The sequence below is a fragment of the Podarcis liolepis genome (assembly GCF_965112155.1).
Source record: "Podarcis liolepis genome assembly, chromosome: 10".
In the NCBI taxonomy this organism is placed as follows: domain Eukaryota; kingdom Metazoa; phylum Chordata; class Lepidosauria; order Squamata; family Lacertidae; genus Podarcis; species Podarcis liolepis.
The window spans coordinates 61,242,132-61,386,310 of NC_139562.1; the positions used below are offsets into that span (position 1 = coordinate 61,242,132).

At 42.7% G+C, this 144,179-nt stretch overlaps 2 long non-coding RNA genes across 3 annotated transcripts; both read left to right on the forward strand.

Moving 5' to 3' along the window:
• Nucleotides 1-5,554: 5,554 nt before the first annotated feature.
• On the forward strand, nt 5,555-30,069 carry LOC310687986. Its single transcript, XR_014516713.1, has 3 exons — nt 5,555-5,628; nt 29,585-29,736; nt 30,001-30,069. It is a non-coding gene; the product is annotated as an uncharacterized lncRNA (long non-coding RNA).
• Nucleotides 30,070-44,227: 14,158 nt separating this feature from the next.
• LOC310687985 lies at nt 44,228-81,150 on the forward strand. 2 transcript variants are annotated; one of them, XR_014516711.1, is made up of 4 exons: nt 44,228-44,325; nt 51,224-51,329; nt 75,220-75,291; nt 80,779-81,150. It is a non-coding gene; the product is annotated as an uncharacterized lncRNA (long non-coding RNA). The 2 variants fall into 2 exon arrangements; XR_014516712.1 differs by lacking the exon at nt 44,228-44,325 and having other exon boundaries at nt 50,638-51,329.
• Nucleotides 81,151-144,179: the final 63,029 nt, after the last annotated feature.

Consider the following 144,179-nt stretch of genomic DNA (forward strand, 5'->3'; position numbering starts at 1 on the left):
CCTCTGTCTTTCTCTTTTATTTGTATGGTGATTTAAAATTTCCTTAGAAGTTAGAAGTATCTTCCTTAGAGTTGAACATACAGTGGTGCCTCGCAAGACGAAATTAATTCGTTCCGCGAGTTTTGTCGTCATGCGATTTTTTTTCGTCTTGCGAAGCACAGTGTCGGGAAAGTTTTGGAAAAGCTTCAAAAATCACCAAAGTCTTTAAAAACCTCAAAAAAGGCTACCACACCGCGTTCTATGAGTTGCTCCTTGAAGTCAAGTCACAACTGTATTAACGGTGTTAAGAAAAAGGAAACAAACTTGCAAGACGTTTCCTTCTTGCGAAGCAAGCCCATAGGGAAAATCGCCTTGTGAAGCAGCTCAAAAAAACAAAAAACCCTTTCGTCTTGCGAGTTTTTTGTCTTGCGAGGCATTCGTCTTGTGAGGTACCACTGTACCTTATCATTGAGATGAGGCTGGCATTGGTGTCCTTCTATTAAATAATTCTCTGGTGTTCTGCAGTTTTCTCGTGGTTTCTGATCTTAAAAAAAAGCCCAGGAGAGAAATTACATCATTCCATCTTCTCCGTGGCCCAGGAAGCTTGGAGTTTGGATGTGGGAGAACTTCAGTTCAGTCCACATAGAAAGGTGAACCTACCCAAGTTCACACTTTTTGAAACACTGCCTGAACCAAAACACAGCCATCCTTTGCAATTCACACTTCTCTGAATTTTGCAATGCCTTTTCCCAGTCAAGCACTGTGTACAAAAATGCATATATTATGGTAAAGCGTGCATAAATATTAGTGAAAATAACTAACAAATAAAAATTAGATTGCATTCCCAGTCTTTGTCTTCAGCCGTTCCGCCATATATTCATGAAATATATTTTCAACAACAGCTTAGACACACACTATATTATTGGCTACATCCAATAATCAGGTTTGATTTATTCCAGTTATGTATTTTAGACCATGTTGCCACCACATATACTGCTACTGGCTGTTCTTTTTTTAAAAAATATTTTTTATTAACAGGCCAATCACATCACATTATCCAAATCACATTAGTTCCAAATTATACAGCCAAATTTTAAATTTTGTTGGGGGTGCCCATACCTTAAGCTCTGCACAAGTCCAAAACTCTGAACGAGTCCAAACATCACTTATATTACTGCTTTAATTAGACAGTTCTATCCAGTTCAATCCAGATAGTCCTTTATTACTTTCTTTCTCTTCTTGTTGTTATTGTATATTCCTTTCTTTGCGATCTCTGATAATTTTCACAAGCAGGTTAGCAGGCATCCTCTGTGTGGGTTTTGTACCCTTCCAAAATCATATCGTCCAGGGACAGCCTCTGTTCAACGCTTCCATAAAAAGAATTAATCTTCGGTCTGTCCTTTACTTTTCTCAGGCTTGCTAAATAAATCAAATGAGTCAGGAGGCTCTGTCAGGTCAAACTTGGGTTCCAACATTCCTTCTCTTTCGAACGATCCTGATTCTCCTCCCCCTGTCCTTCTTTCTCCGGCAAGCCTTTCTTGTCGAAACGCCATTTTTTAACTGCGTCATAAAAATTTTCCTCGTTCTCACCGTTCACCAATCCTCTCTCCTGTTATAATCCATCCCACACAGTTCTTGAATTTCTGCTTGTGATTAATAAAAACGCAACGATCTTATTTCTATCTGGGGTGAAGGGTTATTAATATCACATCGTGCAAAGAAGAAGAAAAAAGTTTTTTCTTCCACCCCCTCCCCTTCATTCCAAACATACAGTCTCCTAGTGGTGATTCATCAGAAGATTTACTTATCCATCTGTCACTCCCGGTCACAGAGATCCATTACTCAGCAGTCTTATCTCTCGAACATTGCTTGATATATGTGCTTCAGCTTCATCCAATTGTATGTTTCCAATTATAATTCCGAGCTGAAGCTAACCAGCACGCGCTAATTGGAATCGGCGTCAGGAAGATCTGACTTCACCAAGGGCTCGTGCCAAGTGTTCGGCACCCGCATCTCTCGGATCAGGGGGTGCATTGTGAACACCGCTGGCAAGGCAGCACCCCCCCACCTCCTGGGGGGTAGGAAGACTGCATACTTCCCATAGCAGCCCCTTAATTACCTCGTGTGGGTCAGAGAGATGTTATTGTCGGCCATCTTCCAACGCACCACCTGGTTTCCCCTGCTACTGGCTGTTCTTATCTGTCTGGGGTTCTTTGCTGCAACATGCCATAACCAATAATTTCAATAAACGGCTGTTTGAATAATTATAAAACTCCACTTCTTTCCCCTGGCCTCCTCTTCATCTGCATGGTCCTTTCTCCTATTGACAATTCATTTCTTATACACCAGCTTCAGACTCATTGATGTCTTGGATTACACATTCCCCTTTTCTATTATATTCAGTTTCTGTCTTTAAATTTTGTTCTCACAAACTCATTTTCCCACCAAGCTTTTCCCTTCTCTGCCACTTCTCGACTTTCATTTCACTTGCCTGGATCATCCTCTCAAAATATCACATTATAACAGCAACATGTGTAGACTTCTGTGCCTACTAAGCATTTAGATTTCATCTTTCTTCCTGTTCACCTTCTTTTGCTTCCTCCAAGCTTCTGGCCTGATTTTTAGATCCGGAACAGGAATCCATTGTTTCCTGCCTTGTGGTACTGTTATCTACCCTTGACTCTATGGGACAGGGAAGCCAAGCTCTAAATGAATGAAAAATGCAGAGTGCTTCTTATGATAATCATTGCTGAACAGAATGCAGAGGAAAAGGAAAGTCTAAAGGCAATATACAGGGAGAAAACAGTCAATTACTAAACAAAGCAACCAAACTCACCGAGCACTAGTTAAATGTTTTCTAAATGATATGGAACAAAATCAGCAGAGGAGCAAACATGCAAAACTATAGACATATTGAGAGCAGATGTCAAGAAACACATTTTATGTTTGGCATATTTCCTCAAGTTTGGATTAATCTCTGGAACCAGATGGTATTTATCTGTAGCAGGAGACCATCTCCCTACAGAAATGCAAACATCAGCAAAAAGCAAAACAAAACAAAATCCGCGCTCCCCCCAAAAGCTAACCCTTCCACCCCACAAAACTAATATAGGATACATAGGTTTCTGGAAGAAAGAACGCAATGACAATGGTCACATGCAATATATCAATAAGCATTATTCTGTTTCATCTTCAAACGTGCTGATTCACAGAGATTTTATTTTATTTTTGCCAGTGAGCTGTAGATTCCTTTCGAACAGAAGAAAGTGAAAAGTGACTTTCTCACAGACCAAAATTCACAGAACTGTTTTGATGGCATCAAAGATTTGCATACAAGGATTGATGCAATATTAATGTATCTTCTTAGTCACGTGCAAAGTCACCAGGAATAATTTATTTATAAATTTCAATGTCGTGGTCCTAAGCAATATACTTACATCAGTGAATCAGCATCAGTAGTTGATGAATCCCATGGGGCACCAGAGATTCTTCTCTATTATCTTGTTCTCCTTGCTTTCAACTGTCCACTTAGGTTCACATGTTTTCCCACATTCATTTTTGCTTTTGAATTGTGGTGCTGGAGGAGACTCTTGAGACTCCCATGGACTGCAAAAAGATCAAACCTATCCATTCTGAAGGAAAGAAACCCTGAGTGCTCACTGGAAGGACAGATTCTGAAGCTGAGGCTCAAATACTTTGGCCACCTCATGAGAAGAGAAGACTCTCTGGAAAAAACTCCGATCTTGGGATAGATGGAGGGCACAAGGAGAAGGGGATGACAGAGGATGAGATGGTTGGACAGTGTTCTCGAAGCTACCAGCATGAGTTGGACGAAACTGCAGGAAGCAGTGGAAGACAGGAGTGCCTGGTGTGCTCTGGTCCATGGGGTCATGAAGAGTTGGACACGACTAATCGACTAAACAACAACAATGTATCATGGATTTGGGATGCCACTATGGCAATACACTTCCACATGATCATCTTCTACATGACCTGGAGCATGGGCAACCAATGTGATGCCTTCTAGAAGTTGCTGGGCTATAATTCCTGTCATCTTTAACCAATGGCTGTGCTGGCTGGGTCTGATGGGAGTTGAAATTCAGCATCGACATCTGGAGGGTGTAGTGCTACCTACCTCTGACGTGGAGCTTTTAATCTAACTATAGTGATGTGGGAAACAAGGAAGTATATTCAGTAATACTTGAATAACAACATACTGGCCACACACACACTTCTGATTTTGTCTCATGCAGGATTACAAATGGATGAAGCCACTAGGCTTTGCTGTGGAAGAATTTTAGTGAAGTTGCTCACCCTCTTGAATCCACCAAGATTTCCAAAATCTGATGGGTTCTGAAGAAGCCAATCGCTGCATCTAAAACGGATGCTAGAATCGCCACTACAACTTGCTGTACACATATAGAAGGTTTTGTGTGGTCAAGCAGTATCGTGGTGCAATGTCAAGAAAGCCAACATACCTGTCTGGCTGCTGTAAATCCAAGAGCTTTGAAGCGGGCAGGTCTCACTATTCTCCAAGCTAATCGTATTCTTAATTGTTTGTCGGAATTGGAAAATGCACGGCAATTTGTATGGGTGAAAGCTCTCAGACAAATGATGAGATAATTACTTGAATATGCATTGATTGTGCAATTGGCCGGATGATTTTCTATCAGAAAGTGTTTGGGTTGAAAGGGAATAAAGGATTGTAGTACCTTGAAGAGATCCAGCTTGCAAATGAGTGATCCAGACATGGAGGACTATTACCCCCAGACCAAGCCTTCGTGTGGCATGGATATCATTGCTGTTGCCACCACTGTTTGTACTGAGATAAGAAGGGGAAAGTTTGCATTTGTGGGAATAGCCATCATCTCTCTGTTCCAATGCACCAGGACTTGGTGCAAGCCTAGCGAGGATAAATTTGGGACCGTGTAGCCCTATTTCATAGAATTATAGAGTGGGAAGGTTTCCTGAGGGTCATCCTGCAATGAAATAATCTCAGCTAAAATATCCATGACAGATAGCCCTCCAACCTCTGCTTAAAAACCTCCAGTGAAGGAGAATCAACCACTTTCTGAGGGAATCTGTTCCACTGTCAAACAGCTCTTTCCATCAGAAAGTTCTTCCTGATGTCTAGTTGGATATTTCATTCTCGTTACTTGAATCCATTAGCTCGGTCTTACTCCCTGGAGCTTGAGAAAACAAGCTTCATATTGCAATGTGACAGCCATTGAGATGTTTGAAGTTGGCTATCATATGTCTAAGCGGTGGGGTCAACTATCGGGGTGGAAGAGGCTTCAGCCCCCTCAATATTTCTGGGCAGCGCCACCAATATTGAGGGGGCCACCATCCCCCACTGCCTCCGGGCGAGCACTGGCCCACAGGGTGGAGGCAGAAAGCATGAAGGGTGATTTTTGCCCTCCATGCCCCCTACCCGCAGGCAAGTGCTGACAGGACAGGCGAGGCAGAACGGGCAACGAATGGGGGTGGGACAGGTCAGGTGATGCCAGGCCCCCACAATGTGGGGAGCAAGTTTGCGCCCTTGCCTCTCAGTCTACTCTTTTCCAGGCAGCTGCACACAGACGCCAATAATTCCAACCAGGAGCCATCTCAGATGATAATGTATTCCACAATTTGGCTGCTGGATGCTATGTAATGTTATATATTTTCTGGAATCAAGAGCAGTTTTGCATCCACATGGATATCTTTACAAAGCAGATATTTATATCAACGTATAAAAAACTTCCAGCTTTAAACAAACAGAGGTTGTTGTTGTTGTCAACCAGAGCCAGGGCCTTTTCAACACTGGCTCCGGCCTGGTGGAACGCTCTGTCTCATGAGACCAGAGCCCTGCAGGATCTGCTTTCTTTCCGCAGGGCCTGTAAGACTGAGTTGTTCCGCCTGGCCTTTGGCTTGGAGTCAATTTGATTCCCTCCCCCCCTCTTTCCTTTTTCCTTTCTCCTCCTGTGATGAGACTGCATTTTAATGTTTCAATGTTTTAATGTATTTTAATCTTGTTTTTAAGTTGTATTCATTCAACTTGTTTTTATTATTGCTTGTTAGCCGCCCTGAGCCCGGCCTTGGCTGGGGAGGGTGGGGTATAAATAAAATTTATTATTATTTTTTTAAAAAAACACCTCCCTTCATCCATCATTGTAGTCAGTTCTTCATGTCACTGATATCTCAGCAACCTGCAATGCCCATTCTCGTACATTTGGAAGACCACTCCCCCCCACTATTGTGGGTAGACAAGAAGGAGGGAATTGGTTTGTTTCTCTAAATTTTGTGCTTTAGTTCTCCAACCAAGAAAATATGTAGAGATTTTTGTGTGAAGACTTCTACCAAAGAATCCTGATAATTATAGTTTGCTAAGGGTGCTTGGGATTTTAGCTCTGTTTCCAAGATTCTTTGAGGAAAGCCATGTACAGTTTCCAGGATTCTTTGAGTGAATCCATGTGTTTTAAATGTACATAAAAGGTAAAAATAAAAGGTAATGGACCCCTGGACGGTTTAATCCAGTCATAGGCGACTATGGGGTTGCGGCGCTCATCTCGCTTTCAGGCTGAGGGAGCCAGTGTTTGTCCACAAACAGCTTTTCAGGTCATGAGGCCAGCATGACTAAACCGCTTCTGGCGCAACTGGACACCGTGACAGAAACCAGAGTGCACAGAAACGCCATTTACCTTCCTGCCACAGCAGGTAGTTATCTACTTGCACTGGTGTGCTATTGAACTGCTAGGTTGGCAGGAGCTGGGACAGAGCCACAGGAGCTCACTCAGTCACGGGTATTTGAACCACTGACCTTCTGATCGGCAAGCCCGAGAGGCTCAGTGGTTAATATCACAGTGCCACCCACATTTTTTTTTTCAAATGTACAGTGTGAGTGTGACCTACAATCCTTCCTTCTTCCAACCATACAACTGTAAGCGGGAATAACTGGTAGAGGGAAATGAAAGGTCTGAGTTCTGGAGCAAAAATAATTGTTCTGCTTGGGAACAATTGTTCCCAATAATTGTTCATGCCCCACAGTCAACAGCCACAATCCACCATGGATATCTGATGTTTAAGCCACAGGTGGAAGTTGCACAAAATCAAGAAGGGTTTGCACAGGGGACTTTTGCCTTGCCTTGCAATAAAAGGGAATGCAAACAGGAGATCTCTTACCAGTTCTTAACAAAATGCTTCAAAGACTGAGGGCACTGTGAGCATCGCGTGTTTTGATGTATGAAAACACTGGGATTTTCTGCGTAAATTTTTGCATCTCATTGGGACTTTGCCCACAGTGACATTTTCCCGTGCAAAATCTGGCATTTTTTAAAATAAAAAAATCCGTCCATATATAATGGCAAGATCAAAGCTAGAGCAATCAGTATATTCTGATCTGATATCACAAAGGAAAATGTTGTGATATAGCACCATCTGGAGGTGCAGAACAATACCATGTTTGCCCAAAGCATCGCTTGAAATATTTATGCTTCCCTACTTTTCCTTCCCTGAAGCAGGAATAGGGCATGCATTTTGCATGGATTTGATACACTGGAGACATAATTGCAATAGCATTATATAACTATAGAATCTGAGCTATTAGCTTATTTATAGTTACACGGCACAGAAGCGATGTGAAACAAAAGGGATTTTAGGATAAGCAATAATGCGGCTGCAAAGCTATCTGTAGTAGTTAAAATGTGCTAGTTGTCCAATTTGTATGCACAATAGGATTTACTTTAGATGGTGCACTTTTCTGGAAAAAACAGAATGTTCAATATTAAAAATCAATAAGAAAACATGCACCCTGTATTATATAAGGAAATGGCTTGGTAAACCTTTGCAAGGGCACTTGGGTTTCGTGTGGAGAACTGACTGTGCCAGTTGGCAGATTTTGGCATCCATAGCCATGGTAAATCAAGGGTGCTGCAAGTCTTCAGTGTCCTTGTAAAGAGGCAACTGGAGTGAGATGCAATGAGTCAGAGTCCTTTTCTAGGCTCTAAGCCACACTTAGTTTGTCCAGGTAAGGAACCAGGAGATTGCTAGGAACGGAAGACAGGATTGCATCAGCATAGCAATGCAGGATAATGCAGCTGTACCATGAAAACTCTTGGATAAGTCAGGTGAAGCAAATTTGCTGATATGAATAGGTGTCCTAGGCAGGTATTCGGCTTGAGAACTACTTGATATGCACGGAATGTGCAATAAGCCAGCTGCATATAATGGTTTCGATCTGCACGACAAAGGACTTTTGCTTATTTATTTATAAAACTCATATATGCTTAATTGCTGAAAGCTCTAAACAGTTTACATGGTATTTAAAACATACATTAATATTATCCATAAATGTTAGATGATAAACACAAAAACCCAAGTGTACATGAATCTGTACTTTAAAAATATATATTATGTATAAAAAGTAAATTTCATATTAAAATGTATGTCAACTTTGCATATCTGGATAGGGTTTCCAAAATAAAAAGGGTGACAGCTGTTGCCAAAAAAATTACCATGATACACTTTATGTGAATAAAATGTCTCAAACATGCACTATATATATATGGGGAAATAGAAGTATATTTGAGAAGTGAAATAAAGACTCAGATTTCACACATTCCCACCAGTGGAGAAGGTGTCAGCACATTTTTGAGGTGCTATAAATATAGGGATCCCTTCTAGTTAGTTGAGAGGTTGGGATGACACATTAGAGCTGCAACCCTACACAGACTCCCTTGAAAGTAAGTTCCATTGAAATCAATAGGACTTACTTCTGAGTAGACACAGAATAATAGACTCAAAGAGCTGGAAGGGACCACAAGGATCATCAAGCCCAACCCTCTGCAATGGAGGAATCTCAACTAAAGCATCCATGACAGATGGCCATCCAACTTCTGTTTAAAAACCTCCAAGGAAGGAAAGCCCACCACCTCTTGAGGGAGTCTGTTCCACTGCTGAACAGCTTTTCCCCCTGAATGTTTAGTCAGAATCTCCTTTCTTGCAACTTGAAGCCATTGGTTGGAGTCCTACCCTCCAGAGCAGGAGAAAACAAGCATGCTCCCTCCTCCATGGACAACCCTTAAGATATTTGAAGATAGCTATCATCTCTCAGTCTCCTCCCAGTTTCTTCAAGCGCTCCTCAAAAGGCTTAGTTTCCAGACCCTTGATCATTTCGCTTGTCGTCCTCTGCACAGCTTCCAGCTTGTCAACGTCCTTCTTAAATTGTGGTGCCCAGAATTGGTCACAGTATTCCAAGTGTGGTCTGACTAAGGCAGAACAGAGTGGCACTATTACTTCCCTTGGTCTGGACACTACACTTCTGTTGATGCAGTGTAGGACAGCATTAGCATTTTTTGCTGTGTATCACACTGTTGACTCATGTTATCATGTGGTCCACCAAGACCCCTAGATCCTTTCTGCATGTACTGCTAGTAAGCCAGGTGTCCCCCATCCTATATTTGTGCATTTGGTCCTTCCTAAGTGCAGAACATTACATTTGTCCCTATTGAAATTCATTTTGTTAGCTGGTGCCCAGTTCTCCAATCTGTTAAGGTCATTTTGAATTCTGATTCTGCCTTCTGTGGCATTAGCTACCCCTCCCAGTTTGGTGTCATCTTCAAATTTGATGAACATCCCCTTAATTCTTTCATCCATGTCATATGTAAACAAATTGAACAACAATCACTTCCTCCCAAGTTTCTGAGCACTTCCACTTCAATCAGTTCCTATTGGTGAGGACCAGGTCCAAAATAGATGATCCCCTTGCTGGTTCTTCCACCTTCTGGGAAATTAAATTGTCAGCGATGCAATGGAGGAAAGTCTTTGTCCACTGCATGGAGAGCTGTAGCAGTCATGGATTTCCTAAAGGGCATGCAAGCGCTGGTGAAGATCAGAAAACAACTACAGCACATTTAGAATGAAATTTAACATCCTACAATAAAGGGTCTTAGGTAGGGCATTGGGAACCCACCTTCCTAAGAAATATTTCTAGTCCTCTTCAAACTCTTTCATAATTTCATTTAAAATTCCTTGGAAAAAATTGCTCCAAGTAGACACTGCCAGATCCATTGTACGATTCCACTTGTTTGCACAATTTGATGGCAACTCTAATATGAGCCATCCATTGTAGATGACGGGATAATACAGAAGGTGATCACTTGCGGCTTTCTCTAGTTCTCCGATGTCTGCATAATGCTGAATGCATATGGGTTGGACACAATTCTTGTTGATATGTTTACTATCATCTCAGTGGTTAGCAAACAGCTTTGCGATGCCTTAGCCCCGAGTGATATTTTGATGTAAGCATCTCTGCAGATCTGCATTCAAACACTTTACTTGCACTGACATCTTAACGCCATTTTCTGATTTAAGATGACAACACTGGGGACAAAGCCCTTTCTGACAGTAATTAAATCAATTAAATCAAACCGTTTTGAACCCAGCATTGACAATAACCTTAGCTGGACCTGAAAGGTTGGGAACAGCAAACCAGGTTAAGCGCTTGGAGGAAGAGGGGGGTGGGGTTAAGTTGAATAGTGAATAAGATTTTTATTCATGTGAACATCAGATCCATGTTTAATACCAGTCTCATAGAGTTTTCAGAAACATCTGTGTAATATTGTTGAAAAGCTAAGACCTCCATCGTCTGTACACACTTGCCAGGGAATGTTCCATTGAAATCTATCACTTGAGGCTGTATCCAAAACTGTAAAAATGAAACTCTGATCATAAAATGAGTCTCCCCTATCTCTCCTCCATCTGCATGTTCGCAAAATCTGCTGCGGAGGGTCCCCCAACCCTTTTGACCAGATTCAAAGGATGGGGGGTTGCAGACGAGAGAAGAGAGAGATCTGTTGTGCACAAGGAAATCTGTTGTGAGAGTGGCACAGGATCATTGGATAGAACCCTTGATTGATTGATTGATTGATTGATTGATTTAACTAGTATTTAAATATTTATCTCTGGAGCCAACCAATCCTCAGTTTTCCAATGTAATCCATTCTGGAAAACCATTCAAGTTCTGAAACAAAACCGAAGACTCAATATGGAAGCCTCAAAACGGAAGACTCAATACGGAAGACTCCTCAGAAGTTTGACTTCCAAGGCGTGTTTGAAAATGGAAGCATTTACTTCTGGGTTTACGGCATTCAAGTTCAGAAACGTTTGTCAATGGAAACATTCGAAAACCAAGGTACCATTGTAATTAGAAGCATAGAAAAACAATATAGTATAAAAAAGCTAACATGAAATGAAAAAGAAATCAACAGTACATTGAAATCTAATTCAACCAGGACAAAAACCGTATCCAGAAGCACAGTGATAAAACATTGATGAAATCAACAAATGATCAATAAAACAGCTACAAAACCTCAATAAATCATAACCAAGTAAAGTATATCAAAAGTCATTTGGAAAAGGCGGGTTTTCAAAGCCCTTTCAAATACTGAAAATGAGTGGCCCAACCTTTGGAGGGAGTTCTATATAAGGCAGGAAGTGTTTCTGAGTTGTTGTTGTAGTAGTAGTAGAACTCAATAAGATTTCAGAGTAAAGATCAGGCTGTAAGTTAGCTTTGAATCAACTGTTATTGTTTTCCTTGGGACTAAAATGTGCTTTTAATTCAGGTATGCATGGCTCTGTTTTCTTTAAATAATAAGAATAAACCCTGAAGATAATCCAGGGAGCGTTCTCATTAGTTCAAACACCTGTACATGATAAAACAGAGGAGTACAGCAGGAGAAGACAAGATTATTATCAGTCACAGTTTAATTAGCACCCCTGAGACTTGGACATGAAAGGTCTCAGGTCTCTTGAAAACTCATAACTTATGTAAGAAATCATTTCTAAACACTGGGCATATGCCAGACTGTTTTGGAAGATGTGAAATGCCAGCTTTCTTTTGAACGCATTATAATACTTTCGTGATCAATGATAACAGAGGCACTTTGTCCCACCCAAGTCCGCGTGTGGTATAATATCAGTACAGTGGTACCTTGGTACTCAAACGCCTTGGTACTCAAACAACTTGGAACCCAAACACTGCAAACCCAGAAGTGTTCCGGTTTGCGAACTTTTTTCGGAAGCCGAACGTGCTCCGTTTTGAGTGTTACACTTCCGATTAACATATGAGAGTGCTGGAGGTGAAATAGTTAAACAGGTTACCCAATCAGGTCCCAGGGGGGTGGAGTCAGAGGGACTATAAAACCAGCTTTGGGAGGAGCAAAGGGAGGAGTTTGTTGGGAGTTGGTTGGTTGGTTGGAGTGGGAGTGGGAGTGAATTGGGATAGAGTCTGGGGGTAGGTTGAGTTAGTGTAGCGAAATAAGCTGAGTCAGGAACAGTTAGGGGCTAGGAAGACAAGTAAATATCTGAGAGGTGGTTTAGTAAGTGAGAGCAGGTAGTGGAAGTTATAGAACTGGATAGACACCCCATGATTGCAATTGACTGATAAACTGCAATAAATAAACAGAAGCTTATGTTCCAATTTAACCCTGACTGGACTCAGTATTGTACCAGGTAAGGCCTGGGTGGTGGCAGTGAGAAATAAAGTGGTGGCACCGGGATCAATAGACGGTGAAACGTCCAAGGTACCCGTGTGATCACCACACCTTGGTACTCACATGCCTTGGTACTCAAACAACTTGGAATCCAAACACTGCAAACCCAGAAGTGTTCCGGTTTGTGAACTTTTTCCGGAAGCCGAACATGCTCCACTTTGAGTGCTACACTTCCGATTTGAGTGGCACACTTCCGTTCTGAGTGTTACGCTGAGGTCTGTCTGTTATTTTGTGTTTTTGCTTCTGCGGCTCTTTTTGTTTTGCTTTTGTGACTGTGTGGAACCCAGTTCAGCTACCAATTGATTGATTGTGCGACTGCAGTACATTGTTTATTGCTTTCATTTTATGGATCAATGGTCTCGTTAGATAGTAAAATTCATGTTGAATTGCTGTTTTAAGGGTTGTTTTTAAAAGTCTGGAACGGATTGATCCATTTTGCATTACTTTCTATGGGAAAGCATGCCTTGGTTTTGGAACGCTTTGGTTTTGGAACACACTTCCAGAACGGATTACGTTCGAGAACCAAGGTACCACTGTAATACATGTCTTAATGGGCCCATAAATGATTGTCTCTGAGCATGAGGATCAGGCCAGATTGAAGACATGGTGTAGTAAATGCTTTATTGTCTTTTGTTGTCCTTTATGTTAGTGCTATGTCCTCAGATGTTGTACTTATTGAAGTTGTTCCACGCACACGTTGATTTAGTTGGGTACTGACTGGACACAGCTACAAATGCTAAGGCTCTTGAACAGACTGTTGGGCTGGGGTGTTGTTTGGGTTTCTTTGTTTGGGGTGGGAGTGTTGCTTTTGGTTTCTTGTATATTTCTCTTTGAACTTGTGATTTATGTGGAAATTGTTCAGTTTGGTTGTGCATTTTTTAATGTTTTATTTATTGTTCATGACTACATTTGTCATGTTATAATTATGGATATATATACCATATTTTTTGCTCTATAAGACTCACTTTTTCCCTCCTAAAAAGTAAGGGAAAATGTGTGTGTGTCTTATGGAGCGAATGCAGGCTGTGCAGCTATCACAGAAGCCAGAACAGCAAGAGGGATTGCTGCTTTCACTGCGCAGCGATCCCTCTTGCTGTTCTGGCTTCTGAGATTCAGAATATTTTTTTTCTTGTTTTTCCCCTCCAAAAACTAGGTGCATCTTGTGGTCTGGTGCGTCTTATAGAGCAAAAAATACGGTGTATATATTTCATTTTGTAAGCTGCCTTATGCATGGTTTGAACTGTGGAAAGGTGGCATACAAATAAAATTATGTATGTAATTGTTCTAACTCACACTCCAACCTTAGGGTGAACAGTAGGAGGAGGAGGGTTATGATGGTAATGTTAATAATGTTATTCGCAAAGAAATATTTATGATGTAGAGGGTAAGATTATTGACTTAGCATGCTTCACTTTCTTTCCAAATTTCTGATGCAGATGTTGTCCATATAGCCCATTTCCCCAAATTATGAGAAACATTTCAGCTAGTTAAATAGTCTACAAAACAGCATAAATTTATGAGAGGTTCATTGAGAATGCTGACTTTAGTGGCTGTGCCTCACAGATGCCCTTTATGTGTAAATAAAATAATCCAATATGAAAATGTTGATCAATTGCATGGCATATTCTGGATGGAAAAACAGATAATGATGATGTGAACTAAAGTTTGCAACAACGACAACAAAAATTCTCCTATTATAATTATTACTACACTCTGGAAACCATTAGGAGGAAACCATATTTGTTTTTAATGAGAAAATGAGACTTGAGTGTGTGTCCTTTTAAAAAGTCTTTTCTGTCGTTGGATTACTGAGCTAATCCTTTAAGATAATAATAGTCGTTTGCCTACCTGTCCACTAATTCTGTCATGTTGCTGCATACAGAATATGATTACTGATTCCACAAAGAACTACACTGGTTCTTCTGTAATATATATTTTGTTAAAAAGAAAGAAAGAAGAAGAAACAAAAACCCACCGGCTTTTAAAATTAGGAATAATGAAATGAAGTCTTTACCTGTACACCAGTTAGAAGGATCTAAGTATACAATTCAGGCATGACTCTATGGGGAGCCAAAGTTGAATGCCTTATCTCCCATTTGGATCACTGAATTTAGGAGTTGAAGAAGATTGCCACTTGTCTTGCTGAGGAGCTAATTACCCTAATTCATATGCATGATGGGCTGGACTTCAGCAGATGAATTCTGAATCAAAGAATAAGGCTGCAGTATAGTACCAACAGGGACGCGGGTGGCGCTGTGGTCTAAACCACTGAGCCTAGGGCTTGCCGATCAGAAGGTTGGCAGTTTGAATCCCTGTGACAGGGTGAGCTTCTGTTGCTTGGGCCCAGCTCCTGCCCACCTAGCAGTTCGAAAGCACGTCAAAGTGCAAATAGATAAATAGGTACCGCTCCGGCGGGAAGGTAAACGGCGTTTCCGTGGGCTGCTCTGCTTTGCCAGAAGCAGCTTAGTCATGCTGGCCACATGACCCGGAAGCTGTACACCGGCTCCCTCGGCCAATAAAGCGAGATGAGTGCCGCAACCCCAGAGTTGGCCACGACTGGACCTAATTGTCAGGGGTCCCTTTACCTTTTATAGTACCAACAGGGACGTGGGTGGCGCTGTGCTCTAAACCACAGAGCCTAGGGCTTGCTGATAAGAAGGTTGGCAGTTCGAATCCCTGTGACAGGGTGAGCTCCCGTTGCTCAGTCCCAGCTCCTGCCCACCTAGCAGTTCGAAAGCACGTCAAAGTGCAAGTAGATGAATAGGTACCACTCCGACGGGAAGGTAAATGGCGTTTCCGTGCACTGCTCTGGATTGCCAGAAGCAGCTTAGTCCTGCTGGCCACATGACCATCTGAGCCATCTGCGGACAAATGCCAGCTCCCTTGACCTATAGAGCAAGATGAGCATGCAACCCCAGAGTTGTCCATGACTAGACCTAACGGTCAGGGGTACCTTTACCTTTATAGTACCAAAAAAAATTGTTAGTCATATTCATAACCCTTACAGTTTCTAGTTCATTTCCTTCCATCATGTAAATATGATGAAGGTCTAGTTGACATGGTCTTGCTGGTATGCATGCCTTCATAAAGTTCTCCCTCATTGTTTGTTTATTGGCTGCATTTCTACTGTATAGTACGTGAGAAGCCCATATCACTCAGGCATTTCCCAAGACAAAGGTGGAAAACCTGTGGCCCTCCCTACGTTCTTGGAGCCCAACTCCCATCAGTCCCACTCGGCATAGCCAATCATCACCTCTGATTGGAATTGTAGAACACATATATCTGAAGCCACCACTCCCCATCTTAAGTGCCCTAAAGAGCCTCAATGTTAGAAGATGGTAAGTATCAATTTTTTAATGGCGTCTGCCACACTATAACAATAAAATAACTACTGTAGCAACATGGATAGCCATTGTTAATTGGTTTCCTTTTTATAATGGTTAACTGAATCCTCTGAGAACGTCATTCAGATGTTTATCAAGATAATTTCATTGGAATTGATACATAGCTATTGAACATACATTGCTTGCTGCTACACTAGACTTTTCTTACACGATCATGTCCTGTAAAGACATTTGTGACATTTTCTGTGAAAAGAGAAAAGAAGAATACTTTATTTTTTCCCTAGCTCAACATTTCATTTTAGCAGGAAAGGACACAAAAAGAAAATGATAATGCTAATAAGGCTGGGATTTGTTTAAAGAGAAATACATAAGTAATAACATATTGGACTATAAGAAATAGGGATGTAGGAAATTTTGTTTAGTCCACATTTATAAGCACACTGAACTAATTCATACCTCCTGGATCATGAAGCAATTGTTGATTACTGATCAGAAAGTAATTATTCTTTGGATTTCGCAGTTCTCTGAATTTTGTGACGCAGTTCTTTGTTTTTAAAAATGAACCACAACTCTTTTTTAAAAAAATTAAGAAGAAATGTATGCATATTTTACATCTCCTATGAAGAGAGAGTTTCCCTATGTGGATGTAATGTTATTGAAGACTTATGCCACTGCTTACTGGTTTGCCCAATTTATGAGGATTTAAGAACAGCCTTGTTCGAAGATTTAAATCTCCCAGTTGGGAGATCGCCTAGGTATTTGATTATTTTTTTCTTAGGGGATAGGTCTCCCTAGGTCTCTGAAAAGTGGCCTGTTTTGCCTTTGGGGCAGCCATTTTAAGGGGAAATGTTTTTGTAAATGGCAAGTTAAATTCTTCAGGGAAGCAAACTCTTATCTGACAGAATGTCTGGTTCAAATAATTATTTTAACTTTGCAATGTACTTTATTCTGTTTTATGTATTTTATCATTTCCATGTCTTTCAAACAAAATAGTCAATGCAAGTGGCCTAGCACACCTGAGAGAATTCTGGTCCACCATACTTTTTGGAACAGATTATTTCATGGTTTTCAGTAGGGTCAGTATATTCCACAATGTCCCCGCTTGTCACAGCAGGTCCTACTAGCTCTCTAAGCATGCATAATATGGCCTGATGTGATGGAGGATATACAGTGGTACTTCAGGTTAAGAACTTAATTCATTCTGGAGGTTTCTTCTTAATTTGAAACTGTTCTGAACCTGAAACACCACTTTAGCTAATGGGGCCTCCTGCTGCCGCTGCTGCGCCGCTGCTGTATGATTTCTGTTCTCATCCTGAAGCAAAGTTCTTAACTCGAGGTACTATTTCTGGGTTAGCGGAGTCTGTAACCTAAAGCGTCTGTAACCTGAAGTGTCTGTAACCCAAGGTACCACTGTATTTCAAATTCAGATGATACCGGGCATCTAACTGAATGCCTTAGTATTCTGTACGTTTCCTAATAGACAATAGTTTTGGGGTCTCTTCTTCTGGGCAGGGTGGCTCCCACAAGGCCATTTTGGTCGTTCCAGCACAGTTGTATCCCTCTGCTGAGATCTGTGAGCCGTGGACCTGGTTCAATCCATATATTGGTGTCTGGCCTCTTTATTACCTGTTCCAGTCACAACCCACTTTTGATGGCTTCCTGGAATTTCTTTAAAGAACTGATAAACTCATCTAACATTGATTAACTGTGGGTAAAACTCAATATTTGTACAGCAGACTGTATTTATTTTGGTTGTAAATCAGCTGAAATGGATATAGTTATTTTCTCTGGGGTGGCTATGAGGAAAGCTATCCAATAATAACACCAGGGAACACTGGTAGGCAAACAGATGCAAGGAGCTTTATTTGAGGTCATTTGCCATAAAGGATAGTGAAATTAACAGGGCAGTCATTTGCATGTCTACTCAGAGTTATGTCCTATTTAGTTCAATGCTAGTTACTCCCAGGTAAGTGTATATGATCGCAGTCTAACAGTAGATAAACGTAAGCTTTAAAATGCCATTTTCTTCTGAGGAACTGTGCTGGAAACTGTATATGTTCACAATGTGTATGTGTATGTATTAATTGAGTCATACATTGATTTCTGATTGTCCACACACCTAGAACGAAGACATGAGAGATATGTGTGGTTAAATGGTCACAGCTTTACAGTGGTACCACTAGATACGAATGGGATCCATTCCGGAGCCCCGTTCACATCTAGAGGTAAACGTAACTAGCGACAGCACGCGTGTCACTTTTCACTGCTTCTGCGCACGCGCATGACATCATTTTGAGCATCTGCACATGCGCAAGCGGCAAAACCTGGAAGTAACTTGCTCCGTTACTTCCAGGTTGCCGAGGTGCGCAATTTGAATGCGCTCAACTCGAAGCATATTTAACCTGAGGTATGACTGTATTCACTACTCTATAGATGATCTGCAGAGATCAGATCAAAGGTTGTTTGGCTACTTGTGGGCAACTTTAAACTAAGCTGGCTACCTTGAGGGCAAGTCAGATCTGAAGAGGTAGAATGTGAAATCCCCAAGTCTCCTCAACTGGGCAAAACTACTTGTCCTACACTGTAGCATTAAAGCCAAAAACCACCCAAGGAAAATAAATAGCAGTGTGGAGTAGGCGAAATGGGTGCTCCAACAGCTAGTCGTGGGACACCCCTCAGAAAATGTTACTTGGTCCCCTGAATGGGTAACCAGCTAATTTCATACTGTTAAATGGGCCCACATCAGAAGAGGTCAGCTTCGGGGAATTCTGTGTCCTAAATAGGGATACACATGCCTTGGTGTGATTGGCCTCACTGGGCCATGTGACCTGTCCTTGAAATAAGAAGCTGGGGAAGTATTGTGTGCTTATCCAGCATACCTGAAGGAGCATCTCCACCCCCATCGTTCTGCCCAAACACTGAGGACCAGCACCAAGGGGCCTTCTGGCGGTTCCCTCACTGTGAGAAGCCAAGTTACAGGGTTCCAGGCAGAGGGTCTTCTCAGTAGTGGCACCCGCCCTGTGGAACGCCCTCCCACCAGATATCAAAGAGAAAAACAACTACCAGACTTTTAGAAGACATCTGAAGGCAGCTCTGTTTAGGGAAGCTTTTAATGTTTAACAGACTATTGTACTTTAATATTTTGTTGGAAGCCACCCAGAGTAGCTGGGGAAACCCAGCCAGATGGGAGGGGTATGTATGTATGTATGTATGTATGTATGTATGAATAAATAAATAAATAATCCCCAGCAAGGGGTGGGACAAGAACACTCCCATTTAGGCAACAAGGGTGTGATCTTAGGTAGACCAGGTAGCTTGCAACATGGCTCAAGCTATCTGGATTCCTCTTCTGCTCCTTCATCTGTGTACTTTGGTGGAACCTTCATAGCATTCTGGAACATCATTGTTGAGGGACTGGGACCAGTCTGCCATTCCACACATACAGACCTTCCTGGTTGTAACATCTCCAACAAAAGACAGTGGAGTCCACTGTTCTTTTCTGGGAAAAGGAGGCAATGTGTAAGTTCCTTTGAGAGGAAGGCAGCAAGGAGCAATTGAGTTTCCTTACAACTTTTAGCCCGGCTCATGCATGACTTGCATGTAGGCCACACAGTAGCAACCAGTGTGGTGTGTGGAGGAGCTGGAACAGTATCTCTCTGACACCAGCATCACTGCAGCTTACCTGCATGGGGTGGCACAGGGTTGTGGTGAGGTCAGGGCTGAGCAGGTGAACCTACTGGTATGCCCACACAACCTCAAGTTCACTTTTCCCCTGCCCCATCTCCATCCAGGCAAGCTGTGGTGGTGACTCTGTAGCTTTGTGGAATATGTTGTTGTTTAGTCGTGTCCGACTCTTTGTGACCCCATGGACCAGAGCACGCCAGGCACTTCTGTCTTCCACTGCCTTCTGCAGTTTGGTCAAACTCATGCTGGTAGCTTCAAGAACACTGTCCAACCATCTCGTCCTGTCGTCCCCTTCTCCTTGTGCCCTCCATCTTTCCCAACATCAGGGTCTTTTCCAGGGAGTCTTCTCTTCTCATGAGGTGGCCAAAGTACTGGAGCCTCAGCTTCACAATCTGTCCTTCTAGTGAGCACTCGGGGCTGATTTCCTTAAGAATGGATAGGTTTGATCTTCCATGGGACTCTCAAGAGTCTCCTCCAGCACCATAATTCAAAAGCATCAATTTTTCCGCGATCAGAGTTCTTTATGGTCTGCAGAATATGTAGCTCTGCAAAATATGAAGCGAACCTGGTATCCCATGTCATGGAATTCTACTCACTATTGATCCAGAGCAGATTCCAATGTATAGTTAGCAGAATAAAAACTTAAACACTTTGCAGGATTCCCCCCAAATAGACCAGAGGCAATTATATTTCATCCAGAAGAGCTTTACTGCTACTGAAGGCAAATGAACATAATGGTCACAAAGCCAATATATTCAGGATTGGCACCATCCATAAGAAATCCAGTTGCAGCAGACTTAACTTAAACTTACAATAACTTATAATAGGTCTGACGCTAAGCATACTATGTGCAGAACACCACATCAGAAGGAAGCGAGATAGAAAGAAAAAGTGAAACCTAGGCCTTACTTTTATAGTCAGCATGACCTTGAGTGAAAGAGATAACAGAACAAGTTTAAACCAGCTGTACTCAGCTTCTCTGAAAGAATAACCCGAACAACATGAACCTTCTGCTTGTTTCTTTCACACAAAGACGCTTCCGGAATCTTCCAGAACCCTCTTGAATTAATTAGAACAGGAAAGATCTCTAAACATCAGATCAATACTTTCTGCACTAAGAAATGCAAATTGACACCCATCGTCTCGTCTTCTTTCAACTGGATGTCATGAACAGTTGTCTCTCTCTCTCTCTCTCTCTTTTTTTTTTTTTGCAAGACTAAGTTCTATGACATAAATCATAATTAAATAAAAGCATCATTAAACGAGGAGGGGGAGAACCATGGATGCCACCTTGAGCTCCTTGGGGAAAAGAAAGTGGGAAATAGATGCAATAAATACACATATGCACAGACATAATTATAGGCATATATCATTATTATATAATTATTGAAAGGGTCTTTTTAACCACTTGCAGGGAAAACAAAGAGCCTTTTAAAGTAGCTTTGTTTAATGATTTGTTCTATTGCATATTTCCTCTTGTGGTTCACCACTGCTATTTATATTCTGGCTTGTAAGCTACCTTTGAGTACACTTGCCATCTGTTGGCCTGTTCACAAACAGAGCTCCTTCTTGCATTCTGCATCACAATGCCACAATACATTAACACCAGTTTTTGGTGTTGTTTTTTTTAAAAAAAGAATTGATCTATGCATCCTATTACCCTGCTGTGATTGATACATACATTTGCGATAAGTCTGCGTGAAAATTTGTAAGCGCTTGTATGCAAAATTCTCCTGTTTTATATGCAAATAGGCCTGGTATATGCAATTGTCCCTTGACACAATGCATTTATGAATGCTATATTCATGAATATGCACATTTTAATTGTACTTTTCGCTAACGTGCACCTTTTTGCATACTTTATTTGGTTGGGCATCTTTACAAAATTACAAAATTCAGATAAATGTTGGGCAGCTGCTAAACTGAGTCCCGTGGTAGTTCAGCAGCAAAATTCAGCTAAAAATGTTGCATCTCAGTTTGTCCACTAGTTCCAAAATGTTGTGTCTCAGTTTGACCACTAGTTCCAAAAGCACAAATTTGGTAGGTTTACAGTAAGATAAAAACTGGACAATTTCTCCTATATCCCTAATCAGAGGTGATTTATTTGGGCGCATGGCAGCTCTGATACATCGCTGAACCTCACAAAACCGCAGCGAACACCTTTCCCCTAAACCAGTAGCTATAACTGACAGCTCTCTTTTCCAACCCCTGCCTTTTTAGGAAGCGATAGCAAAGTTTGACAGCTAATCAGGATTAAAAGAGGAGGAGGAAAGCACTGAAGAGTGTCTGGCACTTCCTGTTTCTGTAGTGACCTTTCTAAGCTTAATAGCTGCAGGACTTCCTGCAGGTTCTACGCCTCCAGACCTCAGTGGCTCAGCTTGTCACAATAACGTTTTGTACTTCCCACTTCCAGAATGATCAATAACGCTACGCAGACTCTTTTTTAGCACTTTTACTTCAAGCTTTCTCATGCAGCTTGAAGTTCTGAGGTGACCTAGAAAAAGGCAGGAGGGATGAGCAATCCCTTCCCCCCATCCCCACCTTTTAAAATAATGCTTTTAGGGCAGGAGGGAGATTCTCTGTGTTATTTAGCCAAACTAATTTGCTCGTAGCTTGCTTTCATTTCTGACAGTTAGTTGGCATTTTCTGGAGCGCATCTCCAAAGGTAATTGTTGTGCTTCGAGGGACCTTTCCTTGGCCCTCTTCATCTCATCACCTCAGGTGATGTGAAAAACAAAGAAGCAGCTTGCTGTTAAATAATAATTTTTAAGAGCATTTTTTTTAAAAAAAGGATTCTCTTTAGGGTGGAAGGAAACAAAGTTTCACTGAGAATAGAGTATATGATTTTTTTTGTTCCACTGTAGGAAGAAAAGCTACCTTCTCTGATGGGAAAGAAACAGATTATTCGTTTTCAGTGGCAAGCAAATGTTTAAAAGAATGGAATTGGGATGTTATGTGTGGAAGCCTTGTTCAATGAAGAAAGCACACCATCATATATTTGAAACATATCCAAAGTTTGTCAAGCGTACTGAGAATTGCAGCTTTCTGAGGAGTAAAGTATAGTTCCCAGTATTTGAGCTTTTTGCAGGTTGCTTTAAATCAGGCTTCCTCAAACTCGGCCCTCCAGATGTTTTGAGACTACAGTTCCCATCATCCCGGATCACTGGTCCTGCTAGCTAGGGATCATGGGAGTTGTAGGGCAAAAACATCTGGAGGGCCGAGTTTGAGGAAGCCTGCTATAAATGTATGGTGTGTACATTATGGGTTAACCCATTTAGGATTGCACTATGCAAGGTACATAAGCACCATATAGTTATGTCAGTAAGAGCCATATAGTAAAGTTCATATAGATCTGCTTGTGTTTTTCACTTTCCCCCTCCCGATATTACCATCACATCATAGGGAGAGCAGGATTGAATCTCTTGGCTCCACCACCTCCATCATCTCTCTCACTGGCTTCATCAACATTCACATGTTGGGAAGGGAACCATTGAGCAGGGAGCCCATAGAGGCTGCTCATGTGATTTAGAACCCTGACCTTCTAGGACAAAAAGTCTCTCCAATGGCACCCAAAAAAGGTCTCTGTGAAATCCACAATGTGTGAGAGACAGTTTATTCTTCCTGCTCAGTTCCTGTTTGAACTTGCTCAGCCTCTCCTACATTGAATACCCCTCAGTTAACCATGTCCACATTTCCTTGGATAGTAAGGAAGAGACTCCAGTCTCTTCTGAATGGAGGAGAGGTGCAGAGAGCTTATCTTCAGAAGCAAGTGAGGTGCTGCCTGATATAGAAGCTGAACTTGGGGGGCGTGGGTGTCCACAGGCCATTTTGTGGTCCTCTTTTTTGCTCCTTTGGGTGTGGCAGCCATTTTGTGTTATGCCAGTTCCTCCCAGCAGCCAAGAGGGAGTGTAACCCTATCTTCAGAGGGAGTGTAACCCCATCAAGTGCAGGCAGCCTTTCATCCATCTAATCTAGAGAATCACCCACTAACAGTGCCTTAGTCTTATCTGGACTGAGCTTCTGTTTATTGGCTCTCATCCAGTCCATTACTGAGGCAAGACAATGGTTCAGCGCATCCATTGCCACGCCTGCAGATGTAAAGGAGAAGTAGACATGTGTGTCATCAGCATATTGCTGATAGGTAAAGGTAAAGGGACTCCTGACCATTAGGTCCAGTCATGACCGACTCTGGTGTTGTGGCTCTCATCTCGCTTTATTGGCCAAGGGAGCCGGCATACAACTTCCGGGTCATGTGGCTAAGCCGCTTCTGGTGAACCAGAGCAGTGCACAGAAACGCCGTTTACCTTCCTGCCAGAGCGGTACCTATTAATCTACTTGCAATTTGACGTACTTTCGAACTGCTAGGTTGGCAGGAGCAGGGACTGAGCAACGGGAGCTCACCCTGTCGCAGGGATTCAAACACCGATCTTCTAATCGGCAAGCCCTATGGGTTTAACCCATAGCGCCACCCGTGTCCCTTCATATATACACCTAATCTCCAGATAACCCGACTCAGCGATTTCATGTAGATGTTAAGCAGCTGGGGGGGTGGGATTGAACTTGAGGAATGCCACATTGAAGGCTCCATGGGGCTGAAGAACACTCCCAAGGCATCACCCTCTGGAAATGACTATTCAAGTAGGACTGGAACCACTGCAAAGTGGTGCTCCCACCCCTAACTCAGACAGTCATTCTAAAATGTTGTTATTGTTGATGAAGATGATCTATTGAATTTATATATCAAAAGCCACCAAGGGGTCAAGGAGAAATAACAAGGACACATCTCCCCTGTTTCTCTCCTGACGGAGGGTGACCAAAGCAATTTCTGTGCCTAAACCAGGACGAAACACCGATTGAAATGGATCTAGACATACAATTTCCTCCAACAGCACCTGCACCTGGTCCATGAGCACCCGTTCAAGAACCTTGTCCAAGAAGGGGAGATTGGCAACTGGTAATTACTGAGATTTTCCAAATCCAGGGAGGGTTTCTTGAGGAGTGGTCTTACCTCTGCCTCCTTCCAACAGGCAGGGACCACTCCCTCTTGCTGTGAGGCATTAATCACCTCCCTGGCCCAGCCAGCTGTTCCCTCCCTGGTTGCTTTTATCAGCCAAGAGGGGCAAGGGTCCAGAGCACAAATGGTCACTCTGACAAAGCCCAGTACCTTGTCCACACCTTACTAACTGAAACCCATCCAACATAACAAGACTAAATAGTGCTCTAGACACGTCTCGAGATTCATCTGCTGTTTGTTTGTTTGTTTATTCAATTTATATATTGCCCTTCATCGTAAGATCCCAGGGCGGTTCACAGAATAAAATATAGGACAGTGCTCCTTTAAGGTAAAGGTAAAGGGACCCCTGACCATTAGGTCCAGTTGTGGCTGACTCTGGGGTTGCGGCACTCATTTCGCTTTATTGGCTGAGGGAGCCGGCGTACCGCTTCCAGGTCATGTGGCCAGCATGACTAAGCTGCTTCTGGTGAACCAGAGCAGTGCACGAAAACACCATTTACCTTCCCGCCGGAGCGGTACCAATTTATCTACTTGCACTTTGACGTGCTTTCGAACTGCTAGGTTGGCAGGAGCAGGGACCAAGTAACGGGAGCTCACCCCGTCATGGGGATTCAAACCGCCGACCTTCTGATCGGCAAGCCGCAGGCTCTGTGGATTAACCCAAAGCGCCACCCGCGTCCCTGCTCCTTTAAGAGCTTGCCCAGAAAAGCTTCTCCAGCTGCAAAAGAAGTTAATTTCTGCATAGTGTGACATTCTTTTTTATTATTACTGAGTGTTGGGTTTGTTTTGTTTTGTTATTAAAGTTGGTCGTTGTCTTTCTCTCTCTCTTTTTGGCTAAGTCATCAATGCTGCCCTTTGCAAGAGTTGTCTCTTTTTCAATTCTGCAGTCTCTCACACAATGCAAAAGTTCAGGCTTTGCAAGAGATGAGATGGGCAGTGGCTGCACTGCAACTCGTATTGTATAACTGAATGCCAACAGGTAATAATAGTGACTGGCACCTTTGCTTTTCTGGCCCACAAATGTAAGCTCTGCTAGAGTGTGCTGAGGCTGGGCATTTACTGAAGGCAAGAAAAAGTTCTTGAAAGTTAGCAATTAGTTTATAATAATGTGCAGAAACCTTTTGGATACATTTAGTAGCTGAAGAAGAAGAAGAAGAAGAGTTTGGATTTGATATCCCGCCTTTCACTCCCCTTCAGGAGTCTCAAAGCGGCTAACATTCTCCTTTCCCTTCCTCCCCCACAACAAACACTCTGTGAGGTGAGTGGGGCTGAGAGACTTCACAGAAGTGTGACTGGCCCAAGGTCACCCAGCAGCTGCATGTGGAGGAGCGGAGACACGAACCCGGTTTCCCAGATTACGTGACTACCGCTCTTAACCACTACACCACACTGGCTCTCAAGAAAAGAAAAGAAATGAAAGAGGGATTTGACCTCCAGTCTTGGACAGAGCCTGGTTTACACCTCTGGAAACTTCACTGGACTTCTAATGAGGATTTGCACATGTGGAGGCATCACCTCATACAGCCCTAGGCACCAGGAGGAGAGAAGGACCATATGCTTTGATGGGAAGCATTGAAGATCAGTGCAAGGCCCTAGGTGCTGCATGTAAAAGCATCTGCAAAACACTACTAAACTTTGGGTTACGTAAATACAATCCTGGTAACACCACACACAACGTAACAGGCTGTTTTTGACTATGTAACTTCTATTTCAAACACAATTCAACATATAATATCTCACAAAGCGTAATTCCATAGACCAACACATCATGCAAACAGAATATATCCAGAGAAATTAAAGTCCAATGGATGGTCAGGAGATGAAGTCCATTCAGTTCCTAAATTGGCATATTGGCAATAACCACAATATGGTATGCTTATCTTATGGCGTTCCATGTATCGCTGCTTTGAGGATTCTAACATTCCTTGTATGTAGATATCAGATCAGATGGAAAACTTGAAGGTATAGCATGACAAGGATGATTGGTTATTGCCAATATGCCAATATGAAATTACACTTTGTGAGATATTATATGTTGAATTGTGTTTGAAAGTTCTGTTACATAGTCAAAAACAGCCTGTTACGTTGTGTGTGTTGTTACCAGCATGTAAAAGCATCTGCAAGTAGCTCTAGAGAGAAATGAAGCCCTGAAGAGTCACTTCCAGTCAATGTAGACCATGGATAGGCAATCTTTGATCCTAGGGTCATTTGTGGACCTTAATCCCATTTCAAAAAGCAGCTACAAACTATCAATTCAGACCTTTGGCAAGAGTGAGCTGTCCCTCACCCCACTGGCTGCTGGGTGGGGAGAGGGAGGGAGGGAGGGAGGGAGGGAGGGAGGGAGGGAGAGAGAGAGAAAGATGGGTTGCCACTTATACTGAAGTGATTGCAACTGATGAGCTATAAATGAACCAAAGAAAGTTCAGCTATGAAACCTTCCTTGGATTTCTGTGTGCTCATTCTTACTGGCAGCAGCTTAATTAAATAATAGCATCAATGCTCAAAGAATGTAATTAATGAGTGGCAACATCCAAGTGTACCCTAACACCCCATAAGAAAATAATACCACATTACCATGTGCAGAGTGGATTGCCAAGATAATATTAAATCCATCTTCTGAGATAGTCTAAGTACACCAATACTGCTTGACTCTCAGGTGGTCCTTATCAGCAGTTGAACAGCAACAAAAACATCCAAAATGACTATCAAGAGATGGTAAGTGGCAAATGAGTGGCTCTTGGGCAATAAGAGTTTAAGATAGCTAGAACAATGGGCTATCCATTTCCAAAGTGCAGCTCAAAACATGCTCTGTCATATGTGAAGAACTCCTTGTCCAAGAAAACAAACCAACCAGACAAAAGCCTTTCAAAAACGTTCACAGTTTCGATGCATTTGGTGACAGCCAGGCAATATGAGCCACCCACGAGCCCCATTGATTTAAGTGGGTGGTAAACATAACATTCTTCTATTGAAACCAGTGTTTAAATTGGCTGTCTTGCTCGCTCACTTGCAAAAACAAAACCCCTCTGTGATTTTTAATAGCTCTCGAAGATCCACTTTAAGATGGTGGTTAACTGTTGCTGCTTTCATCCATCTGTCTTGGGAGACAATGGAGAAGTGCAGCTTTGAGGGTGAAGACAAACTGTTGGAAGGTTATGGCACCTGTTGTGGTTATAGAGACCAATATGGGAGAGATATGTTTTGTTGCAGTTGGGGCACACAAAGGCGCCTGGTCATGCTGCTGCAGATGCCCCATAGTGTTTCTTCTCTGTGTGCTCCTCGCAGCAGTCATTCCTCCTCTGGCCATTGCTGTGGATACACAACCCAACTGTCTCCAGGCACTACAGTGATCTGCAAGGAATTCCCACATAGCAAGATTGATATTGCCAGCCTCCATGTCATGTTTGCAGACATCTTTGTAATGCAGAGTTGGTCAGCCAACAGGCCTGGTGCCTGAAGCCAGCGCCCCATAGAGCACATCCTTGGGGATCCTGACATCTTCCATTCTGTGCACATGACCAAGCTAGTGTAGATGTCACTGAAACAGGAGTCAGAACATTCTGGGAATGTGGGCTTGGGAGAGGACACCTTTGTTTGAGACTCTGTCCTGCCATGTGATTCCCAAAATCTTCCTGACACAACACACGTGGAAGACATTGACAGACCCCCCAATTATCCCAATTTTCCAGGGACAGTCCCGGATTTACAAAAACCATCCGAATTTCTGATTTGATCCAGGAACGCCCTGCTTTTCCTTAAGGTAAAGGTGACTCCTGACCATTAGGTCCAGTTGTGACCGACTCTGGGGTTGCGGTGCTCATCTCGCTTTATTGGCCAAGGGAGCCGGTGTACAGCTTCCAGGTAATGTGGCTAGCATGACCAAGCTGCTTCTGGCGAACCAGAGCAGCGCATGGAAACACCGTTTACCTTCCCACCAGAGCGGTACATGCTTTTGAACTGCTAGGTTGGCAGGAGCAGGAACCGAGCAACGGGAGCTCACCCGGTCGCAGGGATTCGAACCACCAACCTTCTGATCAGTAAGTCCTAGGCTCTGTGGTTTAACCCACAGCATCACCTGCGTCCCGCTTTTCCTTAGGATGTCTCTATTTTCACTGGAGTAATGTTGGAGGGTGTGTGTTGAGGCTTTCAATAGTCAATGGACAAAGATGATGGAAACTGTAGTCTAACAACTACGGAGAGCCGCAGGTTCTCCACCCCTCCCTAGGGCAGTATCCACCTAAATCATAATCAAGAGTATGTGCTTGCTCTGTGTTTAATGATATATATCACCTCTATTTTTTGTGCTGCATATACCAACTTTTTCATCATTGGAATCAACTGATGAAATGATGGGCATTTTCAGTGTCACTCTCCGCCTTTCGAGATATTGATTGGCTTTTAGCATGTGGTCATAAAAACCATGTACCGATTTCAGAACAACCCTGATGGGAGAAGGAGGAAAACCCCAGATCTCTGTGGAAATAGATGTAAATGATCAAGGTCAAGAAAAGCATTAACCATGAAATGTAACCAACTCTCTCTGAAACATTTATATTTTAATTATGATTCTTCAAGAGTCAAGATTTTTATGTGCAGATAAATCTTGGGTGACTATAAGGATTGGAAATTTCAGCAGCACTCTGGTAAAAAGCAAGATATTTCTCCATGAATTTGTCTCTTGGCCTACTGGCATGAGCTCCAGAATTGACCTAAACCCAAATGAGTGTGGGATGTGATCAAACGTAGATATTTCTGGACATCCAGAGCTTGCTAAACTAGTCCTAATGGGCTTTCAGAATGGCTCACAACAAAAGTGATTGTGCATCACTACAGAAAATGCAGAATAAGGAAGGCCCTTGCAGGTGAGGGGTGCATAGCATTATAGGACGATATATTCTACAGAGAGATTGAGGAGATTATCTCCTATCTGCAGGATGAATTAGTACAATTCATTCTGCCACCTTATATCGTGCTGCATGTGTACAGATTCCAAGAAGGTGATTGTTCCTTTTCTAACCTTTACTCTTATACAGGAGATTCTGTGATAGCGTCACAGAGGACATATGAAGAAAACAAAACAAAGGTCCAGGTATGTAGGATAAATGCAGTTCTCCATGAGTTGCGTATCAGAGTTCTGAGCCAGAAGAGGAAAACTGTTACCATGTAAATAAGGTACATTGGTAAGGTAAAGGTAAAGGGACTCCTGACCATTAGGTCCAGTCGCAGACGACTCTGGGGTTGCGGTGCTCATCTTGCTTTACTGGCCGAGGGAGCCGGCGTACAGCTTCCGGGTGATGTGGCCGGCATGACGAAGCCGCTTATGGTGAACAGAGCAGCACACGGAAATGCCCTTTACCTTCCCGCCGGAGCGGTAACTATTTATCTACTTGTACTTTGTGCTTTCGAACTGCTATGTTGGATATGGTATCATAAGTCAAATATTTGCTAGGCTTGTAATGCTGGCTGCCTTGAAAATGTTGCTGTAGCTCAGTGGTGACCAAACTCAGCCCTCCAGCTGTTTTGGGGCTACAACTCCCATCATCCCTAGCTAACAAGACCAGTGGTCAGGGATGATGGGAATTGTAGTCCCAAAACAGCCGGATGGCCAAGTTTGGCCACCATTGCTACCTGGAGGGGGCGGTTGCTGCTTCCCTCCCCAGCTGTGCCCCCTGTTACAAACCACTGCGATAAATTTTTATGATGCAACAGCACATCACTATTTTTTATAAATAAAATAATTCTAAAATAGTAGATCTCGAAGTGCAAAATATAGGATGCATCTTAATGCATATTCCAATAACTTCAGTTTTGGTAGTGAGCTCACCACGCCCAGTCACTACTGAGCCCATGTTTGAGAGTGTCTAATCTGAAAATGATTTCCAGCTCAGGAGCTGTTGTTGGCAGTGTCACACTGATTGACAAATCAGCCCTGCAGGGGGGTGGACTAGATGACTCTCAGGGTCTCTTCCAACTCTACAGTCCTATGATTCCAGGATATGTGAGGATCCTCTGCCAGAAAGCATTCAACATGCTCATCTCTTGGTTGGAGAGGAGACAAATTCTTCATCTGCCTTAGAATCCTACCCTTCCTTTGAATTTCAGGATGCTTCTTGTGTCGTGTCCAATAATCCCCAGGGATAAATTTGAAATGAGATAGATAGATAGATAGATAGATAGATAGATAGATAGATAGATAGATAGACAGACAGACAGACAGACTGATAGATTGATAGAGTGATCTATGGCTATTTCTCTTCCAGTTATCCTGGAAGAAGCAGGTAGGTAGAAGCACACAGGAAACTGAACTAACACTTTTATTTATTTATTTCATTCTGTTAAGATGATGGTTTTGCAGTGCTAATTATTGAAATGTGAGGTAGAAAATAAAACTCCTCACAATGTGACAGGCTTCCTGATCTCAATGATTAATGCAAACTCACTTCTGGAAGAAGAGATGCAGCTGATGTTCTCCATTGTGTCTGTCTGCACATTCTATATTAATCTGTTGCATTACAATGAAGTGCTCTACTGATCAGTAACAAATTGGTATGACGACACTTCTTTTAATAGCTCTGTGGTTTTTGTAATCCTGCAAAATGAAATGGCAAAGAGTCAGTGCAAGCAGACAGGAGTATTAGCCGCAACATTGATTTATTCAGTAATAGAAAGAAACAGATCTTATTTTGAAGTCTGATCTGGACCTTAGAGTGAAAAGAGAGTTCAGCTCTCTTTGGAATGATGAGAGGAACACCTAAATGATTACCTTTGCAAGCATTCCCCCCTGTAGTGTATCAAGGCATTTAGGCAGCTGAGGTCGAGGATTATGTGTATATCCTTTCCCCAACCTTACTTAAAGCCACAATCACTTTATTACTCAATAACTGAAGGGTTTTTTCAATAAAAAAAATATTTGACAGTGATGTCACAGCAACATCATTTTTTCAGTTGAAGCAATTCCAATTAAATGATGTTACTATTTAAAAAAAGTGCTGTTTTTTAATTCAGTGATAGTTCTCCCCCATACATCCAGCTGATGCCAAAGCATGTTCCTTCAGAAGAACAGTATTTTATTCACTAGACAAGATGCTTTTAAAAAAAGGATTCTGAATATTGAAACATCTGTCTTAGTTACCAGAGTATGGCGAATCCTCATATAGAAAATCCAGAATCAAAATTAAGGAACAAAATGTCTGAGTCTCTCTCTCTCTCTCTCTCTCTCTCTCTCTCTCTCTCTCTCTCTCACATCTCAATAGGGAATAAGTCTGCACGATGAGAGGAAGATGGGGTTAATCATTTATTTGCTTCCACATAAGAATAGCTCCCCCCCCCCACTACTTTATGTCCCAGGTGGAAAAAGGCCATAGGACCACAGGAAGCATGCTCTCCAACATTTCTCCAATGAAAATAGGGCCGTCCTATCCAACAACAACAACAATATTTATATTTCTACCCCGCCCATTAGACTGGGTTGCCCCCAGCCACTCTGGGCGACTTCCAACATTTATTAAAACATAATAAAACATTAAACATTTAAAAACTTCCCTATACAGAGCTGCCTTCAGATGTCCTCTAAAGGTTGTATAGTTACTTATTTGCCTGGCTCTCATAACTCCATACCCTCCAGCATTGCCCTAATGAAAGGTGGGATATTCCAGGATCAAATCCGAAACTAGGATGGCTTCTGTAAATCCAGTACTGTCCCTAGAAAATAGGGAAAGTTAGAGGGTCTGCTTGTAGCTTGGTATTGTCTATATCAGGGGTCAGCAAACTTTTTCAGCAGGGGGCCGTTCCACTGTCCCTCAGACCTTGTGGGGGGCCGGACTATATTTTTTTGGGGGGGAAATGAACGGTTTTCGCCCACCCGCAAAGAGGCCTGAAGATGCTTCACTTTACCTGTCCCAGTTGTTGTCCCAGTAGCCGCAGTTGGGCTTCTCCAGCCAGCCAGCTGCCGTGGCAGGGTAGGAGGCTGCGTTGGCCAGTGAAGACAGAAGCAGCAGCCCCGGTGGAGGAGCCGTGGATGGAGGTAGGGGAACCGGGGTGTCACCGGAGCTTTTACCCACTACCTGCTGCTGCTGCTGCTTCCTGAGAGGCACCGTGGAGAAGAAGACAGAGCCGCCCGCCAACCCGCAAGTGGCTACCTTGGCCTCCGCAACAACCCGCCTGAATGTCATGGGAGGAGGGAGGGAGGCGGGCAGTGACGAAGGAAGTGTGCAAGGAAGCAGTGCAGGAAACAGGCACGGAGAAGGAAGGAAGGGCGGATTGAGGGAGAGGGAGGAGAAGCAGGAAGAAAATGCAGCAGCAGTTGGCAGCCGACGTCACATGCCCCCTTCACGGTGCTGCCCTGCTGAGGCGGGCAGGTGGGCAAGCCAACTCCCACTGTCAATGGAGCCTGGCATGGGACAAGATTGCTCTGTCCCTGAGGAGAAAAGTGCCACCATGTGAGGGAGAGGGAGAGGGAAAGAACGCATGTGCTGGCGATCCACGCAATGGCGATCCAAGCAGCGATTTCTGGACCATCTGCAGGCCGGATCTATTGGGCCTCATCTGGCCCGCGGACCTTAGTTTGCTGACCCATGGTCTATATTCTAATTGGCAGTGGTTCTCCATGATTTTGAGCAGGGTTTTCTGGCAGCCATACTTTAAAATCCCATCAAAATAAAAGTCCCCCCTCCCTCCGCTCAAAGAACTTTGGCCCAAGTCACGCAAAGAAGCAGCCCAGTGATTTTTAACTAGGCAGAACCTCCCAGACTGTGGAACTGACACAGAGAAAGCTCCGTCTCTCGTGCTCATGTCTCAAATCCCCAAAGATGGTACTGAGAGCAAAGCCTGTAATTTGCAGACACTGGTCTTCAGTCGAAATGGTGGAGCTCATATCCAATTTTATTGTGTCAGCAAGACCTAGGAGCAGGCAGTAAGAGGCCCTGCAAACTTTCCCGGTGAAAAGCTATCAGGCCCAGCTTTCTGCCACCTTTGCAAATGTTAAACAGAACTGAAGCACTAAGCTCTTAAGACTCGCACAAAAGGCACATCATGTGGAGACGTTGACTGCAGTTCATTTTGTTATCTCTGCTGTGCTTTATGATCACATTAGTCTTGATCAGCTTTCAAGGCAGTGGCACTTGCTTAACTGTAGCTGCAAAGTCATTAGTGCATATGAAATGGATTTAAGGTTTCAGGAAAGCTCGAACGATAGCATTCCAAGGGCAAAAATGTAATTTCCTCCCAAACGTCTGCTCATTTCCTCTGCCATTGTCCATTGCATGAAACAATACAGGATTCGACGCCGATACTGTGCTTTGCAAACATAGGAGGATCTCAAAATTGATCATATCAGAGTGTGACAAACAATTCACGAGTCATGACTCTGGTCAGATATGCACCAGAAACCGCAAAAAAACCCCTCACAAATACAACAAAATCACAAGCACAGGGCGGAGGGGAGTTAGAAACACAGTTTGCACTCCTTTTAACCTTTAGATAGTTGCATTTTCAGTCCAGTTCAAATAAGAATTATAGAGAGAAAGCATCACTAAAAATCGCTCGGAGCAAATGAATTTTTTAAAAACAGTCATAACAAGCAATTTCATTTACTAAAGGCACACTTGGGAATGGCACAGAAACAGCTCGACAAATTGTCCAGCTCTCTGAATCGCTGCTGCTAATCGAAGTTACAATACACAATACAAAAGCATTTATTTGCTTCTAAAAGTTCTCAATGTGCCACAAATTCTGCTGGATTACTATTGTGCCGATTTCCTTTCTCTCCCTTCCCTGCCTTGTAGCCAGATATTTCACTGACCACATGAACGCTGCGCTTGCCAACTCACTTTTAAAATTATTATTCTGAAGATTGGGGCGCGGACTTTGTATAGACATAGCTCAGCTGCTTGAGGATAAATATCAGCTACAAACAAACTAGATGGTATCTGCTGGAAATCAAATGTTCCTGTGTTAAGAAAAGCTATTCAAAATCAGGCTGTTGCATTTTCTGCCATTAGTAAAGCTCATCAATCTTCTTCTTTGGCGATCACTTATAGCCAAGTAATATTGTCTTCCATGAACATGATATTAACAGTGAGTTTGTAAGTGTGGAGGCCAATTCTGGATCCATACGTCCTTCCACAGTGGGGACATAGGTTTCTGGGTGGGAGTTGATCATGGTGAGGGTTTGCCTGGAGGGTAAAGGCTGTTCTCCAATTGGAGCACTCACAGGCCAGTGTTTCCCAGTTGCTGGTGTTTATACTACGTTTGTGGGGCATCTGATTCTCCTAGGCTTCCATATTCCTGCAAGGAGGCAGATCTTGCGAAATCAGCAGTGGGATCTTGTTCTCTCACCTTACAAAGTTCCACCTGGTTCGCTATTGCATATGTACATCATTCCTTGACAATTACAGAAAGCCTGCAACATTGGAGCATCTCACTTATGTGCATTTAGCTTTATGTTCTTGGCCAAAAAACCCAAAGAATCAAAAAGGGGACAGAAAGCAGGCCAGTGTCCAAGAAAAAAGACTTTGGCTATCCCACCCAGCCCTGAACCCCATGTGTTTTGCCCATACAGTCATACCTCAGGTTGAAGTAGCTTTGGGATAAGTATTTTGGGGGTTGCTCGCTGCAGTGACCTGGAAGTGCATTAGTTTCAGGTTTTGCTGTGTGCGCATGTGCAGATGGTCAAAATGAGCGAATTGCGACCCGCGCATGTGCAGATGAGCGGACGCAAGTTGCATTCGCTTCTGGATGCGAACAGGGCTCCGGAATGGATCCCGTTCACATCCAGAGGTACCACTGTACGTGATTCTGGTTGGAGGCACGATCCCCAGAACATAATCCCCATGGAAGTGGCAGGCTTCCTGTTGAGAGCATCTACCACATCGGACATGTCAAGGCCTTTTCTACCATTTTCACAGTCTTGGCTTCCACCTAATTCAGCCTAAGTTATACTTAGAGTAGGTCCATTGAAACTAATGGTCCTTACTTAGTCAAGTTCATTAATTTTAATAGGTTTACTGTTGGTAAAATTTAGTTGACTTCTATCTCAACATTTCTAACCACAGCTAAACAGATTGCAAAGAAAAGTCTACTTTTGGATTTTTTACCCACGAAGCACTCATTTCCCATAGCCCCACTCACCTCACAGAGTGTTTGTTGTGGGGGAGGAAGGGAAAGGAGAATGTTAGCCGCTTTGAGACTCCTTCGGGTAGTGATAAAGCGGGATATCAAATCCAAACTCTTCTTCTTCTTCTTCTTCTTCTACTTTTACCAGAAAATAGATAGTAAATCTTCTTTAATGCTTAAAAAAAAGAACACCACTATTTAACTTAGATTTGCTTCTAGCAATCCTTAATTACATTCTTATCATTTCAAATTAATCTGGTAGCGTTTGCTATGTGTCTAAGAGATTCCTTCAATAACCTTTCCCTATGACTAAAGGGGTTGGGAAAATAGAATATAATCAGATTGATTTACTTTGAAGGCTTACAAAAACTTGTGCAGAACTCTAGCCTAACCAGCTATAAAACCAGACAGACTAAGATAATTTTTATGATCAGTCAGCTATGGTTTAAATTATGTATTTGTCAAGTGACAGTAATAGAAAATTTGCATGTGCTTAAATAAATGAACATATGCAAATAAATGGTGGTGGTCAACTGTTCTTTCCAAGAGAAATGGAAGCCTAGACTCAAAGAGAAGAGATCTCTCAATAATAATAATAATAATAATAATAATAATAATAATAATAATAATAATAATAATAATAATAATAATTTATTATTTGTACCCCGCCCATCTGGCTGGGTTTCCCCAGCCACTCATGGCCCAACGAGGGTGTGGCCCTTCCGATAATTGCTTTTCTGAGAGCTATTACATTTATGCTAATAATAAACATATGGTAAACTGGACAGGCTCTGAAATCATGTCTAGAATCCAGTTCTGCCATCCAGGATCATTCTTCAACAGAAAGACAATGCAGTATGTGATATAACACACCATTTTATCTCTCCCACGAAAGCCTGTTCAAAGGAACTGGATATTTGTGGACCCATAGGCTTGCCATATGTCAGGAATATTCCTGACATGTTCTGGTTTTCGGGTTTAAAATGAATGAATGAATGAATGAATGAATCTTTAGTTGCGTCAGCCATCGGCCATAGCAATAAAACAACAATACGATATACAAAGAGTAGAACTAAAAAGTCAGTTATATAAAATACATTTTAGGGTTTTGAATCAATAGTAAAATGGTGGATCTTATTCCGATTGCCCCAGCTAAAAACCTTGCAGCCTTTGCTGTCTCCTGCTCATCTTGATCTGCCAAGAGAAAGGACACTGCGGCAGTGGTTGGGCGACCCAGAATGGACAATAAAAGAGGGGTGATAATCTCAGTCCTCAAGTCTTTATAAAGAGTGCAAGCCAGAAAGGCATGCGCCACCAATTCAGTACTACCATCTCCACAGGGACATAAGCGTTTTTCGTGTGGAATCTGTTGGAATCGGGTGCAAAAATGATGTCAGGGGGGATTTTGCCGAATTGGCAAAATGTCAGGGGAAACCTGGATGTATGGCAACGTAATGGAAAGCTCCAAAAGCTTAAACTCACTATTTTGGGTTTGTTTCCCCCCAAAAAAACTCAACAAATTTTGGTGGGTTTCTAAAAAAAAAAAAGCTGATGTCAGGAACTTTACTTTTTGAAATATGGTGACCCTATGGATCTATTATGTATGCAAAGCTATGTTAAATTCCATCATGCTCTGAGAATGCTATGGGTACTGGACAAAGAAGTAACCATATATGCAGTGTATAGTAAGTTCTTGTAAGTAGCCACTCACTTTGCTTTTTCCAGTACAATGAGCTACAGATTCAATTCTCCTATGACTACACATGTCTATTTCCTTGGAGCCCTGTGTTTAGGAAAGTCAACTGCATGCAACTTGGAACTGAATTTGTGTATTTCGTATTGGGGTGTAACTGCTATCATAAGCACTCTTAGATTTTGTTTACAAAGGAATTTTGTGCATATGTAGTAGGGCTGCAAATGGGGCCCGAGATTTGCCCTGCACTTGCCCTGTTTTTTGTTTTTAAAAAAGTCAGATTGGTTTCTGAGTCGCTCTCTGCCCTGTGTTCTTTTTCTGTGATTTGACTACTGAAGCATTCTGTGTACAACAAAGCTCTGACCCAATCACTCTTATCCGTAATATTTCCCCTTTTGGGGCAGAAGCAGATGAAATTTGCAGGCACAAAGCCCTTCCAGAGTGTGTTAAAACGGTGAAATTGCAGGCCCAGGGGCTTTTGTGGAGGAAGTAAAACAAATTCACTTTCCTCCATCATCCATATTAGGACAATACTTTTATCAGGCCAACAAAAACTTCAAAATCCATACTTTTTAAATATTTTTGAAGGAAGAATAAGAGTTCATCTCTTACTGTAAAACAATTAAGTGATGTGTATTCTTGCTTGTACATTGAGAAAAAGAAATAGCAACTTCAGGTTAGCCAGTATAGATATCTAGTGCTTGTTTTGTTGAGAGAGAATATTCTCCATTTGGCATTACAGGGTGAGGCTGTGCTTAATGCTGCCTGTGAAGATTTGAATTCATTTAAAGTAGCTAAGTGTTCCCGTACTTCTTTTCCTGTATTGGGCTACATCTTCTTTCTTGCATTGTTTATTCCATTATCACTAGGTTGGGCACTTCTTTCATTTTGAATAAAGACAGAGGCAAAGCAGGTGTTGAGCATTTCCACCTTTTCTCTGTCACCCAAGAGCATTTCTCTGTCTTCCCCACGCTGAGGACTTAGTACTTGCTTGTTCTTCCTCTTGCTTTGAGCATAATCGAGGAAACCTTTTATATTATTTTTAACTTCTCTTGCAAGCCTGAGATCATTCTGAGCCCACCTGACCGCCCCTCCTGCAGCTGTTGACTACTTCATGATTTCCCCTTACTTTCATTCCTTATACATGTCCTACCCAAAGTTCAGCTTTAAGGGGGCTTTGGCTACTGAGCTGTAACTTAGGAGGGGGGAGAGATCCTCAATTACTCTTTTATTCAGCCCCAAAACAGAGGCAATGTACAATTCTAGTGGATTCTTCCTGCCTACAGCTTCTCAAATTAGCAGCACATCATTCGGAAGGATAAGAAAAACCTCATGTCCCTTTACTGAGTTCCTTTAATCCATGAGAGACTTTCCTTAATTCAGAGAATGTGTTTTTGCTCACCTTCCTGTTCCATTCCATGTCTCATCCCATAGGAAACTTTTCAGTATTTGACTCCTGTGAATAGTTATGTTATCAGCCCTAGCAATTCAAGCAGGTAATCTAATAAGCACAGATGTTGCCTTGTGAAATCAGTTTTTACCTACCTCGACCAGATGTAATGTATTCATTAGTGCCGTTGGGTAATGTAATATTGATTTTTTTTTTTGGTAGTATAGACTATGAACTTCAAACTTGGAGTTTCTTAACATTAAAATAAAAAATTAATTTAGCTAAGGCACAGGTGATTACATTGTACCATTAAGAATGCAGTTAAATCACATATTTATTGTTGCTTGACTTCCTCTTTTTTTCTTCTTTTTATTACCCAAGTCTCCAATATTAAATCATGGCGGTGAATGGTTTTACTGACATGGCATTCATTGGCACCGCTTTCAGATCTTAAGAAACTGCAAGTTAACAACTGCTAAAAATAAGTTAGTCCTACTTACAATGCCATGTACTTGAGAGGTCCTTAATACTTTCATACTGCTTTAGAGGTTGATGTTGGTTTTCCTGATAGGCAGAAATTCAGGTTGTTGTTTTTTTGCTTCCATTAAGCTAAATGGCTTTGAATTTCTTCCTCGCCATATAAGTCTTAAAGGCATAGGAAGCCTGCCAAACAAAAGATGGCAACCTTCATCTATTAACCAGCTAGTGAAGAATGGGAAACAAATGTAAAATAAAATAGTAATGATGTGTTCTTATTCATGCCACCCAAAACACAATATCCTGTCTCAGGCAGCCAGTGTTATATAGCTGGACCTGGGAGAACAGGATTCAAATCCCCACTCAGCCATGAAACTCATTGGGTGATCTTGGGCCAGTCAATTACTCTCAACCTAACCTCTCTCACAGGGTGGCTGTCGTGGGGATTAAATGAGGAAGGAGGAGAACTATATAAGGCATCTTGAATTCACTGAAGAAATAAATAAATGACCAGTCCAATACTCACTTGGAAATAAGCCCCATTGAATCCAGCAGTTACTTTTCTCAGAAGCAAGCGGCCAAGAAAAACCCTGCCAGTCTTGGTATTTTGCCTGCACCAGTTGCAGCAAACCTCTTGAGAGTAGGAGAGGCTAAGACATTAGTGGCCAATTCACTATTTCCAGCACATTGCTCTTTAAGAGCAGAATCACTGTAGGACCAGGGTACAATAGGTTGCTTTGAGGGCTGTTCCTGGATGGGCATCTGAGATAGCTCAGTCAATAGAGCATGAGGCTCTTAATCTCAGGGCTATGGGTTCAAGCCTCACCTTGGGCAAAAGATTCATGCTTTGCAAGGGGTTGGGTTAGATTACTTTTGTGGTCTCTTCCACTTCTACAATTCTATAGCTGAGAAATGGCTGGGTTGACTCCAAGTGTCCCTATTTTCCAGCCCATCACAACTTCTGATTTGATCCCTGAATGTCCCACTTTTCCTTAAAGGTAAAGGGACCCCTGACCATTAGGTCCAGTCATGACCGATTCTTGGGTTGCGGCGCTCATCTCGCTTTATCGGCCGAGGGAGTCAGCGTACAGCTTCCGGGTCATGTGTCCAGCATGACTAAGCCGCTTCTGGTGAACTAGAGCAGCGCACGGAAACGCCATTTACGTTCCCGCAGGAGTGGTACCTATTTATCTACTTGCACTTTGACACGCTTTTGAACTGCTAGGTTGGCAGGAGCAGGGACCAAGCAACGGGAGCTCACCCTGTCGCGGGGATTCGAACCGCTGACCTTCTGATCGGCAAGTCCTAGGCTCTGTGGTTTAACCCACAGCACCACCCGATGTCCCTATTTTCACTGGAGAAATGTTGGAGGCTATGAAGTTATCCAATCCCTGAGCCATCTGAAGGCAATCTGTATAGGGAGTTTTTTTAAACAAACAAACAAACAATGTTTTATTGTGTTCTTATATATGTTGGAAGCTGCCCAGAGTGGCTGGGCCAACCCAGTAAGATGTATGGGGTATAAATAGCAAAATTATCATTGTGGAATGGGACATCCCTATTTTCATTGGAGTGACTGGCTATGGCAGGGGTGGGGAACTTCAAGCCTACAGGCCTAATGAGCCCCATCAGGCCTTTCTCTTTGGCTTAAGAGGCCATTCTCCACCTGCCCTGCACCTGATAAGTGCTAGATGCAGCGCAGATAAAGCCAGGGCTTGGGTGAAAGTTGCATTTAAGGTACCACCAATCAGTTGATGGGTAGTTCCTGCATCAACCTTTGAGCAGTGTGTCTCAGGCACCAACTACCAGTTGATTGTTTGCACTTCAGAAGTATACATACACAGCTTTCACTGGGCTGAGAATCAGCTGGTTTTTGACACTGAGGAAGCCCTGTCCCCAGTGCTTCCCAAGCATCGATGATCAACTGAATTTGGGAACGCGACATCCTTTTAAAATCATACTGTTGGATTTCAAAGTAGATGACCAGAATTGGTCACCTGGCAAACCATAGCAGCAATAATAGATGGCCAATCCTGTGTGTGTTTAGATCTGGGAGTCTAGCACTCTCCAATGCAGGCATAGGCAAACTCGGCCCTCCAGATGTTTTGGGACTACAACTCCCATCATACCTGACCACTGGTCCAGTTAGCTAGGGATGATGGGAGTTGTAGTCCCAAAACATCTGGAGGGCCGAATTTGCCTATGCTTGCTGCAGTGCTTTTGGGGAAGCTAAATTTCAAGTGGCTTTTATATATGCAATGAAATTCAGCTGTTGAGATTTTCTACTGCCTTTTTTTTTGTTTGGATGATGTATTGTGTTTTATAAACTTTTCTTTTTAATTCAGAAGTTTCAAGGGGTTATTTCATTCAGTAGCAAGTGACATGTTCTTATTTTAATGTGTAAGCCGCCTTGGAGGATTTTTAATTCACAAAGGTGGCATGAAAAGTTTTAAAATAAATAAAAGCGCAACAAATAGAAGGATAGATAAATATAACTCATTACGAGAGACAATTAAATGAAATAAAGCACACTGCAACAGCAGCAGCGTATAAACCAGATGGCAGGCAAGTTGGGTCCAGATTCACTGACAGCCTGTCTAATTGAAATGGACATATGGATGGGAGAGAAAGGAAATAAGAAACTGACAGGTTTGGTCAGGGACCAACACTGTAGCCTCACAAAGCCCTGGAAAGCTAGTCAGCTGGCAAGTTTGTCCTAAAGCCTAACGTGCAATGACGCATTCCATTTCCCCATGTTAGAAACAGCATTTGCTGCCCTAAACCATTTCAACAGACTAGGGGTTGTATCCAGTGAGGGCACACAGGGTGCTGCAGGCAAAAGGAGAGAATTCCATTGTGCAAGTGGAGGAGGTCTGTCGCACAAATGGAACAGCAGTGTTGAATACAACCGTAGGGCTGCAATTGAATAACCCCAAATTTCATTGGATTGAGCACAATTTAGTTCTAAGTAAACATGGATGGCATAGGAAATGCAGAATTGCAATCCCAGTGCCATTTTCTAGGAAATTAGTCCTGTTTAACTCAACAGTGTTTACTTCTGAGTCAACATGCATAGATTATTTGACATCAGGGCCCCTCCTGTAAATATTCTGTCATCAATCTGTCTGTGGGAGGAACTGTGAGTTTTTGTGATAAACCAGACATCTTATGCAAGACTTGGAGATAAATCTCTACTTTTCAGGTTGGTAATGGCTTGCAACAGGGTGAGCTCCCATTGCTCTGTCCCAGCTTCTGCCCACCTAGCAGTTCAAAAGCACACCAGCACAAGTAGATAAATAGGTACCGCTGCGGCAGGAAGGTAAATGCCGTTTCTGTGGGCTCTGGTTTCTGTCATGGTTCTCCGTGCACCAGAAGCGGTTTAGTCATGCTGGCCACACGAACCAAAAAGCTGTCTGTGGACAAACGCTGGCTCCCTTGGCCTGACGCAAGATGAGCGCCACAACCCCCATAGTTGCCTTTGACTGGACTTAACAGTCCAGGGGTCCTTTACCTTTCTAAACAGTCCAGGGGTCCTTTACCTTTCTAAACACCCTTTTAAACGTCCTCCCCCCCTGCTTGAGCCCAAGAGAGGGTTTAGTCCTTTTGCTTTCAAAACTCCTTCATAACAGTACATAAGTTATTAATCCATAGCTTGGCTGTCCTCACAAACTCCTCCAGACAGTGCCTGGAGTCACCATGTTCTCAGTCAAAGAATCAGCTAACAGAATAGCCAGTCAACTCCTTTCCCCATTACTGAGTATTCTTTGTGAAATACATTTACAATGCAAATATTAATAGGAACCTCCCCAGCATTGGAGGTACTTTTCTCCTAGATTTCATCAGGGGGAGAGCAGATGTTCCTGAGAAGAGGTTAATCACTGCCACACTGTCAAAGCCAATCAGCCCCAGTTGTCAGGAATGATGGGAGTTGTTGTCTAACAGCATCTAGAAGGAACTGCATTGGCCACCCCGGGAACAGAACATGAGTAGGCATCAAGCACAAGTAAAGAGAGTCCGTTCCAGTATTCTAGGGTGGTATATCTATATGTAGTGATTTGCTCTAAATGTAAGAAACTTCATTCGAACATGCTGGAAAGCATAAATTGTAAAAAGGCAGGCTGGAACGATGTTAAGTCAACAACAACAACAATTATGTGTCTGTTTCTTTAAAAAGAGTTAATTTTGAGATGACACTATGAGGAGGAAAAATAGCCAATGTGAAGGATATCAACCCACTCCCTTTTAAATCGTAGTCAGTATTTGCAAATATGTAAGTTTATAGGTAAGACTACACTGCAATGGATTTTTATTGAAACCAATGAACGTTGAATAAGTCATAAAAAGATTTATTTTAGCTCTGACACTTTTATATATCATTTGGCCATTCTGTTCACAGTGGAACACTCATACCCATGGCAGTGAAAGCACTTGAAATACTTTAAAACAAAATGAAGTAAGCTTTCTTTATTATCTATTGAAATGTTATATTTAAATGGCGCACGTACACTTTTCTAGGAAAGAAAAGAAATCACTCCCTCACTGTCCAGTTTCCCCAAAAGAAAAGAAAAAACACACCCATGAAACATCTGCCAGCGTTGTTGAAACAGATGAACGTGCTTGTTCAATCTGATTGTACAAGTGTGACCTTTTCATTGAGAGGTTGTTAAGAAAGTCTCGAGTAAAGTACTGTTTCCACCCCTTTCTACATTCTCATCTTTTTAGACAATCCTTTTCAATTATATGGTTGAAGAGGCATGTTCCTGACATTCTCTTTATCTGAATTCTCCTTAGCTGAGACCCCAAAGTTCCAAGTTTCCCAGTCTTGTTTTGGAAAGCATTAAGAATCCTCCATTGATCTGTTTAGTTCTAATTCAGGCTTTGTTACTCACCTTATTAGAATTGTGGGGGTGGGGAGCAGGGTCAAACTTCCTGCCCTTCTGTTGTTCCCTGATGTCATAATGCATAAGCTTGCTCCTCTATTACTCTCAGCTTCCTCCACCTCATCCGACATTGTTCAGTGGGGACCCCAACCAAGCCATCACCTATTCCCTTCAGATTGGGATACACCAACTGCAGAGTACCTGGGGTACCCAACAGAGCAGGTATTCAGACCTTGGGCATCCTGGTCTTCTGTTATGTCCCCAAAGAATCAGCATGATTCTATGATACTTACATTGCCAAAATATTGATTCCTGTTCATAGGTGGTTGGAGGGCAAGAGTGCTCATATGTGGCCAGAGTATGGCTGCATGGGCCAGTCACAAAATCCCATTAGCACTGGGTTTGCAATAGTTCAGTAACTGAGCAGATGTAAAATACCTTTTTTCAACATGGTTCAACCTTCGTCTCCTGAGGAGACCCCTCACCTGTTAATGGTTCATTAGGGTGGTAACCATTTGGGGATCTTGAAGGGCAAATGCTGGCATGCTTGGATTTTGTGCTTTTCGGCATTATTGGCTTGAAGTGACCATAGTTTGGTCTGATATTTTACCCAGAAGGGTGTGGAGGGGAGATGGTGACTCTAAATGACATCATTAGGCAAGGGTGAAAGTGAATGGGGAGATCTGTATCAACCTGCCTAGCAATGAGGGCAACACTATGCATTATCTTGAGATGAAATATACAAGGACTGGTTCCCATAAGCCAGGTGAAATTCACTTGTCCAATTGGAGCAATGATATTTTCTTGGTAGAATGACCTGTATAACTTTACTCACAGCAGGTAGGGGGTGAGGGGCTAAGCTTCTCCTCTTCAGTGGCAGGTAATGTGGGAATCCAACAGGTAGAGTAAGGTTAGGAGAGCATCCTTTTTTATTTTTTTTACATATCATTCCCAACAATCATATAACATATTTTCTTAACTTATACAATGTTTTGGACTTCCATCAACCACATCTGAAGATTTTTCAGTCTTTATCACTTAGCCTGCATTTCTTAGTTTCCCTATTACTTTTAATTGTCCTTAACTAATAACTCCCTTCAAATCTTCTTCTCTGCAATATTTCACATAGTCCTCCTTACAAAACTTCTTGCAGTCCTGCTAGTGTAATCTGTTTATTACAATTGCTTTTCAAATAGTTCAAATATTGACTCCAGTCCTCTGAGAATCTCTGGTCCCGCAGGTTTCAGATCCTTCCTGTCATCTTGTCTAATTCTACATAGTCCATTAATTTCGCCTGCCATTCTTCTTTCATCGGTAATTCTTCTTGTTTCCATAGGAGAGCATCCTTAGGCACCTTTAGAGGCAGAAATCCTGATGCTTCCTTCCAATGTTGGGAGGCCTGTTGGTATGGTAAGGATCACCTTGGGGAACAGTATTGTAGGAAAGGTCCTACAAGATCAAGAAAGCCACCCTACTGATGCAAATGAGTGCTGCTTAAGGGAGAGGGCATGTCTCACTTGGATTGGTAGTTGATTAGTTACCTGCACAGAATGTCGCCCTGCAGATGTTGTTGTTTAGTTGATTAGTCATGGCTGACTCTTTGTGACCCCATGGACCAGAGCACACCAGGCCCTCCTGTCTTCCACTGTCTCCCGCAGCTTGGTCAAACTCATGCTGGTAGCTTTGAGAACACTGTCCAACCATCTCATCCTCTGTCGTCCCCTTCTCTTTGTGCCCTCAATCTGTCCCAACATCAGGGGCTTTTCATTTGTTTATAATTTGAATAAAATGGCCTTCATTTTAACACACTTCACCTTGTGTCACATCTTCTTATTTCCATGGTTACACTCGCAACGTAACTAGTTTGCTTGCAGTTTAATGAGAACAATATTGCAAATTCTGATTAACTTTGGAAAGCGTCCCAAATTATTTTTGCATTCATGCCCATAAGGCCAGATTGGTTAGAGTAGACATTATAGCTGTTACCTTAAGCTTTGTATTATTAGTGTGCAAAAATAGTCTGCTCCTTTTTATGTTTGTAAGCAATAATATCACCTCAAGCAAACATAGTGATTTCAATTATCCTTAAGGCAAACTTTCATGTTACAACTTAATTATGGCCTCAGTAGCAGCTTTTCAGCACCATCTTCACATTAGCAAAATATCTACTCTGTCCTAGTCCTGTTGTGCCATTGTTACACCTTATCCACAAGTCTCTATTGGTACTTTTCCCCACAATCAAAGAATAATGAAAATAGTGATGGGCAGTCAATGACTTTGCACCTAGTTTATAACTGAGCCATTTTAAAGCATTTTCATTTTGAGCAATTTCACCAGAAATACCAAATCTCTCTCTCTCTCTCTCTCCCTCTCTCTCTCTCTCTCTCTCTCTCTCTGTGTGTGTGTGTGTGATGAAGATCAATCCAAAGTTTGCAAGATGTGTAGATCCCAAAATATTTAAGTGGATCTTCAGAAACAGAGCATGGACTAGAACCCTTTGGTTGGTTTCCATGATTAATTGTCCCCAATGCCCCGCCCCAACAATCTCTACAGAAATTGCAACCCTCTGTAGTTTTTTTTAAAAAATGTTTTTAATGTTTAATGTTTTGTTATGTTTTTATATATGCTGTGAGCTGTTCAGAGTGTCTGTGGCAACTCATATTGGTGGAGTAATAATAATAAAATTATTATCATTACACATCATGGTATTATCAAAACCATGACAGCTCCTAAAGGTGCATCAGACTTTTTAGCATTCACAGTCTTTAAGAAATGAACTCCAAAAATAGGACCACAAAAGGGGATCCTTCAAATTAAATAGATGGACCTGATTTGAATCTATTCCATCAATATCTGGGCAAGGACATTGCCTTGTGCTCTGGGTGTGGGGCGATGTTTCCAAATCCACAGCTCCAAATGCTATCCCATTGCCTGAACTGTGACAATGACCTTAGGGGGTGGGACATACCAGATCAGACGAGTCAAGAGAAGTAGTCAATTGATGCAGGTGCCAGGAACAATTAGAGGACTAAGCAGTGAGCAAAGTGTAACCATTTACTGACTTTATTGAGGACAACCATGCACGTCACTGTCTAAGCTTCCTCTTCATCTGGAATGTTTAATTTTATGGTGAGAGAATGCATTCTCGCATTTCAAAGCACTATTGTTCCGCAACAGATGTTTATGAAAATCTTCTCTCTTGTAGTTACATTGCAAAACAATTATATCTGCGTGTAAAGGAAAAGCCTCGCTGCTAGGGAACTGTCAGTCACAGAGTAGGTTTCGTCTCACTGCATTGAAGACCGAAATGGCTGCACACTTTAAACAGGATAGTTTGCTTAATATCAACAGGCATGTCTGGATGCAACTGGAGCCCTGACGGATCTTTCCCCAGGCAACTGCCAATAGCCTATAGCCATGATGACTGTGTATTACCTCCAGTATTTGAGGAGTTTCACCTCTGAATATCAGCAGATGGAATCACAGGTGAGGTGAGTGCTGCTGTTTGTGGGCTCCACATTGGCGTCTAGTTGGCCACTGTGGGAACAGAATGCTGAATAAGTGAGCCTTTGGTCTGATCTTATGTTCACTGCATGATTCATCCAAATATTTATATATTAGCCCACCTATTGCCATGGCAATTTGCTTTCCACAATCCAGAAACATTATGTCTAGCATTTTCCATCCGGAGACTCTGTTTGATGTGAAGGTCACTTGTGACCTTGAGAAAGGAGATACTTTCCAATTCTCAGAAAATAGGATTCCGATTACCAGTTGTACATGCTGCATTTCAGTTGTGTCGTATTAAGAATCTGTTAACCCTACTTCAAGTTATTTCAAAAGAAATTACCTTAAGTGCATTCTCCTCTCTGCTCAGCTGGTCTCGTGGAAACCGTATATTTCCTTCTCTAGAAAATCGGTATTTTGTCTTGATTTATAAGGCTTCGATGTTATCTCCTCAAAGGTAATTTGATTCCTGTCTAGCCACAAGGTGTAGTCGTTAAGATCACTCTTTTTCATATCTGGCCTCTTAGCACATTTCCACAAACCACCGTTCCTTCCAGCATTGCCACTGCCTCAGCACAATCAGAATGAAAAAGAAAGAGAGAAAGATGTATTAGAAACCATTCCTTTCCCCTGTCATCCGGATTAAGGCACAAAACATATTTTAATGCTCACCGCCAGCAAAGGCACAGAGATTGACTCAGCCTTTAATTAGGGCTGCCTTGCAAAAGGAACCTTGCTAACACTCGGTGTATTTTCACAAAATATGCTGCATGTCCCAACCGTTATAAGAATGGAACAGTCTCTGGTTATTATTGTAGAATGGAATTGCGGTGAGTAAATGATCACCCCAAAATGACAGCCATAAAACTTCAGCTGGGTGTTTTGACTGTTTACTAGACACTCACCATCGTATTATATATTGCAAACACAGGATTGCCAATACTGTAGCTGCATTGTGACATTGGCAGGGGAGAACTGGTGGTTATGCCTTATACTGGGAGTCAGACCAATGACTTATCTAGCTCAGAATTGGCTAGACCAGACACCCATAAACTGCTGCCATCTTGATGGTTTGGACTGCAGCTCTCATTAGTCTTGTATGCTTGGGCTGATAAGCATTGGAATACAACAACATCTGGAGCAGTGTTTCCCAAACTTGGGTCTCCAGCTGTTTTGGGACTACAGTTCCCATCATCCCTGACCACTAGTCCTGCTAGCTAGGGATGGTGGGAGTTGTAGTCCAAAACAGCTGGAGATCCAACTCCCATTATCCCCAGCTAGCAGTACTAGTGGCCAGGGATGGTGGGAATTGTAGTCCAAAAACAGCTGGAGACCCAAGTTTGATCTGGAGGGAACCAGATCGGACAAGGCTGGTCTATGATGACTGGCAATGGCTCTCCAGATTTTCAGACATGCATATTCCTTACACTACTTGGAATTGCCAGGAATTGAAGTTGGGAATTTCTGAATGCAAAGCATGATCTCTACCTCTATAGTCCTTCCTCTAATTAATGTGGAACATCTCTCCCTTGATTCTCTGTTGCCAATAACCACCAATCCATCACTACCACTTCCTCTTCATTCAGACCTGGAGCTGATTCTCTCCTAGAATTCAAACAATCCTCCTTCCCATTGTATTATATCTGGGCAAACCCAGGTTTGGTTTTTCCGAAGGTCACAGTAGTTTCTCTGTTAAAGCCACTTCCGACCTCGGGAGGAGGTGGTGTGTTGGGCTTCACGCCCCCAACACATGCACGGGGGCTGGCTCTCAGCCTCCGGCCTATTAGGGGAATCCTTGACCGCATCATCCCCTGGCCAGCCAATCGGCTGGCCCAGGGTGCGTGGCCTGCTCCATATAAGGCAGGCGCAGCCAGGGATCTCCCTCCTTGGCCACCCACCTGCTTTGGTTTCCCACCCACCTGCCCTTCAAGGTTCCCCTTCTGACCTTGCTATGGACCTCGGTTGGTCACCGTTAAGGGGCCTGGTAGGAATTTTTTCCACTTGGCAAATTGGCACCAGCCATTTGGTTTTTTGCCTACCTCATAGCAAATCATCACAACTTCCTCAGTATTGGTGGTTAGGCATTGGTATGGGTATAGCTGTGTAGATGGATGGGGGGGAGGAAGCGCCATCACCTCCCCTGGATATTGAAGGGTAGTCCAATAAAGGATATTGGGGGGGGGGGCATGACCCTGTCTGAAGCCTATGGAGGTGAGGGCCCAAGGCACGCCCCCAAGCGGGACCCAGGGGAGTGCTTAGTTGATGTGCATCAGCAGGGCTCCCCCTGCTGGTGTTAACCCTTCCCGGTCTTCAAGCTAACAGGCTGAAGCTGGATAGTTGGTTAGGACCAATGCCTAAGCCAATACCACTCATCCCCTGTAACCAATAAAGTTGTGGCCTAATTTTGCCCATTAACCTAAAATAACTGTGTCACGGGTCTTTATTCCTACTGGGGGTAGGCGGGAACTCACCACACAAAGGGCAGCTATCGTGTTCTCTCCATAAGCACAACAGCTGATCTCTCAACTCTAAACCTATCTAAACCCTAGAGCTGCCTCAAAAATAATTTTTAAAAAGATTATCAATATTGGCCATCCATCAAACAGTCCCCGCTGCAATGCTTCCAATATTTACCGTAGATGTTTAGTTTACCAGCAAACAGGGTTTCATCCTCAATCCCAACAACAGTGTTGTTCTGACACTTTTAATATTGGAAATGACAAGAGTTTCTATGTAAAGCTCTCTCGCATTGCAACTGTACTTTAATTTGTTTAACAAACAGTGTAAATGTTGTTGTTGCTGTCAAGACTAAAGAAACTGTTGACCCAGAAATAAAGAAGAAGAAAAGGGGGGGGGGGGAGAGAAAAGAAAGAAAAGCCATATGCTAAGATGTAAGTTTTATACAAGAGAAATGTGCCATATGGCACTGGATTTGCACCCCTGTCAATGCCGCCTTGAAAGCAACCCATGAAATACGATCATTCGTATCATTGCTCCTGTCACTCCTATTGGAATCTGTGACAGCAAAGAAAGAAAAGTGACAATGACGTGTAATAAGGTTCTGTAGGACAAAACATACCTTATACTACCAAGAGGAATGAACAACTGGATTTAGAAGTCAGTTGCAGGTGGCAATTAAGATGCTGTTTATTAATTGCCATGTGCTCGTAAGCATGATCTCTTTTCAGAAAAGAGTTGATGACTCATCGCTCACTTCCCTGGGTGTTCAAAGTGTTTAAATACAATGCTGCAGATAATTATCAGCTTCCACCAAATGTGCTTGTTAGTAGCACTGGAATTAATTTAGGTATTAATTATGAATGGTATACCTTTGGGGAAATGCATCAATCTAACTATAACACACCTGTCTTCAGGCAGGTTGATGCTGCATCAAATTCTTTCGCAAAGGTTTGCCTTCCAATAATGCCAGCGCCTTGTAAAAGTAACCGTAATCATTGGGTGTTAACACAACAGTTCCTGCAGCAAACCTCCACATTTATATATTGCCCTATCCCGTACGTTCAAGGCTCCTGGTAATATATTTTCCTCTTGCTTATTTTATGCCTCCCTCTGATAACTCCTTCCTACACATGATAGATCTTTCTTTTTTAAGTGATCTGAAGATAAATTGAGAACTTAATGCCCTGAATCTTATTTGGAATAACTTTTAGAGAAGGACGCCAGTTCTTTGTTGAATTACACTAAGTGCATCAGAAAACGTAAGAACTTACAGTACTGAATCTGGTTCTTGTTAGTATTTGTACTGGTACCGTATTTATTAGAAATGGGAACCTCCTTAATGAGGGTCGTGGTTGTGTACGGGTCCCTGAGACACCCCCTCCCTGAGGCATCTAATCATAGCCTGCATTTTAATCAAGGCTTATATTTTGATCAGATACCTGTATTCTTAAAATGAGCTTAAAATATATTTTAAAATATCTGTATCTCTCATGCCAGGCAGCATCTCTCATGCCAGGCAGCTGAGTGTATCGGCAGATGTGCTCATCTTAAACAGGGCCCCTCTGACAGAGCCTCAGGGTTGCAAAAGGAAATGACAGGCTAAGAGCAAGAGGTCACACTGACCATACAAAATTACAGAATACAATTAAGCTATAAAAACACAATTATTATGCCTCACATTAGAGACTTAACCCAAAGGGTAAATTGAAGAAGTTGCTTTTAGAACAGCAGCTGTTTCAGCAGGAAAAGGGGGGCTGTAAACTAAGAGGCTTCTCTCTGAAGTTGATTCTGGAAACTGTTTTTTTACTAAGTTCCCTTTCTTCTACAAATCTATATATATATTAATGTATAAATATGTTGGCTTAAATGTAATCATGCAAATGATTTAGAAATTAGAAATGCTAGATTCATGTTAGATTCTTATTTCATAGAATCATAGAATCATAGAGTTGGAAGAGACCACAAGGGCCATTGAATCCAGACCCCTGCCAAGCAGGAGAAACTATCGAGCACTCCTGACATATGGTCGTCGGGCCTCTGTTTAAAATGAAATTAAAAACCATCTGGTTTGCAGGGAATAGGGAAAGTAGGGGCCAAAGTTTATCTGTAATTAAGGTGCCTTGTCAAGGTTAATGGCTACTTGTTTGCCATTTATAAATAGAAGAAAATATAGCTCTCTGTCTCCCATAAAAGGTAATAGGAAATGGGTGTATCTTTTATGATTGGTGCTAGCAAACAGCCAATAGAAATTTCAACCAGGCTGATTGGACAGAGGCAGCCAAAGGAGGAGCAAGGGTGCTGGGCTGAGGGAATATAAGTGCTGGCCATAATGGCAGGAGGGCAGGCCAGAGCTTGGTAACCATATACCACTGTGCCTCTCATTTATTTGTCTGACAAATAAATAATTATTTTAATTTCTCTATTGCTGCGTTGAATATTTCATTCCAGCTAAGCGTTAACCACAAGCAGGGTGCTACATCCCCACTGGGTTATAGGTGGGGGGCATGCCCTAGGCCTTGTCTGTGGGCTCCACAATCACGCCAGGCCGTTTGAGCCAATCCAATGCAGGTGGCATGATTGGGGGGAGCTTTAAAAGCGGCAGTGCGACGTAGCTGAGGCACTTGCTGCCAAACACCCACTCTCCTGTCCCTAATTGTTGATGTTGCTGCTTTGAACTTGCTTCAGATATTGGTTGGTCAGCCTGTTTTAGAACAGGGGTCGGGTAGGAATTTTTTTCCATTTGGCAAATTGGCACTGGCCACTTGGTTTTTGCCTACCCCCTTAGCAATCGTCACAACTTTGTAAGGTTTGGCGGTTAGGCATTGGCTTAGTGAGGTGTGTGGGAGGGGAGGTGCTGCCCCTACATGAATAAGGGTAAAGGAATCTGGGGGTCCTGGATCTCATCCGAAGTCTGCTGGAGGGGCTAGGGCCATGCCAGGACCACTGAACCCCGGAGTGAGCGGTTGATTTTCATTGATGTTGCTCACTCGTTTGGTGTTTACCCTTCCAGACTACCTGCCAGTTATAGTCAGTTGCCAATGCCTAAGCCAATACCACTTACTTTGCTGTAATCAATAAAGTTGTGGCCTAAATTTTGCCCAATAACTTAAACCAAAATTACATGTCAGTGTGAAGTTATTTACTTGGGGGAAGGGCTTGGAAACCTCAAGAGAGTGAAAGACATTGCATTGGACTTCGTATATCTGCACATTACTGCTTTTAATAGTTGCCATCCTCTAAGAAAAGAGTCATCTTAAAAGCCTTGTGTGTGGAGTCTACTTCACAACTAGGGCTTCGAGGGTGAAACTGCTGCATCAGTCTGTATGGCATCAGTATGTATGACTCAGAAAAAAGAGATCTATTTCGGTTTCCCACAATTTCCTGCCTTTGCTTATGCAAGGTTAGGGGAGTCTCAAATGTGCCACTCCAAATCTCTCTATCTGGCCCTTGGGAGTCTCCACAGGCCACACCCCTCCCCAGCCACACACACTTTTTCCAGGCCACACCCTTCACAAACTATGCTTGACACCTTCCTTGAGTGTTTTTAGCTGGCTGGAGTGTGTCATTGAACTCTGATATTGCCTCTTGCTCGTCCAGATGAAGGATAGAGAGGGGTGTCTGAGTGTGTGTAGAAACTAATTGAATGTACTAAGTTAACATTCACATTCATTTGGCTGTCCATTTTTGCTTCCAGCCTCTCTCTCCACTAACATGTGCCCCTTTGAAGATATTGTGGGCCTCAGGCTGAAACAGGGTTGCCCACCCATGGCTTAGGCTTTTCATCATTAGGCAGAGTGAAGGTGGATATTGCGGGCAGCATATTTTGCCAAATATCTATATCTATATATATATATATAGATGTTTTCGTAGATTTTCACGGGTACAGGAATGCAGGTTTTGGTGTCCTCGGGTGTCTTCCCGTGTAAAAGTTGGGGTGTCTAGGCGACGTTTCGACGAGGTCTCACTCGTCATCTTCAGGCTGGTGCTTTCGGCTTCTTGTTACTGGAACAGAGCGGGATCTCAGTGTTTGAGTTCCTATAAATACTGTAGAGGGGTGTGGTGTATTGCCTCAAAAGTTCTGGGCAGAGGGGAAGTTCCCAGGCTAGTGTTCTTTTCTTCTTTTGTTCCTTAATTACTTGAGGGATATCTTGAGTGATTTCTTGAGTGATATTCTGAGTACCACTTAGGTGGGTCATTAGGTGTGGATTAGTTGCTAAAGCCTTCGTGTCTTGACCTCTTGAATTTGTGAAGAGTTTTTCTGGGAAGATGGCTGTACTGCACTTAGTTGTGCTTTGGCTTGGCTTCGTGTATAGGGGCGAGCTGTGGTTTTGTGCCCTGTGCCAGCCAGATCTGTGTAGGGATTGCAGGGGGGTGCAGCATCCGGAGTTGCCACCATGGTTTGGTTACTGGATGGTGTCTGTAATTTATCTGTGGAGAGGGTCTGGGTTTGGGTCTGGTGTGGTTGATTGGTGGTGGCGTTCTGTGTGCCTCTGGATCTGGTGTCGGTTTTTGTGGGGAGGGCTAATTTCCAGATGTCTGGCAGGCGGGATGTGTCGTCACGCTTGTTCATGTTGTGAGGGTGTTTCTCTATCTCGATGGCTTCCATGATTATTCTCTTGTGGTGATGTTCCATGTTAAAGAGCAATTTGGAATCTGCAAAATTAATTTCGTGTCCTGTTTCTTTCATGTGTTGGAAAAGAGAGGAAGATTTTTCTTCTTTTTTGACGGCAGTCTTGTGTTCTGCGATACGTGCATTTATTCGTCTGTTTGTTTGTCCAATGTACGTGGCTGGGCAGACTTTGCAGGGTATTTCATAGACCCCTTGGTTTTCCAACTGGATTTTATCTTTGGGGTTTCTGAGGATATTGGCTATTTTTTGGTTGGTGCAAAAGGCTGTTTTGATATTGTGTTTATGGAGGATTTTGCTAATTTTATCTGTAGTGCCCTTGATATAAGGGAGGAGGGCCATGCCATTGTTTTCTTCCGTGTCTTGGTTTTTGGGGGGTGTTTCTTTTTGGATTAGCTTCTTAACCCTGTTTTGCTGGTATCCATTGGCGATTAACATGATTGTTAATCGCCAATGGATACCAGCAAAACAGGGTTAAGAAGCTAATCCAAAAAGAAACACCCCCCAAAAACCAAGACACGGAAGAAAACAATGGCATGGCCCTCCTTCCTTATATCAAGGGCACTACAGATAAAATTAGCAAAATCCTCCATAAACACAATATCAAAACAGCCTTTTGCACCAACCAAAAAATAGCCAATATCCTCAGAAACCCCAAAGATAAAATCCAGTTGGAAAACCAAGGGGTCTATGAAATACCCTGCAAAGTCTGCCCAGCCACGTACATTGGACAAACAAACAGACGAATAAATGCACGTATCGCAGAACACAAGAATGCCGTCAAAAAAGAAGAAAAATCTTCCTCTCTTTTCCAACACATGAAAGAAACAGGACACGAAATTAATTTTGCAGATTCCAAATTGCTCTTTAACATGGAACATCACCACAAGAGAATAATCATGGAAGCCATCGAGATAGAGAAACACCCTCACAACATGAACAAGCGTGACGACACATCCCGCCTGCCAGACATCTGGAAATTAGCCCTCCCCACAAAAACCGACACCAGATCCAGAGGCACACAGAACGCCACCACCAATCAACCACACCAGACCCAAACCCAGACCCTCTCCACAGATAAATTACAGACACCATCCAGTAACCAAACCATGGTGGCAACTCCGGATGCTGCACCCCCCTGCAATCCCTACACAGATCTGGCTGGCACAGGGCACAAAACCACAGCTCGCCCCTATACACGAAGCCAAGCCAAAGCACAACTAAGTGCAGTACAGCCATCTTCCCAGAAAAACTCTTCACAAATTCAAGAGGTCAAGACACGAAGGCTTTAGCAACTAATCCACACCTAATGACCCACCTAAGTGGTACTCAGAATATCACTCAAGAAATCACTCAAGATATCCCTCAAGTAATTAAGGAACAAAAGAAGAAAAGAACACTAGCCTGGGAACTTCCCCTCTGCCCAGAACTTTTGAGGCAATACACCACACCCCTCTACAGTATTTATAGGAACTCAAACACTGAGATCCCGCTCTGTTCCAGTAACAAGAAGCCGAAAGCACCAGCCTGAAGATGACGAGTGAGACCTCGTCGAAACGTCGCCTAGACACCCCAACTTTTACACGGGAAGACACCCGAGGACACCAAAACCTGCATATATATAGATATATATATATTTAAAAATGCATTCGTCAAATGAAGAATGATATAATAAATAATCATGAATAATAATTTGGGAACTCCAAATGTGTCAACCATCCATGAATTTGGTCCTTCTGGTGTATACCACTTCAAATAAAATGGAGATAATTCCTTTAGGAGTTTAGCATCCTCACAATATCATTATTATGCCTGACTTTAACTTTCTGTATGTGTACAGATTTCTGTTGCGGTTCATTTCAAAGCTTTCATGCTAATGATCTGTCTGATTTATTCCCCAGCTCAAAGTATCTTTGCTTCACAAATGGCATTTTTGAAAAATAAATTCTAATCCCAATTGCTCACTAACTATTCGAGAAGAAAGTTGCTTGTGTTCCTGTTCCGGAAGTCTAATTGAAATAATAAATAGTTCTGTTGTTGTTTCTGTGTTTCTTTTTCTTTCTTCTTCTTTTTTAAAAAAACCTCTCTCCCTTAACCTCCTAGCCAGGAAATATAAGACAGTAGATGTCCTCTTATAAGAGCTTTATAAGTATCACAAATTGCTGATGAGGAAGAAAAAAATGTGCAATTAAAAAACCCAAAACAAATTTGTGTTTCTCAGTCTATGAAGCTCAGTATACTTCTCTGCTTTCACAATTAAATTAGCAAGCCTTCTCTCACTGACTAAGAGTCTTCTATCTTTAGTAAAAGCTCTGTTCAAACAACCTGATTTATACACAGTAAACGACACCCTAGGTGCTGGGGCTAGAGGAAAAAATTCACTGGCTACAGCCATATCTCCATCCCTATAAACTTCCCTGAGCTGGAGCTCCCTCACACATGCTAGAACCCTCATTTTCCATTATTGTGATTCTATCAAAATGCTGCATTGAAACATATTGAAATCTGGGTGTACACAATGCAGATTAACAGAATACAATTCTGGATAAAAATGTGCAAAGTTTATGCGGACTTGAAAGAGTCATCCATCACCACGTCAAGATTAAGAAATACCACCCTGCCCCCTTTTGGAGATCAACTGGTCCTCTTCTGTTTTAACACTAAGACCAGGGTCTGCTCTGGAGGGATTGGAGATCTTGGAGGGCAATGCTTTCTGTCAGATGCCCCACTTGTGGGCTGAAGAGGCCCAGTGCCCCTGCCCATCACCAACTGAGGTTCACTAGATGCAGTTCACACTGTAGAGGGACCACTTAACTTGGATATCCTCAGTTCTTCATCAACAAGCAGGTGAGCTGGTTGATCAATGAATATATGCTCAGCGCCTGCACCAAAGCTTTCCATCTGTAATCAAGTTGCATGTCGAGGTCCCCAAGCCACCCCTCAAAATAATTCACAATTCACACATTTTTTGTTTAAGGTTTTTGGCATAATTTTGGCCACAACTTTATTAAAATACATAATCTGTGAGTGGTTGCTTAGGCGTTGGTTAAGACTATCTGTCCCTCCGCCTGGGACAGAACTGACTTCCAAACTCCCTTGGAAGCCAGTGAAGGGAAAACAATATCGAGCTGGGTCCCAGGCCCTCACCGCTCACCCAACCTGCTCCCTAGGGCTTGCCGGCCCTGGTCCCATTGCAGGGATTGGACAAAATCGTGGCAAGCCCCTGGATTCCTTTAACAGAATTCCCTTCCACACCACCATTGGACGGGCAGGCCCAGCCTATCCTTACCCCTCCTTCACCAATTTTTATAACCAATGCCTAACCGCAACCTTACAAGTTGTGACGAATTGCTAAGTAGTAGGCAAAAACCAAATGGCACCAGCCAATCAGCCAAATGGACAAAATTCCTACTAGGTCCCTGCCCCAACGGCAGATGACCACATGACAGGCATAACAAGGTAAACCGGAACTCAGGGTGGGTGGGCGGGTGATCCGATGCACTCAGCGAAAGAGAAAGCAAAAGCTGAGTGCCCCAATATTTAAAGCCTTTGGTCCCACCCACCACATTGCAACATGCAATTTGCCCCAGCATCCCGGCCATCCAATCATTGCCCCAGGCCAGCTCACTTACCTGCCTGGCAACAGAGGGTTGGCTTGGCAGACCCCACCTCATTTCAAGGAGAACACGCTTTGTGGCCAGTTTCCCTCTAACACACATCTCTGGGTATTTATTTGATGTCTGCATACCCCACCATGGACTCACCGTTCCTGAGCCCACAAAACCTTCTCCCTGAGCCTGTTTTACACGGTTGAAGCTAGATGCAAGGCAAAGGGAAAGCTCAGTCAAAGGTTTGCTTTAGCTTATTAACCAGCAGCTTTTATGTGCTGCAACTTGAGATTCGTTGTACATAAACTGCAATGCCGCACTCAAGAGGACATGCACACACAAAGTTGATTGAATGATTGATGGATTCTGGGTCACGTAAGTAGGGCAAGATGAGTCTGGGGATTTGGGGAAGTGTGTAATACTTTATGTTCCTGTCAAGAAACTCCAAAGCTTGAAAGTTGAAAGGCGTGGGCAGAAAGGCAGTGGAACAACAATGGAAAGCTACAGGATGTACTCATCCTCAGTGAGGGAAATTAAGCATTTAATGTTTTGTTTAATGAACTTAGGTGCATTGTTTCATTTTGTTTTAAGTAAGAGTAAAAAAAAACAAAAAACATTCTCACTTTTACTCAGATTTGGAAACCATTATCTCATTCCACAACAACCTCTAAATGAAATTTGTTAAGTTTATTGTACTGGTCATGGCAATTTAATAAACTCTATAGAAAAGTACAGGGACACGGGTGGCGCTATGGGTTAAACCACAGAGCCTAGGACTTGCTGATCAGAAGGTCAGCGGTTCGAATCCCCATGACGGGGTGAGTTCCCATTGCTCGGTCCCTGCTCCTGCCAACCTAGCAGTTCGAAAGCATGTCAAAGTACAAGTAGATAAATAGGTACCGCTCCGGTGGGAAGGTAAACGGTGTTTCTGTGCGCTGCTCTGGTTCGCCAGAAGCGGCTTATTCATGCTGGCCACATGATCCGGAAGCTGTAAGCCGGCTCCCTCAGCCAATAAAGCGAGATGAGCGCCACAACCCCAGAGTCAGTCACGACTGGACCTAATAGTCAGGGGTCCCTTTACCTTTTTTAGAAAAGTACTCATCCGTTCCTCTATTTATTCTTTTTATCTTTATCATTCAGAATTTGTAAACCATTTAATGGTAAATGCCTCTATGTTGCTGACATCAAATATGAAATATGTATTAAAACTATCAATAGGAAGAAGAAAAACTACCTTACTGCCAAAGAATCAGAGTCCCAGGACAACTCATGAAGTTCACTAACTCCATGACTGAATGAGAACTGAAACACAGTTCTGTCCCATCCCAGCACTTAAGTTGCTATTTTGTAGAGTTGTAAGGAAAAAGGCAATCTGATCCTAGGGAAACTAGGCAGAATGACAGAACAACTCCTTCAACATTTCCTTCTTCTCCTTCTCTCTCCCTTTTCTTTGTTTGCTTTTTGGAGAGGAAACTCTCTTTAAAGCTCTCTCTGTTCTGATTTCTTTTAAAGTCAAGCACCAGCACTATGATTTGGGTTAGAAATCAAACAGGCAGCCAGTGATGTCAAAATGGAGGAAATGGGCTGTGCAAGTCAAAATCTTGGCAGCTGCATTCTGGTCTTATTTAAGTACTGGGGATAGTGGTCCATCGACCTGAACTTAGCCACCCCCACCTTCTAACCAGCCTGGATGGTGGCTCTGGCTGTCACCTTGCTCATCCTTATGCTCTGCATTTATAGAACTCAGTGGAGAGAACATTATGTGGATAAAACTAAGGTTAGATGGCACTGCATGCAATGGGTTCTTTCTGAGCTTGTCGCTGTTTTTTGGCTCCTCCTACAATTGACCTCCCTGCCTTCTGCCAATGGACAGCAGCTACTACTGAATTTAAACTTCTGAAATAACCAGATTACTAGGCGGTATCTTTTTTTGTATGGGGGGGGGGACTTGAGAAATGTTAAATTATGGCCCGCCAAAAATTAGCTCCTCACGGCAGAGGAGTTGTAGTTGTTTTGAAAGCATTTGTGTGCAATTATTGCCAGTGTTTTCTACCTGAGCAGCAAAGCAGAAAATCCTGTCACTTGTTAATAAATGTGAATCGTGATAGAGAGCCTTGGAACAAAAAGGTCAAAAGCCTACCCTTCATTTGTGATCCCATACTTTGGAATGTTTATTGCTCTTAAACTCAGACGGTGTACAAGCGGAACTGCTCATTTGCAAAGGAAAATACGAAACAATACAATGCACCTGTGTGAATGGGTGAAGCTACGTGAACCAGAACTGAAAGCAGGGTGAAAACAGAGCACTGTGGGTCTGGAGGCTTTGAGGTAATATTTTTAACATTGGAACGGATGAAGTACCCCATGTAACAAAAGTGCAATGGGATGAAATAATCTGTAGGAGTTGAAATGTTCAGGTGCTCAAGGGTTATAAGAAAATACATTTCCCCCATTCCCATGTCCAGCAGTGTTGCTAATGTTGATGCTTCACCTTTCTCTCCATTTAGCATTCACAAATTCATATTCCAATACATATGCTGTCCGCAGTTTACATTACACTGGTACCTCGGTGTCAGGGAACTGACATCAGAGACACGGGAGAAGGAGAGGGTCTCTGATTCTGCAGGCGAAGGTCCCAGCACCAGGGGGAGACTCAGCTTGGGAGAAGGGGAAGGAAATAAGTTTAACACCAGGGATCCAGGAGAGCAACGGGACGAGGAGGTGGAGGGGCTCCAGGACTCTTCTCTGGAAGTCAGTGAGGAGAGCCCAGGCACCCTGCTACCCACGCCCACCCTACGCAGGAGACTCCCGCGCAGTGAGAGGCGGAGACGATTGGGCGTCAAACAGCTCTTATGTTGGCAGCAGTTTAAGAAACGCCCACAGACAGATTCTACGAGTGACTGAGGGCAGCCACGCGGAGATGGGCTGTGCAGTCCGGAGGGTTAACCAGGCAACCTAACGCCCAAACGGGGCAGGATTACACACGAGTAACTCCCAACCACTACACTCGGTTTACGAACTTAATCTGTTCCGGAAGTCCTTTCTTAAACAGAAATCGTTCTTAAACCAAGGTGTGCTTTCCCTAAAGAGGCCTCCTGCTGCCGGTGCCCTTCCACCATTCGGATTCCGTTCTTAGACCGAGTTAAAGTTCACAAACCGGGACACTACTTCCAGTTTTGCAGCGTTCGTAAACCGAATCACTGTTCTTAAACCGAGGTACCACTGTATACTGAAGGGCAGATGTCCAATGGAAGACCGAAGGAGCCTCAGAAAACTCAAGAAGTATCAAGAATGTAAGTTGAAGTGAAGCAAACTCTTGTTTAAAAGGTAAAAGGACCCCTGACCATTAGGTCCAGTCGCGGACGACTCTGGGGTTGCGGTGTTTATCTCACTTTACTGGCCGATGGAGCTGGCGTACAGCTTCCGGGTCATGTGGCCAGCATGACTAAGCCTCTTCTGACAAAACCAGAGCAGCGCACAGAAATGCCATTTACCTTCCCGCCGGAGTGTTACCTATTTATCTACTTGCACTTCGTGCTTTCGAACTGCTAGGTTGGCAGGAGCAGTGACTGAGCAATGGGAGCTCACCCCATCGCGGGGATTCAAACTGCCAACCTTCTGATCGGCAAGCCCTAGGCTCTGTGGTTTAACCCATAGCACCACCTACACAGCATGGGTATGAGGAGTGTCTGAAAGACATCAAGTGTTAAGAAGAGATAAATGGTCTTCACAGGTTTCGTTAAGGCTTTGCCAATGATCCACTGTGAGTGTTTTCTCTTGGGATAATTTGCAACATGGGTTTGATCTATCAATTGCTCTTCGTTGGGAATGGAAATGTAGAGGCCTCTGGGGCTTTTTCTCAGTTCAGGAACTCCACAGCTAGGGGAAAGGGAAGGAATCTAATTCATTTCACATTTAATAGCAAATCTATCAAATCTGCAGTTTATGAAACAACATGAGAACTTAAACACAGGCATCTTTGGAAAATGCACTTATCTGAATTTTGTGATGCAGTTCTCCAACCAAACTATCTGTCTATATTTCAGGGAATTGTGCCTGAAAATAAGATATGGGTGAAAATAACAAAGAAAAGGGCAGTATATCAGGGGAAATTGCTTGCAAAAATGTGTACATTAGTCAGAACTACATTAAAAATGTGTTCGTGGGGAGAAATCCACAGTAAAATGCTGATGAATTTCTTGAGCTTTTTTTTTAAAAAAAATAAAAAATAAAAATATGATGCAGAAATGTGGAGAACCAAATTTAAGATTGGAAAAATGAGAAACGGAGAGAACCAAAATTGACAGATCCTCCCAGCTGTGTCCAAGCCCTCACCAGCTAGGTCTCTTCCACCCACTGGCAGAGGAACGGGAGTGCAGAAGGAGCAGACTGCCCCCAGCACCACTATTCCATTAGGGTGCCATCACGGCGCCCCCCCAACATGCGCCACACACCTCCCCCATGCATGCCAAGCGCCATGCCCCCGCAGACGGTGCACCACATGGGTGGTGTCCCACGCCCCTGGGATGCATGCCACGCCCCTGTGTGTGGCACACCACGCCCCCACGATGCGCACCACGCCCCCGGGGCATGCACCACACCACTGGGGGTGCCAGCCATGCCCCCGCCTGCTCTCTGCCTCTGGTAGCAGAGCATGCCGCTTCACCACCAGTCCACCCCTGGAACAGTTAGGGAGCCTTCATAGTCTCACATGACCCCCCTCCGAGGTTTATTTGGACCTGGCTCTTACACACGTGCAAAAACATTTATAAGGTCGTTGGTTTCTTTGCCTTGCTCAGATGCAAAGAAGGACAGGGTTCTTGCAGCTTTCACAGTTCTGTTATTGCTGCAGAGAATATAATGGGATGAAGCTTTTCATGGGGTATACAGTAGCCCTATATCATATGGATGGGTTAATATGACGGACTGATTCTAATAACATAATTTGATCAACTTTGTCACCCAACATTCCCATAAAATGAAGTTCCAGGAATCTTGGGTGCCGAATCTTCAGCAAGCAGCAAGAACACATAAATATCTCCATGGCATGAATTCCATTGTTTTAAGACTCTGATTCACCTTTCCACTCTGTCAATAAAGCCCTGATTTGTTTAAAAGTTGTCGAAAGCATCTTAATTACTTGCTCATCCGTTTATCACTGTAAGACACTGAGATCCAGCGCCGAGGGCCTTCTGGCGGTTCCCTCATTGCGAAAAGTGAGGTTACAGGGAACCAGACAGAGGGCCTTCTCGGTAGTGGCACCTGCCCTGTGGAACACTCTCCCTTCAGATGTGAAGGAAATAAGCAACTATCCTATCTTTAAAAGACATCTGAAGGCAGCCCTGTTCAGGGAAGTTTTAAATATTTCATGCTGTACTGTTTTTAACATTTGATTGGGAGCCATTTGATTGGGCGGGGTATTAATAATAATTATTATTATTATTATTATTATTATTATTATTATTATTATTATTTAAGTCTGGGTCTATGAAGCTTACAGCTCAGGAGGAGGCTTGGATTCGTAGCCTTTAACCCTAAGCAAAGGAAATATCACACTTCCCATAAGTGGAAGGAGAAATGAAATGGACAAAGGGAATTGAGAGTGGGCGAAATGATACCGAGAAAAGTGAATTGTGTGAGAAGGCAAGATGCTGCTGGTATGTATGTATTTTGTTATGGAAATACAATGAAACATTGTGCATATTTATGGTAAATCAGTTCTCGGAATTGATTCTAGTCCTGCTTAATGATAGTAACCACACAGTTGCATTCTAAGTGTTCAAGGTAAAAAAGAAAAAAAAGGAGATGTCATTTCAAGTGCCTATTTATTACACATTCATTGTTCGCAGTAAATAGCATCTGTGGTTATGATATCAATCTTATCATAAACGCCGGTAATTTGTAGGCAGGCGGAATAGCTCAAACTGTGTTTCGGCAGCTGCGGTGGGGAAGAAAGGGGACAAAACACCATCCCGGTGCATTAAAATTGCATCAAGCCTCTCTTCCATTCATGTTTTACACTTTCCCCCCATTCATTTCTTCGTGGGTTTCTTGTTGATTTTACTGCTGTTGTTCACACGGACGACGTGGAGAAATGATTCATTACATGAGAGAATGCGGCCATCTGTTTACTTGAAGCAGGAGCACAGTGCACAGGTTTTGGATTAGTTCCAGAACCGGACTCAACATAAAAAAGAACGAGATAGTCTCTTGGTGTAGGCAGTTGTTTGTTGTAAACATAGTTTTAAGTGTTCTAATTATTACTGTCAGTTAATCTTTTTTCCTGTCTGTGGATTGTCTCAGGCACTGGCATCTAGGCTTTGCTGCATCCCACATGAAATCTGGACTTAGTCATGGCATATGTTAAGGGGCCTCTTCCTTCATGAAGCAAAAACTGAGGAGATGAGGGCTGGCCTAGCTAAGACTGTGTTAGCCCCTCGATTCCAAAATTGCTCCCTTCACTCCCTTGCCAACCCATATATTGTGGAGCTCTTATTTTCCCCTGCTTCAGAGTTTATTACTGAAAGGAGTATCTCTCCTGGTTTCAGAATGGTAAATGCTCAGAACTTTAGTCAGAAATGTCATACTGATTCATAATATAAACAGTGGTTTTCATTGCCGGGTAATAAATATGAGCTATAAAAACCTAAATGAGAGTAACAGCGCCATAAATTATCAGTATGTTATGTTATAAATGTGGAATAGTCTTTGAAGGGTTTTTTATTGCTGAGACACAGCGTATACACTAAAAAAAAAGGGCCTTTTGTTAACAGTACTATAAAATAGCAGCGGAAAGGAATGTAAGCCCAAAGAAAACTTTCTAGACAGAAATAAGCATGACCCCCTTTCTCACAGCCTCATTGTACTGTGCTTATGGGGTAGAGAGTGTACTGAGGCAAATTTTTACGTTAAAAATTCTGAAAATGTTATTTTGCAGGTTGGACTTTGAAAGAGGACAATATTGTGTGTGCGCGCGCACACACAATTATCTGAATATTCTCCAACATCTGTAACGTGGCTTCCATTTTTCCTCTGCAGTGCCATGGGGAAAAGTTATGTTTGCTGTTGCTATTAGTTTGCAGCAAAACCACCCCCACTGAAGGAAAAATACTTAAAAGTATTGATGCCACCACTGCTGATTATTATGAGCTTCTCACAACAAACTGTTGGGATTTTTTCAAATATTCTTCAAGGGAATATTTTTTTCAAGGGGAAAAAAAGAAGTATCCCCCCTTTGATAAAATAGGGACAGCTTTCTTCTACTTTCTTAGTGTGGACAGAAATCTCTTTGAAATGCTCAGGAAAAGGGTTGATTATAAGTTTCCCAGATAATTAACATTCAAATAAAATATAAAGGGCTTTCCTCACTGAGAAAACTATTATAACCGGAAAGAACAGGTCTTGGGTTTATTCTGATGCTTATGGTGAGTCTCTCTAAGAAGGCGAATTTGAGCTATTCTTTCTCTTGGTACTGAAACTACCCATGTGATATCGCAATGTGCTTTTCAAATTAGTTTGGAGCTGTTTGACTAGCTCAAGCAAAAGTTGGATGTATGGAACTAATTGCATGGATCTTTGGACTGAGGCATTAAAATAGCATTAGCTGCCATAAGCTTCACTGGCAGGAAAATACTACTTTTTAAAATTATTATTATTATTATTATTAATAGTAGTAGTAGTAGTAGTAGTAGTAGCAGCAGCAGCATTTTATTTGTCTTGCCATTTTATCACATTTTAAGTTCTTTTACAGGCTTAACAATAGAGAATTGTTAGTATACTTTCTGAAATATACTTTTGATGATGTTTCGAACTTCTTGGACATAAGTGAGGTTGGGTTAGAGTATGGCTTTGCCACCTTTCTGATGGGTTAATTATTCGGCATGGCATGCACTTGTTCCTCATTTCTTCCCCTCCCCCTATTTTGAATTAAATTTGCAATAGCTTTCTATTAATCCAAAATATACAAAGTCAGTTACAAATCCTTTTGCTGGATATAAGGAAAATAAAACAGAATATAAAAGTTACAGATCTTGAGAGGATATGGTATTGATAACAAGTTTCACCAGTACAAGAAAGCAGGATAGTCAGGTTAAAGCATTTAAGTAATTCTGATTGCTAACGCCCTCTTGATCTCTGTCCCTGTGATCTGGAAATGCATCCATGGCCCAAAATGACAGTGCAGTTTCTCTTCTCTGGGTCCAGGTGGCATTTGAGCCAAGGCTCCAAGAAAATACTGCTGTTGATGACCTATTGAAAAGCTCTCTGTAGCTATGATTTTTATTTATTTGGTGATGATGAATCAGAGGAATGTGGGAAGTTGCCATATACTGAGACAACGCATTGTCCCATTGTGTTCAGTGTTGTTCTGGAAGGTTTATCACCTGATCAAATTACATCAAGAGACAAAGCTGTTGTGGGGTTGCCATGGCACATTCTGCAACTTGGCAACCAACCCATGGGTCACATTTTAACTTTGATCTACGCACTGACTCATAGCTTATAGACTAGGCACATGAGATGATTTTATAGCATCACAGAGTTGGAAGGGATTTTTTGGCACTTCCTGCAACTTGGCGGGCTGCATCGAACCCATGGGTCATGGGTTAACCTTGGGCTACATACTGACTCATAGCTTGTAGACTAGGCATAGTGGATGATGATCTTATAGAATCATAGAGTTGGAAGGGAACCTGATGATCATCTAATCCAGGCATAGGCAAACTTGACCCTCCAGATGTTTTGGGATTACAACTCCCATCATCCCTAGCTAACAGGACCAGTGATCAGGGATGATGGGAGTTGTAGTCCCAAAACATCTGGAGAACCAAGTTTGGCTATGCCTGATCTAATCCAACCTCCTGCAATGCAGGAATATGCAGCTGTCAATAATAATAATAATAATAATAATAATAATAATAATAATAATAAATTATTTATAACCTGCCCATCTGACTGGGATTCCTAGCCACTCTGGGTGGCTTCCAACAAAATATTAAAATGCAGTAATGCATCAAACATTAAAAGATTCCATAACAGGGCTGCCTTTAGATGTCTTCTAAAAGGCTGGTAGTTGTTGTTCTCTTTGACATCTGGTGGGAGGGTGTCCCACAGGGTGGGTGCCACTACCGAGAAGGCCCTCTGCCTGGTTCCCTGTAATGTAGCTTCTTGCAGTAAGGGAACCGCCAGCAGGCCCTCAGTGCTGGACCTCAGTGTCTGGGTAGAATGATGGGGGTGGAGATGCTCCTTCAGATATACTGGACTGAGGCCGTTTAGGGCTTTAAAGGTCAGAACCAACACTTTGAATTGTACTCGGAAATGTACTGGGAGCCAATGTAGGTATTTCAAGACAGGTGTTATGTGGTCTCGGCGGCCGCTCCCAGTCACCAGTCTAGCTGCAGCATTCTGGATTAGTTGTAGTTTCTGGGTCACCTTCAAAGGTAGCCCCACATAAAGCACATTGCAGTAGTCCAAGCGGGAGATAACCATAGCATGCACCACTCTGGCGAGACAGTCCACAGGCAGATAGGGTCTCAGCCTGTGTACCAGATGGAGCTGGTAGACAGCTGCCCTGGACACAGAATTGACCTGCGCCTCCATGGACAGCTGCGAGCCCAAAATGACTCCCAGGCTGCGTACCTGGTCCTTCAGGGGCACAGTTACCCCATTCAGGACCAGGAGGACCGCTTCCTGTCCCCCCAAAACAGTACTTCTGTCATATCCTTATGAGAATTGAACCTGAAACCTTGGTGTTATCTAACCAACTGAGCTCTTTTGTGCCAATTGCTGTTGAGGGTCTCCAGAAGAGGTCCCTGAGATGCAAAGGAATGCACCTGGAACCTTTGCACACAAAGAATGTGAGCCATATAACATTCTCCAGAGGGAAGCTGCTGTACCCATGACATCTCACTGCAGGACATCTAGAAACCCAAGGAAGAATGTTGAGAAGTTACCTGAGCGTGAATGATAACTAATTTGTGGCTGAGGGGGGAAAGAACCTTGGCTAATATTTACAAGGCAGCTGCTTGGCACTTCTGGAATATCTCTCAAGCCGTTTAAAGGTACGATAAGGCAGCCTTAGCCAATGCTGTGCTTGGCAGGGCAGTACTGGAAGCAATCTGTATTACTCCTCTCCTTTTCTCTCTTTGGCACAGTTTTGATTTTATATGCATTTTCCCCCCATTTCCACACTTTGTTAAACAAAGTCATACTTGGATGGGCATTTTGGTTTTGATTTACATGTCAAATGGTGCTGATTCTGAGAGCCGGCAATTATAATTTAAACACAGGCAAACAATAACACACGTCTAAATGTGTCACCTTTGAATGGCTTCTGAAAGATGCTTAGCACCCATTCAAACTCTCAGAAACTAGCAAAAGCCCCCTAGAGTCAGTTTAATAATTTCAGAAGGTAAGAAGAGGGTCAAATATGATGTCTGCTCTCTCACATGGAAAGTTATCACATCAACAGAGTGTTTGGGGTCAGTGAGTATTGAAACCTGCAGTTTCAAGTGGAACAGACCTAGGAAGACTGTAATGTGTGTGAATGAATCCAAGGTTCTTCTGAGAAGAAGAAAAAGAGTTTGGATTTGATATCCCGCTTTATCACTACCCTAAGGAGTCTCGAAGCAGCTAACATTCTCCTTTCCCTTCCTCCCCCGCAACGAACACTCTGTGAGGTAAGCGAGGCTGAGAGACTTCAGAGAAGTGTGCCTAGCCCAAGGTCACCCAGCAGCTGCATGTGGAGGAGCGGGGAAGTGAACCCGGTTCACCAGATTACGAGTCCACCACTCTTAACCACTACACCACACTGGCTCTCTGGAAGAGTCTTGTGGATGGCTGGGACAACCATGAATGTAGATATCCGTGACACCCCTTAAGGCCACCAAACACTGCCCCAAAACTAATTAATGAGCTACCATCACTTGATGTTGCTGGTTGTGGTTCGGTATCCTCTATCAAAACAAAAACGAACAGTGGACCCCAAGATGTGTGGTCAAAGCCATCCACTTGAATTTAATAAAGAACTCTGCAGTTATTTGGTTATAAACTATGCAGAAAAAAGTCTTTAAAAGTGAATTCCACTAAGGAAATCAGAAACTTATAGACATTTGAAATATGAGGAAAGGACAAAATAATCCTAAGGCATTGCTAAGGTTGGTTTTGGTTTTTTGGTTTTTGCCTGGGTTTTTGATTTGAGAAAGGACACACCCATTTTTTTGAGTTCCAGAGAAAACAAAATTTAAATTCCTAAGCGATCTTTTAAAAAGTCCTAATGGCTCTGAGCAGTGGCATAGCATAGGTTGCCAGTGCCTGGGGTGGGGGCTCATGTGTGCCAGGTGAGGGGGGGCTGATAGCTCAGCTCTCACCGCCGACACCGCTGGAGAGAGCTTATCCCCACTGGAGAAAATCAGGACTGTGCTAAGCCTCCTGGTTTACGACACCCCCCCCCCAATTGTGCTCCCAGGGCAATAGCCCCCTGGCACCCACAATGCTATGCTCCTGGCTCTGAGCTCTCTCAGGAAGTAGTACGATATAATTTCCTTTTCAAAGATAGGAAACTAAGCCAACAGAACTTACTCTTTCACTCACTCAGACCTTACTATCCAATCAAATGCAAATAATGTGTTACCCAATCCATGTGAGCACTGAAAAGCAGGGTCAATGGGAATAGGAGATTGCCCTCCAATCTGTGAACAGGCAAATTGATGTCACCACTTTCTTTGTTACTACCCCTCGTATATGTGACTCGGGGCATTTCCTACCTAAACCACATGTACAAGCTGGCCCAAGAGAAAGCTTCTGGTCACAAGGAGAGAAATGTGAGTTTTTTGTGACCTTTCGAGAAATGGGAGATTTTCACAGATGGTTCCAAACCTAGTACAGTGGTACCTCGGGTTACGAACTTAATTTGTTCTGAAGGTCCGTTCTTAACCCAAAACCGTTCTTAACCTGAGGTGCGCTTTCGTTAATGGGGCCTCCCACTTCTGCTGCGCCACCAGTGCACGATTTCCCTTCTCATCTTGGGGCAAAGTTCTCAACCCAAGGTACTACTTCCGGGATAGTAGAGTTTGTAACCCGAAGTGTTTGTAACCCGAAGCGTTTGTAACTAGAGGTACCACTATAATTAGCTATGGTGAATTCTCATCTGCAGACCCCCTACCCTTCAGGAAATTAGGCAAAGAACACAACCCCAAAGACAACTCTATCTACTGCACCTTGTAATGTGGACTTGAAACACTGCAAAGAAGTTTGTTTCAATTCCCCAGCTCTTTTAAAACTATATTCTTGAATCAGGCACAGTAAATTATGAAAAGCCCAGTGTTGCATTACTTTGCAGAACTTGCATAATGAACTGCTGAGTTGCATATGATGGGAGGCCGATAGCTGCTTTCTGAACCTGCTGAAGAGTTCAAATATAGTCTAGGGTAGGCTGACAAAGGCATGGATGATAACTGCAAGATCTGAAGCTGTGCAAAACTGCTGCCCAGTTCTCGCAAGAAAGGGATGATGAACTGTGTTTGCATGTCTGGAGGCTTTCAAAACTGCTGCTGCTTCCGCCTTTTCCTGAGATCCATGACAGGATATTATCTGCATCCTTCGCTGTGTGTAGGTAGTCAGAAAGCAGAAATTTATGAGGGGAATGCTTCATTCTGGAGACATCTCTGTTTTTTTCCTGAGGACATTTGGGTCATTATTAATAAAGATCTATTAGACACATTGATTGCCACTGTCTGCTTTTGGCAGCTAGTTAGATGCTCCTCCTTTCCCTCATAAATAGTGTTGCTTCGGGCCTCTGGTATGAATAAGCAACGGGCACATTATTTAGGAGTTGGCTTTGTTAAGCTGTGTCATATCTTATTAAAAGCAAGTCCCAACAAATGAATGCTGAAGCCTCGGCACTGCCAATGACTCAATGGCTAGTGCCAATCACCGTCAAAGCAACCTATGGGTCCTCAGCACATCTTTCCTCATCAGAGAACAGCTTGATTGCTAGTCTTATGAGAGCCACTTACTTCCCCTCCCCCTTTCCACTCCAGCTACAATACGAAACCCCATAGGTATCTGCTACACCACAAATGAATGATGGATTAATTCCCCTGCAGTAGAAATATCTTACAAAAAACGGGTTCCCCAGGCTTATATTGAACTTTCAGGCTACCAGTCTTGCTTTGTAGGGATTTGCTGGAAAGTCTTCGCCATGGCATGATAAGGTATGGAGTGCTGAAGGAAAGCCTAATTAGATTTGACATTTTAATTGGAGAATGATAAATGTCCTTCACCAAACTTTCTTGAAACTGTTCACAGGTGACTGATTATGGAGTAGCATTCATCCACTGTAGCCTCTAGGTATCCTGTGGAAATCTTCTTAGCTACAAGTTAGAGAACATAAAACTTTTTTCATCTACTTTTTACATCAGTATAGAAGGCACAATTTTGTCCGCACTATCGTTGCTACTTAACATGATGATTAAAGTAGATTTGTTCTCCACCATACAAGGTCTTGTTATATCTTCCTTATCTTATAAGACCCACAGAGAAATCCTGTGCACAGGGTGTAGCAATTTGTTCTCCCAGCCACCTAATGCATTGCCAAGCGCAAAGGAGATTTGAACTATGATTCTCACATCAAAAGCGAACACTTTGCTTATCCTAATGCATTACACTGAAGTCTGTACCACAGGGTGATTTTTCATACTTCATCAGACTTGGAACTGAAAGGAACACATAGTGGCTAAAGGTCTATGGGGCACAGGGAGCTTGTACAGTGGTACCTTGGTTCTCAAACTTAATCTGTTCCGGAAGTCCATTCCAAAACCAAAGCGTTCCAAAACCAAGGCACTCTTTCCCATAGAAAGTAATGCAAAACAGGTTAATGTTGCTTCGGACTTTGGAAAAACCAACCCCTAAAACAGCAATTTAACATGAATTTTACTCTCTAACGAGACCATTGACCCATAAAATGAAAGCAATAATCAATGTACTGTACTATAAAATAAAGAAGACAGTATTGTAGATGATAAAATTTGAAATTAATTGATAGTCATTGTTTGGATGGGGTTTTTATCCATTTCCGCAGTCACACAATCAATCAATCAATCAATCAATAGCTGAACTGGGTTCCATAGTGTCACATTTCAGAAGTCAAACAGATTTCTGGAACAGATAAAGTTTGGTGCTCTTTTTTTTGCTATTTATTTTGCGTTTTTGTTTTTGAGGCTTTTTCGGTTAATTTGTTTTGTTTTGTCTTGAGCAGACAAGAGCATTGTGGGGTCCAACAGTCAAGAAGGTGGTTTCTGCACGAGCTGTAAAGGAATGTGAGAGATTTGGTCAAATCCAGCACATTGGCCTGTTGTTGTCATTTAGTCGTTTAGTCGTGTCCAACTCTTCGTGACCCCAGGGACCAGAGCATGCCAGGCACTCCTGTCTTCCACTGCCTCCCACAGTTTGGTCAAACTCATACTGGTAGCTTCGAGAACACTGTCCAACCATCTCATCCTCTGTCGTCCCCTTCTCCTTGTGCCCTCCATCTTTCCCAACATCAGGGTCTTTTCCAGGGAGTCTTCTCTTCTCATGAGGTGCCTCAGCTTTAGGATCCGTCCTTCCAGTGAGCATTTAGGGCTGATTTCCTTCAGAATGGATAGGTTGGATCTTCTTGCAGTCCATGGGACTCTCAAGAGTCTCCTCCAGCACCATAATTCAAAAGCATCAATTCTTCGGCGATCAGCCTTCTTTATGGTCCAGCTCTCACTTCCATACATCACTACTGGGAAAACCATAGCTTTAACTATACGGACCTTTGTTGGCAAGGTGATGTCGCTGCTTTTTAAGATGCTGTCTAGGTTTGTCATTGCTTTTCTCCCAAGAATCAGGCGTCTCATATCAGGAGGGTGCTGTCATGGCTCCAACCCACCACACTTGGAATACCATCTTAGCACGAGGGGGCCTTGCCCCATCCATTAGCCAGAAAAGCAATAGCCACAGGGAGTTTGCTTTACTCCTCCCTGCCAGAAAGTACCTGTATTGGAACATATTCTGGAAGATCTTAGTATTTTAAGGTTAGGAATGATGCAAAGCAATTTCCCTTTTAATGCCCAAGCACAGTTATAGTACCCTAGGCTTGTAGACTGAAAAACTAGTAGTAGCATTGTCAGAAAATCTGTAGGCTATGGGGACAACCCCCTCCAATTCTGTTAAAGAGTGTTTTAACTGAGCAAAAGAAAAAAAGAATCCGATTGAGGCTGACAATAGCAATTATCCTGTTTATCAGTGAAGTGTGAAACATGCCCATATTCAGAGGCCTTTGGTGTGAACTACAGTATACATACCAATGCTTTAGATATTCGGAAACATCACCAGTTGTTAGCCAGCTAAACTGCTTGATTTAAATTTTCAACAGATAACACCCACTTCAGTTTATATATAAATTATGATACTCACAAAACCAGCTGACGTAGCCAAAGACACACATTTATTTATTTTAAAGCATCTTTCAAGTGAAATCATGTTCTCCTCCAGAAACAAAATTGTAAAATATGTGAATGCTATGTTTTATTCATTACTTTCTCGTAATCCCCTTATCAACGGCCTAAAATAATGAGAAAGCAGATCTATGAAATACAATAGACCAGTCTTAACCGAAGTAAAGATATTATGTCGCCATTGCTAAACATTGCTAAAATGACAAATCATCTGCTATCTCCAGGATGGATTGCCGCTTTTTCTACAGGGTGTATTGTGCCGAAATGCCCCTTAGTCATTTGCTATTTTTATCTTCTGTTCTCCACTCAGTGTTTTCTAAAGAAAACAAAACAGGCTTAACCTTCATAATCTAACATTCTAACAGGAAAAAAAGAGAAAACTGTTAACACATACTACCTTTTCTAGCAGCACAGAAGAAATGGGGAGAACACCTTTCTAGTTTTTGGTTAATTGGCTTCCTCTTCAGGTTGGCAATTGATCAACACTGCATACTCTTCATCATGTTTACTCAGAAGTAAGTCCCACTGAGTTCATTAAAGTTTACACCCAGGCAAGCAATGCAGCCTGAATCTCCAGAAGGAAGCTGTCTCTTCAGAGAGGTCCTAGCAATAAATTATTATTAACTATAAATTATCATCATCATCATCACCACCATCACCATCATCTAATTATAATTATACAATTTATATATATGTTGTTGTTTAGTCATTTAGTCATGTCCAACTCTTCATGACTCCATGGACCAGAGCACACCAGGCACTTCTGTCTTCCACTGCCTCCCGCAGTTTGGTCAAACTCATGCTGGTAGCTTCGCGAACACTATCCAACCATCTCGTCCTCTTCTGTCGTCCCCTTCTCCTTGTGCCCTCCATCTTTCCCAACATCAGGGTCTTTTCCAGGGAGTCTTCTCTTCTCATGAGGTGGCCAAAGTACTGGAGCCTCAGCTTCAGGATCTGTCCTTCCAGTGAGCACTCAGGGCTGATTTCCTTCAGAATGGATACATTTGATCTTCTTGCAGTCCATGGGACTCTCAAGAGTCTCCTCCAGCACCATAATTCAAAAGCATCAATTCTTTGGCGATCAGCCTTCTTTATAGTCCAGCTTTCACTTCCATACATCACTACTGGGAAAACCATAGCTTTTACTATACGGACCTTTGTTGGCAAGGTGATGTCTCTACTTTTTAAGATGCTGTCTAAGTTATATATATATAATTATATACACCCCACTCATCTGGCTGGGTTTCCCCAACCACTCTGGGTAGATGGAGTCCAGTTTCATCACACCCTGAAAGGGTCTTGAGATGACTGATCACCAATTAGGAACTGCACAATATATGTGTACAATTATATTGCAATTTATTTACTCATTGTCAACTGAAAAGGAAGCCTTCTTATGATATTTTTAAAGACATGATTTTATTTTTTTCTACAGCAGAAAAAGAGAAACATGGCTTCTCAAGGTGGAGCCTTTTTGGACGAGAGGTTGCCTCTATCAAGCCACATGGTAAGAGTTACAGCCTTCCCCCCCACACCCACCCATCACCAGATGCAGCCCCCGAAATGTTCCCCACTGAAGAACTTGATCTTCAGACTGAAAATGGGTCCCCAGTCTTGAATCTCTAATCCAATGCAGGTAATCAAGAAACATCAGTTTAGCAAAAGACCAATTAAGATGGCACGCATGCGATTGTACATAATCGGGATTACCGTCTGGTTAGGATCCCATTTTGGTTGAGCTAACTGGTGTTTCCATGTGAGGGCATACAACCACTTTCATTTGTGCAACCCTGAAAGCTTCAAATAGGGCTGCCAATGACACCAGCATATGTTTCTCCACCTCACAGCAGCAATGGTTCATACTGCCAATGCTGGAACAAGGTCTCAGCTAGGAAAGCATTGTGCCAGTACCCCATGGAACTCAACAAGTGTTGGTCCTAACCTTTAAAGCCTTTAAAGCCCTAAATGCCATCTCCACCCCTATTGTTCAGCCCAGACACTGAAGTCCACTTGCAAGTTTCTCACCGCAAGAAGTGAAGTTGCAGGGAACCAGGCAGAGAGTCTTCTTGGTAGTGGCACCCACCCTGTGGAACACCCTCCCATCATATATCAAGAAGATAAAGAACTACACAACTTTTAGAAGACATCTGAAGCCAGCCCTGTATCAGGAAGCTTTTAATGTTTGATGTTTTATTATGTTTTAATATTCTGGAAGTCACCCAGAGTGGCTGGGGAAAACCAGCAAGATGGGTGGAGTATTATTATTACTATTACTATTACTATTACTATTACTATTACTATTATTACTATTACTATTAAGCAACCACACTGGGCCAAAGGGGATGTGTGTGGAATCAGTTTTATAAAGAGAAATCTGCAGTTTGCTGCAGTCTACTTCTTCTGCTTGTGTTCATTCCCATAATCTTAAAAAAAACACAACACAACACATCTTCCCAAATTTCAATTTCATTGCATTATTTATGGTAGAATAATGAATGCAGTGCAGTTAAACTCCTACCTACGGGAGGTTTGTTTTTTGTTTTTAATACACAAACACTTTATCTTTGTGTTTTTCAAAAACCATCGGGTTAAGGGTGTGTAAGTGAACATAAAAATTGTTTGTCAGCATTCAGCGAATGCTATGATATTAATCTCACTTTAATGTGGTAGTGTAAATCGACCCTAACAAGCTGATCCAGCTGTTAAATACAAATTGGCATATAAATGCTTACTCAGAAACTATAAGACTTTTTATTATTTTGACTAATGACTACTAATTTGGGGTACTTGTCCTCTTGACCTTCATGTTATATATCAACATGCCAGTTCTGGTCCAATGTTTTTTTCAATATTCATACCAGTGACTCTGGTGTATATTAAGCTTATAAAGATCACCAGCCTCACACGGTGTTCTTGTTCCATGCATGGAAGGTCCACTGTGTGCTTGAAACAGCCCTTGGTATACTCACAATACCCTGTGGAGTTGTGGGTACAGTGCCAATCTAACCATCAGTGTCCCACCTTGGCTGGGGGAGCATGGCCTGGTGATGGGGTGAATGGGGAAAAATTCAAGGGCCGAACAGAAACTCTTGGGGCACATATTTGACCCTAGGCCTGAGATTCCTCACCCTGAGCCACCCTGAGCCAAGACCTTTGGAATTGTACCCAGGAATGATTCGAAGGTGGATTCAGATGAGACAATGTGATGAATTCGCTGTAAACCCAGACACAATCATTGAGCACCTGGTAAGTTTCCAAATGTTTTTCAAAGTTAAGGCTTGGCCAAATTGCCCACCTCATTTCCCCCAAAGTATTATCCTCCTGGGAAAACAGGAGCTAACCCCCCCTCCCGCTAGTTTCTTGAAGGATGGGGAAAATATCTCAGAAATGTTCTGTTAAGTTGTGGGCGAATATATCAGACAACACAGCGATTCTTCCAAAGCAGTTCTTTATTTGTAAGCTGGAACAGAACTGAACTGAGGAGCTCAGTCAGCCTGCTTATATAGAGCTCCACTAGAATGCAACAGTAACCATTTTCTGTAACTAGCCAATCACTGAATGTCACTTTCGATCCTTCATTTGCATACAAACTATCCAATCACTGAACGTCACTTTCAATCCTTCATTTGCATAACTATCTACAGTATCCCCCTGCTGGCCCAGGGTGAGAACTTCAGTACATAACATGTTCATGAGCTTAGGCTGCCGTTTACCATCCTGAATGTGACTAGGAAGTGTGGCTGCAGGAAGCAGTGGTGAAAACCACATTCCATTTCCCAAAATGCCTTGGGGTTGGTTTCATGTGAGGTGAGGTGAGGTGGTGTGGTGTCATGCCCTGGCCTTCCATGAAGCTGTGGAGATAGTCTTGTATCACTGTAAGTAGTTTGGGGCTGTTCCTCCTTTTTAAGACAAGGGGTGGAGAATGGAAAGCCCCTGGCCACCTCATAAGGCTAAGTAAAGCAAGGAGCAACATCTTCCAGGAAATGTTCAGATAATTTCTTCCCAACTGCCCTCCATTCTTTTTTTCAGGAGGGTTTCATTTTGCCCCTACTTGCTCAACAAATGGATAAAAGATCCCCTCTCAAAATGATCAGCAGATGCCTCCAGTACTCTAACCTTAATGTGATCATGACAAGCATGAACTAGGGAAGATCTGCCTTTTTCCGGAAGAGTGGTAGCAGGAGCAGGTCCGCAGCAGTGCAAAAGCACTGTTTGCTAAGGAGCCGTCTCCCCTGAAAAAGATATAATGGACAGTGAGAATTGGATCCATACATAGGAAAGATATATGGATAGGTACATTGACCCATGAATCTGTTCTGAACACAAGAGAGGTGTGATGCATGCAGTAACCAAGGAGGAGAAGGAGAAGGAGAAGGAGAAGGAGAAGGAGAAGGAGAAGGAGAAGGAGAAGGAGAAGGAGAAGGAGAAGGAGAAGGAGAAGGAGAAGGAGAAGGAGAAGGAGAAGGAGGAGAAGGAGAAGGAGAAGGAGAAGGAGAAGGAGGAGGAGGAGGAGGAGGAGGAGGAGGAAGAAGAAGAAGAAGAAGAAGAAGAAGAAGAAGAAGAAGAAGAAGAAGAAGAAGAAGGTGGTAAAGGACCCCTGGACAGTTAAGTCCAGTTGAATTCAACTATGGGGTGCAGTGCTCATCTCGCTTTCAGGCCAAGGGAGCCAGCGTTTGCCCGCAGACAGCTTTCCGCATCAGATGGCCAGCATGCTTAAACCACTTGTGGCTCAATGGGACACCGTGACGGAAGCCAGAGCGCACAGAAACATACAAATAATATTTATACCGCGGCCATCTTACTGGGTTGCCCCGGCCCCTCTGGGCAGCTTCCAACACATATAAAAATATAATAAAATATTACACGTTAAAAAGTTTCCCTATAAAGGGCTGCCTTCAGATGTCCTCTAAATCTCAGAAGGCTTATAGGAACTTGCCACAGGTGGAATGCAGTGTGAATCCTGAGGATCGTGGTGAACACTTTTAGTTAGGTGACCTATACATTTATAAGCAAGGATATATTTACTGTTATTAGTAGCGTGTGAAGCAATCTGGAAAATGATGTTCCAGAAAGTCTTGATTGGGCTAAAACAGGTGGCTTCTGGGGCAAGTGACTATATAAACTATTTAGCTTTGGGGAAGGGAACTACAAACTACTGACCACTTGTTAAGTGGATATATTTACCAGCAAGTGGATATGTGAGTTCTTGTCAGGGTGATTCTTAACCTTGCAGTGGTGCAATTTAGCAAGATAACATGCAAAGAGTAGTAATTAGAGCCTTTACCTGGAAATATCCTTCCCTGCTACCGAATGAAAATTGAAATTTCTGTCCAGAGCCATCATTACATCCTTGTTGTGGTAAATCCAAGGCTTTGAATCCATTAACCTTTCATTGTATGGCGCTACCATCCAGTGCTAAAGATTAGCTACTGACACATTTATCAAAGGATGATAAATGAGCTGTCCTTTTAGATGTCTGATTATTTGACCTTTATTCAGTTAAAAGCAAAAGGAGCTGACGATGTTAAGTGGCTGCCAGTTTAGAATGAAATTGAAACCTAGGAAATGAATGCTTGGAATTGTCTTCAGTGGTGTGAAGTTAGGCCATCAATTTAAGTTTAAATTAAACAAAACAAAATCAGATGTAAACCGTTATTTCATTAATGCGGTTGTTATGGAGAAAAACAGAAGTGCCATGTTATTTTAGACGGCCTTTCTCTTTCGCAGAGAACCAAATCCATTAATGTTACCGACTATCACTTGGCAAGTCCTGAGTTCTAAAAACAACCTTAGGATGAAAGTAATTCCCCTCCCTGCCGTTATGCCCTTAATAAGAGCTGTCTGACCAGAGAAGCACATGAAACCATAACATAATAGTTTGTAGTTTTTAACCAGAATGGGAAATGCTAGAGCGTGTTCTCCCTTATAGAGAGCACGTGTTGCGGTGGGGTCCACCAGGCCACCCCTCTGTTGCCAGGCAGGGTATTAAGGAGGCCTAAGGCAATGATTGGATGGCTGGGTTGCTGGGGTAAAAGTTATGTTGCAATTTTGGTGGGAGGGATCGATGGTTTTAAATGCTTTACACGCAGCTTGGAGCTTCCTCTTTTGCTACGTGCAACGGATCACCTGCCCACCCGCCCTATAATTTAGGGCTTTTGCGTTGACCTTTTGCATGGTAGGAAATTTTGTTCATCTGGCTGATTGGCTGGTGCCATTTGGTTTTTTCCTACTGCATAGCAAATCATCACAACTTGTAAGGTTGCGGCTAGGCATTGGTTATCAATTGGTTGGTGGAGGGGTTAGGATAGGCTGGGCCTGCCCCTCCAAGGTTGTGGCAGAAAGGGAATTCCATTAAAGGAATCCAGGGGCTTGCCATCTTTTTGTCCAAATCCCTGGAATGGGGCTAGGGCTGGCAAGCCCTGGGGAGCATGCGGGGAGAGGTGAGGGCCTGTGACTCAGCTCCATTTCTCCCCAATATTGTTTTCCCTTACAGAAGTCAGTTCTGTCCCCAGGCGGGGGGACAGATAGTCTTTAACCAATGCCTAAACAACCATTCACATGATGTATTTCAATAAAGTTATGGCCATAATTATGCCAAAAATCTTAAACAAAAATTGCGTGTGTGTTGTGAGTTATTTGAGGGGTGCCTTGGGGACCTTGACACGCAACTGGCTCCATGCTTGATGCAGTTAAACGTCTCGAACCATATTATCCATCTTGCTTTAAGACTTGATCGCATTTCTATTGACTGAATCAATTTCATACACTTTCATGGCAATGGCCAAGGTTAATCCGATTAATAAATAAGAAGAACACTTTAATTCTGTTTATTGAGATGAAAGCATGTTGAATAAATAGTCAATAATTATGAAAAGCCTGTAGGACCTTTATTATTAGCTAGAGATAATAACACAAAACACAGAACTCCCCCCCCAAAAAAAATCTATGTAGCTTTTTAATGTTAAAATAATTATCTATGTTCTCACCGCTCCAGAAGCATGCTGTAATATGCCCAGAGGAAGGAAGGCATGGCACTGAACTGAGATCCATGGAAATTTGCATAGCCAGTGCAAATGTGCAGGTTTTCATTAAGATACATCTATTCCCTGCCTAGATGAGTATTTTATCTAAAGGAACTACGGTGCATACAGAAATTCTATCAAGTTTAATTTAAAATGCTATTATGAAACTGATATGCAGCATTGTTGCTAACCCAGGTGGTTAGTTAAAGCAGAGTATCTCTGCATTAAGATACCGGCTTTATTCAGAAGGAAAGGAAAAAAATAAATCAAAAACAGGAAAGATAACAAGGCCCAATTTCACTCTTCATGAGACACTTGGATGCGACATAGCTCATGGAATTGTTGACCACTACTCATGGTTTGTTGGATGTAATTAATGATGATCTGTTTAGCTTGCTTCTGTTCTGGAAGGAAGACACACCTAGAAGTGATGATGATGATGATGATGAATAACTTTATTTTAGAGATTTATAACCAGTCTTTCAATAAGGACTACTGGAACAAGTTCAAGATCCTTGTATTAATGTACAAAGGCCTGAGCAACTTAGGTCCATAATACCTCAAAGGTAAAGGGACTCCTGACTGTTAAGTCCAGTCGAGGACGACTCTGGGGTTGCGGTGCTCAACTTGCTTTACTGGCCGAGGGAGCCGGTGTTTGTCTGCAGGTAAATAGGTACCGCTCCGCCGGGAAGGTAAATGGTGTTTCTGTGAGCTGCTCTGGTTTGCCAGAAGCGGCTTAGTCATGCTGGCCACCAGTGGCGGAGGAAGAGGAGTGTGGGAGGCGCACACCACCCCCGGCAGTGTGATCCTGGTAGGGTGCCACAGCAGCTGCCCCCGCCCGCATTGGGTGCCATGCCCCTGCAGGGGCATGCCCTGCCCCAGGACGCACGCCCCACTCCACCCCCACCTGCTCTCTACCCCCCAGTGCCAGAGCATGAAGCTCCGCCACTGCTGGCCACATGATTTTCTTTTATGAAAATCTAAACCCTTTACCTCTTCCATTATGTCCAGAATTCACCCTTAAACTACTAGTGATATTCCAATCCTACTAATGATTTTAACTGTTTATGATAAGTTATAAAATTCCCCCATTTCTTGTTAAAATTTTAGTCTTCCTGATTTCTGACTCTTCCGGTCATTTTAGCCATTTCAGCATAGTCCATCTTCATCTGCCATTCTTCTCTGGTAGGAACTTTATCTTCTTTCCATCTCTGGGCCAGTAACATCGGTGCAGCCGTGGTCACAGATGGAGGAATCTTTTCTGACATGAAATGGTTTCATGTTAGCTGCTGGGGGGGGGGGACTATTGATGAACCTTGAAGTGCAAATCTGCCTTCTGAGCAATTTCAGGTCCAAACGCAGAGCAATTGCCTATTGGTCTTCTCCAGTCCAAGCCAACATATACAGTCCTGAGAATGAATGGTGGTGGTGAGGGAATATGTGATGGTCAAAAGTGGCATTCTAGATCTTGTGGGAATTTCATTTCCACCCAGACTTGGAGAACTCAGAAGAAATCACATGAAGAGAAATTTGACTTCTGCACACAAACTGCACATATTTTAAAAAGTGTCATTCCACAGAGACAATTCATGCCTGATTCGTGCGCTACTCAATGTGGGTTCCATTTCTCCATGTTATGTAAGAAACATATAAAGTAAGGAATTTATATGTGCCAGGGATGCTGGTGGGCAGTGGTAGCATGAAGGAAGATTGCCATCAGTGTCACCAAAGCTGACATGGGAACTCCCTATGGGATCAGTTCTTCTCATACAATTGCCTCATGTATTAACCCAGTACTGTAATTTTCATGCAAAGGCCTTGCCTCACTCAATCACAAGTGTCTCTGTTATCCAGGGGAAGTCCTGGATTTACAGAAGCCACCCTGGTTTCTGATTTGATCCCTTAGGATGTCCCTATTTTCATTGGAGAAATGTTGGAGGCTATTGCTAGGAAGTCCCTAGTTTCATGGGAGAAATGTTGGAGGGTATGGATTTATGCGACCCTCTGAACCAAGGAGATTAAGTAAGTATACAACTTTTAGAAGACAGCTAAAGGCAGCCCTGAATACTGAAGTTTTTAAAAGTTTAATGTTTTGTTATGTTTTTATATCTGCCCAGTCAGATGGGCAGAATAATGAAATTATTATTATTATGGAATAGGACATGGGTAGGCAAACTAAGGCCTGGGGGCCGGATCCAGCCCAATTGCCTTCTAAATCCGGCCCATGGATGGTCCAGGAATCAGCGTGTTTTTACATGAGTAGAATGTGTCTTTTTATTTAAAATGCATCTCTGGGTTATTTGTGGGGCATAGGTATTCATTCATTTTTTTTCTTCAAACTATAGTCCGGCCCCCCACAAGGTCTGAGGGACAGTGGACTGGCCCCTTGCTGAAAAAGTTTGCTGACCCCTGGAATAGGACATCCTTATTTTCATTGGAGAAATGTTGGAGAGTATGCATTCACAAAGTTTTACTTAAAAAATGAGATCATACAGCGATAATATGGAGACTATACCATTGTACGACCATAGATCTGAATTAGCCAACAAGAGACATGCACGTAAAATTAAAAATGAAGGTGACATTTTCAGTGAAGCAGGGAGAATCAAGCAATCCAAATACAGACAACAAACTATAACCCCCAGAAGCAAAATGCTAATATAAATCATCAATAGTGTGGAAGCCATAAAAGAAGTCATGGCAAGTATTATTGATGAAAGGAACAAACTGTCATAGAGAGTAAATGCCATGTGAAAACCTACTCCACCATTTAGCCCTAAAACAAAGAACAAATATATAATAGGTGGTGTCCATTGCTGATTTATGGCTGTTATAACTGACGTACTGCAGCACAGTTGGGGGGAAAAGAAGTTTACCCTAGGTGATGTTGCTAAGATTCCATCTTCTGCGGTATATTCTTTTAGGCAAAGATTTAAAAATCTTTGCCTGCTGAAATTATTCACTTTTACAAAATACCAATGGCTTTATCTGGCAACAACAAAACAAACTGGCGCCTGTGTTTAGATAGTTTGGCATCAACAAATGATACCATGTCTTACATGATCAAGATAGCAATCTATAACATCAGCTCCAGGCACACTTCTCATAGAAGAATAAATAACCCAAAACGATTCCAGGCAGGAACCACGGGGGTTTGAAAGTCTCTTCCATTGCTTATTTTCTTTTCCCCAATTAGAACTCTGTTATGAACAAAACAAAAACAAAAAGCACCCTCAAGTCAGAGAACTAAATTGCAAAATAATAATTGCCAATAACTTGATCTCTGTTCAGAGCTGGGAGATGACTAATAACATATTCCAAATGTATAAATATTTGGAATTTTGGAATTCCAATTTTGTTGCTGGTTATTAATTGCCTGGAATAAAGAAATGGTTTTCTGACTCATTATTGTGGATCTCAGGGAAACAGGAAAAGGGAGAGTCAGTTATATTGAAAACGCCTACCCCCTATTTCTCTGAGATTAGCAATACCAGTTTGAAATGAGATTGCTATATTTAGGACATCAATCATAGAGAATGATTGAGTTGTAGCATTGGAAAGGACCCTAAGGATCATCTAGTCCACCCCCCTGAAATGTGGGAATATGCAACTGTCCCATCCTCAGGTTTGAGGATGGCCCATTTAAGGGTGGAGACAAAATCACTCACCACCTGAGACCATCCTGTCCAGCGCCAGTATGTTTAGAATCAGAGTCCACCAGAAACAGATGGTCAAGTTGTAGCTAAGCCATGTATGGAGGACTAGTTGAAGGAGAAATTTGGTTCTCCTTTGACATTTTGAAAGTCCCAGGCATCTTAAGGTGAATCTACCTAACTTTCATTTCCCCAAACAATCCATCTTTTGAAATTTGCTCTTCCCGAAATTTTGTGATGCACTTTTCCAGCCAAGTTATGTGTACTAAAATTATAAGAAACCAGAGGCCTTTCTTCTAGGCATTGTCGGCCAATTGGTGCCAAAGAAGGATAGAACTTTTTTTATGTATGCTACAACAGCAGCAAGATTACTTATTGCAAAGTATTGGAAGACACAGGATTTACCCACTCTGGAAGAATGGCAAATGAAGATGATGGATTATATGGAATTGGCAGAAATGACTGGCAGAATCCGAGACCAGGGAGAAGAAATGGTGGAAGAAGACTGGAAGAAATTTAAAGACTATCTGCAGAAATACTGTAAAATTAATGAATGTTAAAATGATGTTGGACTGAAAATAAGTGGTTTTGGTATTAAGGCTAATAAGAATATGTAAATATAGATAGTTATATGGATGAAAATTTATAGTTATAATAGGTTAAGAATACAGAGTAAAGATAAATGAAAAAGGGTAAGGATTTGCTGAAAGGATTTAATAAACGGGAATACAAAAAGGGGAGGTGTGAGGAGGTCAAGGAAATAAGCAAATGAACCTAAAGATATTGAAAAATGGATTATTTCTTTTTTCTTCTTCTTCTTTTCTTCTTTTTCTACTTTTTTAAATGTCTGGGGTTTTTTTGTATTTTTTATCATACTGTTTTTCTTTTGTGTAAAATCTCAATAAACATTTTATTTAAAAAAAATTATATTACTAGGGTAAGGTATAAAAATGTGTATATTAGTGAAAATAACATAGGAACGTGAGGAGCAGCGCTTTTGTAAAAATGTGTATATTTGGCAAAAGTGCATACAAAATATTGGAAGAAATTTGCGTTAGATTGTTGATAAATTTTCACGATGATTTTTTAAAAAGGCGAACTGATGTGGAAATGCAGAGAATTGAACGTAAGACTGGGAAACTAAGTAACTGAGTGCACATACTCAGGCACTCATTGACCTCCATATGCAGAGGATTCAATTGTTTTCTTTAATAAAGTGAATATATTTTGTTTGGTGGGTGAAAGCAAAGTGGTGCAAAACCATTATGCTTGCGTCCTGGCAGCTGAGCCACTGCTGCTTCTTGCGGCAGGTGGGAAGACAGTGGGGAGGTTGATGTGGTGCAAAAGCTTCACAGGGTCCAATCTCCTGCCATTGCAGGTGTACCACACTAACCTCTGCACAATGTAGTCATTCATTCATGCAAGTCACTGCTTGATCCAGCCCTTAGCTGCCTGCTTTAAGTGAGATTGGGTAAAGCTGTAAGTTAAAAAGGTAAAGGACCCCTGACAGTTAAGTCCAGTCACGAACGACTCTGGGGTTGTGGCGCTCATCTCACTTTACTGTCCAAGGGAGCCGTCGCTTGTCGGCAGACAGTTTTTCCGGGTCATGTGGCCAGCATGACTAAGCCGCTTCTGGTGAAACCAGAGCAGTGCACAGAAACGCTGTTTACCTTCCCGCCGGAGTGGTACCTATTTATCTACTTGCACTTTGTCATGCTTTTGAACTGCTAGGCTGGCAGGAGCTGGGACTGAGCAACCGGATCTCACCCCGTCGCAGGTATTCGAACTGCTGACCTTCTGATCAGCAAGCCCTAGGCTCTGTGGTTTAGACCACAGTGCCACCCGTGCTTTAAATGACTGCTTAATAAACATTTCCTATTTATTTGTGGTTAATTGCTACTCTCCTCTAAAAACTAGAGAATCAGAGAGCTGTGGTGATTACTGGTGGAGTTTATTTCATTAACCAGACTGAAAAGATGTAACAAGGGCTCAAAAGTCCAATGGCTATCATTAAATAACTGGGATTCTTTTCTTTCAAAAAACACTAATTTGGAGTTGGCGTGTCATGCACAAATGTCCCATTAATAACATTTTCCAATCAGTATTTATGCCAGTTGTCAGTTCTGTGCTCAGGGGCATTTCAGAGATTGGAGATTAACATGTCAGAGAACACTACATTCCTCTTTGCATATACATGCCCCAGGAAATCAGTATTTAATCTGGAACCATCTACAGCAAAGGATGGTATAGTGTTTTTTTTAATAATAATAATAATAATAATAATAATAATAATAATAATATATCTCTCATGTGTTATCGGGAATATCATTAGTACACAAGCCTGTGGTTCCTAGCTCCCATTGCATATAAAATGGCCCTGGATAAGAGATTTTATTGAATAGCTAAAAAGGTAAAGGTAGAGGACCCCTGACAGTCGCAGACGACTCTGGGGTTGCGGTGCTCATCTCGCTTTATTGTCCGAGGGAGCCGACGTTTGTCCACAGAAAATTTTTCCGGGTCATGTGGCCAGCAGGACTAAGCCACTTCTGGCGAAACCAGAGCAGCGCATGGAAACACTGTTTACCTTCCTGCCAGAGCAGTACCTATTTATCTACTTGCACTTTGACAAGCTTTTGAACTGCTAGGTTGGCAGGAATGAATAGCTACTAGTCTGTATTTCTCTTGAGGGTCACTGTCTAGCTTTTAACAAATTACATCACTCGGCGTTCAGTCTTTAGGCATCTTAGGTTTGGCAAGCACATGCCTGAATGAAAGGGGAAGCCAATGGAGGTGAGGTTATCCTATACATGTTAAACAGCTGTACAGTGGTACCTCGGGTTAAGTACTTAATTCATTCCGGAGGTCTGTTCTTAACCTGAAACTGTTCTTAACCTGAAGCACCACTTTAACTTAAGGGGGCTCCCGCTGCTGCCGCGCCGCCAGAGCACGATTTCTGTTCTCATCCTGAAGCAAAATTCTTAACCCGAGGTACTATTTCTGGGTTAGTGGAGTCTGTAACCTGAAGCGAATGTAACCTGAAGCGTATGTAACCCGAGGTATCACTGTATCCTTCTGGGAAACCTGAAGTAATAGAATCGTTCAAACAGGCAAATGAGTATAATTCAGTGAGACCCTTTTTTGTGTGTCCCCTCCGCAAGAGATCAGGAGGGTGGCAACACGAGAAAGGGACTTTTCTGCAGTGGCTCCTGATTTGTGGGATGCTATCCCCAGGGAAGATCGGTTGATGCCTTCATTATACACCTTTTGGCGACAGGTGGAAATACTCCTCTTCAACTAGGCCTTTGGTTGATTAACATCCTATACTCTTTTAAATGTGCTAGTGGGAAGGGAAGGGGGTTTATTGGGAGGGAGTCTGCATTTTATCTTATATTCTTATGTGGTAAACTACCCTAAGATCTACGGAGTGATCTTAGTGCTGTAAAATAAATGAATGAATGGATGGGTGGATGAATAAAAATGCATTTCTCTCTCATTTTTGCAAGTTTCATCCAAATTTGTTTGTGGCTAGATGATGCTCTCGGTTTCTCCAACTTCATAGACTACCACAACCAAATTCATAGACAACGATAACGATCTTATCTCTCTCTTTAAAGGCATTGTTTAAGAGCAGATGGCAATAGCGATGCTTAGTGGGGAATATTGTCTTCTAGAATTCATTTTGGATTCTGTCAGTAATTCTAAAGTGTAACATTCCCTGCTATCAATGCCTCTGCAGAGCATTAAGCTTTTATGAAAGTAAAAGTTAATTACATATGATGACTAAACTCCAGGGATCATAATTAGCTAGAGTGAATGACTGCACATCGGTAATTAAATGTCATTCCACTTCATCGTACCAATCTTGAAACCCAGCCCTCAAAATGTCATAGGTTCTGGCTTCGGCTATATCTATAGGTCTGCCTCCTAAAGAATCACAAATGTTAAACACTGGGCAGACCTTTGTTAAGTAGAAGCAATAATTAATAATTATGTGTCCGGGGCATCACTTACACAGTAGACAGATCAAACATTTTTCTAGGGTTGTCGGGGGCGGGAGGGAAGGCATGGCTGAGATAGATCTGTTTTGGGTTGCCTTTTCAAATTTATGCATGAGTTCCCCACACACCCTTCTGATTATTTTCTGCATGACAGGGTGGCTGAATTGCTGCCACAGTATTTGACCACTGAAATCTCTAAAAATAAATCACCACACGTAAAGCACTGATTAATAGTATGCAGGGCTGAGGATTTCATACAAACAAAGAATCATTTGCGACAGTGCACAGACGATTTGCCTCAGTGAAGCAAACATTCGCCGGCGTGGCTGAAAAAGACCTGTGTGGCGTCGTTCACTGTGCATTGTTTATAGAAGTACTGACACACAAACTGGCCCCACTGAACCTACAGATGCTCCAAGTTCCTTCTTATTTAATCAATGCCTTCTTGTTGAAGGTCCTTGTGGATTAAAAAAAAGGTAAAGGACCCCTGACAGTTAAGTCCAGTCACAAACAACTCTGGGGTTGCAGCGCTCATCTCGCTTTACTGACCAAGAGAGCCAACGTTTATCCGCAGACAGTTTTTCCAGGTCATATGGCCAGCAGAACTAAGCCACTTCTGGTGAAACCAGAGCAGCGCACAGAAATGCCATTTACCTTCCCGCCGGAGTGGTACCTATTTATCTACTTGCACTTGACGTGCTTTTGAACTGCTAGGTGGGCAGGAGCTGGGACCAAGCAATGGGAACTCACCCCGTCGTGGGGATTCGAACCTCCGACCTTCCAATTGGCAAGCCCTGCCTGCCGCTGTCAATAAAATTGGGCCTGATTTTATCCCATCACTAATCTATAGTCTGATTATTTTGCTGCTCTCATGGGACACATAATGCACCAGTCTGGGCAAAGTTGAAGACATACCCCTTTTTCCTGGCCTTTGTCACCTGTTTTAGACTCCATTATTCTGTTCGTAGATTGTGTTAACTGATGTTAATACTTTTTTTACATTCTCATACTCCTTCTCCGGGGATGTGGGTGGCGCTGTGGTTTAAACCACAGAGCCTAGGACCTGGAAGCTGTACACCAGATCCCTCGGCCAATAAAGCAAGATGAGCACCGCAACCCCAGAGTTGGTCACAACTGGTCAGGGGTCCCTTTACCTTTACTCCTTCTTCGAAGGAGAGTTGCAGTGTGATAAATTTCCCCCCACACTAAAGGGTGAGAATGACATTCTCATGGAATAATTTGTGGGTCAACCTAGATTTTATCTATTACCATAGCATAGATTCGTTTCACAGATTTCAACTTTTCCCTTAGTCATGGAAGGTTTTTTTTTGAAATACCATTTGGCATATTGATTGAATAAGTGAAACTATAATTGCCACGATGAAATGCATTCCACTTTCATTTTGCTGGATTAAGTAGCCTACTACCATATGTCATCATTTCTTCTCTTTCAACTCACCACCTGAGACAATCTTGTCCAGCGCCAGTATGGTCAGAATCAGAGTCCAACAGGAACAGATGGTGTAGTTGTAGCTAAGCCAAGTGTGGAGGACTAGTTGAAGGAGAAATGTGGTTATCCTTTGACATTTCGAAAATCCCAGAAGCCAGTGTCAAGTTGGACCTTAAAGACTGAAAAGTTCTGAGCTTTTCCACCGATGTTATTCTCTTTTCCACCAATGAGGGGAAGGCATAATAATGGATCAACCAAGTTTGTGTGTTTGTGTATTTGTGGCTTATACAGCATGACTGAAGTTGCTATTACTATAATGTGCCAAGCTCTGTTCTCAAAAGACCTGTATGGACAATTAATCGATAAACTATTGAAAGATTTATTGCAGAAGTCTGGAATCTCAAGTCTAAATATTCAGGTGTGCCTGCAACACTGTTATGAAGCTGGAGCTGAATTGTGTTTTACAGCATTCGATTGGCAAAGCTATTGGGAAACAATAATGAGAGGAATGAAATCATCTTACCAGGTAACCCCACGTGGCAAACAGTCTAGAAGAAGAAACAGAGCTATGCGACGTGCCTGTGTTTTCAATACCCCGTGGCCAGATTGCCAGTCTGGAACAAGAGGCAGAACTTTGTCATACCCCAGTTTTCTTAACACTTTCAGATAAGAACGTTAGATGATCCTTGCTGGATCAAGCTCACTGCCACCAAAAATAGGGGAAGAACATAGCAATGATACCGTTGCTAATGCTATCCTCCATGCATTTGTCTTTAAGGTCACTCAAGTCGGTGGCCATCACTATATCTTGTGGATACAAATCCCTCCGTAGAATTATGTACTGCGGGGGGGGGGGGGGCAACTCCCAAGAGTCTGTGATCTACTCACAGAGTTAAAAACTGGCAGTGATCTACCCCCTTTGGGGGGTTCAGGTCAAAGTTGTTCAGCTTTTTTTAGACAGGGAAGCCCTGTTTTTTTTGGGGGGGGGTTCAGGTCAAAGCTGTTGAGTTTTTTAGGGAGGGGGAAAGCCATGTTTTTTTGGGGAAATGTTTAGCTTTTTTGGGGGGGAGCCAAACGTGTTAAGCTTCTTTGGGGGAGTCAATGATCTACCAGATACCTACCAGAGAATCCAGTAATCTACCAGTAGATCACAATCTACCTGTTGGACGTGCCTGATATACTGTATGAAGAAGTACTTCATTTTGCCTTCCACCTTAGAAGATGGAAGAAAACCAAAGTGCAATCATTTTCTCCCCCCCCCCCAAATATTGTGCCCTCACAGACCACAATCACACTTACTGTATGGGTGAATAGCTCCCCTGGGTATGACTTAACTCATAAACACACCTAAAGTTTGTGTGCATGGCTTAAGCCCTTGGTATGGCTTAACTTTAGAAGAGCATTGGCTGGACAAAATAATAATTTTTGTGTGCAGTGATTTACAGTACAGTGGTACCTTGGGTTACAGATGCTTCAGGTTACAGACACTTCAGGTTACAGACTCCACTCACCCAGAAATAGTACCTCGGGTTAAGAACTTTGCTTCAGGATGAGAACAGAAATCGCATGGTGGCGGTGCAGCAGCATCAGAAGGCCCCATTAGCTGATGTTGTACCTCAGGTTAAGAACAGTTTCAGGTTAAGAACAGAACTCCAGAATGAATTAAGTTCTTAACCCGAGGTACCACTGTAAGGAAATAAAGTGTGGTGTGCATTAAAAATTATCTGCTGAAAGAATGCTATGCTGTTTACCATTAGAAGGAGAGCACATACCAATTTCAAGGAACATAAAACCCATATTTACTTTTCCACAGGGGAGGGGGGAATTGTTTGCCATTGGATGTCTAATTAATGTCATTTTACAGTTTAGGAGGCATTTCACTTCTTTTCTTTCTATGTGGAAATAGTGTGGCAAAAGAAAGATTTCTGTGCTACTGTGCCCAAGGAATTCTGGATAATTAATAATGTCAGCTGCCGGTGAATTAACTTTTAAAAGAAAATGGCATGTTTGACTTCATGTCGAAAATGTGCTGTCATTAACAGCTGATGTCAAATAGCAGACACATTCATGTGCTAACAACTGTGACAAGGCAGCTCTAACATTTCTTGTATCCATGAACCTCCATTGACCCCACCCACAATAGTTCACTGGCCTAATGAAATAGAAAAGATTAAGAAACTGAAACCATCAACATTTTTTACAAGGCGAAACCTTCCTCGAAGTTTTCCTGTGGAAGGCAACTCATTAACAAAAATCCAAACAATGTAGAATGTGACATAGAAATACCCACACCTTCCATTTATTCAGCCAATGTTGCTGTTGTGCTCCAGCTTCATGGGAGAGGGTGGCACTGTGGTCTAAACCACTGAGCCTCTTGGGCTTGCTGACCGGAAGGTGGGCAGTTCAAATCCCTATGACGGGGTGAGCTCCTGTTGCTCTGTCCCAGCTCCTGCCAATCTAGCAGTTAGAAAGCATACCAGTGCAAGCAGATAAACAGGTACCACTGTGGCAGGAAAATAAACAGTGTTTCTGTGCACTCTGGCTTCCATCACAGTGTTCCGTTGTGCCAGAAGTGGTTTAGTCATGCTGGCCACATGATTCAGAAAGCTGTCTGTGGGCAAACGCCAGCTCCCTCAGCCTGAAGTGAGATGAGCGCCGCAGCCCCATAGTCACCTTTGACTGGACTTAACTTTGACTGGACTTAACTGGAATAGACACCTGAGAGTCCCGTGGACTGCAAGAAGATCAAACCTATGAAAGTGCAACTTGGGAAAACATCTAGAAAGAGTATAGCAGACCACCTGCAGTATATGAGTTACATGGGAAACAGATGGGTGTAAAAGGAGAAATCCCTAACCTTCTTCACTGCTGCTTTTCTGGAGCCCAGGATACCAGTGTGTGTGAGAGAGTGGTGGGGGTAGATTAATAAATGTAAAGATGATCTAATTGGATGCACTCACCAAGAAAGTGACAGGTTGTTTGCAGGGGACAGAGTTCCTGTCCCATTTCCTAATGCAGGTCTGATGAGATGCTCTGCCTGCAAAATATAGATTTCCAGGTGTATCACTTATCATGTAATAATAATAATAATAATAATAATAATAATAATAATAATAATAATTTATTTATATCCCGCCCTCCTAGCCAAAGTCGGGTTCAGAGCGGTTAACGACAGTAAAATAATACAACATTCTAAAATCATTTCATTATAAAATTAATTCAAATCAGATTAATGGCAACCATTGGGCTAGAGTTCTGTGAAGAATTACCAAAGGAGGGGGTCAGGCTGTGCCCTGGCCAAAGGCCTGGTGGAACAGCTCTGTCTTTCAGCCCTGCGGAAAGATGTCAAGTCCTGCAGGGCCCTAGTCTCTTGTGACAGAGCGTTCCACCAGATCGGAGCCATAGCCGAAAAAGCCCTGGCTCTGGTTGAGGCCAGCCTAACCTTTCTGTGGCCCGGGACCTCCAAGATGTTTTTGTTTGAAGACCGTAATATCCTCCATGGTACATACCAGGAGAGGCGGTCCCGTAGGTATGAGGGTCCTAGGCCGTATAGGGCTTTAAAGGTTAAAACCAGCACCTTAAACCTGATCCTGTACTCCACTGGGAGCCAGTGCAGCTGGTATAGCACTGGGTGATTGTGATCTCGCAGCGAGGACCCCGTAAGGAGTCTCGCCACGGCATTCTGCACCCGCTGGAGTTTCTGGGTCAGTCTCAAGGGCAGCCCCAAGTAGAGCGAGTTACAATAATCCAGTCTGGGGGTGACCATCGCGTGGATCACTGTGGCTAGGTCAGGGCAATATATATCTGCACACCTCTCCCCCTTGAAATTCATGCACACGGTGATGATGAATGAAGTTCCTATGTTGTTGCATAGGAGGGAAAGGCTGTGTTTCTCAGTTAACTGATGTCTCGATTACATTACGGTGAGAAAGTCACATTCTTAGAGACAGCGATCTGAATAAAGAGGAACAATTAACTCCCATTGGATGCATTTCAAAGTCTTCCTTCCATCGACCCTGCCACATAAGAGAACCACATTATGTGTGTCGACAATTCCTAGTATGACTTAAAGAAAAAGACTGGGAAACAATGGGTGACCCTGGACTTTAGACAAGAGAGAAACCCAGTCTAGAGTGAAAGGGAAAGCTACATCATTAAACTTTAAAGGAGGTATATAGATGTCTTATACAGTTGGCAACAGGAGGCCAAGGTTTACATCTCGAGGTCACTTCTCTTCACGTACAGCAGATCAGTAGTGACAGGAAGTGCTACTTGCTGACAGCTGTTCAGTGTTGTGTGCAAAATGATTTAGTAGCATTATTCCAATTCTTCTGGACAAGTATGTACATTGCAACTGACATTAACTTGTTGGCAGCATGTTGCTAGCGGCCAATGTCTCAAAGGGCGAAAGCATCTCAAAAACAACTCAAAACAACCCGCCTCTTGGGGTTAATTCCTTCACACTTGGTTTTCACACATACTGGGGATCTTTCTTTCTTTCTTTCTTTCTTTCTTTCTTTCTTTCTTTCTTTCTTTCTTTATTTTCTTTCTTTCTTTGCAGAATAACTTGTAACTCAAAGGCATTTGGGATGTTGCACATAAGCAGGGATTTCAAATGCAGAAACCGCTTAAGATTGTGACTTTCTGTGTTTAGCAGAAAGGGAGACCCATGGATGTTGCTCAATTTGAGATCTGTGTGCTGCTGAGTTTACCAGAATGTTGAAAGTGGCACTTTAGAAACACAAGTGGCATGTCACTTCTGAATTCCGTGGTGTTAAGTACAGAGAAATCTATAGGGAGGTTTTAAAAAATGAAGTAGCTCCAATAAAATCCAGTGATTTTATAAGTAGCTTTCCAATGTCTCCCTAGTATAAGGCTCATAAGGCGAGTATGAGAAAAGGGATAGGGGAGGGAGGGAGAAAGAAATCATGGGACAACGGGCTCCTTTGCTGGAGTGGCGGGCTTTTTCTCCCACCAGAAGTTTTCAGGCTGGCAATTACCTCCTACCATGCAAGTCAATTGAAATGGCAATGTTTTCACAGGAGGAAAAGAAAGGATGCATCCCTCAAAATGCTTGATGGCATAGAGGCCCATACCCTGACAAGGACCCTTGGGGAACAAGGTCCTCACTGAAGTGATGGGCTTCTCCTTGCCTTGCATGGGGGCATGGAGAATAATGGGCACTCACACTTTACATTGTGGGTGCCCTTTGTGGGATCATGCATGGCGCTTCAGACCCTGGGGAACTTACCAGTTGTCTGGGCTGGCCTCCCTCCAGGACCGTCTTAACCATAGGCGCCAGGGGTGCGGGGCACCCAGGCACCGGGCTCTCAGGGGCGCCAGTCCGAGAGTCCAGGGCCTGAGAGTTGGAATCTGGGGAAGAGCCTGCCCGTCAGTCAGAGTGCTGGGGTGGGCTCTTCTACTGCGGGCAGCTCTGTGCTGTGAGTTCAGGGGTGAGCAAGTCAGCAAGGCTCCTGGGATTGGCATAGGGCCATGGAGAGGCCTGCCCAGCGCATGCTGCTTATACCATGAGGTGCCCAGCTTTGCTCAGTCGCCATCGCCGCCTTGGGCTGATTTGTTGCTCTTGGCTCCTTATGTTTCCTGTTCTCTTTTCCTGAGCAGAGATAAGTGTGGTGTCAGCTCCCTTAAAAAAAGTTGACAACTCTGGGCAACCTGGGGGAGGGGGCACTGGGCAGATATTTGCACCCCAGCACAGCATATGCTTAAGACAGCCCTGCCTGCCTCTCAGTGTTACTCTTTGGAGGTTCACACCCAGCCTTAGTTAGTCAATTTACACTGCTGGGAGGTGGGGCCCATTGCATAAATAGGGGATGAAGCCGGCAGCAGCCAGGCAGTCGGCTCAGGAGCTTCACCCAACCAACCCTCCCTTTGTTTAATGTTTCTTGTTTGCAGCTTAACATTTTTCTTCCTGTTCAGAGGGCGCTGCTACGGTCTTTGACTGGTTGCTGTTGAAGGACTGGGAAGAAATTTTCCTGCATTGGCAGGTTTTGTCTTCCCCATAGCAATTCGTCACAACTTTGGCTGTTGTGTGGAATCCTTTAGTCTTTTCTTCCCTATAATGGGGGTGGGGTATGAAGTGGAGACTCACCCCCCCCTGCTTTGGCGATTCCAGGGTCCCCTCTTAAAGGGGTTGTAATATGGGTTTCACTGGCCATACACTCAAAGGTTGTCAGTGAACTACCCTGCGTGCGGGGAGATGAGGTGGGCTGCCTTTGTACACATGTGTAGTACAGAGCACCCTCATATCCCATTTACCCTGAGGAGCCCCAGTTCCCCTGGCTGGGGGGCTGGGAGGGGTACATGCCCAATGCCTAAGCCAAGGTCTTCCTACATTTGAAAGTTTTTTAAAGTTGTGGCCAAATTTTAATTCCATAACACGTTGTCAGAGTCTTTATTCCTTCCTGGTGGTCCCTGGGGGCTGGGACAGTCTCCGACTGGTCACTCAAAGGCTGGTAGGGTGAAAATCCACTCCCATGAAACTTCTGACCTCATTGGGCAAGACTTTTTATGTTCTTATGCATTTTGTAGTCAACATTCAACATTGAATGTTGGCAATCATACTTTTTCTGTGGCTTCCGGTCCAGGTGGTAGCAAACACCCTTTCTCTTTTATTCTTAGTAGAAACTGAGAAGGAAGATGCTTTCATCAATCGTATTTTCAGTGGATATCATAAAATATCTACTTAGCCAATGGCACCATGATCGACAATGCCACTATGATAACCTTTTACTTGTGATCTGTTTCTATTATGGCATGCTTACTCTAGATTCTGACCGTTCTGCTTCTGCTGCTGTGAATTGGTTAACTAATGCCCAGCTATGTAGCCCAGCAAAATGTTAGAACTATATCAGGCACGTTTAACAGATGCCACATCTGATTAAACTGTAATGCAGTTAAACAGATTCCTCTGTGATGCCCCATTAGAGGGCCAGTTATAAATTACTGATCCATGAAGAACTGTCTACAGTAAGTCAGAATGGGTCTTTTTCAGACTGCCTGTCTTCTGCAATCAAGAAACATCATCTGGTTCTTTGTTAATGAGGTGTTTGGCTTTAAGCGGAGCAGCAGCAGCAAAAAGTACACAATCAAAGCTTTATTGAGCTACTCTATCTTTTATAGTACAGCATTTTGGATTGCAGTCATCTGAGAACTTGCCCCACACAACTGAATGAGATTTGGGACTGCTTTAAACATATGCATCACTTGATGTCAAAGACATGAAAGCTTTCTTCAGTCATTATTCCTCCTATGCAGAGCAAGATGAGTGCTGAGAGCTGAATTTCTCCAAGTAGCCCTGCTGCTGGCATCACATATACTAATTAGGGAGTAGACCTTCTAATGACTGCCTTTATGTGTGAAGGCTTCCATGTGACCTGGAGTCTTGAATGGTGGCATGGGGCAGTGGCACATACCTGACCTGCCAGCAGCAGAGTTCTTGCTGCTTACTGGGAGAGGGATGAGGTGACAGGGAGGTTGACACTGTGCAAAGGCAACAGCAGAGCCCATCCAATCAAAGGCCTCCTCCCTGGAGACATCTGCACTGCATTGAAGGATGTCAGGGGAAAATGACTACTCAGTCCACCTCCATGCTTGTTGGCTTCCCATAAGCATTTTCTAGGCCACTGTGACAACAGAATGCTGGAGCAAATGGGCTCTTGTGTTCTTATGCATAAGGCAATGAACTGCTGACTTGAACATGTGAATGAGAACCACAAAGAAGGCGTTCGCATCTCTTTATATAAAGCATGAAACCAAACACTTTTCACTGTAGTCAATTCACACATCCAACCACCAGTCTCTGGGTTTACAGAATATTGAAGGGCAGAGAAACTCAGCAGTGTGTGTGTGTGTGTGTGTGTGTGTGTGTGTGTGTGAACCAGCTGTTTCCACAGGGATAAAGATATTATGTCATGTGCTGAATCCTAATTTATCAAGTTAGATATCATGGATATTCATTTATATAATTTAAAACCATTTTCTAAATATAGCACATGAAAAGACCCTGTCCCAGATACTCCTATGATTAAAAAAAGAATCAGTCTCTTTTATAAGTTAGTTATGTTTTGTTCTTATAAATCTCTCTGGGAGTGATGTGTGGCCCATTCTAGAGAACTAAAACAGAAATGGTGGAATTGGCCCTCTGGTGGCAATCGTAAACGTGTTTATTAGAGTAAGGACCTTTGGAGGCAGTAGGGATTACTTCTGAGTAAATGTACATACATAGAAGTATATGGTGAATTTTGTTTCCTGTAAAATAGCAAGTTTTATTCTTTTAATATTTGACTTCTCCAGATGACTTTTTCTGTGATCCAGAAAAGTACAATGCCAGACATATACATTTGCAGCACAGTCGTACCTTGGAAGTCGAACGGAATCCATGCCGGAAGTCCACGCAGGAAGCTTCAATAGGAAGCTGCGGAAGCCCCATCAGATGTTTGACTTCCAAAAATAGTTCACAAACCGGAACAGTCACTTCCGGGTTTGCGGTGTTCGGGAACCAAAACATTCAATAACTAAGCTGTTTGAAAACCAAGGTATGACTGTATTGGGGCCTCTTCAGAGCACCCACTAATGTCACATTTGAGTGGATTTCAAAAGCAGCTGGCAATTCGCTGCTCAGAAAGGGGAACTATTGCGACACAAATCATTTACACGTACATATAGATAATTGTTGGGTCCTATCAAGACTGGACCAGGCCTATAGCTGTCTAGAACAAGGGCGGAGCGTTCATCTCAGTGGCTCCACTAAACAACTTCAGTTGGTTCTAAGGAATGACTGATGAGCCCTTTAGCAGCAACAGCCAAAATCATACCAAGCCTGCCCAAAATGGACACTTCACAATTCCTCTTCTTGAAGACCCCTCTTCTGAAAAGGATTTTGAGTAGGCAATCTGTCAATTTTGGTTTCTCGTTTTTCTTCTCTTAAATTCATTTCTTCATTGTTTTGTGAGATATAGATATACATCCTCATGAAAATTCATCGGGTTTTTTAGTGCAAATTTCTCCTAGCATACACATGTTTGGATGTAATTTTGCCTAATACACACACTGCCACAAAGCCCTTTCCCCTCAAATAATGCATTTGTAATGGTATTTTCAGCAGTATTTGCATTTTTGTAGACTGGAGTTAAATGGGAAAGGTGTGTGAATTTTGAAGGGTGAATTTCTCATATTATTTCGGAAAATGAAAATTGGTAGGCTCACCTTCAAATGCAAAACCAAATAGAATTTCTCCCCCTTCACTGGTTTGGAGCCACATTAGTCCATATTAGCTTATGCAGCTAAGTCTTGACCACCCAGGTTTCTCTATCCAAAGCGCCTTTCTATTTAAACTCGTGTAGCACTTGTATAGGCAATCTGGAATCCAAGAGCCACATGAAGACATGCAGTTATTGCTCTAATTTCATACAGCTCAAAGGAGAGTGAAATAGATTAAAAAGGGGGTAGTTGCCATGTGTCCTCTTTTTCCAGGACACGTCCTCATTTTCAGGAGTAAAATTTCTGTCCGGATGGAATGTTTTTTGTTAAGTTTGGGTAAACATATCAGACGACACCGCGATTCTTCAAACAGCTCCTGTTTATTCAAAGGCCAGAACAGAACTGAACTGAAGAGCTCAGTCAGCCTGCTTATATAGAGCTCCAGAACAACGTAACTGTAGCAACTTTCTAAAACTATCCAATCACTGAACGTCACTTTTGATCCTTCATTTGCATAACTATCTACAGTATCCCCCTGCTGGCCCAGGGTGAGAACTTCAGTACATAACATTTTTATTTGCCAAAATGTCTCTGGCTATACTTTCTGGATGAGACCTAGACATAACGGATGGCTGAAGACTTGCTTTCCTCTTCTCCTCACCCCTCAGCAATATATCACAGCTTCTATAGCCTATTTGTAGTAGGGGAACTTGAAACGAGAGTTTTCATAGCATTCTCTTTTTTGCTCTTCAAAATATGGCAACCTTAGAGTGTCAGAAAGAGTGTGTGTGTGTGTGTGTGTGAGAATATGAGAGAGAGAGAGAGAGAGAGAGAGAGAGAGAGAGAGAGAGAGAGAGAGAGAGAGAGAAGGGGTGTTGGGAAGAGTGAGAAAGGGGAGCAACCTCACTCACCTTTGGGTTTAAGGTGTAATCCACATCGTGAAATGATAAATCAAGATACCAAACAAGTTTACAGTTGGCCACTGATGTTTGTTATTGAGAAGGGAATGTCTTTGGGCAGCTATACATTAGGACTGGGCTAGGGTGCATTTTAACATCTGCTATGGCTCTAAGTGGCCAATATGGGTTTGAGAGAGGAGGCGATGAAAAGATCAAACTGATTTCGGTAAAAGGGATTCAAATGTCAATTGCAATTTCATCCTTCACAAAAGATTATGCAGGCTGCTAGAGATAAACACTATTAATGTCGAAATGTAAAATACCAATTTTAAATATGTCAGCAGTACACAACAATCAAGGGGAACAGGGATTCAGAACTCAGTCTTGTGAAGCAGAAAGCCTTCCTGCCTGGAACCAAGGAGCTATACCTCTAGTGGGCTGTTGGAACAATTCCCAGTATCATTTCTGTGTAAGTGAATAATTTCAATAAATATTACTCGGCAAAGGCAGCTGCTCTATACATAAGGCCAGACAAAGCATTATAAATATAAATATTATAAACACTTATTTTAGAGTAAGGCCAACTCAATTCACTATAACTTACTTCTGAATAGACATGTCTAGGACTGTGTTAGAAAATTTTGCTTGATAGCCTTTTACCAGGTTTGTTTTAGTTCTAGCCTATTCATTATTTTTATTTAATTAAAATAAATATTTTTACAACTTTTATAACAGCTTCTTAAGGCTATTATTATTATTATTATTATTATTATTATTATTATTATTACCCTATTCAGTATGTGAGTAGACCTCAGAATGAAATTAAATTCATGTGATGTGCAATGCTGTCTAAATAAACCCTTCTTTTGAATTCAAGGGTGGTGATCTTGGAAGAATAAAACATATTACCAATGATATTTAAATGTTGACAGTAAATGTGCTGTTTAAATAGGTCAATAGTTAGGAGGTATAATAAACTACAGACATATGGCCCTTGGGACTCACTGATAGGAGTTTATATAAAATGAGATTAAGGGTGCTCATGCAAAGCAAATTTATTCATTGATTTATTCATTGATTGACTGATGATGTGATTGATTACCATACTGACAGGAGAGATGGCTTTGTACGTGTAATAGAAATCTTAAAGGGCAAAACTGCTTAAAACAGTGAATTATTTTTCCATCCATCTATATGGATGAGAATAGAATGGTCACAACACAATCCTGAGGAGAAACGGTATTGAAAGAAAGAATGAGGTATTTTTTGCTCACCGTGGGAGCCCGTCTTGTCAAAGCTACACATTATTACATCCCATTGTTTTCAGTTGGAAAGTACAACTCAACTTTCAACCTTAACCATGAAAATTAGTAGGATATAATTGGTTCCCCCCCCCCCCCATGATGGGACCACATTAAAAGCGAGGGGAAAGCGAGTCTACTTTCTGGTGGGACCAGGTTGTAGTCTGGCCGCCTAGCTGGCTGTCTCAGCATAGGGGTGGGGTGATATCCTGCGTCCCACTGGGGAAGACCCCGGCCACATCAGGATGCCCGGTGGCCAATCAGTTGTGGCCTAAATTTTGCCCATTAACATTAACCTAAAATTCTATGTCCTTGTGTCTTAATTCTCTTTGGGGTGGCTTGGGGGCCTTGACATGCCAGCATTATTCTCTGCTGCCCCCTCAGCTCATACTGGCTGATATTTTGTTTTTGGTACTACTGGCAGGGACAAGAAAATAAGAGGAGGAGGAGTTTGGATTTGATATCCCGCTTTATCACTACCCGAAGGAGTCTCAAAGCGGCTAACATTCTCCTTTCCTTTCCTCCCCCACAACAAACACTCTGTGAGGTGAGTGGGGCTGAGAGACTTCAGAGAAGTGTGACTAGCCCAAGGTCACCCAGCAGCTGCATGTGGAGGAGCAGAGACGCGAACCCGGTTCCCCAGATTATGAATCTACTACTCTTAACCACTACACCACACTACACGACAAAAAATCACTACACCACACTGCACCACAAAATTAAGAGACAGATAGCAAGTTCTGGGATTCAACAGGTCACAACCTTATAAAGCAACATAGCTCCACATGCTAGTCAGTGTGGAGTGTGTTGTGGAGATGGTGTTGTTATAAGGGACAATGAGCCATGGTGTTTACCCTGATACAGCTCATCTTAAAGCTCACCTGAACACTTGCAGCGAGGGAGAATTCCATCACTTCTAACTTGGCTCATCCCTTGATAACCCTTTTGAGAAAAGTGACAGGGCTCCCATTGTAGCTGCCTGCAACCTCTACGGAGTGTGCCATAGTTTTACTACCATAAACCCTGTACTCACAGGCTGAGAGTGTCCCATCCTCTTGGGCACCTTCTACAACGAAGCAGGCTTTCAGGTAACTGAGCTGATTTAAGCCTGAAAGAACTCAAGCATCTCTTTGGGGCCCAATATTGCAATCTAGAAATCCATAGCCAACTTCATAAATGTAATGTTTGATAACTGAGCAGCAGCAGCCACACGAAGCCAGAGGGGACTCCGCTTAAGAAGGGGGGAAAGATTGGCTACAAATCTCACGGACATGAGAGAAGTACTGACGTCATCCCTAGGTGAACACTGTCACTTTCTAGCCCACCCAAGAAAGACCTCAAAGTGGTTGTCTTCAAACAAATCAATTTGGGCAATCAAATGGATTGTGAGGTAGCAGAAGAACATCTGATGCAAACATTGAATTGTGAAGACAAGGTCTTTACTGGGTCTATGGATTCTTTCCTCCTTCTAAATCGTGATAGAAGAAATAAAGATGAAAATTACATTTGCATTAAGGCAGGCTTCCTCAACCTCAGCACTCCAGATGTTTTGAGAATACAATTCCCAGCATCCCTGACCACTGGTCCTGCTAGCTAGAGATCATGGGAGTTGTAGGCCAAAAACATCTGGAATGCTGAGGTTGAGGAAGCCTGCATTAAGGTGATACTTCCCTTTCAGCTCCAAAGAACCACCCCATGTGCTTTGCTTGCAATAATTCCATTTAATTCAGCATCCGATGCAATGGGATTGTGGTCTATGAAAGCTCAAGCCTTTAAAGTATGGCTGAGCATTTGAAGTGCTTAGCTTTCTTTTAAAATATGCGGGGGCTGGCCTTCTGCCCCCGCGAGAACAAGAGAATCCCCGGGCGTGCCTGTGACCCTGCCCGCCAATCGGCGGGTGGGGGAGGCGTGGCCTAGCCCATTTAAGGCCAGGCCTGCCCGGGGACCGCTCTCTTTGCCTCGTTCTAGCTGACCGGTTTTCCCATCCCACCCACCCTTTAGGCTTAGCTAGCTATGACCTTGCTATGGACTCCGGTTGGTCGCCGGAGGGGCCTGGTAGGAATTTTTCCAACTTGGCGCTCTTCCAGCCTTGTGGTTTTTTCGCCTACCTCGTAGCAAACGTCACAACTTCCTCGGTATTGGCGGTTAGGCATTGGCAAGGGTAATTGTTATGCAAATGAAGGGGGAAGGAAGCGCCATCACCTTCCCCCAAGGAAAAGGGTAGTCCGGTAGAGGACTCCGGGGGGTGTTGCCTTGTCCGAAACCTAGGGAGGTAAGGGCCTCCGGCACGCCCCCGAGCGGTGACACCCGTGGGATCCTAGTTGGCGTACTTCAACAGGACTCCCATGGCTTGTGGATAACCCTTCCCGGTCTCCATGCCAGGTAGTCGATAGGAGCCAATGCCTAAGGCCAATACCTTTCAATTCCTGTAATTAATAAAGTTGTGGCCTTTTATGCCCATTAACATTAAATAATGTGTCCGGTGTCTTCATTTCACATGGGGGGAGGGGATTTGCCACGCAAATGCAGGGCAGAAAGGAAATGAAGCTACTTCCTGAAAAATCAGAAAATAACTTAGCTTGCCATCACATACCAGGTGTAGGAAGTCACTCAGTCAGCACCTCTCTTCTTTCCTAAACCCTTGGCTTCCTTCCCTTCAAAGAACACAGTGTGCAGTAGTTACCAGGAAAACAATACCAAATCTACCTCCTTCTCTTTTTTCAGTCGGAGGGCTGGATTTATACTTGGCCAAATGGGCAAGGCCAAGGGAAAAGGGGCAGGGACAAAGGCAACAACAAAAATGCTATTTTTAGAATTAATTTCCACTGCTTTGCCCCATTCTACCTTCTTACATTCATTCCATTATTGCTCTCCTTGTTCCTGAATTAATTTCTAAATGCATTTCATATTGGTTTCTACTCCACTTTCCCTTCCCCCCGCCCCCATGATTCCACTGGGACTTTTACAGAGAGCTCCCTTTTCCGCTAGCATTTGCCTGCTCCATATCTGATCAGGAGCATCCCACTGCAGCTGCAAAGGGGGTTATGGTTCATAGTTGAAGCTGGTCAGTCTTATCCTTCATAGCTGCCCTTACATGACAGGGCTTGTCCCTCTGCCTCCTCAGGCAGAGCTAACTTACAGAGTTCCCATTTGAAGGCAGATTGTGCTCACTTTCTCCAGTGATAGCTGGAGGCAGGAAGTGATGGAGAGAAGTAGAAAAACGTAGCAGGAAGAAAGCGAAGGAGGGAGTTGGTGGGAAGGAACAGGACTAATGGGTTTCAGGAAATGCTGGATCAGCAAACATGCTCACCCGTCACTTGCAAAGATGGGTTCAGAGGGCTGTGTTGCTTGCTGAAACCTGCTGTGTGTGCCCACTTTATATGTTATGCCTGCCTTCTTTCTAGGAGGCAGTTTTTATTACAGCAATTAAGCTGCATGTGGCCTTGCACTAGAACGAAGAGAACGCTCATCATCTAAGTGCTGTTATCATTACTGGGGAGGGGGAGACTGTCACTGTGCATATGGTTCAAACATATGGTGTAACCTATATGTCCAATAAATAGATACGCTCTGAATAATGAGCATTCATAATGAGATGCTTGAAAATGCCACCACTATATATTTAAAGGAATAATTCAACAAATGCCTTCTGAGAAAGAAAACACTGGAGAACGTAATTTCTCTACTGGCACTTCACAAACAGAAACAGAAGCAAAGTTTGTCAGATAAATGGCATATTATGCATTATTCACCCAAGATCACAACACAGTAATTTTTCACCCAATCAAATATGGTACGGCATACTCAAATGGGTGGGTGGGTGGATTCCTTGCATCTGACAAGCAAAATGCAATGCAAAGTAGAAGTTTTGTTTTTGGACTTCCAAGCAAAATCCCGTTATTTGTTTCCTTTGACAAACAGTCAAAACGTGAAGCAAGCCAGACCTATCAGAAAATGCAATAAATATGTAACTTGCAGAGAAATACACAGGCAGCCACAAATAAATGAGATAAAATGGAAGGGGTGTCTAGCAGCCTGTCCTCTTCAGATGAAGCCTGAACAACAACTGAAGAAGCCCACTTCAGAGGTTGTCAGACCACTTCTGAAGTGAAATGAATGTTGCCCATTGTTGTCTGAAGAGAAGCGGCTGGTGCTGAAGCTTCAGATCTACTTTATAGGATACATTTTTGCTTTCCAGTAAGTGCAATTGGATATTTATCTAAACCTTCTGTAGGCAAGCTCTTCTTAAAATGAAAAGGACAAAAATCCTCTAGCTTCCAACCAGGAAAGGATGGTAACTGAGGTATTTACAAGAGGAAAGCTAACAGCTTGCACAAAGCAAATGTTCCAGAAAATGGCATGGCTGATTATTCTCCTCTTCCAAGTGTTTAGTATTCTATTGCTATTCCATACATTTGTGTTTGTCCTGAGACCTAATAATTCTTAGTACACGGTCCATCCAAATTGTGAAGCCTGATTCTCTGTATGTTGACTCAACAGCTAAATCCCATGACAGCCTTCAAGCCCATTGACAGCATTGAGATAAAGTGTTTTAGTGTTACTGAATCATCTCTTACATGAATTCCCATTTTCTTCTCCTCATCTTATGATGTTTTCCTTCTGAATACAACAGCTAAGAAATCTTCACAAACTGGAGCTACCCTCTGACGGGAGACAAGAGTTCCGTGAGGAATTATCAAAAGTTCTTTCAAAGCTCAATGATTTTGAGATTCAGTCATTTCATATTTTACAAAGCGAAAAGGATGTCATAAAGATATTTTTCTCATAAACCTCTTGATTTCACACTTGAGAAATGTGCCTAGTTTGCTGTCAAAGCACATTTCTTTCTACATTTCTGATGCGAAGAAGAAAACAGCTCTTCAACTTTAGCTGGTTTACAATTAACTTTAAGTATGTCTAAGTGAGTTGTATAAATGATCCACTTGTAAAGTTGATAAGAAGCAAAGAAAATACAATTGTCTTAAAAAGTAAGTTTTGGAAGATTCCTTTTAGCTCTTTCTGCCAACATTCATACATAAACCCCTGCTCTTTTAATTCCACCAGTGACATTTCCCCCATTCTATCAGCATCAAGCAATGCTAATGTTCCTTACAGTTTAGCATCGACCTATCTATAATTTCTTATATAAACTATTGACCCATTGATTCCAGCCTCTGGTTCACTAAGAAATGTCATATTTCATCACCTATTAGTCATGTTCACGCATGGGAGGAGCTCTTACCCTTTCAGTCTGGCTGAATTACTTGTAAAAATGCAGAAGGGATGACCTTAGAAAGCATATGTGTTGTAACGGATATTGCTTCGCTACCTCCAGGTGTGCATTCAAATAAAACCTCATGTGACATTTTTGGCTACTGTTACCTCCCAAGTCTGTTGACTGAATTCTAGGTTTGGACCTAAGTTATATGTACTACTACTGACATAGGTGGCACTGTGGTCTAAACCACTGAGCCTCTTGAGCTTGCCAATCAGAAGGTCGGTGGTTTGAATCCCTGTGATGGGGGTGAGCTCCCGTTGCTCTGTCCCAGCTATCTATCATCTATCTATCTATCTATCTATCTATCTATCTATCTATCTATCTCATCTATCTATCTATCTATCTCTATCTCTCTATCTTTGATATTTATAAATCACTCTTCTGGCAAAGGTGCTATGAGCAATGTACAGTGGTGCCCCGCAAGACGAATGCCTCGCAAGACAGAAAACTTGCTAGACGAAAGGGTTTTCCGTTTTTGAGCTGCTTCGCAAGACGAATTTCCCTATGGGCTTGCTTCGCAAGACGAAAACGTCTTGCAAGTTTGTTTCCTTTTTCTTAACACCGTTAATACAGTTGCGACTTGACTTTGAGGAGCAACTCATAGAACGCAGTGTACATAGTAGCCTTTTTTGAGGTTTTTAAAGACTTTGGTGATTTTTGAAGCTTTTACAAAACTTCTTTTGCAGCCATTTGGTAAGTTAAGCCTTTAAAACTTTTTTTGGGGGGGTTTGGATTTTGGGTTGGGGTGTTTGGAATTCAAGGACTTGGTGTTGAGAAGGGGTTTGCAAGAATCTGGAAGCTTGTGTGTGTGTGTTTCTGCATTTTTATGATTTTCTGTGACCATTGGGCCACTCTGCTGTTTTTTTTAAAAAAAATCTGGATTTGAATTTCTGTGTGCTGGGTGGCTGGGGGAACAGTTGGGGAGGGGTTTGCAAGAATCTGGAAGCTTGTGGTTTTTATTTCTGCATTTTTATGATTTTCTGTGACCATTGGGCCACTCTGCTGTTTTTTTTAAAAAAATCTGGGTTTGAATTTTGAAATGCTCTTTACAGTATGTGTGACTTTAAAGAGCACTTAATAAACTCTTGTTGTACCAAATTTGGCTTTGTTTGGACTTTTTCTGACCATAGGAACACATTAATTGATTTTCAATGCATTCCTATGGGAAACCATGCTTCGCAAGACGAAAAATTCGCTAGACGAACAAATTCACGGAACAAATTAATTTCGTCTTGCGAGGCACCACTGTACAAGAAACATATAAATATCAAAACACAAACAGTAAATAATTAATGTGGAAAAGGAATATGTACAACTCCTTAAAACACTGATTCAAATATTGCTGCTGAGGATCCCATTGTCAAACTACAAAAGCCTGGGTTTGTGATTTAACTCAAGGAAGCCCTCAGAACCCCAATGTACTCCCTGTCCCTTGGTTCACCTAGTAGACATTCAGTCCTCCAAATGTGATCAAGAACTATAAACTGTTGAAATAAATAAATGCTTCGTTAAAAGCTCTGTAAAGGAAAGAACGAGCACATTCCAATATACAGTGGTACCTTGGTACTTAATTCGTTCCGGAGGTCTGTTCTTAACCTGAAACTGTTCTTAACCTGAAGCACCACTTTAGCTAATGGGGCCTCCTGCTGCTGCCGCACCTCCGGAGCATGATTTCTGTTCACATCCTGAAGCACATTTCTTAACCTGAAGCCGTATTTCTGGGTTAGCAGAGTCTGTAACCCGAAGTGTATGTAACCTGAAGCATATGTAACCCGAGGTACGACTGTACACTGTGATCATTGAATAGATGGATCTGCTTGCAAATGTATCCCTCAGCTTTGGTCTGTATATATGCCAAATGATCAACTACAGTATCACAGGAATCACCACAGTTCTAAAGAGAGTATGCAGGAAGAGGTGGTGAGTTCTCCCATGTTCAGCTTTCAGACTGCGCAAATCTGTGGACAGGATTTGGAGCAAATAAATCCTGGGAGATTTCATCATCATACTCTTTCTTTCCCTCCTGCCAGCCTTCTTTTCTTGTGTATGTGGAAGATAAGTTCTTATTCCCTCCATTAACCCTTTGCAAGGGGCACCTGCACCCTCTCACCATTCTCCAGGTCCTATCAATCCACAGGGTGGAAAGGGGAGATAAAAATTCAGAGGATAACAGGGGAAGTACATGTCAAAGTGATGATTTTTCAATGTCAACTTCATTGAACTGGTCGTGTTATTCGGACGCCTGATTTTCCTCTTCCAAAACAACTACTCTGTTCCCAACTTTAAAATTGAAAGCGTCATGCTGGTAGTCAACAAAACAGATTTAAAGACTCTCTCAAGTCAAATCTTTAAAAATGTAGTATAAACACAGACAACTGGGAAACACTGACCTGTGAGCACTCTAATTGGAGAACAGCCTTTACCAAATGTGTCATGGGCTCTGAGGACGCTCTAGCTCAGGATGAAAGGGAGAAATGTCCTAAGAGGAAGGCATATTTGGCAAACCCTCACCATGATCAACTCCTGCCCGGAAACCTATGCCCCCACTGCGGAAGGACGTGTGGATCCAGAATTGGCCTCCACAGTCACTTATGGACTCACTGTTAAGACTGTGTTCATGGATGACAATCTTTCTTGGCTAAGATTGGAAGAAGAAGAAGAAGAAGAAGAAGAAGAAGAAGAAGAAGAAGAAGAAGAAGAAGACGACAATCTTACTCAACTACGAGTGATCACCAAAGAAGAAGACATAGGAAACTGCCTTATACCATTGGTCCATCTAGCTCAAGATTGCCTACACTGGTTGGCAGTGTGTTTTGAAGGACAAGTGTCTCCTACCCCCACCTAGAGATAGCAAGGATTGAACATGGCATTTTCTGCAGATGCTCTACCATTTGGCTAAGGTGCATGCAAGTTTGCTCCAATGCTTTCTTAATCTATTAATAAAATAATAGCCTCATCCTTCTCCATGTTCCTCTGTGATTAGAGGGGTGATTGCCCACTTTCTTTCCTGATCTGTAATCTCTGCTTTAAGCAACTAATTTACTTAGGACAGGTGGTGCTGACTATTCCCAACCAAGCTTCTCCAGATAATAGGAGGTAACCAGTGTTCAATTTACTACTGACTACATTTATTGATTGCTCCCTTGCTAGCTACAATCAGATAAATAAACCAATGAAGAACACTCAGCTTTATCTTCATTTCTTTCAGCATTAGGCAACTCCTGTTTTGCTAAGCAAGGCAACCAGCTCTTGTTGCAGAGCTGGCCACCTGCTGTTCCTATCTGACATATGAACTGTAGCTTGCCACTCGATACATCCTTCATTTCAGGGCAATGGAGTGAATCAAAGATACTCAGAAAAGCACCCCAGCCATTTTTAACTACGACATCCCACTGCTCTAACCATACTCTGAAATCAATATTTCTATCGAGCTGGTTTTCAGCATGCTCATTTGCTAGTAATGAGCACTATTCTCTAAGCCTATGCATGGCTGCACTGTTTATTTGGTTGGAACTCAGCTGCAAGAGAGATTTCTATTCAAGTAGATTTTCTTAATTCTCCATTCCCAATAGTCCAGGACTGACGTGTGCTGAGGGAGGGGCGAGGGAAGAGAGGAGGGAGAGATGCTTCTGGCATCTCTCGTCAAGCAAAAAAGAATGGTAATTACTTTTTGAAGTGGTTTCTAATCGTGTTGGACACGTGCATTTAAATACTTAGAAGTTTTGTTTGTATCTTTTGCAGGCAATCATTTGATTGGTGATTATCCAGTTGATCATTAAACCCAGTCGAAAGTCCGGATTTTTAAAGCATACAGAGATGCAACACACACACAAAAAGCAGACTGTGGAATGAATCGTTTTCAATAATGCACCACCAGAAGATGAAATTTTATTACGGGGCTCAGTTCCACAAACAAAGGCAAAACTGTACAAAGTCAAGAAACCCTAGAAACCTCCTCCCCAAGGTGGAGGGCTGCTTACTTGGTGTAGTGGTTAAGAGTGGTGGACTCGTAATCTGGTGAACCGGGTTCGCTTCCCCGCTCCTCCACATGCAGCGGCTGGGTGACCTTGGGCTAGTCACACTTCTCTGAAGTCTCTCAGCCTCACTCACCTCACAGAGTATTTGTTGTGAGGGAGGAAGGGAAATGAGATTGTTAGCCACTTTGAGACTCCTTAGGGTAGTGATAAAGCGGGATATCAAATCCAAGCTCCTCCTCCTGCTCCTCCTCCTCCTCCTCCTCCTCCTCCTCCTCCCCTTCTTCTTCTTCTTCTTCTTCTTCTTCTTCTTCTTCTTCTTCTTCTTCTTCTTCTTCTTCCTGGGATCTGGGAAGGCTCTGGGAAGCTATCAGCAACCCTCACAGATCCCAATAAGTGAGAAGGGGCCTTCCCTACCAGCTTAGTGGATTCTCCAGAGCCCTCACACCTCCTTCCCAGAAACCACTAAGGAAGATGTTACCATGCTTATCAGGCTTTGGGGAGGCAGTGTGGGGGCTTTTGGATGCTGCAATAGCTCTTCCACTCCTTTTCCAAAGCCCAGTAAGCAAGGAAAACCTTCTGGGTGTGGGTGGGGTGGGGAATAAATAAACAGAGAGCAAAGAATGGTGGGTTTCCCCAGCTCTCTATTTATTAATTCCCCACCCATGTAAGGTTGTGATTACAAGTTGTGGGCTTGCTGTGTTCAGGGTCTAACACTTCTCACTTTGTAGTGCAAGGTCTATTTCGGGCATCCCCAAACATGGCCCTCCAGAAGTTTTGGGATTACAACTCCTATCATCCCTAGCTAACAGGACCAGTGGTCAGGGATGATGGGAATTGTAGTCCCAAAACAGCTGGAGGGCCGAGTTTGGGGATGCCTGGTCTATTTGCTTCTTGCAATTCAGTAGGGCTTACATAAGAAGAGCCTGCTAGTTCAGACTCCTACACTCATAGTGGCCAACCAGAAGCTTGTGGAAATTCCAGACAATAACCCTCCTGTGGTTACCATCAACTGGTGTTGATAACTTTTCCTACCTGGGCAGTTATCTTTCCACAAGTGCAGACATCAATGCTGAAATCCAGCACTGCCTGAGCTTTGCAGGTGCAGCTTTCTCCAGATTGAAGTGCAGACTGTTTTAGGACTGGGACATTCACAGGGAAACCAAAATACTTGTTTACAAAGTTATTGTACTACCAACCTGAATGTATGCTTGGTAAACATGAACCACTTATAAATGCTATCTCCAACTCCTCGAAAGATTCCATCAATGGTGTCTATGAAGAAACTGACACATCACTTGGGGAGACAGGTGAAGTAATGCCAGTGTACTGGAAGAAGCAAAGATCACCAGAGTTGAAGCAATGATTCTTCAATATCAACTTTGTTGGACTAGTCATGTTGTTCGGATGCATGATTATTGTCTTCCAAAGCAACTCCATCACAGGGATTCGAACCGTCGACTTTCTGATCGGCAAGACCAAAAGGCTCAGTGGTTTAGACCACAGTGCCACCCCGGTAAACAACACCAACCCGATTGCCAGGAAGCTAACATAGCATATCTCTTGCATGACCCTGAGTCACATCTGCATTTGCTGATTGTGAAAGTCAACCCAAATTCATCAGCTGGTGAACTGGCAATTTTACCATTCCACTGAGAAGAATCTGTAAGGCTGATTTTTAGCAGCATAGATCTTCAAGCTCTTACTAGAAAATATCACTTCCAGTGTGTGCATGGCAGGAAGTGTAGTATTTCATCCCCATTTTCAGATTCCACCAGCTGCAGTATATGCTCTATATATTTTCTTTCTTTCTTTCTTTCTTTCTTTCTTTCTTTCTTTCTTTCTTTCTTAATGCACACCTTGCTTTTTGAGGCACTAACTCTACAAAACAACTTACAGTCCCAAATAAAAACCAGCTCTACCTCACAACAAAATGCATAAATAAAATAGACTAATTTGGGAAGGCTTGGGAGAAAGGTTTTTGTCAAGTGTTTAAAAAAGATAGCAATGTTTTGACTTGTTTTACTTCTAAGGGAAGAGAATTCTAGAAAACTGGTACCACAACTGCTACCAGATAGCATTTGGCCTGGGAAGCTTAACCACTAGTAAAATTGCTTCTTGCTCAAGAAGCATATCATTCTCATTTCTTGGGCCAAACTTTACCCTCTTCCTTCTCCTGTAAAATGTTTCAATCTTCTCCACCCCCAAATCTTCCAGAACTGCTCATTTTACCTTGAGCGCTTCATTAGTTCATTGCAGTGGTTATTCACCTCAGAGTTCAGTTTAAAATTTTCAGGCTCATTTCTCCTTTACAAGAAACCCGAGATTTCCTAGACCTAGACTTCATATGCACCACACTCCATCAGTTCCGCTAATGCAAAAATTATCCACCTGATCTCTACCATTGTTCCTGCAGTAATTGTTGAATCATTGACATATGCCCCGGCGCGATGGCAGTGCAACCCCTCTTCTCATTAATGGGTCTCTGTACTTCTTGTGCAACTGATTGAACTAGCAGTTTCATTGCTAATCTCAAATATGTTACAGAAGGGGGCAACTTTACTGTAATAACCTTTTGAACCTATTGACAACAGTGACCCCCATCTGCAGCGATAATAACAATAATAAAAACTGCAATGCTTTCTGATGAGCGACTCAATCTTTTTGGGAGTACAAAACTTGCTCATGAGGTTATGTCTCACCTTCTTGCAAAATCATTGGCAACATGTTTCATTCAAATGGGTGGGAATTAGGCTCAAACAGCTGAAGCCATAAAATTCCCCAAGGTCTTCTCATTGACGTACAGAGCAGGGCAAAACTGCCTTCATAATCAAAATATTACTTTTAAAAAGTGAGTGTGCCATCTCTCAGTAATTATGGCTGATTACCTATAGGTCTTATTTCAAATTCCCTGACTTTTCATGCATTCCTTCACTGGCTGAATGAATGAATGAATCTATATTTGCGTCAGCCATCGACCATTGCAATAAAACAATATACAAAGAATAGAAATAAAAAGTCAATTATATAAAATACATTTTAGGGTTTTGAATCAATAGTCAAATAATGGATCTTATTCTGATTGCCCTAGCTGAAAACCTTGCAACCTTTGCTGTCACCTGCTCATCTTGATCTGTCAAGAGAAAGGATACTGTGGCAGTGGTCGGGCAACCTGGAATGGACAATAAAAGAGGGGTGATTGTTATGTCCTGAAGTTCTCACCCTGGGCCAGCAGGGGGATACTGTAGATAGTTATGCAAATAAGGGATCAAAAGTGATGTTCAGTGATTGGATAGTTTTAGAAAATTGTTACAGTTGCGTTGTACTGGAGCTCTATATAAGCAGGCTGACTGAACCCTTCAGTTCAGGTCTGTTCTGGCCTGTGAATAAACAAGAGCTGTTTGAAGAATCGCTGTGTCGTCTGATATGTTCACCCACAACTTAACAGTGATAATCTCATTCCTTAAGTCTTTATAAAGAGTGCATGCCAGAAGGGCATGTGCCACCGATTCGGTACTGCCATCTCCACAGGGACATAAGCATTTTTCGTGTGGAATCTGTTGGAATCATCCCTCAAGTACAGCCGAGGGCAATACATTCAATCTTGCGAGAGTAAAAGCGCGTCTATATTTTATAATTGCTAGGTTATGCAGATAGGGGGCCAGAGAGTCGGAATGGGAAGGTAGAAAATAGTCATACCATGGGCAAAATTTCCTTCTTGTGGCCAAGTTGTTCTAAGTGCAGTTGCAAAAAGGGCTAAGAACTGAAACAATTTTGTGGCACCAAATCCCATGGACATAACTGAACCTAATTTCTTCATAAATATGCTCTGGGTTGCAGCTGGGAATGCTGATTTATCCCGGCTTATGATGAAACAGATCAGCAAACTGTGTATGGCTGAAGTCCTCACAATAGCATCCATGGGCACCTAAGTGCCCCCTACCCCTCCTGTTTTTTATGATTTAAAATTTTAAGAAGTGAACTCTAGTTTCCAACCTTTCTTTCTTTCTCTTTCCCAGAATGCCCCTGGGTCCCATCTTTGGGCCAGAGATGTGTTTAGATGGACAAAGAGGGCAGGGAAATTATGAAGAGAAGCACAGTCAAAATGTATACGGTGAGAGAAGAAGAGGCATAATGAAAAAGGAAATATAAACTGGGCACTTGATACCTGAAGGAGCGTCTCCACCCCCATCGTTCTGCCCGGATGCTGAGGTCCAGCGCCGAGGGCCTTCTGGCGGTTCCCTCATTGCGAGAAGCAAAGCCACAGGGAACCAGGCAGAGGGCCTTCTCGGTAGTAGCGCCCGCCCTGTGGAACGCCCTCCCATCAGATGTCAAAGAGATAATCAACTACCTGACATTCAGAAGACATCTTAAGGCAGCCCTGTTCAGGGAAGTTTTTAATGTGTGACATCTTACTGTATTTTTGGTCTTTGTGGAAGCCGCCCAGAGTGGTTGGGGAAACCCAGCCAGATGGGCAGGGTACAAATAACAATAACAATAATAATTATACAAAGAAGTGTCAAGGCACTGAAGCACAAATTAATTCCCCATGGTTGAGGGGGATGTGTACCTAGAGGAAGACCTAAGCAAAACGAACTCAGGGAGGAAGCATGCAAGAGAAGATGCAACATGAACTGGAGATTGTGTGTAAGGCAGGGAAATGGCAGTGTTGAAGCTGAAAAACATTTAGGTTATTCGTCATAATCGATAGAAGCAAGGGACATGGAAACATACACAAGTAAACTACCAAACGCCTCACAAAAGCAAATGTCCATTTCATGCTATTCATCCACTCTGACAGGTGGAAAAGTTACCCTTTGTATATTTCCTTGCATTTTTGCCACAGGTGGTTATTTCTGAGATGCAAAAAAAAAAGAATGAAATGGACTCGTGGACTGCAGCTGCAGGCTTCCTTTGCCTTTTAGTGCAAACCTGAAAATATTTAATTTGGAGATATTTTCCTCCTCACAGTTTGGCCTGAGACACACTTAATGTTGCTCAGTATCTCACCCATAATCCTTAATAAGGATTAGGATCTCCATGTTCAGAACACCAGATCACATTTGTAACTAAAATCTGCAAGGTCAACCAGAAAGTGTCTCTTCACCTGACATTAAGGTTGCCTTCAGTTGATTAATGCAGTCAACTTAGCCTATTGAGATGTAAAATGAAGCAGTTTGTATACACTCTCTATTACCCAGAGGCTATCATTTTCAAAGTCATTCCTGGCACCTAGTACAACACAGAAATTGAAAAAGTTGGAGCCAACAATTTTTCATTTTGAAATGCCTTCTTTAAAGTTGGAAGATACATATTTAATGGTTCACCTGAAGGAAGAACCTTCTATTTTCTTTAGAGACAGTAACTAATTTATAGAGACATTTGGGATTTAAGGTACATGAAAGCATCACTGCTAAATGGAAGTCTGCTTAGCTGGTGTGGAGACCTTCCTATAAATTGTATTTGTTTCTAATTATGCTCCAAAATTTCAGGATGCTAAAGATAGAGGCTTGATATATATATTTGGTGATTTATGAATGGTCCGCACAAGTAACAGCTTCAGTTTTGCTGCTCTTGATTAAACATTGATCCTGATTAAAATGCAAACATAATTTTAAGGTGTCAGAAATATCCGAAAGTGTATAATGAAGAATAATTTCCATCGGTATATAGATGTAACCCACTGTTAGAAAACTAGGACTGAAATGGTTCCTGCACACCTGAAGTATCTTTGAAGCAAACAGTCTTAGCAGTAGTTATCAGGTATCTTTCCACCATTATCTACTTCCTTCCTTACCTTACTCTGACCCCTTCAGGTAAACATTTCTAGAGAACAAGTGGACATTGCAAAGCAGAGGAGAGGAGAACTGAGAACAGGGATACATAGCAATATAAACATACCAAAAAATAAAAACAGAAATGATTTTGCACACTGGAAATTTTAATTCCACATCCTGTATCTGACCTGATTATACCTGGGAAGATTGGGGTTTGCATCCTCACAACTAAAAGTAAAGGTAAAGGCACCCCTGCCCGTACGGGCCAGTGTTGCCAGACTCTAGGGTTGTGCGCTCATCTCACTCTATAGGCCGGGAGCCAGCGCTGTCCGCAGACACTTCCGGGTCACGTGGCCAGCGTGACAAGCTGCATCTGGCGAGCCAGCACAGCACACCGAACGCCGTTTACCTTCCCGCTGGTAAGCGATCCCTATTTATCTACTTGCACCCGGAGGTGCTTTCGAACTGCTAGGTTGGCAGGCACTGGGACCGAGCAACGGGAGCGCACCCCGCCGCGGGGATTCGAACCGCCGACAACTAGAGATGTGGAAAAGGTCTAACTCCAATGTTCATCAGTTATGTGGAGAAGCAAATACAGTGGTACCTTGGGTTAAGAACTTAATTCTTTCTGGAGGTCCGTTCTTAACCTGAAACTGTTCTTAACCTGAGGTACCACTTTAGCTAATGGGGCCTCCCACTGTCGCAGCACAATTTCTGTTCTCATCCTGAAGCAAAGTTCTTAACCTGAGGTACTATTTCTGGGCTAGCGGAGTCTGTAACCTGAAGAATCTGTAACCTGAAGCATCTGTAACCCGAGGTACCACTGTAAATGACATCTCCCACCTAGAGATGCTAGCAATGAGACATGAGACTGTCTACAGACTAAGCAGATGCTCTACCACTGAGCTATAGTCCTTCTGGATGTAAAAGGTAAAGTAAAAGATCCCTGGATGGTTAAGTCCAGTCAAAGGTGACTATGAGGTTGTGGCACTCATCTCGCTTTCAGGTTGAGGGAGCTGGCATTTGTCCACAGACAGCTTTCCGGGTCATGTGGCCAGCATGACTAAACTAGTTCTGGTGCAATGGAACACTGTGATGGAAACCAGAGTTCATGGAAATGCTGTTTACCTTCCCGCCACAGCGGTACCCATTTATCTACTTGCACTGGCATGCTTTCGAACTACTAAGTTGGCAGGAGCTGCGACAGAGCAACAGGAGCTCACTCCATTGTGGGGATTCGAGTCGCCAACCTTCTAATTGGCAAGTCCAAGAGGCTCACTGGTTTAGACCACAGCGCCACCCGCATCCTTAATTTACCTTTACCTTCTGGATTCTCCTGCAGGTTTCTCCCATCATTACTGACCATTAGGAATGGTGTGGGTTGACTCAGCCCCCCAAGCAGGCAATTGGCAGAAGCCCAAACTACATTGGGAGAGAGGGACGGAGGGCACCGTAGAAAGCAGAGATTGGGAAGCAGCAGCAAATATAGAGGCTGCTTCCATATTTTGTTTTTGTTCTTTATATAAATTTTTATTATTTTCCTTTAAACAACATTTCCAACATTACACAAACACACAAAAAAACCCTTCCGCTCTTCCGAGCTATGACTTCTTTCCTTCCCTTCAACAGGTATCCCATATCAAATCCAATCGCGCAATTTAAATCTTTACTATGTGTCCTCACTGTAGGATTTATTTCAATCCTGCTAGTGTCTTTAAATTTCTGCAATTGTCATTCAAATATACAACAAATTTACTCCAGTCTCTTTGGAATTTGATAGTCCTGGTCTCAGATCCTGCAAGTCAGTTTGGCCAACTCTGCAAAGTCCATCATCTGCGTCTGCTGCTCTGAAATAGTAGGTACTTCTTGTAATTTCCATTTTTGGCTGCTTACATATTTTGAAGAGCAAAAAAATAGGACCCATTTGATGTCTTCTACTTTTAACCATGGATCACTATGATTACTCTACCCATGAAAAAAGAGGACGTGTCCTGGAAAAAGAGGACATATGGCAAACCTCCCACCAGATAGAAAAATTCAGACTCATTGTCAGCTCTCAACTCCTCCCAAGGGGTCCTTGTTCCTGGGGGAGTTGGAGTGTGGCAAAGATGCCCCCATTTAATTGGGAGTGGCACTGCTGAATATGCTGCCCCTTTTGTGTGTTGAGGTCCCCAAGCCACCCCAATAACTCACACATCACACATAATTTTTGTTTAAGGTTTTTGGCATAATTTTGGCCACAATTTTATTTAAATACATAACTGTGAGTGGTTGCTTAGGCATTGGTTCCGACTATCTGTCCCCGCCCCAGGACAGAACTGGCTTCCAGATTCCAGCGAAAGCCAGTCAGGGAAAACAATATTGGGGAGACATGAAGCTGGGCACCAGACCCTCACCTCTCCCCGCATGCTCCTGGGGGCTTGCACGGCCCAAGCCTGATGCCAGGGACTTGGACAAAAGCCTGGCAAGCCCCCAGATTCCTTTAACGGAATTCCCTTGCAGCACCAGCATTGGAGGGGTAGGCACTTACCCCTCCACCAACCAATTTTTTAACCAATGCCTAACCGCAAACATTACAAGTTGTGACGATTTGCTACGCAGTTGGCAAAAACCAAATGGCTCCAGCCAATCAGCCAAATGGACAAAATTCCTATCAGGCCCCTGCCCCAAAAGCAGGCGACCCCATGACAGGCATAGCAAGGTCAAGCGCAAAATCCCCAGTTCAGGGAGGGTGGGCGGGTGATCCAGTGCACACAGCAAAAGAGGACGCCCAAAGCTGCATGCCCAGTATTTAAAACCTTTGAGCCCAACCCACAAATTGGCAACATCAACATCTCCCCAGAAACACAAGTACCCAATCACAGCCTGCGGCCATCCAAACAGATCACCCCAGCAACAGTGGGGTGGCCTGCTAGACCCCTCCACAACACGTGCTCTCTATTAGTGAGAACACGCTTTGTTTAATTATCAATCTCTGTTGGGTGCCACTTGTAAGAGAATTCCCATGCCAGTTGGTGAACCCATCTAGAGGGCACCAGGTTGTAGAAGTCTGCTTTAACTTCTTGTTGTTTTCTGGGTGTATAGAGATACACAGAGAGAGAGAGAACCCAAGGAGGTTTCCCTTTTTGGAAGCCACTGTGACATCATTTTGAATACAATTTGTATTGCCAGTCACACACAACCAATTCAATTATCTCTGTGAAATATACATAACGGTGCAATTCCGTATCTTCCCACTGCCAAGAAAGTCCTATTGAGTTCAATGAAGCTTACTCCCAAATAAGGACGTATAGGATTGCAGCGTAAATATATTAGCAAGAAAGCCTATTAGGAGTCTTTTGAAGGAAGTGAATTGAGAGAATCAGTCTCGCCTTCAGATTCACATTCTACAATGGCAGCTCAGAAACCGCGTCAGTTTGGTGTTAATTAGAAATAGGGAAATATTTGAAGCTTTTTTAATTTCCCACGAGAAAAATCCCTAGGTAATGAGCACATTTTTCCCACAACTAAGTAGAGTTTGTTTTTAAAAATATCTTAAAGCTGATGTACTTCTACTGAGTATTTAATAGAATAACTAACAACTAGCATTGGGTTTGAAACTGCCTTGGCAATTCAGTGTAACATTTACATTGGAATGTAAACTATTTGGAATGAAGTTAACAGGCACCCTGAAAGCTATATTAAACAGGCTCACATAAATTACACCAGATAAAAGTTATTCCATAAAATGTATTTTAGGAGACCCAAAATAATTTACAACAATCCAGACTAAGAAAAGAAAAAAAAGATTTCTGAAATTAGCTGCCTAAGTCCAGAGAAATGGCTTACATTTCTGCTTGAGGCAAAGTACAAGAAAGAAAGCATGTCATTTTAAGCTTCCATTGGAATTTGAAGAGGAAATGCAAATATGATTGTTAAAAGAATTCAGGGATCAAGGTTAGGAAAGCAAGGTAGAAATATAGCCCCACACTCTTGCAGCATGAATAATTATATAACAATTATCAGAGGGATATTTTTTTACATAGAAAAACAGAATTTGTAACATTTATGTATGTTATACTTTCCAGAAATAAGGACCCAGGGAAAGATTGAATGATGCAATTATGCTCTGGATGGCGAGTGCGATGGCACTCAAGTTTATTGGATACAATTTTGTTTCAATATTTAAAATCCACCACACCACTTTCCCACATGTGCACCTTAAGGGTGCAATTAGATTTCTAACAAAGACAACAAGCAAATATGTCATTACATAATTAAAAATAATAAATACTACAAAAGGACATAATTTGAGCACCAAAATCAATAACCCACACATTCACACTATGCAAAACTACACACTACAATAAGCTAATCTACACATCCCCCACATACACAACCACCCTCAAATATGGTTTCATTGCTTTAAATGTATTTAAGAGACTGCTAATCACAAAAGAGGTCACACCCAGCTATGGCTAGAGCACTCGTAACACAAAAATACTGCATCAGAACATGGGAAAATCAGTACTGTGAATGAAAATGAAATACAGTGGTACCTCAGAAGCCTAACGTCTCGGAAGCCAAACTCCAAAAACCCGGAAATAAATGCTTCCATTTTTGAATGGGCCATGGAAGTCAAACGGCTTCAGCTGAGGTTTTTTTCCCCAATTTTCTCCATTGGATTTGCAGCCAGCCCTTTGCATCTCAGTTTTCAATTGTTTTGGAAGTCGAACGGTCTTCCAGAACAGATTACGTTTGAAAACAGAGGTACCACTGTACTTGAAGGAGGGATGTGTGCACTGCTGATGCAGAAAGGCCACAGATTTCCTTTCAGGTGAGATGTGTAAGTTCTCCCACTGTGCGTTGCAATGGAAGCTCAGAAAAAGCAGAAACACTCTTCAGTTGCACAACTATTTTTCACTACTTACGTTATGCAATGTATGCTCAGATCATGTTTCCCATCCGTCCTTTGTACTTTGGTTCCTGCCCTCTCTTTGCTCTCTCCAAAAGTGGTACATAGCATCAGACTCTGAATTTCCATATGTCCACAATTCATCATATCCATACAATATTTCTTTATGTCAGTAGCAAATGTCTTGGTGCCTTATTGGCTACTCAGCCCTGAATAAGAGTGCTGATGGCAAACTTTTAATTGGATCACGTTCAGAAAATATGTCTGCTTAGCATCTGTGGTCAAGCTACCAGTTATATAACCAGCAGTAAACTATATTTTCATGTCAGAAATTGTAGGGTCCCCCCCCCCAGATATAAAGCAGAGAAATGGGATTAATCAATCATTAGAGCCCTTCTTTCTTTTTCGTCTTCTTCTCCTGATCAAAATAATCCAGGATTTTTTGTGCTTTTACATGCCTAGATTTCTTCATCATGGCACTTTTTCTAACCTTACACAAATCTGTTTCAACAGGCTTAAAAAGACTGAATTCTACAAGGCATGAACATTCAATGAACTGAAAAGAGATGAGATTTAAGGTGCATTTAAAAGAGCATATACAATATAAAGTTATTTGAAAATGCCACAGATCAAGTCATTTGAAATTCCCTAGCTGCTAGAAATGCTAATTCATTTTCTTACATAACAGCTGCAAATTTTAAAGGCCACATTTAAGCATTAAACATAATCTTGATACCTAGATTATTGTGAACTTCAAACGAAGTTGTGGCATTGCCTATTACAGAAACACAATGGAGTCAGAAATTTGTAGGCATATTGTGCCTTTTCCCTGTTCAACATGTGCATCGAGTTCATCTCCCAATAATGATGTAAGCCATGGCACCAATCTTTCAGCCATTGCAGTCAGCATGTTGACACAGAACAAAGGAAATTGCCTTGTGTGAGGTCAGATATTTGTCTAGTGAAGTATTGTCTACTCGCCTACTGAGCTATGGCTCATGCCTCAGCTCGTCACAAAAACTGTAAAAATGACGGGAGTCTGAGTCCCTGAAGAAAATGGCTCTCCACAGAACTTATCCCCATGCATCACAATCTAATCCTAAAGATATGGACAAGCATCAGAGGTTGGTAGAAAGTAAAGTCCATAGCTAAACAGAGGAACATCTAGAGATGGCACTTAGACCTTCTGTCTGCAAAAGAGCACCTCTGTATATGTGGATATGGGCCTGTTGAGGATCTTGTACATTATATTTTATATTGTCCATTTCATGATTCACCCAGAACTAAATTTATGTCCCCTTTTCAGATCGCAGATGTTGATAAATGCATCAGCTATAGGGTGGCACTATTTGCATTAGCAACAAGAAAGATAAGGACAACCTTTCTGGATAGTCTGTTGGCTGGAGCCATGAGAACTGTTGTGTCCACTACCAAGACTGAGAGAAAGTTGGTGGACCATTTCCCGTATCAGGCTGTGCATCCATATAGTCTTTGATATGCACAGAGGTCCTTTTTTTCAAAGTGTGCTTTTGTACACAGTGATTTGCAGTTGCACAAACCACCACGTGATAGTGCCATCTAAAGCGGGAACTGCTATCCAGGTTGTCTATACACCCAAGTGGTCATGTTTTGAAACTTGGACACAGCTGTGTTCTGTGTACTCCTCCCCCAGTTAGAGGAGAAGAAGAAGAAGAAGAAGAAGAAGAAGAAGAAGAAGAAGAAGAAGAAGAAGAAGAAGAAGACGACGACGACTTTTTTATCTGGGCCACTGGGCGGCTCCCAACAGAATATTAAAAACACCATAAAACATTAAAAACTTCCCTAAACAGGGCTGCCTTCAGATGTCTTCTAAAAGCCAGATAGCTGCTTATTTCCTTGACATCTGATGGGAGGGCGTTCCACAGGGCCCTCTGCCTGGTTCACTGTAACTTTGTTTCTCACAGTGAGGGAAGCATCAGAAGACCCTCGGAGCTGGACCTCTGAACGATGGGGGTGGAGACGCTCCTTCAGGTAAACTGGGCTGAGGCCATTTAGACCAATTGAATCTTTCAATAGAGAGGGGCTGGAAACTGCTGTTGCTATGCTGATTTACAGAGAATGTATATTAGTTTAAAGTAAGGCTGGGTGATATATTGATACAGTGGTACCTCGGGTTACATACGCTTCAGGTTACAGACTCCGCTAACCCAGAAATAGTACCTCGGGTTAAGAACTTTGCTTCAGGATGAGAACAGAAATTGTGCTCCGGCGGCGTGGCAGCAGCAGGAGGCCCCATTAGCTAAAGTGGTGCTTCAGGTTAAGAACAGTTTCAGGTTAAGAACACACCTCCAGAACGAATTAAGTGCTTAACCCGAGGTACCACTGTATATTGTCCAAAACCGGTTTGAAGTCTCTATCATGATATTGGTTTCATAATTTTTTGACCTGGCAATATATGGTGAATGATGGTGTGTGTGTGTGTGTGTGTGTGTGTGTGTGTGTTATGCAAAAATCACAATGTGGGGAAAACTCTGAAGCCAGGTAATGCTTCTACTCAGCTCCATCCTTATTTCACATTGTGATATATCAGTGTAACATGTTTGGCTGGTGATATATCATGAAGTTGAAAACCAGATATCACCCAACCCTACTGTTCACCGCTACATAGTTCCATCCTTATTTCAGACATCATGATATATTGCTATATTGTGATGCTTAGTGGGTGATATATTGAGATGTTGAAAACCAGATATTGCCCAGCCCTAGTATACAGAAGTGGCTAAATTACTGAACTACTTCCGATTTTGGCTATTTTATTCCTAGACAATGTAAACAGGGTGAGGGAGAGGAGCACAGCCCTGAAATGTCAACAGGTCTGCAGATACATGTATGCAGCAAGCACTTGAGAAGCACATTATCGACATATGATGCTCTTCTAGCAGAATGTGCTTTCGATTGACAGATTGTGTGGAACAGGGATGACATGGGATAATGTTGAGTGCACAGCATCCCCATAAGGTGTCCAGCACTGAAGGCACATTTTCCTGCAGTGTGTACAGATTCTCACCCTGCTGCATGCTACTTCTACTATGCTCCCCAAAGCTTGAATGTACCCATGTGGTCCAGGCATCCTCAATTCACCCTGCTCACTGGAGTAGTTGCTGTGTCTTGCTTGAGTATTCTTCTGTCATATTCACAGAAGACATAAATTGAATTTCATGCTTGTTGACACAGAACATAAGAAATGGAAATAATGATGGAAAATTGAACACAGGAAGAAGTGTTCTTGGCCTATAGTAGATGTGAAAGGACATATATTGCTGCCCCATGATGAAGTTATATCAAGGGATAGCGAGTGGAAAAAGAAACCATGAAACATACTATACTATGACACCCACCTCTACCTCTCCTTTAAATCAGAACCAGTGAAGGCGGGGAAAGGTCCTGTGTGAGTGCCTGGAGGTGGTTGGAGGATGGATGGTGGCTAACAGATTGAGGTTGGATTCTGACAAGACAGAAGTACTGTTTTGAGGGGACAGGGGGAGGGCGGGTGTGGGGGATTCCCTGGTCCTGAATGGGGTAACTGTGCCCCTGAAGGACCAGGTGCGCAGCCTGGGAGTCATTTTGGACTCACAGCTGTCCGTGGAGGTGCAGGTTAATTCTGTGTCCAGGGCAGCTGTCTACCAGCTCCACCTGGTATGCAGGCTAAGACCCTACCTACCCGCGGACTGTCTCGCCAGAGTGGTGCATGCTCTAGTTATCTCCCACTTGGATTACTGCAATGTGCTCTACTTGGGGCTACCTTTGAAGGTGACCCAAAAACTGCAATTAATCCAGAATGCGGCAGCTAGACTGGTGACTGGGAGTGGCCGCCGGGACCACATAACACTGGTTCTGAGAGATCTGCATTGGCTCCCAGTATGCTTCCGAGCACAATTCAAAGTGTTGGTGCTGACCTTTAAAGCCCTAAACGGCCCCAGCCCAGTATACCTGAAGGAGCGTCTCCACCCCCATCGTTCAGCTGAGATCCAGCGCTGAGGGCCTTCTGGCGGTTCCCTCATTGCGAGAAGTCAGGTTACAGGGAACCAGACAGAGGGGTCTTCTCGGTAGTGGCGCCGACTCTGTGGAACACCCTCCCTTCAGATGTGAAGAAAATAAGCCGCTATCCTATCTTTAAAAGACATCTGAAGGCAGCCCTGTTCAGGGAAGTTTTTAATGTTTAACGCTGTACTGTTCTTAACACTTGATTGGGAGCCGCCCAGAGTGGCTGGGGAAACTCAGCCAGATGGGTGGGGTATAAATAAATTGTTGTTGTTGTTGTTGTTGTTGTTGTTGTTGTTGTTGTTGTTATTATTATTATTATTATTATTATTATTATTATTATTATTATTATCAGAATATGACCCCCGTAGTCTCATCTGCAGTCTTCCTTGGCTATAATCTCTTGAGAAAACAGAACACCCCAAGGTACCCTTTGGTCTTCAGTAAATTCCAACCATGTAACTTAACTACAGAAGCTGACGGTCTTGATGCAAACTCTCTGCTTCTGCAAACTATTTTATTATGTTAAATTGTCCGGCAATGCATTAGCAAATGATAATTTCAAACATTAAAGCCACAATCAAGCTCAAATATTGCCTTGTGCACGTATTTTATTCAGAAAGCTCTTGTAACTGGCTTTGTCCTCAATAATTATTCCTGGAGCACCAAACTCAAGTTTTTATTTATTGCAAAGGAGGTTTTCAAAGGGCCATGTTGCATCCGCAACAGGACATTGCCTCAATTCAGAGTTTCTTAATCATGCTTTGTTCTTCCTGCTATCCAGGCAAAAAACGGTGCCATGCTGGGTGTTCCAAAATGTCAAACAATTGAATCTGAAATGTCAAATGCTGAACCCAGCCCACCTATTAACCTGACTCACATTTTGACTCAGATTTTTTTCCCCACAGAACCAGTTTAAAAACTGTATTGATAAAGGCTTGTTTTGGCTAATGCAGTAATTTAGAACTACCAAACAAATGTTGGGTTTTTTGCTACTTACGCTGCTTTGTTCATGTCAAGGTAGCTGAGGTCAGGTTCACACAAAGAAATGACTGCCAATTAACTTCCTTTCCCATGATGACTCTGATTTACAAATATATGTGGGCATATCTATGGATCAGATGGTTAAAAGGTAAAGGTAAAGGACCCCTGACAGTTAAGTCCAGTTGCAGACGACTCTGGGGTTGTGGCGCTCATCTCGCTTTACAGGCTGAAGGAGCCGCCGTTTGTCCGCAGACAGTTTTTCTGGGTCATGTGGCCAGCATGACAAAGCCGCTTCTGGTGAAACCAGAGCAGTTCACGGAAACACCGTTTACCTTCCCGCCGGAGCGGTACCTATTTATCTACTTGAACTTTGACATGCTTTCGAACCAGTAGGTTGGCAGAAGCTGGGACCGAACAATGGGAGTTCACTCCGTCACAGGGATTTCAACAGCCGAGCTTCCGATTGGCAAACCCTAGGCTCAGTGGTTTACACCACAGTGCCACCCGCATCTCCACTGGTTCTTACTCCTGTGTAAGTTGACATAAAATCAAGCAGGCTGCACAGATGCCGATGGATACGCATTTCACCATGTATAATTGCATTATTATTTTCTCTCATCTTCCCCCCTCCAAAGAACATTTCAGCCACATCTTTGGAATGTAAGCTGAGCTAATAAAATATATTACATTTCCCATTCTGTATCAAACGCCAGCAATGCCAATAACATTCTGTTGTCTCATGATGGCCCCAGTTGTTCAACCTCATTTAACGTTAATTACTAATGAAAGCCGGCCGTGTTATCAGTACTTCCATTTTTTATTTTCCAGACTCATACAGTAAACAGGTTTTCAACATGATGTGAGACCAACTAATGGAAAAAGAAAAGCAAACTTTAAGGATTTCCCATCTAACATCTGTTTAATCGCAACAGTTCCTAAAGCAATTTTCTGGAGTCTCGTAGCTGTAAACTTTCAAGTATAAGAAATTGTAAGGTTGTTCAAGCAGAGTTTCTTACGAGGAACAAACAAGCATTACTTAAATGGCTTACGTGGTACAATTTTATCCAAAAAGCCTGGTAGGTATTATGATTGCTTTGATTATTGGGAATCATATAAAATGTTGATTAATATGACACTGGCACTGGGAATATCAAGACAGGAATAATCAGTTAATCAGAACTAGACTCTAGTTACACAACTTCACTTAGGATGTAGCTCTGCTATCTGTTACACTTGTCCACCAATGACTATTTTTCTAGAAAAAGAGGCGCCAGCATTCACTAGGGTTGTTGCCTAAGCCATTGAGGGCACAATCCAATACTATTTAAGTTGGGTTTAAATCAGTAAAATAAATAAAACAAGCATAAGTCCTAGAATTAAATTAGGATTGTGCTTATAAATCCCTATATTCCCCTTGTCTACCGGGACTTTCCTACCCATTCAGTTCCTAGATATTTGACGTTACTTTTATGAAACTTTGTTCTTATAGGAACGAGGACAATAAACATGCTCCTTAGAAACAGAAAACGTGCCTTTACTAAACATAACACAAGCATTCCAAAGTATAACTAAAGTTTTCTGGTTCTTAAAGTAGGCAAATAACACTCCACCATATGGAGTTCAGTTTCTGGTGATAAACCCTACAAATAGACTCGATTAAAATGTGAGATTAAAAAAACCCATCCAAATAATTAAATACACCATTTTAATTTTTGACTCCTTTTTTGTTGTGTGGTAAGAAAGTGGGTGTTATAAAACCCAACTATGATTAAGCTCTAAGGCAGACATAGACAAACTTGGCCCTCCAGATGTTTTGAGACTACAACTCCCATAATTCCTGACAACTGGTCCTGCTAGCTAGGGATGATGGGAGTTGTAGTCCCAAAACATCTGGAGGGCCGAGTTTGCTTATGTCTCCTCTAAGGCTTTAAGTACAAAAGTGATTATCTAAGTCATTTACAGACTGGATTCCAGTGGGGTTTGACACAGAAGCTGCCTTGGACACCTACACCAAGAGACAGACAGCAGCAGTGTGTCCCTGTTGGTTCCTCTGGATTTCTGAGACAAGCAACAGTGATAGTCTTCTGAGTCATCTTCATGGGATGGGAACTGGAGTCTTTGCTTATTCCCGATAGGTACTTGACTCAGAAGGTGATGCTGAGGGACTACTCTTCCCCTATGAGCTTCCACAATGTCCCATCTCCTTCCCTGTGGTGTTCAACATTGACATCTGAAATGGACATTTTAGCCTGAGGGCCACAGGGGGCACATGCCAGTGGTGGGCAGTGCCAGAGGATGGGCAATGAATGTAAATGTTACCTTTGTACAATAAGCTAGATTCTACACACACATACCTCTCCATCCTCAAGTCAGGGAAGCATTATCAGAGATTTATCAAGCCCTTTTTGCTTATTGTATCATGAGTCTAGTAAAAAAGAGCCGCTTCCTTGCTCTTCCCCTGAAGTTCTTAGTTTCTTTTTTAAAACTGATGTCCCTAGGTAATGTCTATTGGTATTATTGTTGTGTGAATATGATGGGCTTTATGATCGTACCCTCCAACATTTCTTCAATGAAATTAGGGATATTATTATTATTATTATTATTATTATTATTATTATACCCATCTGATTGGATTACCCCAGCCACTCTGGGCAGCTTCCAACATAGATAAAAACTTAATAAAACACCAAACACTTAAAAACTTCCCTGTACAGGGCTGCCTTCAGATGTCTTCTAAAGGTTGTATAGTTACTTATCCCCCTGGCTTGGGGGTCACATAGCTCCATACTTTCCAACATTTATCCAATGAAAATAGGGACGTCCTAAGGAAAAGCGGGACATTCCAGGATCAAATCAGAAACTGTGATGGTTTCTAGACTGTCCCTGGAAAATAGGGTCTGCTTTATGACGACTTTATGATCTGTTAGCCACCAGGGATTTCTTCTGAAGTAAGACAGGATATACATTTTCAAAACAAGCAAGCAAACAAACAAACAAATAAATACATAAATAAATAAAAGCATTTATCTGAGCAGTGAGGACCCAGGACACATCCTTCTTCCTTTTCTAATCAGAATCAAAATTTACTTTATCATTTAACTTTAATTTCGGCATTTGCAGTTTATGAAGATAAGATTGGGTTACCCAAGCAGCAAGTGGCTGAACTGCTGCAGGTAATTCCCTGCAATAAACTCTGTGCACTCCAGCATACATACCTAAACAGATCCTGTTGACTTACGTTTGCTAGTGGTCTAACTGTCACTGAGAGTGAGTTGATTGTGAAGATACAGGACTATTAACTGGACCCTCTGTGGACTTGGAAACAATGGGTGAGATCCAGAGAACTGAGAATGGAGAAATCGTCTGCTTAACATAGCTCCTGGGATAGCTCAGTCAGTACAGCATGAGACTTTTAATCTCTGGGTTGTGGGTCCAAGCCCCACACTGAACAAAATATTCCTGCATTGCAGGGTATTGGACTAGATTACTCCTGTGGTCCCTTCCAACTCTGCAGTTCTATGATTCTTCCCCCGAGAAGCCAGTCCTGAGGTTCAGGGAACTGCATGGAACTCAGGCAGGATGCCATAGTTAGGGGCAGCCTGAATGGAAAACTCACCCTTTCCATTCAGTCACAGAAATGACTATATTGATCTTAATGAATGGTTTGTTGGTTTGATAATCCTGGTGTGATCTTCTGAACTTGCACCACATTCTCATCAAGGATTCCTCTTAACTCCTGGCTTTTAGTGCTGGTGGAAGGGAACTACAATAATTTGCACTGGGATCCGAACGTTCCCAGAGAAATTATGTCTTCCGCTTCAGTCACATCCCTGTCGGTAGGGGATTTTCAGTGGAAGAATTTGTAGGCCATTTGACTGTACAAAAAACTGACTCAAAAGTACCAGGAGGCTCATAATCTACTACCAGAGAGCCTGCTGGTCCATTTACTTTGGACTGATTTAATAAAAGTGGATTCATAGACCAGTTGTCTGGTCATGGTAACCCATCCATCTCTTGGGATCAGAATATTAGTGGCGGTATGAAATTCTTTGAGATAATTACATGATTTTGTTTCTTCTGTTCAGACTTTTTAGATGTTTTGCAGGCGGCTTGGGTGCAGCCAATTTTCAAGGGTGGGAATCCAATAAAAATAAGCAGAGCTTTCAGCAGCAGAACCATTCAACTGGAGTTGGAATTACGCAACCTGCTTCCCTTTAAGAGCTTGCTGTGCTGTGCCCCTGGATGTTTCCGATGTTCTTCAAATCCCTGGAAAATCATTTCTGCTTCACTTATCCTAAGCAGTGAGCAAGCAGATATTTCTTTGGGGGAAGGTTAGAGATACTGCCAGTTTAATTTTTGAAGCACCGGCGGCTAAAGTGCTGCATTTTTAAGCACCCTCCCCTCCGGCAGTGTGCTTATCTCGCTTCCCTTTATCTATCAAGGTATTGATATATCTGCTTTTCTATTGACTCCCAGGCTCTGTTTGCCTTCCTTTTACACCAGCCTCTCTCTAACTCTGCCTTTCAGGCTTAATCCATTTTGTAAGCCTCTCTACAAAATGTCTGCACTTTTAATCATTTTCTTAAATGGGCTTGAACGCGTCGCTGTAATGAGAACACAAAAGTAAGTGCTTGCTCTTAGTTTTGCCTTGACTCGATTTCTTTTTGCCTTCTCACTTCCGCTGTGACTCCACGAATCAATTTAATGTTTTCGTGAAAGCTTCCACCTGGAACTCTTGAGTGTTGTTTGAGCAAAACCTTTGCTTCGTTACAATACACTCACCCAAACTGTATGGTTGATTGCCCGATTTTAACTTCTCCTACTCCATCATAAAATTTAGGAGAATAGATAAAAACAGATGATGCACATTTATTGCTGAAATACCCAGTTCAATAAAATGGCATTTGCCTGTCATTGAAATTATATCAAAGTTGGTGCCAGGTTAAAGCTGCTATACGTCCAGATTTTCGTGGACATTACTGGGATTTCAAAGGCAGAATTGACGTCCAAAGGGAATTCTCAAAAGGCGGAGCTTTGTCCTGGATCTTTGGCAATTCAATTGGAAAATCGTGTTTTCTTGGCATGGGGGGGCAACCTTATGTCAGGTGAACCTCACTAGGAAGAGAGTGCTGGTGTTATTTAAGGCTACTTGTATGGGGCTGCAATGAGACATTTTCCCAATAATGTTCAGTTCTTCACATTTCTACATACATTTGCAATTCCTTTTCAAAGTCCTCATGAAAATCCATCACTTTAGTGCAAACGTATTTCAATAAAGTGGTATCTTGGTTTACAACCATAATCCTTTCCGGAGGTCTGGTTGTAAACCAAAACAGGTTGTAACCCAAGGTGCGCTTTCGCCAATGGGAACCCCCCCCAAAAGAAATTGGTTGTAATCCCCCCCAAAAGGGGGGGGGGAGTAATCCAAAAAATGGACATGCACTTCCAGGTTTGACGTGGTTGTAATCCAAAGCGGTTGCAAACCAAGGTACCACTGTATACACATTTTGCTATGCCTTTGCAAAACTTACACATTTTTCAAAGCAGTTTCCCTCTATAAAATACATTTTGTTAGTTATTTCCACTAATAGATGCATTTTAGGCACAATTTACCCCTGCATATGCATTGCTGTGCACATTTATTTGCCTGGAGAACTGCATTGCAAAATTCAGAGAAGTGTGGCTCTGTTTCGTTTCATGTATTGTTATGGGAGGTACAATTTGGGTATATTCCCCTTTAAATGTGAACTGGATCTCATTTCTCCCACATTGCTACTTGAGGATCAAGCTAGAGACTTCCTATGGCTCCCGGAAACACAAAGAAGGGCGTAAAATGGTATCCAAACAAGGAAGCATAATAAAAACACAAGGCTGCTTCTTCACTGCCATCGTTTCCTCATCAATATATTATCAAAACACAAAACTTAAAACAAAGAAAGTGTTTTGCGAGGAGTATATCTGTCTTGGAGAGGGGCAGGCACAGACAGATCTTAAATCTTGATGGATCTTTACCCATCAGCAATTTCAAATAAGGCACAAGGAAATATAATCACTTCAGCTGAACCACCAGGCACAGAGAAGTTGTGTGTCATCCTGACAGTTGTGCTTTGAAGCACATTTTCCAAAAGGAAATACATCTTGAGACTGATATTGCCGCAGAGTAAACCTAGCAATGCTCGCAAAGCTGGCCAAAGCTAATGGACTCATCTCTTAATAGCTCGCACCCAGCTGGAGGAAATGGGCCTTTCCTTTCCAAAGGAAGGGGAAAGCCATCTGAGGTCAGTTGGAGCTGATGGGGATCGGCTTTCAGTTGCAGCAAGCTGCCTAAATACTGGGGACTCAGGTGGTGGTGCTGCTGCAGAACACTGTCAAGGGAAGAGGATGACTGGGCTTTGCCAGATTTTATTACAGGCCTTCTGTCCCTTTAAGAGCTTGAAACAGGTGCACTATTCCCCTGTCATCATAAGGCAGCATAAGGCAGCATTGGGAGAAGCTACACTTGGGAGATGACTGCTATTCTCACAGTGTTTGTATCGCCTATCCCAAGTCTATAAGCTGTTTATATTTTTAAAATAATATTAAAGAATCTGCAGACTTAACCGTTTGCTCGGATAATGGTACACCTCCAAGTGTTTATCAGGATTGCTGGAACTTCCCATTTGCATTTTGTGAAAAAATTAAATAAGTAAATAAAAAATATATTACTCACACAGGCACATTGAGTCCTGCATTGGAGAGAACACCACAAGTCTAATTGGGTCAGTTTTGTTGAATTTAGGGGAGGTTACTCACAGGTAAGTTGAATTAGGGTTGCAGCAGCACAATTTTTTTAGCACATAAGCAGTGCTGGTTCTGTGCATGCCTCCTCAATAGCAAAACAGACAAAGCTCAAGGGAGGGCTCTGTGGTCAAGCGTATGTGTTGCATTGCATGGAGAGTTCCCACCTCCCCCCAGTGGAAATAAAGACACATGACACAGATATTTAAGGTTAATGGGCTAAATATGGCCACAACTTTATTGGTTACAGGTGATGAGTGGTATTGGCTCAGGCATTGGTCCTAACCGACTATCCGGCTTCAGCCTGTTCACTTGAAGACCGGGAAGGGTTAACCACCAGTATGGGGTTACACATCAACTAGGAACTCCCCCGGGGTCACCGCTCGGGGGTGTGCCTTAGGCCCTCACCTCCATAGGCTTCGGAAAGGCCTACGCCCCCATGAATCCTTTATTGGACTACCCTTCAATATGTGGCGGAGGTGATGGCGCTTCCTCCCCCCCCCCCTTCCATCTACAGAACAATACCAATACCAATGCCTAACCCCCAATACCAAGGAAGTTGTGATGATTTGCTACGAGGTAGGTGAAAAACCAAGGGGCTGGTGCCAATTTGCCAAGTGGAAAATTAATCCTACCAGGCCCCTTAACGGCGACCAACTGAGGTCCATAGCAAGTTCAAAGATGAAAACCTTAAAGGGCAGGAGGGTGGGAAACTGGAGCAGCTGGAAGCGGCAAAGAGGGAGATCCCTGGCTGCCCCTGCATTAAATGGAGCAGGCCACGCCCCCAGGCCAGCCGATTGGCTGGCCAGGGGGTGACCCGATCAGGGATTCCCTCAATTGCACGGAGGCTGAGAGCCAGCCCCCGCGCGCATGGTGGGAAGGTGAAGCCCGCAACCCCACCTCCTTTCTACGTCGGAAGTGGCTTTGCAAAATAGCCTGGTTCCAAACAGGGTTGGAAAAGATGTCTGAGTGAAACCTTGCAGAATTTCCGTCACTGTGTGTAGTCAAAGCTGAGCATGATGGAGCAGCAGTTTCACTGCATTTGAAGCAGTTCCATGTTTTCCGATCGAATTTACTTCCAGGAAAGGGCTACACAAGACCGTGATTTTGCGGCCTCGGGTGGTGGTTTCAGGCCTTGGGCAGAATCCTTTAATCTATCTTCCTAAAGGGGGGGCTGAAGGGGTGACCCATGCCCCCCTACTGGCAGTGATCCCAGGGTTCCCCATTAAAGAGGTCTTGAGGGAGGCAGAAGTTGTCATTGCTCTCCCCTGCGGCAGCGGCGAAATGGGGGGTGGGCTTTCTGCTTGAACATATGTTCTCCAGAGCCAGCCCAATCCCCACACATTCTGGATAACCCTGATGTCTCCCAGATCCCTGGCTGGGGACTCGGAAGGATAAATGCCCAATGCCTGAGCCAAGGTCTCTCTACATCTGAAACTTAATAAAGTTGTGGTGAATTTTAATCCCATAGCACGTTGTCTTGAGTCATTATTCTGCTCGGGGGTTGCCTGGGTTTGGGGAGGCTCCATGCAAAGGGCTACAGCCGGTGTGGCAAATATGTAGCCTTCCAGAGGTTGCTGAATGACAATGCCCATCACCATTGGCCATTGCTCATGCTTTCTGGGGTTGGTGGGAATTGTAGTTGAGCAAGATCTGGAGGACAGAAGGTTCCTCACACTTGTGTTTTGGATTGCAGCTAAAGCCTGTAGCTCCTATTAAACTCTGTTGATTTGGAGATGGGGTTGATATATTCCTATAAGCATCATAGAGAAGCTACAGCTATTTGTACATATTCCATTCTAACTCTTCCTTTCCACCAAGGATCTCTAGGTTGTGAAGATGTTTCTGCTCTCCCCTCCTGCTACTCAATATCCCTCATATCATAAAGCAGTGTTTCTCAAACTTGGGTCGTTCACTGTCATTGACTCCAACTCCCATCATCCATAGCTAGCAGGAGCAATGGTCAAGGATGATGGGATGCTATGGGGCCCAGTACAAACTATCCAAGGGACGCTGATGGCGCTGTGGGTTAAAACACAGAGCCTAGGACTTGCCAATCAGAAGGTCAGCGGTTCGAATCCCCGCAAAGGTGTGAGCTCCCTTTGCTCGGTCCCAGCTCCTGCCAACCTAGCAGTTCGAAAGCACGTCAAAGTGCAAGTAGATAAATAAGTACCGTTCCGGCGGGAAGGTAAACAGTGTGTCCGTGCGTTGCTCTGGTTTGCCAGAAGTGGCTTAGTCATGCTGGCCACATGACCTGGAAGCTGTACGCCGACTCCTTCGGCCAATAAAGCGAGATGAGTGCCGCAACCCCAGAGTCGGCCACGACTGGACCTAATGGTCAGGGGTCCCCTTACCTTTACCTTTTTACAAACTATCCAGGGCTCAGGTCCACTGTGTTACCCATTGATGGCCGCTTACCTGATTTCGAGGTGAGCGGCCATTGCAACCCACCATGGCCACTCCCTTCTCCCCACTGAGATCACCATCTTTGATTCAGCCATTGCTGCCTTCCCCTGGCTACCACAGAGCATCTTGGGTCCCACCAGGACCTGCTGTTTGAATTCAGCAGGCCTGGAGGGGCAGGGCTTGGAGAGTGGACCTGGAGGCTGCAGGCTTCACTCAAGTCCACTCCCTAGCCATAAAAGCCAGTGCTCCACTCAGCAGCTCAGTCCAGGGTTCAGGCCCACTACATTACCGGCTAACAAGCGCTCCTGCTTTCATGTGGGCCTAGTATATGACCTAGTATATGTGCTGGAGGCAGAGGTAAACATGTATATGAAATAAACATGCCTGCATTTGCAGTGGTCGTATCTTAATTTTGGACAAACTAAAATGAATATTAACTGCAGCACATACTTAGAAATTATGCATAATGTGTGTGCTAGTTTTACCAAAGGTGTGTGTGCATAACTTATTCTTTTAGGCAATATACCGTATATGATTTCCTTTTACAGTACCTTATTTACGGCATTGCTGCAATTGCCAGATGGATCCATAAAATGATGGTGCTATGAATGATATAATTTGTATTCCTTAATTACAATCATGAAGTGTTTTATTTTCCTGTAAAAATGTGAGCCAATAGGGTACCAGGCATAATGGGATTCAACATGAATGGCGTTGAGCTGTGAGTGAGTAGGCAGGTTTACAAATAGTGAAAACTGCATGTTACTGTAGAGATGACTGATGTTCCTTAACAGAATCATAGAATTGTAGTGCTGGGACCCTGAGGTCTATCTAGTCCAACCCCCTGCATCCTAAAGTGGATGTTTGTATCCATGTATTTCAGCCTGGACAAATGTAAGCATCTGCACTTAGTCAAAAAGAACCAGATGCACAAATATAAGATGGGGGACACCTGGCTTACTAGCAGTATATGTGAAAAGAATCTAGGGGTCTTGTGGACCACACGCTTAACATGAGTCAATAGTGTGATGCAGTAGCAAAAAAGTGAATGCTATTCTAGGCTGCATCAACAAAAGTATAGTGTCCAGATCAAGGGAAGTAATAGTACCACTCTATTCTCCTTGATGTTTTTGAATTATGATGCTGGAGGAGACTCTTGAGAGTCCCATGGACTGCAAGAAGATCAAACCTATTCATTCTTAAGGAAATCAGCCCTGAGTGCTCCCTGGAAGGACAGATCCTGAAGCTAAGGCTCCAATACTTTGGCCACCTCATGAGAAGAGAAGATTCCCTGGAAAAGACCCTGATGTTGGGGAAGATTGAGGACACAAGGAGAAGGGGACGACAGAGGACAAGATGGTTGGACGGTGTTCTCAAACCTACTAACATGAGTTTGACCAAACTGCGGGAGGCAGTGGAAGACAGGAGTGCCTGGTGTGCTCTGGTCCATGGGGTCACGAAGAGTCAGACATGACTAAACGACTAAACAACAACAACATTCTGCCTTGGTCAGTCCACACTTGGAATACTGTGTTCAATTCTGGGCACCACAATTTAAGAAGGATGTTGACAAGCTGGAAGGTGTGCAGAGAACAGCAACTAAGGTGATCAAAGGTCTGGAAACCAAGCCTTATAAGGATTGGTTGATGGAGCTGGATATGTTTAGCCTGGAAAAAGAGGAGAGTGGGAGGAGATATGATAGCCATCTTCAAATATCAGAAGGGCTGTCACATGGAAGAGGGAACAAGCTTGTTTTCACCTGTTCTGGAGGGTAGGACTCAAACCAATGGTGTCAAGCTACAATAAAGGAGATTCTGACTAAATATCAGGAAGAATTGTCTGACAGGAAGAGCTGCTTGACAGTGAAACAGTCTCCCTTTGGAGGTTGTGGACTCTCCCTCCTTGGAGGTTTTTAAGCAGAGGTTGGACGGTCATTTGTCATGGATGCTTTAGCTGAGATTCCTGCATTGCAGGGGATTTGACTAGATGACCCTTTATGTCCCTTCCAACTCTACAATTCTATTATATAAATTATGTACACTGGAGATATATATATATATATATATATATATATATATATATATATATGTATATACAAATAATATACAAATATACAAATAAAGCACTACTGCTTTATTTAGGCTGATGGTTGGATTGGCAGCTTGGGAGGATAGATAGATCATGCCTTTGTGCGTTTTTTTATCTTTTGACCATTTAATATCCAATGGACTTGATTCCACTCTTAGCTAAGCCAGTTCCCTCTGTATAATAAGTCTATTGACTTCATTAGAATTATGCCTGATTTCTACCTGTGAGGAAAATTAAACCTTATGCACAATCTATCAGTCCCTTGAGGCCTCATGCAAACTACCATCAATTCTATCCGGCATGTGTAATCTAAAAGAAAATTGAACAATATATTTTATAAATGAATCCCACCATTGTTCTTTGTTCATTTCTGCAAGATGGTACAGTGTGTGCTATTTCTTTACTTGGTAGTATTTTATATAAATATGAAGGTAAATTAAATGGTGTGTTGTAAGTACTATTTGTGGGGAGCAGAAATTGTACTCTGTTTTCCAAGGGTTAGATTACGTGCGTTGCTTTTAACGACAAAAGCAATTATTTGTAAAGCCCTCTCAATTTGCTTTGGAAATTTTACAACTAAACATTAAGAAAATGCTTAATGGAGTCTACACACTTTTTAAGAAAACACACAGCATTAGAGTGTTTTCAGAGAAGTATGTCAACAGCACAATTTTGAACATTTATATATTCAGTGTTCTAAGGATGCTGTTATGAGTTCTATGGATGGAAGGATCTATATCTGATCTGTATTAATTTTGCATGTGTCATCCCAGTTTGCCCAATTTCTGAATTTATCTGTGTCCCCTTTCATCCCTAAAAATCCTGCAGATATTTGCCCTGGGGAAGAACCTTCCATTCACTTTCCAATAGTCAGTTAGGTGAAATTGTTATAAAAATTTGAGCCACTGTTGCTTGCTAGGTGGATTGAGAAGACAGGTGCAAATACACCTATAGCTTGCTGCTTAATTCAGGGTGGGGAAAGCCTTTTTGATATTGCTGTTGCCCAGGCAGGTGCATTATGAGAGCAGCAAAATAACCAGATTGTACAGTGGGGATGGGATAAAAATCAGGCCAAATCTTTATTGACAGCAGCAGGCAGGGCAAGGGTTAGCATGGCATTGGGTCCCAGGATCAGTTCATCATCCCACAAGCCCCATATTGATGGACTGGATTCACTGGGTTTGGATCACTCCAAACAAGTACAAAGAGAGTTGGCCAGTGTTAAACCTTGCCGTGGTGCAAGCCAAGCAAACAAAGTCTCAGTGGAGGACCAGGGTGCAGATTCCAACCAGGCATATACCGAACCCACGGTTGGGTTTTGTCATGGTCAATCCTCCCCTCAGGCGCCTTATAGGGCGCTCCCTATACTATGTTGAGCCTGTCCAATGCCATTTCCGTTCTCAAACAAACAACGTTCATCTGCCTTACAAAGGAAGGCCATAATTTCACTGGGGGAAAGGTGATAAAATTCCCAACTAAGTGCCAATCAGGCTGAGAAGAGAGAGAGAGAGAAATCATTTCTGGCACTGTCAACCAGTGACCCAAAATTGCTCAGTGAAGGCTCTAACCTGAGGGTAGGCGGGTGGGAAGCTCTCAAAGCAAAATGGCTGTGAGCTCCAGGGGAAGCAGCCTTACATAGGCTTTCCCCTCCCCTCTTCAGCAAGGGCTCATGGGACAGCTTTTTCCCATGAGCCCATCACACAGAGAAGATACCGGGCAAAACCTTCCCCAGTATTTTACTGCAATCTATGGGACATGGCACCGTTGGCCAAAGGCGTCCCATGCTTATTGGGCACGGAACGAGGCTTCTTAAACCATAGAGAATCAGAAAAACCTTGTTGATCTACTGCAAATTAGACCAGTGATGCACCAGCAGATCTCATCCTAGTTTCTGCTAGGACCAAAACTCTCTAATCAACAATTGTGATTGACGCACAGTATGATAGGATAAAATGGCTGCTTCTCTCGCAGGGTGGTTTCCTGTGCATTATCCTAGGCATGCATAACTTCAGGGTTAAATATCTATCAAATTAACACTTCCAGCACTTATTGAAGGTATGATGGACAACATCCTGGAGGCAGTTCTCCCATAGGAACAAATCTTTGTAAGGTTGACCTTCAAATGTCCCTTGCTGCTGTAAATGGTTGGCCAAAGAATGAAGCGTGAGAATAAATCAAATATGTTATTGTTTGTCCCATAACTTTGAAGGTTTCATTTTTTCCCTGGCATCTCCAAAGTCTGTTTTCACAGGTCTTAATTGCCTTTAAAATAGTCCTCAGAGAACAGTAAGGCAACGTTTTCCTATCTTCTTTAAAGCCATTGCAGACTTGTGCTTGATATTTCCCAAGCCCTTTGAAATTAGAATTTCATGTACTGTGCGCGCATCAGTTCAGCTCAGATGTTTTCCAAAAGCAAATTGCCTTGGAATGCTGTTTCCATTAGTTTTACACAGAGTGGATATGGCCACAAACCTGAATCTCTTTCTGTGTCAAAAAAGTTCTGAGCAAATCCCTTCCTGATTGGCACTGGCTCTCTAACCCTCTGAAGCAAATATTCATATAACAGCAAGTAAGTGCTTAAAAGAGGTTTTGGTTGTTGTTTTTTCTTTTACAGAGGTTACTATTGTTTAGAATTTCTCTGTGATTTTTTTTAAAAAAAGCATTAAAAAGGAAACCTCCCACTTTGGATTACGGCATTGGTGTGACCCATTTAACTCATTTATTTTCAAGTATGTTGGAAACAACAGCTGTTGCAGAACAAAGATAAAGACACAAGACATAACCTTCCTGGTTTTTTGGCAGAACATCATGCAATTTACATAAAAATAAGCTACATTTTTCACAAAGGATGGAGCTGATACAATAACTTCTCCACAAACCTATTTATATGAAGTGCGCTTATTATTTAGGGATTTAACCGGCAGAGAAAAGGCACCTAACCTTGTATCCAGGTACCCTGATTCCTGCAATCGCTGTTAGGCTGTAGTTAAGGATGTATAAGCATCACTTTTGTAACAGCTTTATCTTAGGGAAACAGCAAAGCAGGTGCCAATAAATTAAGACGCTCTGGTTCAAGAGAACAAGTCTAAATCACAATTCTTTATTAAAGCCTCTTTCTTTCAGACAGAAATACTTATTTATTCAATGTCTGAATCGAACCATTGGTCCATCGAGCCCAATACTGTCTAAATTGAGTGGCAGTTGCTCTCCTAAGTTTCAGACAACAGCCTAAATGGAGATGCCAGGGACAGATTCTGCAAACTTCTGCCTGTGAAGCCAGGAAAGCAGTAGATATATCCTTAGAAGCATTTTCACATTGCAGTTGTACCTTGGTTTTCGGACAGCTTAGTTCTCAAATATTATGGCTCCCAAACGTCGCAAACCCAGGAGCTTCCTGCAGCCAATCAGAAGCCACACTTTGGTTTCTGAATGTTTTGGAAGTCGAACAGACTTCCAGAATGGATTCCGTTTGACTTCCAATGTATGACTGTACTGTTATTTGTCTCTGAAATATTAATAAAACTGTTATGTATTAATCATCTTCCTCTTATGTGCCAAGTTCATATGCAAAATATAAAAAGGCAAATTTAAAGAGTTGCAAAACAGCACAAAAAAATAACAAAAGACAATTTTAAAAACAACACAGAATTGGCACCTGTGGCAGAGACCTTTCATCCTGCTGGGAAAACCTGTTGGCGGGAAAATGTCCTCGATGTTTCTACATATCAGGTGCCCCCAAAGGGTTTATTTGCAACTGGGAAGTAGTCATTAAATGCCATTGGGTCCAGGGTGAGCTTTTTCAGCCTTTTAATCTCCTTCAAAGCAGACATCCCACTTGTGTTCACCACAACCTGAACTCACTTAGTCATGCCCCACCCCCCAATTAGCTTTGCTCAGCCATAAAAGGAAGGGTTCAAGAGGGCAGATTATTTGCGGCATTCTCACAAGCAAAACCTGAAACTGATCCCACAAAAAACAACTTGGTGGGACATCAGAAACCTCACTTGGAACTCATCCATTGTGTTCCCGAGTCAGACCAGGGAGAACAGCCTCAACATGGACATTGAAGTCTACTAGGACAACAGTCCTGGGACACGGGTGGTGCTGTGGGTTAAACCACAGAGCCTAGGACTTGCCAATCAGAAGGTTGGCGGTCCGAATCCCCGCGACGGGGTGAGCTCCTGTTGCTCGGTCCCTGCTCCCGCCAACCTAGCAGTTCAAAAGCACATCAAAGTGCAAGTAGATAAATAGGTACCTCTCCGGCGGGAAGGTAAATGGTGTTTCCGTGCGCTGCTCTGGTTTGCCAGAAGTGGCTTAGTCATGCTGGCCACATGACCTGGAAGCTGTATGCCGGCTCCCTCAGCCAGTAAAGCGAGATGAGTGCCGCAACCCCAGAGTTGTCCATGACTGGACCGAATGGTCAGGGGTCCCTTTTAGGACGACAGTCCTAGGTTTCTCCAACAACTCTCCAGAGACTGCCTCCATCAGCTTGGTCACAGAGGTTGCTGGGCAACAGGGTAGCCATGCAAACCATCAGCATCTTCAATCTGTATCTTTGATCTGCTACCAGGTGCAGGCCCAAAGGGCAGCCCCTAATTGCAGAGGTTTCCTGCTGAATGTTTCTGGACAATGGCAACACCCATTTGACCTTCCATTATGTGCTAGTGGTATACCAAGTATTCTAGCAGGCGAAACTGGATCAGATCCACTCCTCCAAGCTCCCCCACCCAAATCTTGCTGATGAATGCCAAATTGGCTTCTCCATTCTATCTTGCCAGCTGAGTGAGATATTGTTATGAACAAACTGGGCATTGGGTAAAAAAACCACAAGTTGGAATGGATGGTATTTTGGTGACTGAGCAATCATGATCCCAATTTTTTTCGGGAAGCCATGATTTTTAACAGTACTATAATACTGTTTTAAATGTGCACTGCAGATGAGGCCAAAGCCTACATACAAGCAGGTATTCAATGACAAAAATACAGAAGAATTAATAGGCACCCACCAATTATGTCATGCTCACCATTGTCCCACCAACAAGGTCACCTGATATGTCCCTGTCTTCATTAACAAAATGTTGGAGGGTGAGAAACATTTTGTTAAATATCACAACACTTTTATTGTTTGTGTTAGGAAGGCTCGAAGTCAAAGGTAGCCAATAAGTGCTAAACGTGCTGTGAGGTTGTAATACATTATTATTATTATTTTAACAGAGACAAGAAAAGCAAAAGGAAGTTGCTAAGTTTTGTTCCCGACCAAACTGTTTGTTAAAAAGCCATACAAAGAGGAATGACATTTCTATATATCACTGAAAGGTCCCTACGGAATACCACACTGTGCAACAGCTGTTAAGAAACCTATAATACACCTTCCCCATGAATAGCTCTTGTGTGATTCAGGAAATTAGGTTTGCAAGACAGATTCCATTTCTTCATGAATATATAATAGTATATTAAGCACAGTTTACCTGTTTGCACAAAGAACGCTGTGAGATGTTTCTACAGAAGACATTCCTGTTTTTGCCTCAGTGTTGCAATATAATGAATTTATTTTAATTAGCAATGGGCATCTTGAGACAGAGATTTGATTAAAAGATTTAAATAAGATAAATGTTACAGAGCCCTTTTTTAAGATTTTATTGATAATCTTCCACAAAGTGTCTACACATGCATTTATCCTCATTGTACTAGATATCTGATGAAAATGACTTATGACATTCCTATTTTTCCATAGCCTACAGCATTCAGAGTTGAGGATTGGAAAATCAGGTGAAAATGTGCAAGAGAAAACAGCACAGTGATGTGTTTTTATGTGCGTGAAGAGGATGACAGGATGATTCCTGACTATCATGCTAAGCCACGGCTGTTGGGTGTTGGATTCCAACATCTGGAGCTCCACGGGCTTCCCAACCCTGCTTTAAATCCATGTAACACTCAGGTGGATCTTTTCCTGAAAAATCCCCTCTGCGAATGTTTGTGTCAAATATTTTATTTATGTGCAAGTATACCATCTCCAGTGTATTTTTGAGAGGGTACAACTGTCTGGACAGCTGAAAACCAGACCATCGGAATGAGTATCTTCTCAGCTCCCACCGACACTGATTTGTCATTCACTCATTCAGACCAATGCCCCAACCATCTGCATCCTACCAAGGTAAACAGTGTTTCCATGCACTCTGGTTTCCATCACTGTCGTCTGTGCTTCAGAAACAGTTTAATCATGCTGACCAAATGACCTGGAAAGCTGTCGGTGGACAAACGCCGGCTCCCTTGGCCTGAAAGCGAGATGAGCGCCGCAACCCCATAGTCGCCTTTGACTGGACTTAACCATCCAGAGGTTCTTTACCTTTTTATCTTTACCTATCTTTGTTCATTCCACCCCTCCTCCTGCTTATCTGGTCCGGTGCTTGACTCCGTACAGTTTTTTTCCTGCCTGCATTGTAGCTGTTTCATTTTGTGCTGTTCTTTTGGTTTCCACCACCCCAACCTCCCTCATCCCTCCAGTGACCAACCTGCCAGGAAGCTATTGTAGTGGTTCTGCCCCCACTTATTGAGCCACTTCTGGATAAAAGGCACTGGAGGCCAGGGGAGTGCTGAGAGGACAGAAGGGATAACACATTGGAAGATGTGATGGACAGAGCCTGGGTTGGCCTCC